The 144,179-nt window shown below is 44.8% G+C and overlaps 1 protein-coding gene across 1 annotated transcript; it reads left to right on the forward strand.

Annotated features, from left to right (window-relative positions):
• Positions 1 to 3,660: 3,660 nt before the first annotated feature.
• Positions 3,661 to 91,835, forward strand: HS3ST2 (heparan sulfate-glucosamine 3-sulfotransferase 2). Its single transcript, XM_057749320.1, has 2 exons — positions 3,661 to 4,287; positions 90,465 to 91,835. Exons 1-2 carry the CDS (start codon positions 3,800 to 3,802, stop codon positions 91,081 to 91,083), a joined length of 1,107 nt encoding a protein of 368 aa, XP_057605303.1. The 5' UTR covers positions 3,661 to 3,799; the 3' UTR covers positions 91,084 to 91,835.
• The last annotated feature ends 52,344 nt before the right edge of the window (positions 91,836 to 144,179 follow it).

Genomic DNA, 144,179 nt, shown 5'->3' on the forward strand with positions numbered 1-144,179 from the left:
AAAGAACGAGGGAAAACTCTTCAAGAACAGTAAAGATTACGAATTGCCCTCCATAAGTTTTCTTCAAGTTTTTCTGGGTAACAAAACACCCACATATTAGCCAGGAACATAGCCACCCAGAATCAAGACTACATTTTGAAGAACCTCTTGAAGTTTCTAGCTTTCTCAGTCAGATGACAATGTTCAGACGAACTGAATACAAGTGGAAGTGATGCAAGTAACTTCCAGGGAATACCCTCAAAGCGATAGGTCATGATTTTTTGTCCTTTCTTCCTTACCTACATCTGGAATGTGGACAGGATGGCTGGAGATGAATAAGTCATCTTGGACCACAAGATGGTAGAGTCTGGGTCCCTAACACTGGAGCCATTGTAACCCTGAATCCTATTTATCTTCTTTCATGTGATAGAAAAGTAAACGTATAACTTGTTTAACTGAGTGTTATTTGACAAATCACACAACCCAACATAATCCTACCAGAACCCCCCAAAGGAAAGTCCTGGCACTTCTGGAAAAAACAGGGGCAGGGATGATACACAGGCATGTCCACTGTCTCACTCCCTGAAAAATTTTCTCTCAGTCATGGTCATTACTCTGGTTGGAAATTTGAAGAGGTAAATATGCTTGGCTCTGATGTACCTGAATATCCAGAAATTTCAGAGTTTATGAATTCAAAGACAAAATTAATTATCAAGTTGAGCCAAGCACAGAATTATGAAAAATAACCATATCCGTGTTTTTTTTTTTTCTGTAAAGGAAAAAGCACTTGTCAGAGTGGATTAATCCACATTTAACCTTGTAACTTTAACAATGAAGTGTAGAAATAGCAGGTTCACAATGTGGAAAGCTGTTGAGAGTACATATTAGAACCTCTTTCAACATATTTGTTTTGACATTTTTATTAAGAATTTGAGTGAGGAATTAATTAAATTGTAATCAAACACAGAGATGACATGATGCCAATAGAACAGTTCATGCCTTGAATGATGGAATCAGAATTATACAACAGCAGAACCCCAAGAGGTTTAAGTTTGTCATAACTCCCCATTTTACAGCTGAAAAAACTGATGCTCAGAGCTGTCAACCTGCGTGCCCAAGGTATACCTGGAATCAAGGGTAAAGCTGTTGACATTCCTTCTTTCTATTTTTTCTTTTTGAATAAATGAAAGCGATGTCATGATTCAAGATTCAAGTAGACTTTTTTTTTTTTTTTAGAAAATGGAGGAGTGAGATGATGAGATAAGATACAATTTAATCAGGTCAAATGTGTAAGGTCCTACACGTTGGGTCCAAAAAAGTCCACTGTACAAGCACAGTATGGGGTAGATGTGCCTTAATCAGCAGCACTTGTAAGAAACACTTAGCGATGTTACTTGGCTGCAAGCTTGAGCTGTCAGCAGTGTGATGTAGCTATAAGAAAAAGATAATGGAGTCATGGGTGGCATTACTAGAAATAGAGTTTACGGAAGTGAGGGGAGAGTTCTGTTGAACTTTTCAGTCTGTTGAGCTTGTCAGTCTGCACCTGGAATACCTCATACAGTCCCAGGTGTCAGACTTCAGAAGTGATATAGACAAATTAGTTCAGATCTAGGACGGAATTACGTGAGGAGTGGTCAAAGGAAGTTAGGAAACTGTAAAGCACTCTAAGAGCTTGAATCTTGGAGTCCGACTGCCTGGGTTTCATCCCAGCTCTGTCAATTACTGAGTATGTGTTCATTAAGCCTTAATCTCACTGTCTGTAAATTAGGAATTATAATCATACCTATCTCTGAAGATAAATGAGGTAGTGCATGCCAAGTGATTTGCATGTAACTGGCACAAAACAAGCACTCAATAAATGTTAGGATTAAGGAAGCGATGTGATGTGAGGATAATGTTGACAATCTCGTAGGTTGTGGTGAATATTAAATGAGCTAACACGCCCAGTGCTTCAAACAAACTTGGTAGTTATTATTACCTGTAGTAGAGGGATTGGCCTAAGGTTTCTAGGGATGGGTCTGGTTTGGGGACAAAATATTCCCTGGGGTGGGCTAAGGTCCACAGACCCTGACCAGGTTATTCCCTGAAGACGGACCCTGAAATAGGATGTTCAGTTTGGGGGAGAGAGAGGGGTGCACTGGGGGAGATGGTGGTCAGACATTTCATGGGGGTACTCACTTGGTGAACACTTGGACAGGATGACATGGCATTGTTGTGGAGTGACAGCCCAGCTGCATTCTTGGCCATGGTCATCTAGGCCTGTCTGATGAACATTTCCAATCCACTAGTGTGATCCACTAGTGTGGTCACGCGGGGCAGTACTTGGTTGGTCCCTCAAGCCTGTTCTGGGCACGGTGACTGAGAACTGTCCTGTGGGCAGTCACTTAGGACTCATTCGGAGAGGAACTGCTCCTGGATAAGTCCCGCGTGCCCTGTGTTTCCTCCTCCCTGCGCCACTGCGTGAAGAAGTCCCGGACCTTGGGGACGCTGTGGGACCCTGGTCAGCTCCCCGGGGAGGAGCCCGCCGCTAGGGGGCGGCGGCTGAGAGGGACCCGCCTGCGCAGAGTCCCCTCCTCTGGGGCTCGCTCTCCCGCCAGGCCCAGGGAGAGGTGGCGTGACGGTGGGTGGCGGGGCACGCTCCATGGGTGTGAGACAGAGCGAGCCGCCTGGTGTGAGTCAGCGAGCGGGGGTCCAAGAGCTCCACGAATAGTCACGGAATCTCACTTACGCTCGGCTCCTCCACCCATCCCGTCTAGAGCGTGTGTCCCAGTCGCGCGCCTGCGTGCGCACACGGCACGATGTCCAATTCCGGGCTCTGCGTGTCCGCCGGGTGAAATGGGGGTGGGCGGAAGAGGGAGTGCCCCTGTGGGTGTTTCTATGGCCAGGTTAGATGCCTCCCTCCCCGCCCCATGGGGGGGGTGGGGTGGGGGTGGCGGTGTATCCCGCTCAGGTACGTGTGTACCTGTGTTTGTGCGTGCGTGCGTGTGGCAGTGTGGTGGGACCTTTTGTCAGTGCACGGTGCTTGGCGTCTGTGCCCAGGTCTCTGTCTGGGTCTGGATGTTGGCGCAGTCTCGACCCCGGCTCCCAGCCCTGGGCGTCGGGAGGCCCGCGTGGCCGGGGTATCCAGCCCCCAGGAGGAGCAAATGCCTCGACACCCTCCCCTCACCAGCCCAAGCTGACCTGGGCTCCTTGGGGAGCTGCCCACGTGGGGGAGGGCCCGGGCTGGTGTGTCCCCGGGAGGGGTGAAGAGTCGGGGCGCAGGGGGGCGGGCCGGGTCCCCGGGCGGGGCGCGGGCTCGGGGGACCCGCGCGGCTGACGTCAGGCGGCTCCTTAAATAGAGCCGGCAGCGCGCTCCGCTCGGCATTTCTCGAGGAGCCGGAACGCGGCCGGCGCCAGCGCCACCGTCCGGCCCGCCCGCCCGCCGGCCCGCACCGCCGCGCCGCTGCCCGAGCGTCCTGGGCGCCGCGGCGCGAGGATCCGGGATGGGGCTTCGGGCGCTGGGCGCGCTCCGAACCCGGCGCACGTGAGAGCCGAGGAGCGCCGGGAGCCGCCCCGCTGCCCGGAGCCCCCCCGTCGCCCAGGACGCGGGGATGTCGGAGGCGCCGCCGCCCGTTCCCCGAGGAGCCGCCGCCCCCGGGATCCCCGGGCATGGTGCGCGCCCCGGCCGGCAGCAGCGCCCGGAGAAGACGGCGCCGCCTACGCCGGACCCGCGTGGCCCGGGCCGCGCCGCGCGAGCCCTCTAGGCGGCCGCAAGGCCCCAGCCGCTCCGCCGCCGGCGCCCCCTCGGAAACCATGCCCCCCGGCGCGGGCCCATGGAGCCATGGCCTATAGGGTCCTGGGCCGCGCGGGGCCACCTCAGCCGCGGAGGGCGCGCAGGCTGCTCTTCGCCTTCACGCTCTCGCTCTCCTGCACTTACCTGTGTTACAGCCTCCTGTGCTGCTGCGACGACCTCGGCCAGAGCCGCCTCCTCGGCGCGCCCCGCTGCCTGCGCGGGCCCAGCGCGGGCGGCCAGAAACTTCTCCAGAAGTCCCGCCCCTGCGATCCCCCGGGCCCGACGCCCAGCGAGCCCAGCGCGCCCAGCGCGCCCGCCGCCGCCGCCGCGCCCGCCCCTCGCCTCTCCGGTTCCAACCACTCCGGCTCGCCGAAGCTGGGGACCAAGCGGCTGCCCCAAGCCCTCATTGTGGGCGTGAAGAAGGGGGGCACCCGCGCCGTGCTGGAGTTTATCCGCGTGCACCCGGACGTGCGGGCCTTGGGCACCGAGCCCCACTTCTTCGACAGGAACTACGGCCGCGGGCTGGACTGGTACAGGTAAGGAGGGGAGCCCCACTCCGCGCCCCTCGGCTCCAATCGGCTCCGTCCTGCGCTTTCGCTTCCCCTTAACCAGGCTCGTTGTGTGGGTTCCGGTTGACACGTGGGGGGACTCCAGCAGCAGGATTTATCCAGAACGTCCCAGTGATTGTGGAGACGGGCCCCGGTTTCTTGAATGGTTCTGGAGGCGCCGGAAGGGAAGGGAGATCTCTGGACTGACCTCGGGGCGAGTTGGAGGGGTGGCTCCGTGTCCAGCCTCTGGGGTAAAGCAGAGTGCCCAGGGAAGGGGCAGCCAGGACAGGTGCTCCTTGAACACAGCCATCTCCCGAGCCTCGCCACATCTTTCCTGGTATCTGACAGACCCAGGGAGGGGGAAGTCCGAAGAGGCCCCCACCCCACCCCCGGCGGCATGGCTCTGCGCTTGGGCGAGGGTCCGCGGAGTTCAGGTCGAATGAGAGGGCATGCCCTGAGGTGTTGGCATGAGAAAGGTCTCTTCTGGAGTCTCACTCTCAGCTCCAGGTATTTGCTGCTGTATCTGAGCTGAGACTCCCAGTCACTCTGAATTAGTGTTTTCAAATAGTGGAAAGGACCCTGGATGTGAGTCTTGGCTTTGTCACTTAGCTTGAGCAAATTCCTAAAACTCATTGAGCCTTGATTTTCTGGTCCATCACAACGAGTGGGAAAAGTCCCTGCCCTGTCTGCCTCTCAAGGCCCTTCTAAGTGCTTCAAAAGTGTAACACTATGCACTGGGCGATGCTTCTAAGCCAGTAGCCAGGCTGTGGAATTTGGAATACTGGTGGGCACATCAGATGACGGCTGGCTATAGTTGTAGGGGCAACCAGTCACAGGTAGACTGTCCCCTCCCCCACTACACGGTCAGAGATGACAGTCACTCAGGCTGGTGGTGTCTGGGGATAGCCTGAAGCTTCTGGAAGGTAGCAGCCTCCACTGTTCAATGCCCATTTACCTTCCTAGCCCTGTATGGTGCTGAGGTGTAGGACTGGCCTGCATGTAGGCTGAGCAGGGCATCCCTGGGGGTGGTGTAATATATGGGCTTCCCTGCATCACAGAATTTTCACCGTTTGCCTGACCCCTTGAAGACTTGCTAGAAGTGTCTGCCTTGTAATGGAACTGGGGAGGGGTATCATGGTAGCTGACACAGTAGCTGAAGCTATTCTTTAAAAATTTTATTAAAGTAAACCCTTTAGGGAGTAGAAAGTCATGAGCATATTGGATAAAGGACAACTTCATTAGAAGGAGGACCCCTCTGGGCTCATAATAGGGACACTGGATTTGCAAGAGTCAGGGCAGCAGGGCCAACTTGTCCCCTTTGCCAGAGAGCCCTGGCCTGCAGTAGTCCTGCCTTGGGGGGCCAGGGGACATGCCCCCCGTCCTCAGAAGGCAGACACACAGTCCGTCTCCAGTGGAGTGCAGCAGGGGACAGCTGGCCTGTGGGTGGCCCCAGCACCATCTTGTTGGCACAATGGAATAGGGAGGGTGGCACAGGATGGCAGGTCTGGTTCTTTCTAAGCTGTGACCCCCAGGCATCCCATCTGGGTGCACGAAGTATTTGAGGACAGCATCAGAGCCAGACCCCAGGGCAGAGGAGGCAAACGCATCAAACAGCAGAGCTCCATGTGGGTCAGCCATGGGCATATTCTAATGCACGGCAGGGTCTCCTCGATGGAAAATCTAAAGATCGTTATGAAACCCTTTGCTAACGTGAAGTGCCCTTTAAGTGCAAAAATAGCAAAATTCTGAGCATTGGCTTTTATTGAGCCCTCCAGTAAACACCTATTCCCTGCACCCAGCCTCTGCGCTCCCTCTCCTGTGCTCTGCCACCAAACGCCACACCTCAGGCTTCCTTCTCAGAGCCTGTGTCATTCAGGGATGGCTGCTTTTTATTTTTAACCTTGGCATGTGTGATTCTAAGCCAGCTTAGCTGTGAACCTTAGAGATGGGAGCCGTGCCTTTTTTTTTTTTTTTTTTTTTTTATAGCACATTTGGATTCTGCTAAAATTCTCAGCTGAGTCTTGGTAGGTTTTATTTAACATCAAGCATGCTGACAGCTCCACTTCTCTCTCACCTCCCCCCCCCCCCCACTTCCCAGGGTCTGTCTTACCATCCCTTTCCCCCCTTTATATTTCTCAAAGAACATTTAACCCGCAGGTCTGGCCCTAATTGCCCCATCCTCATCACCTCCCCGGGGAAGGCCGGGAGCCTACAGTATTGGGAGGGGCTGTGTGGTTTGTGCTTCTTTGGGTTGCAAATCCACACCCCCAGAGCCCAGGGTTTCGGATATAGATTGTCATTTCTGCATAAGGTAATACTGTCCCATTTGGATGCTGTTTCCAAAATTTCCAGAACATTTCTCCAAATGTGTCCCATTCTTTATCATCACTCAAGTAATATGTATGAATTACAGAAGTGTTGGGGATATCTGGTTTCCTTTAAAACCCATGTTCTCACTTTATTCCTGAATTCTGTGAGTTAGGACGACAGGTGGTAAGATGCTTCTCTCTCTGCCTGTTGCCCTAATCATTTCACAGATGCGAAAACCCCAAAAGAGAGCATCTAGAATGGGATCTAGAGCAAGCTGATGCAATTTAGGACCAAAAGTCATCGGCATGCACTGTCCCTCAAAGATTTACACATACACACTGTGTGTGAGCTCATCGTGTGTGCACGCCCAGCCAAGTACACTAGCCACTGTTCTACACAGCTTGCCACCATAAAGCCAGTATCCACTGGGTGGACATGGCCAAAAAGCTCCTGCACCTATTGCAGGGGACTGTGTTTTCCAAAGGTGGGGTTGCAGAGTTGCAAGCAGTGGATCTCATTATGATCTGCCTGCCTTGAGGCCCCTGGGGATAACTTCTGGGTCTGGGTCCGGAGGCCCCAATCAAATAGACAATGGGAAGATCAAAAGGAGAGACTTCTTTCTGTGGGTAAAGTGGAGATAAACCAGGAGGTGACAAGCCTGAAGGTGACTGAAGGCAGAATGATACAGCCAGAGAGACACCATTGGCCAGAGACTGGAGGCAGAATCTGCACCTTCCTTACCCTCAGCCTGAACCCCCTGTTGGAACTAGCCCAGTTCAGCACCCCCCCCTCCCCCCCCACTGGGAGATCCCAGCCTTCTGCAGTGGGATCCCTCCCCTTAGATATTTTTCTGAGATCCCATCACTGAAGCTTACCTCACCTCTGCAACCTGGGCAACTTCTCCTCTTCCAAGTTGCTCCTCAAGGTAGCAGCTGGGTGTACAGGGTGGGGTCGGCTAGCTGCTTGGACAGGGAGGCACAGTGAGACCACGCTGACAAGGGACCCAGGATAGGACCTGCTGTCGCAAGGTGAGAGACAGCCCCTTATGCTGGGTAATTGGAAGCAGAGTGATCTTCCTGGGTCTTGGCTTCCTCGTCATATAATGGTGCCTGTTGTAACTATCAAAGAAAGTTGTTTTGAAGAATGAATGAAACACTGTATATGACAGCACCCTGGAACGTTCCTTGGAATATAAAGATAAGGCAATAATGTCATCACTGTTACCACTATCACCACTGCTACTTCGCTACCAACACTCCTTTTACCACCATCAGTACTATTAGTATTAAAACTATCAGTTTCTTTCCCCACTGCTCTTACTGCGTGGGGCTGAGGAATTAATTAATTGCTGGAAAAGTATTTCCGTGCAAGACTAGGAAGAGTGCTGGCCTTAAGTTCTACTTTCAGCTCTGCTTTAATTGTCCTTTTTCCCCTCCCTCCCTCCCTTCCATCTCTCCTTCCTTCTGCATTGGTGAAAAGTCACTTCTCATTTCTGGGTGTCAGTTTGCTCACCTTTAATATGAGAATGATGTCTGACAATGTATGTGAAAATGCTTCTCCCAATCTAAGGTTATATTTGGGATGCGCGAAAGGTTGAGTGTGAGACAGAATGTTCAGGGCCTTCATCTTTCATAAAGAGACATAAGCTGTGCATTGTCCAATAGTTTTTACAGTCTTGGGGGAAGCTGAGTTTTGTGTAAAGTGTTCTCTGCTTTGCTAGTTTTCAGCGATTGGGGGTGGTGGGGAGGGTGCAGTGTGAAGAGGAAGTGAATCTTCTCTAAATGCATTGAAATGCCAGCAAGAGCAAGTTAATATGTGATAATTGACTCTGTGCTCTGGTGTCAAAATTGTGATAGATGAGCCTGTTCTGTAAATTTTAGACTCCAGTTCACAAGTCTGGTTATTTATCTGTTCAGCAGCAGTGGTGTTCGGGGGATGGTGTAAGGCAAAGAAGGCACAACATTTGCCCTGGAGGCAACAGTCTGAGTTAGAGAAAGAATTAAAAGCAGAGAATAAGGTCTGTCACCTCACCCAGCTCATTTCAATCAGGAAATCAAAGTTCAATAGCAAAGCCAAACTCTAGAAGGCAAACTTTAAGAAGAAATAAAACCGGGCTTCCTAGGTGGCGCAGTGGTTAAGAATCCGCCTACCAATGCAGAGGTCATGGGTTCGATCCCAGCTCCAGGAAGATCCCACATGCTGCGGAGCAAGTAAGCCTGTGTGCCAAAAAGAAGAAATGAAACCAAAGGCAGAAGACAGGGGAAGTAATGAACGTGGAAGGCTTTGCCACTTTTAACAAACTGATGGACACATGGTACAGACAGCTTGCTAAGTGTGCACAGATGTGTGTGTGCTCACACAGCTCACACGTGGGCACCCGCATACACAATTCCAGCATCTGTGCAGACGTCTTCATAAGGAGTTTTCCTGCCTCTGTCCAGGAGGATGTCACACACACTGATTCAATGAACCCGTTGAGTCCATAAACCCTCCGTCCGCCTTGTAGCTCTCTGTCAGCCTCGCAGCAGCTGGAGATACAGTAGTTAGTTCCAGCACATGCACAGTTCTTGTCAGGCACCGAGGAACATTCAGGATGGGCAAGCAGAACTGTCATCACTCAAGGAGGCTTTTTGAAGAGCTGGCTTTGTTTCCCCCTGGAGCTGGGAGGGACAGCTTGGAATGAAGACTGGGCTTTCCCCGTGGCCTTTGGTATGTGGCTCTTTAGGGAGGAAAGACCCGGACCAGCGCCAGTGCTATTCAACCGGCACACGTTTTTACGTCTGTTTTGGATGTTAAAATATTACATAGATTCTAAGAAGCACATTTTCTTTTTCACCTTTTAACATCTCTGGAGTTAGGATGTGTCTAATGGTTGATGGGGTCTTAGAGTCCTTGAGATGATGCTTGCATATTGGTTGGAAACTCTCTCCCCCAGGTATGCCCCCTGCTCTGGAAACTCAGTGGACCTTACAAAGGGTCAGCAACTAGGTGGTAAATGCGTGGCCCAGCAGGGAGCCCCCAAGACCCTCCTCATCTCTGCAGCCAGCAGGGATGTCTTCCGATTGGTGAGGGAGCTGTACCTGTTTTAGATTTTTGATTGTTACCCATGCCATTTTCTACCCTGAAGTGAGGAAAATTGTGGGTTGATACCCACTAGGAGAGAAGATGCTCTGGTGGGCGTGTTCTTCACGGGCTGCTGTTCTGCCCAGATATTTGGAGTCACATCCCAAGAGTCCCTAACAGGTTCAGGGCACAATTGATGCCCAGCAGGTGCTATTACCTGCAGTGCTTGCTTATGCTTCATGCATCTGACGTGCAGGACCGTAGAATAAGTTTTCTTCTCGTTGGTTGGACTTCCACGCATCACTCCTGAATGATTGAGTGACCGAGTGGGTGGGGCGGGAGGAGGGGAGCAGAAGCACACAGCTCCCCATTGATCAGAATCCACTGGTGGACTTGGAGGGCAGGCCATCTCTTGTAGCCGGGGGGCGGCGCTGGGACCGATAATAGCCTCGCTGGCTGTGAGTCAGGCTGGAGGGGTCTGCAAGGTCACGCAGGCTACCTAAACCTGTGGGACTCTCTCTCCCCTCCAGAACTAACCCTGGGGTGGGTTAATCCATTTATTTGTCAAACACCTAACATTTGCTGGAATCAGTGCCAAGCTGATGGAGGCCAGCCCTGCTGCCACTTTGTTCTCCTAATGGGCTGCACTGATGGGCTAGAGTGCTTTGTAGTCCATGGGCAGCTTGATGAGGTGGGTGAAAGCCACCAGTGATGGAAATAACTTAGCATTTCAGAGGTAATTGCTGCCTGTCAAGCTACACAGCTGGGCTGTTGGTCCGATGCCGCGCTCACGGGGCTTCCTCAGAGGATAACGGCCTAGAGGGTGGGGCAAGGGCTTACTGTTGAGCGTGTGCTTCCAAGGAAGTGGGCCAGATGGACTGGCTGGGTTACCTGGGGCTGGAGCATCACATGATTTCCTGGACACACGTTCACTGGGAGTGGCTTCCCAAGCTGTGAAATCAGCAGCGCTAATTGTGGTTCCGGCTCAGTGCGCATGGCCGGAGCTTCCAGGAGTAAGAAAACCAGGGTGTCTGCTCTGGGTGGAGGCCCGAGGACCTCCCACTGCCATCCTCTGAGAGGCAACACCACGCCCACATTCTCTGAGGGTAGCATTTTCCAGGCTTCAGACATTTTTGTGCTGCCTCCTATTTGCCAGAACCTGGCATGATCTGTACTCTTATTTTCTTAATATTTTTGTTTGTTAACATATTTAAAAATTAATCATTTTTATAAAGAACTGGGCTTATTTTTTCTTCAGTGTGTATATTTTAGGCTAGATAATATGTTCCCGTAACGCAGATTTCAAAAGTGACAAAGGATATTCAATGAAAACCATTCTCCTCCTTTCCACCCTGTCTCCCTGCCACACAGTTCCTCTTCCCAGAAGCAGTCACGGGGTCCGTTTTTATGTATCCTTCTAGAGGTATGCTGTGCATTTGTAAACCTAACACCCATTATGCAAATGTAGTCAAAATACATATTTTTTAAAAACAACTCTATTTTTGAAAACCGCCTTAAATGGAAAACCAGTATCACTTGCCATAATTAGAAAGTAATTGTAAAAATAAGTAGATTGAAAACAAAACTGTGCTATTGGATTTTTGCTACTGCAAGTGGCTGGAATGTTCCAAGCCTGCAGCCTGCTCTTTATTTGTTTAAAAGAGGACTTTAGGGGATACTAAGAAATACTAATATCAGTGTGAAACATTTCTCCTTGATGTAATCAGAAGGAATGAAAGTGAAGTGGAAAAGATAATGTTTTCTCACTATGTGATCGAGTGACATTTAGTAGGTCTAATGTAGTATCTAAAATTACTGTGATGGGGTATTTCCCGACATCATAGGAAACACTACTAGTTTGCAGAAAATCCACTGTAAGTAAATCCAGTGATGTTTCTAGCTTTCATTTTCCTTTGACGTGTTAATGATGGAAAGAGACAAGCCAAAGGAAAACTCAGAACAAATATGAGCATTCAGAAAGGCATTGCGGCTTGCAATATTTACAAAGTAGTCTAGCCTTCCGAAGAGCAGGATTCCCTGACTAAAGAGTATAGCAGGTACTTAAAGAAAAAAAAAAAACAACCCACAAGTTTGCTATTGGTTTTATCACTGCTCTCGCTGGTGGAAAATTAGCAGTCTCCCCCGTGAATATCATATCTCTATAGGTCATTACATACTTGCAGGCATCAGTGTTGCGAAAGTCAAAGATATACTTGTTTCCTCTAGGGACTTGGCAACTTATGTGAAAGGGGCTCAAAGCTTTTTTTGTTTTTTAAATTTTGAGGCTCATGTGAGACAGGATGTCTTTTTGAAATCTCAGGATGCAAACTCCCTTTTCTTCCCCTCTGAGATGCATGACTTGAGGCTTAAACATAATGGCAGGGCAGAATGTCACTTTTGCTTTCTCACACAGTTTGATCTCACTGAATAAAGAGGGGAAGACAATGTTGTGTCTTTGTACGTACTTTTGAGCTGAGTAAAGGGGGCTCCGATGGGGAAAATTGTCCCTGGGACTTCCCACATGTTGTCAACAGAAGCCATTTAGAGGGTGTCTGTGATAGCAGGGCTTCCCAAGCTTGCCTTCAGATGGGCAGATAGTCATTGACCCTGATGAGGAGGGGGCTTCCCGCTCACTCAGGGCCCGGGGGTCTTGGTACTCACTGCTGGGTGAAGGAATCCCAGATCCACCCTAAGGCTTTTGGGAAAATGAGCTGGTATTGAAGCAGTGCCTCAAGGAGCACCGAAAAGAGGGAAGGAGGGCAGCCCTGAATTCATGGATGAGATGAACTCCAAATGGAGATCAGAAGACAGCTTCAGCACAGTGATGAAAAGCTCGGGCTCTTGAATCAGAATGAATGAGTTGGAATCTTGGTTCTACTATCGACTGTGGGTCCCCTAACCAGTGGCTCCTCTGTGCCCCAGTTCTGTCTGCACTTGGGAGCCAGTCCTCCTGCCTACACGTAGGATTGTGGTGAGGACTGAATGAGTCATATCATGTAAAAGTGCTCAGAAAATTTCTGGCCTGTGGAAGGTGTCCAACAAGTGTTGGCTGTCATGATCAGTCATTGATTTTCTCATTATTCCTTTATCGAGCTGAGTGCTCAGGACCTGGAGGTGGATAAGGCACAGCTCCTGCTTCTGGTTCCTCGCAGTTTGATGGGTTATGAAATGTTCATGGGAAATGTTCATGTAAGTCAGCTGATGATAGGAACTGTAATAGAGAGGCAAGCAGAGCTATAGTAGCACAGGGAGGAGAAAAATCCAATTGGGGGAATTTTGGAAGGCTTCCTGGAGGAGGTAGTATGTTATTTGGGTTTTAATGGGCAGATGGGATTTTTGCAGGGGGTGGGTGAAAGGGGTGGCCCTATAGGGATGCTGTTTCTAAATACATTCACCCCATGATTTCACTTCTGATTACAGTAAAATCAAAAAATAAAGTTTTTTTCAAATTGCTTTAGCTTTGCATGCATTTATGGACTACTTCCTGTATGCCAGGCACTGTGCTAAGTCCTAGAAAAATAAAGATAAGAAAGAACTCTTCTTTAAAGAGTTGAAGGGGCAGACAAATCCAATAGCAAGATCTGCTGAGAGAGAAAATGCTCCCGGCATATGGGGTCACAGGAGAGGCCCCCACTCAGGGAGGGTCAGAGAGACTTTCCGGGGAGCTGATGCCTAAGCTTCAGGACATTTGCATTGGCTGTTTCCTCCACCTGAATCACTCTTCCCCCAGAGCATCCTAGCTCTGGCTGCTTCTCATCACGCACATTCCAGCTCAAACGTCACCTCGAAGACACCTTCCTTAGCTACCCAGTCTAAGCTGACTCACCTTCCCCATCAGCCTCTCTCTCACATCCCCACCTCGTTTTATTTACGTTTTACTTCTTATTGCAATCTGAAATAATCTCGTTCATTTTTCTTTTTACTTGCTATCTCCCCAGTAGACCAAAACCTCCGGGACAGCAGGGATCATGTCTATCTAGTGTATGGCAGTGTCCCTGGGGCTCAGAGTGGTGCCTGGCACACAGCAGGTGCTCAATAAATGGTTGCTGAGTGACTATGCTTAGGTGTGCAGGAGACTAGGAATTGGTGGGCCTGTTCCAAGGCCACAGACTGGCCCTAGCCTTTCATTAAGCTTTTCACACGTGGGTCTTGGGAGGCTGGGTGAGAGAGTGCAGGATACAGTGTTGTGACTCAGCCATCCCTTCAACAGATATTTAGTGAGCATCTGCTCTGTGCCAGGCACTGTTATAGTCTCTGGAGAGAGAGTGGTAGGAAAAAAAACAGACAAAAATCCCTGCTCCTGTGGTGCTTACTTTCTATGGTGTGGGTTGGAGGTGGTCAATAAAGAAATAAGTAAATCATATCTATATCCAATGGTGACAAGTGCTGTGGGAAGGTCTAGGGAAGGAGGATGGAGAGTGCTCGGTGAGAGGGGAGGGGGCACTGCGATTCCAGATGGGGTGGTTGCAGAAGGCCTCACTGAGAAGGTGATGTTGGAACACGGTCCTGAAAGAGGTGAAGGGGCAAAGCATGTGTGATCTGCGCACTCTACTCTAGAGTGCCCTACTCTAGGCAGAAGAAAAAGAAATGCAGAAGCTCTGAGGACAGCAGGGTTGCTAGTGTGATTGAGGGAAATCTAGGGGCAAATGGCTGGAGTGGCCACAGCAAAGAGGTGAGTGATGGAAAGTAAATTTGGAGAGGTGGCCAGGCCCCCATTCAGATCCTTGCAGGCCATTGAAAAAAATTTTTATGATGTGTTTATTACTTTTTAAAAAAAAAACTATGTGCTGTGTCATGCAATGGTGAAAACAGAGGGGTCCAAAATATTCCCCTCTTACTTTTAGAGTTGAAGAAACTGGTCTTCTCAGAGACTCGAAGATTTGACCAAAGCCACCTGGCTGGGGAGCAGCAGAGCTGGGAGTTTTGCTTGTTTCAAACAAAATTCATGCCGTAGTATAGATACGTAAAACGCAATTTTCAATCCTGCATTCTTTGCTTAACATTCCATCATTAAGATGTTCTCACATCATTAAATATTTCCAAACCTTGATTTCAGCGTCTGGGTCTCATTCTATCATGTGGTCCCGTGGAGGACTCACCCATTCCCCTCTTGTTGAACATTTAGTTGCTGATCTCCAGTGCCTTTTCTATTTAAGTGACTCTCCATTGCCTAGATCTCTAATTCTTTTTTTTTTCATTGCAGCATTCAGCTTTTAATATTTAAAATCTTGCAAATTTCCATATATTAGCAATTTACTCATTGATTTTTTTTTACTTTCTTTTTTTTTTAAGAACTTTTATTGAGATACAGTTAACAGACAATAAACAGCATATATCTAGAGTGTACAATTTGGTATCCCAATCTCACAATTCATTCCCCCCCAACCCTCCCCGATTTCCCCACTTGGTGTCCACATGTTTGTTCTCTACAGCTGTGTCTCTATTTCTGCCTTGCATTTCCTCTTTCATAGTTGTTAGCATTTGCCTTACGTATTGAGGTGTTCCTATATTGGGTGCATATATATTTATAATTATTATCTCCTCTTCTTGGATGGATCCCTTGTTCTTTATGTAATGTCCTTTCTTGTCTCTTGTAACATTTTTTATTTGAAAGTCTATTTTATCTGATACGACTATTGCTACTCCAGCTTTCTTTTGATTTTCATTTGCATGGAATATCTTTTTCCATCCCCTCACTTTCACTCTGTATGTGTCCCTAGGTCTGAAGTGGGTCTCTTGGAGACAGCATATATATGGGTCTTGTTTTTGTATCCATTCAGCCAGTCTGTGTCTTCTGGTTGGTGCATTTAGTCCATTTACATTCAAGGTAATTATCAATATGTATGTTCCTAGTACCATTTTCTTAATTGTTTTGTTTTTGTTTTTGTAGGTCCTTCTCTTCTCTTATGTTTCCTGCTTAGAGAAGTTCCTTTAGCATTTGTTGTAGGGCTGGTTTGGTGGTGCTGAATTCTCTTAGCTGTTGCTTGTCTGTAAAGATTTTGATTTCCCCATCTAATCTGAATGAGATCCTTGCTAGGTAGAGTATTCTTGGTTGTAGGTTCTTCCCTTTCATCACTTTAAATATATCATGCCACTCCCTTCTGGCTTTCAGAGTTTCTGCTGAGAAATCAGCTGTTAACCTTATGGGAGTTCCCTTGTATGTTATTTATCGTTTTACCCTTGTTGCTTTTAATAATATTTCTCTCTTTAATTTTTGTCAATTTGACTACTGTATGTCTTAGCGTGTTTCTCCTTGGATTTATCCTGCCTGGACTCTCTGTGCTTCCTGGACTTGGGTAGTTATTTCCTTTCCCATGTTAGGGAAGTTTTCAACTATAATCTCTTCCAGTATTTTCTCAGGTCCTTTCTCTCTCTCGTCTCCTTCTGGGATCCCTATAACGCGAATGTTGGTGTGTTTAACATTGTCCCAGAGGTCTCTTAGGCTGTCTTCAGTTCTTTTCATTCTTTTTTCTTTATTCTTTTCTGCATCAGTGATTATCACCATTCTGTCTTCCAGGTCACTTATTCGCCCTTCTGCCTCCGTTAATCTGCTGTTGGTTCCTTCTAGTGTATTTTTCATTTCAGTTATTGTGTTGCATACCTCTGTTTGTTTGTTCTTTAATTCTTCTAGGTCTTTGGTAAACTTTTCGATCTTTGCATCCAGTCTTTTTTGAAAGTCCTGGATCATCTTCACTATCATTCTGAATTCTTTTTCTGTAAGGGTGCCTATCTCCTCTTCATTTAGTTGTTTTTCTGGGGCCTTATCCTGTCCCTTCATCTGGTACAAAGTCCTCTGCTTTTTCATTTTCTTTATCTTTCTGTGGCTGTGGTTTTCAGTTCCACAAGACGAAATACTTCTGATACTGCTTGATCCTGCTGTCTGCCCTCTTGTGGAGGAAGCTATCTAGGAGGCTCGTGGGTGCTTCCTGATGGGAGGGACTGATGGTGGGTAGGGCTGGGTTGGGTGGAGCTCAGTAAAGCTTTAATCTGATTTGGTGGGCGGAGCTCAGTAAAACTTTAATCTGCTTGTCTGCTAATGGGTGGGGCTGTGTTCACACCTTGTTGGTTGTTTGGCCTGAGGCCACCTAGTGCTGGAGCCCACAGGCTCTTTGGTGGGGCTAATGGCAGACTCTGGGAGGGCTCACACCAATAAGCACTTCCCAGAATGCTTGCTGCCAGTGCCCCTGTCTCCTGGGTGAGCCACAGCTGCCCCCCACCTGTGTAGGCAACCCTCCAACACCAGCAGGTAGGTCTGGTTCAGTCTCCTATGGGGTCACTGTTCCTTCCCCCTGGGTCTTGGTGAGCACACTTTTTTGTGTGCCCTCCAAGAGTGGAGTCTCTGTTTCCCCCAGTCCTGTAGAGGTCCTGCAATCAAATCCTGCTGGCTTTCAGAGTCTGATTCTCTGGGGATTCCTCCTCCCGTTGCTGGACTCCCAGGTTGGGAAGCCTGATGTGGGGCTCAGAGCCCTCACTTTAGCGGGTGGACTTCTGCAGTATAACTGTTCTCCAGTTTGTGAGTCACCCACCCAGCATTTATGGGATTTGATTTTAACGCGATTGCGCCCCTCCTACCATTTCATTGCGGCTTCTTTGTCTCTGGATGTGGGGTGTCTTTTTTGGTGAGTTCCAGTGTCTTTCTGTCGATGATTGTTCAGCAGTTAGTTGTAATTCCGGTGCTCTTGCAAGAGGGAGTGAGCGCACGTCCTCCTACTCCGCCATCTTAATCCTATCTCTCTAATTCTTTCTTAAGCACAGAGTCCTAGAAGTGAAATTACTAGGTCAAAGTGAAGAACTTTTTTAAAGGCTCAAGGTATGTACTGCCAAAATGCTCTCCAAAACATTGCAAGAATTTTGGCTTCTACTCTGAGCGAGTGGGGAGATGTATTGGATGGTTTGGAGCTAAGGAGTCATATGATCTAACTTACATTTTAAAAAGATCTCTTGGGCTGCTTAACAGAAGCAGGGAACTGATTAGGAGACTTTTGCAGTGGTAATGTTAGAGTTGTGAGAGGGGGGCAGATGCTGGGAACCTTCTGAAAGTACAGTTGCAGGTTTTGCTGATGGATTCATAGGGACCAAGTATGAGAGAGAATTCAGGGAAGATGGTGGTGTGATTAAGACATCTCTTAAGGGCTTGCTGTCTTTCGGACCCTCACAAGTGATAGCAGGCTGGGGTCTGAACCTAACATACTTCCCAATACAGCCCCTGGCTTGATGGGCCAAGCACCTATCTGTAGGTATCCTTGAATTAACCAAAGAAAGGAATGTCACGTTCTACCGTAGCTTGGAGGCTGCAGGGTCCCCCTCCAATTGGTGAAAGATGGCAGAGTCCCTCTTTCTGGAGGTCTTTGAGGCCCTTTTTATAAAAGCAGTGTTCTTAGGTAACCTCTTGAGATTTTTGAAGATTGAATTAGCTTTGCTCCAACCCAGAAAAGGCACGTGTCACTCAGTGTGTGTATCACCCAGCTTCTCATTCCTCTTCCAGCCTCTTCAGCATGCCTGGCAAGGGAGCTGCCTTGATGGCACTGCTAGATTTAGGGGGGTTACGTGTGCTTTCTTTCAAACAGAATTGAGTACCATGATGCCTTCCCGCAAGATAATTGGGATCTGAACCGCCCCAACTTCCCCAAAGCTGCTGGAGCATGGGGAAATATTCTCTGCCTTGGCAGCCTCTTTGCAGTGTGTTTCTGCTTTGATGGTTTTAATGAAGATATGAAATCATCGAACAGCTTTCATTTTGCTCAAGTGAGATGGCTTAAAGTGGAGCTAGCATTTCCCAGGATCAATCCCCGTTTTTAGAAGTGGTTGGTTAAACTCTCTGCAGTTTATGGCCACTTCTGGCTGAAACAATGTGGGACCTGAATTATTAATTCTGTGAAAAATGAGTTAAGTCATTGCAAAGCTCTGTGGTGGCAAAAATCCCTACTACTTTAAGGCCTCTTTCTCACATTTTCTCTAGCACGAACATCTCCGTTAACCAGAAATTCTTGGGCAACTTGGCCAAATCTCTGTATGACAGTCATTTTGCTGGGAGGAAGGAACTTGACTTAATTCAACTGTTCTTTCCTACCAAGGATAACAAGGAGGAAATAGGCACAAAGACTCTGAGAGGTACTTATTTCAAAGCTATTCTTTATGCGTACTCAAACTTGGACCTGATTCGAATGTCAACTGTGAAGCAAGGTCGTCTCTGAATAGGAACCTCTGAGCACCTCTACCATGTCCAGGTGGCAGGTGCCTGGGGAAGTGTGTAGAAGGATGGAGAGTGCTGAGTGGTTCTGATTGTGGCATCGTGAGCTGGGGGTGGGGACCCAGCTGCAGAGAGCTCCTATCCCCTGGAGAAGCAGTTTGGAGCAGTGATGGCCTCACAGACTCTGCATCACAGACTCTGCGGGCACATGTGTGAAGAAATGAAGTTGGCTTGTGGGGCAGTGAGGTGGGGGGTGGAGGGCACTTGTCCCACTAGTCAGTCCCAACAGACTTTTTGTCATCCTATATTGCCAGATCTTCTAGGTTTTATTTCTTTTTTTTAGAAAAAAGCTTGAAATATGGCATATTTAAAAAATGTGAACTCTCGATTTGTAATTGTGTCTTACTGATTCACACCTTTTATAGAACCTTGTGGACCAAACAGAACATGTTTGTGGGCTGGATGCTACTCATAAGCTATCCTCTCATCACCCTGAGAGGGTGGGCCTTAGATGCAGGCTCTACCACTTTCGAATCCTGCCTCTGCCATGTATTAGCTGTGGGGTTAGCTGCTACCTTCTTAAGCTTCGGTTTCTCCTCTATGAGGATATCAAGCATTCCTACCTGCTAGGTTGTTGTAGCGATTCAATGTCATAAGTACATGTCAGATCTTATTACCGTTGAGGGTCCCCCTTCCTGGATTGTGTTTGGAGGAGATATGACCACCACTAAGATGAGGGGCATGCCTGGAAGACAAAAGGCATGAAGTGGACATTTGTCAAGGTGAGGAAAGCTGGGGTCTTCTCTGTTGGGCCAATGGAGAGGAGAAGAGTTTGGAACCAGGATGACCCAAGGTTGGAGAAACCCATTTGATTGTAGAACTGACTCCCAGGGAGGGAGCCAGCAATCCTCATTGCGTCTTATTGTCACTCTTGTACATGTCCCAGAGTCCTGGAGGATTTTGAGTTTGTGATGCCACCACTGCTCCAGACTGCTTCTCCAGGGGATAGACATTCTCTGCAGCTTGGTCACTGTCCCCAGCTCACGGTGCCATGTTAAGAACAGCTCAGAGCTCTCCATTCTTCTACACACTTCCTTTGGCTTTAGTCACCTGGACAGGAGGGAGATGCTCAGAGATTCATGTTTTAGAGAGGACCTAGCTTGCACAGGAGATGAGCACCTGTCTGATTGGGTGGTTTGGTGCAGATAGAAGTGCTGCACCAAAGGAGAGTAAGGTCCTGGTTATGAGGAGAGGCTAAGAGATGAGCAGGCGTGGACCATAAAGATCAGCCTGGAAAGACTTCTCTCCAGCCTTGATCAGCCGTTGGGACCTGCAGAATGAGAGGAGAACATTGGGATGGTGGCGCAGAGGAGGCTGGAGGCAGAAGAGTGTGATGGAGAAGAGAAGGCAGCCATCCCTCTGGAGGATGAATTGTGTCATCTCTGACACAATTCCCTTTAAAGTCGAGCAGAGCTTGGAAGGAGCTCCATTGGGGTTGGTTGAATGATGGGTATTGAAAGCCCGTGTGTGTGAACCATTGGTGGAAGAGCTGGGCGATCATGCAGGCTTGTCTTGCCTCTGGGGAGATCTGTCAACAAGCCTCTCCAATCATTGAGTCAGCACAGTTCTATCTAAAATCTGACACATTGTTTCCCAATCTTCAGTCGTTTGGGTGCCATCTACAAATACTTTTATATCCTTTACATGGTACTAAAGTCAACTCATAATTTTTGCTTTAACCTATTTACTTAAACATGAAACTTTATATCACTCTCTTAAATGAGAATCATCACTTGCCAGAAATAGAAAGTGGTCCTAAAAACCAATACAGTAAAAACCAAACAATGCAATTAGATTCCAGCCTGATACGGTTGCCTGTGCCACGTTCTGCCTGAGGCAGCCTCTTTTTTCTGTTAAAGAGAGAGATCAAAATCTGTCAGGGAACTGTTAACATCTTAGCACCTAAGACTTTCTCTGTAATGTAATCAGAAGATTTGAATAGAACGAAAAAGGAAAGATGATTATTTTGTAATGATGTAATTAGGTGGCTTTTAAAGGCATGTCTATGTGCCACCTAAATTTTTTTTTAACCAGTAGTGGTACATGTCTCACACTTTGGGAAATGCTGACCTACCCACCTGGATCCCTCTTGCCTTGATGTCACTGTATTATTTTATCATACTTGGTTGTCGTGGTCCATCAACAGCTTGGGAGGGACTGGCTGACATTACAAAGTCTGGGTGGTTTAAAAAGCTGTGATTTCAATTTAAATTGCAAATTGATGGGGCATCATGGGAAAAGCGAATGCAGACGTGAAGAACTGAAGGAAAAGATCCAGCTATGCAGTATTTTTAGAGCTTTTTCTCTGGACTCATTTTGTATAATTTTTTCTGGACTCTGGGTTTGATAAGACCAATTATCTGAGGGCTACTCAAAGTTTCTTTCTATTCAATCTAAATGACCTATGTAAAATCTTTATTTACTGTTCCTAAAAGAAAAAAAAACAGACCTGTGACTTGGATGAAGCTCAAAGGCATTATGCTGAGTCAAAGAAAGGTTACGTACTGTATGGTTCCATTTATATGACGGTCTCAAATGGGCAAAACTGAAATGATGGAGAAGAAGTCAGTGTTTGCCAGGGTTTAGGGCAGGGGGAGGGTGTGACTATAAAGAGGCAGACAAGGGAATTTGGGGGGTTGGGAGGGAGAATGGAACCCTTCTGTGTCCTGATTGTGGTGGTGGTCACGTGAATCTATACATGTGTTAAAATTCATAGTTGCCTAGCACTAATAAAAAGTCTATTTTACTGTATAATACTTTAAAAAATAAAATTAAAAAATAAAACTTTATTTTAAAAATATCCATGATTGGAGAACTCAGCAACTGAAGGGCATTCTATATTCCTAATTCTTAATTATCAAAGAGAACCCGCTCCCATGTTTTTGGAGTTCACAAGCTTAACTTCCACCTTTGTTATGAGTTAGCATCAGTATGTGGGTAGCCTTTAAATCTTCCCATCCCACACCCATGTTTCTGAATGATGCTGGGGTCTAATGCAAAGATTGGGTTTCCATTGTGGTCTGTGGCCTTGGTGGCCAAGACAGGCATCTAGCCAGGCCTCCACCTAAAGGTGTGAGGTCAGGACATGGAGGACGTGGCAGTGGAAAATGCATCTCATAGTCAGAGTGCGTGTTGGTGGATAAGATTTGGCTGAGGTCCTGGGGAGAGTTGGAGGGGCATGTGGGATAGGGAAAAAATGGATCACAAACCACAGAGGAAGAGGTATCCAGGGGTTCCGCCCCCTAAAACAAACCAATTCACAATATACCAACAGCAGGTCTGACCACCTGAGCACCAGACAGCCTAAGGACGGAGCCAGAAGCATCCCCTGCTCCCCACTCCCTCCATCCTGCGCCAACTCAGCAGAGACAAAAAAGCTCCCCAATGTACCTTCTCCTTCCAGAGCACCCCCAGAGCTGGGAAAAGCACCCACCCTGGACTGGAGATGCCCACAGCTCCTTCCTCCCAGGACTTGCTATAGAGCCCATCCTTCCCAGAGCCCCATAAGACTTCACTCCCCAACCACCGCTACAGATGGGCCACCAATTGTGTTCTTTCTTTCTGTGGCATGGACACAGAGACTGTGTGTGCAGCAGAGAGAGGCCATTAAAGTCTGACTGGACTGCCTGCACTTTATACCTGCAAGCACCCACCCCAGCATCCTTTCACAAACCCCAGTTTTTCCTTGGGTTAGTTTGAATGGATTCCTTTTCGTTAGGTGATGAAGACACAACTTGCTGTGCTGTGAAGCTGTTGAAGCCACCTGGGCTGGAGGCAAAAATGTGAGTGTTGCAAAAACCCACAGTGGCAAAGCTGTGGGTTTTAATTGAACTCATGGAAGTAGCTGCATTAACTCAGGTGCCTGTACAGCTGGAGAGGGAGGTCACAAGGTGTGGCATGACCAGGAAGTAAAGTGGCACAGGGATGGGTAGGGATAGAGATGGGGGGTTCGTGGATAAACCACAGTGGAGCAGGGGGTATGTGCACCAGTCATGTCTGAGGTGTCCACCCCCCGACATCTCTTACTCTGTGCTGGCCCCTGAGGAAAAGATGGTTTGTATTTCCTAACCTTACCTTTTCCCTGTGATTATTGGTTTATTTGGACTTTTCCACGGTCAGCTCTCGTTATTCATACTAACCTATTTCAAATATGATGAGGATGATACCACACATCAAGACATCTGGCATCTGCTACTGACATCATTGTCCCCAACATATAAAGGCTTTAATCTTGCTGATTAGAATTCATGTATAAGTAAATAAGTAAGCAAACAAGCAAATAAAAATACATCCACATGGTGGAATTTAACATAGCAGATAAAGAAAAATGGAACTAATATGGAACGTTCTCAAGATACATTATTATTCAGTTAAAAATAGCAAGGTGAAAAACATATTATCTTTTGTGTAAAAGGGGAAAGGAATAATATATATTTAAATTTTCTTATTTGTGCGTAAATAGATTCTGAAAGAATACACAGAAAATAACAGCCGTTTCCTGCGGGTGGAATTAGGTGGATGGGAACCGGGGTAGGAAAGAGACTTTTCACTACACATCTTTTTTTTTTTTTTTTTTTTTTTTGAGCTACGTGAGTACATTCTTTGAAAAATTAAAATAAAAGTTGTGCATTGTGGAAAAGTTAGGACATTGATAAAAATAATTAAGAAGTCACCCAAAATTATACTTTTGGTTGTGGCTACTGTTAGAATTTTGCTTTTTACCAATTAAAAGTTGTGCATTGTGGAAAAGTTAGGACACTGATAAAAATAATTAAAAAGTCACCCAAAATTGTACTTCTGGTTGTGGCTACTGTTAGAATTTTGCTTTTTACCACATTTACCAATTGCTTTAATGATTTGACCAGGATATCTTTCCATGGCAATAAGTATGGATTTACAGAATCATTTAAAATGCTTACATAGCATTTAGTTGCAGAGATGTACCATTATCTACTTAACCAGATCTATCAATGGACGTTTAGATTGTCCCCATATTTTAGTATTTATGGATACTTAAGGATGGCAGCAAAGATTTGACCATTTCTCCCCCTCAGGATAAAGCTCTTGCAGAGGAATCTGGGGTTTGAAGATAAGCATGCTAAAGAAAAGAAAAGTTTTTGATACAAATTGCTAACTTTCCTCTACGCCTGTTACAATATAGGTGAGGCATTTATTTGCCACTAGCAGAGCCCAGAAGGGCTCCCCGCCCCCCCCCCCCCCCCCCCCCCCCGCAAGCTTGTGAACACTATTAACAGCCTATTTGATCTTTGTGACTGTAAGACATGAAAACAGTCTCCTTTTAATTTGAAAAATCTGATAGCTACTGTAGAGTGGTTATTATTGCTTTGGATTTCCTTTCTGAAATTTTTTGTTAATTGTTTTTCCTGTGGAGTATTTTTTTGTTTCTTTTTAAAAGAGGGTGTGTTGCGGTTGATGACGCTTCCTCGGGGGTGATGTCACACGGGTAGTGTCTTCTTCTCTCAGGTATGTTTCTGGCGGGGGAATAAAATGTGGCTGGTTTTCCGTGCTTTATCTAGTCTAATAATCATCTTCCAATAAGAAAGTTTACACGTTTGTATGTGTTCTGATGATTGACGTATTTGGACTTTTTTCTATCATTTATATTTTTTCATTTTCATGGTTTCTTGTTTTCCTCCTCCCCTGACTCTCTGCTATTTGAATTCTTGGAGATTTTCATTACTCCTCCTTTTCTTCCCTCTGCTGGGTTGGAAGTTATACAAGCTAATTCTGTGCTTAATAGTTACCTTTGTATCCGACCAAACAAAGCCTCAGCAAAGAACAACGTCGAATGCCAACCTTCGCTGCCCCAACTGGCCATGTTATGGTTGCCTAGTATTTTACTCCACTTGCTTTTGTGGTATTAATGTTTGTCAAAGTCATATGTCTGCCTCGCCGGAACAGTTACATGACATCACAAGGCTCATCACAAAACAGCAGCCCGCTGCCCGTCTCCCCACACTCTGTCTGCTTCGTGGAGGCACCTGACATTGATACCTTTGGCTCCCTCTCCGTCTATGTCCCTGCATGTTACTAAACGGCATGTTTCTATCGCTGGGTCTTACACATCACAAAAGTTAACCTCGGGAGTTAAAACTGCACCTCTCAATTACTCAGGTAAATGAAGAACTTCAAGATTGTAATTGTGGAAAATAAGGATAATGGGTACAATACTTACTGAAACTAGTCAGATGTAGTCAAAGCCCTACTCCACTGCAGCCAAGCTTCTTTATTAAATGAAGAAGTTGAATTGACTATGGACTCCACCCCAGAAGTTAGAAGAATGATGAAACGAAGGTAAGGAAACAAGGAAGAAATCATTTGGAAAGATAAAAACAGGAAACAAATCTAGGAAAACAGTAACACTGGTTTAAACGAAAAACCCAAGAACTGAGTCTTTGAAAAATCAATAAGATAGACAAACATCTACTGTATTTAATCAAGAACAAGAAAGAACACAAATAGGCAAAATTAGGAATGAGAAAAAGTAGAACCAGAAGGTTTAAAAAATCTGCAAAGGGCTCAGGTATCTTTATAATGCTGAAAAAGAACTAGATAAAATTGAATTCGTATTTAATCCTCATAAAACACCTAGTGTATCTTAAAGATACTTTTTAGCATGACTTTAAAAATAATTTTTAACATGACATCTTGAACTCACAGGGGTATCATTTTTCCCAAACGCTATCTGCTGACGAATCACAGAAATGCTAAGTAAAGCGTAGATAATTGATAAAAGATTTAAAGCGTAGCAGCTATAAACAAAAAGCTTACTGAGAACTGTAGAAAGGGACGTCCCCAGCAGCCACGGAGGGTGAGAGCAGAAAGGTACGTGGCAGCGGCTGCTGCTGAGGACGTTACTTCTAAGTAATTCTTATTAAATCATCTCATATAATGTATCTTCTATTTCAGATGTTGCATTTGATAGTGTCTGTAAGCTTCCTTACTATATTCTGTGTTTATTGGTTCCAATCTTCACCTTCCTTTCTCCATCAATTTATACCTTTCTTTAGTTGTTTGTATTTATCTCTCAACCAGTTGGAGAACTTTTATCAAGAACTTTTTTTTTCAGCTAGTGTTTTAATTTGAGCCCTTTGGTAGGTTTAAGCGTATCTTTCTGCTTTCCTTATACATAAGCAATAATTCGTCTGAATTAAAAATTTTAGGGCAAAATCTTTTTAAAAAAACCCTTCCAAAAACAGCATTCTATTTCCTTAGGGCGTGTGTGTGTGTGTGTGAGAGAGAGAGAGAGAGAGAGAGAGAGAAAGACAGAGAGACAGAGGAGAAGTTTGATGTCAGCGGGATTCATCTTTTCCCTCTGCAGACAAACTCATTTTGTGTGTGGTTGTTTCTTTCCCTGCCTGGATGCTTTGTGATTTTTCTCTATTGTTTAAGTTAAAGCATTGAATCAGCATATGTTTAGGTGTGATTCATGACTTTACCTCGCTACTTATTAGCACTTCAATTCTGACCAATAGCATTCATCTGGATTTTCCATTATATTCTTAATAAACTTTACAGATTTGTCCTCTGTAATTCTTTTCTCTTCTCTCTGTCACTTTTTTCTTTTGCCTCTGAATTCTATAAGTGTGTCTTGAGTTGTTTTATTCACTAATATGTAGTTTGAAATGTGGAATCTGGAGTCCCATCTCCATTTTGGGCTTTTACTTTACCAATTGGTTATTCTTTTCTGTGCAACCCTTGTTGACTTCAGATTATTTCCTCTCCACAGTTGCATGGATGTAGTGTTTTTTGAGCTGGTGGTTTTCTAATATTACTTTTGTTTCTTGTAGTGACTGTCCTGCTTTAACGTTTACTCTTATTTCTCGCACTGATTTATGAGCTACAGTACTTTATCCTTCTGTACATTTGGTGATCTTTTTCTTTTCTCTACAGGAGTAGACAGGTGACCTATTTTGGGGATGATTCCTGAAAGCAGGAATGATAGCGGATAGAGGGACACAGGGAAGGAGGGAAAGTCAATTACGAATAGCTGGTTGGCACAGTGACCTGCACTCAATTGTGCTGGGGAATCCAAGGAATTCTAAGGAATCATCTAGACAGTGCCTCAGAATCATCTCTCCAGATGACAGCCATTGGCTAAGAGTTTCTCCAAGGGGTGTTTCCCTCCCTGTGCTTTTTTCTGGATTGCCCTGGGTGAGTGGAAAGCGAGCAGGGGTGCTGTCAGGGAGAACCAGGCTGGTGTCTTTAGTCTAGGAAAGCTCAGCTACCTCGCAGCTGCTGGAGGTCAGCAGGAACTGTCCATCATAGCTGCTGCTGAAGTCCAAGGGGGGCTGAGGGAAGTGAAATGGGACACAGAATGTATCTATTACGTCACACACCAGTGCAGTCTTGCCCACGCGCTCAAAAAGGAGTCAAGCTCTCCAGGAGCTTTCTCTTCCAAATTCCTTTCTCTGGAAGCAGACATGGAGAACTCCCAAGGACCAGACTTCTACCTTGCTGCTCAGTAGTGATAGCTCAGCTGTGACCTTCAGGTCCTCCAGTTTTTTAGATTGAGCTTAGTCTAAACAGAGGGTCCTATCTTAGTCTCTCAGTCCCATCTTGGTCTCTTGCTAAAAGGTCTAACAGGCCTTTGTTTGTTCAGAATCCTTCAGACCAGGCCTTTTCCTCCAGGAGGGTCCCTGAGGCCCAGCACTAGGGCATCAGCCATTCCCAAGGCTCTGTGGTCCACTGTGTCCAGTCAGTGCTGACCTCAGGCGGCTGGGAGGTAGGCGAGCTTTCCTAGACTAATGACACCAGCCTGGGTTTCCCAGGGGAAGTAAGTGATGCTCAGAGGGCCTGAGCCTTGAAGGAAGGAAAGCTTCGTCCAATAGTGGTGTCAGAAGAGCTCTGGTCTTGGGTTAGGAAGAGTTCCCATAACTTCATCAACTTGCCTTTGATCTTGGGTGGATGACTTGTATGCCCTTAGTGTCGGTGTTTTCATTTGTAGAATCAGGGAGTTAGACTAGGTTTGTGTAACCTGAGTGGAGGATGTGTCATAACTAGGTTGTTTGGGGTGATCCTCGAGGTGATTTGGGGTGCTGTGTACTCATGTTACATACATCAAAGCTCATGGTGAAAATATTCCCTTTTCAAAACCCATTCCTCATTCCAGCTGAGTCAAGGAGAAGGTCTGCTTGGTGTTCATAGGTCTTTAACACCTTTCTAGCACTGCAACACTACCTAGTTAAGAGTTTAATCTTTTTTTTTTTTCTCTCTGTACCTATTTTTACAGTTACCTACCATTTGTAGCAAGAGATATGGTTTTCCATTTATGGTTCTAACAAAGTTTTTTTAAAACTAAAAAATATGTTTATGTAAGCAAAAAAAGGTGAGTGGATTTTAAGGAGAAATCAAAAGTAAACAGTAGTGCAAGAATATGGCCACGATTGTGGGGGTTGTATATCAATGACTGAATTCGGAGGAAAAGGACTTAATGCTGCTTTGGCTTGTTCTAGAATCTCTTTGAGCAAAAACCCATCATGCAGTTGGGACTCAGGATGCAGTATTCCATGGCCTGGGATTTTGAATGATCCACGCTGGATTCCTTTGGAATGTGTTCCCAGCAGCCCCACCGAGCACCACCCTTCAGGTTCAGTATCTTCTACAAGGTTGGATCAAAGAGGCTTTTCTGACAGTTGGCAGAAGCTCCTATCTCTTAGAGCAGCTGCAGAATGAGTCCTTAAAAATCATAAACGACAGATTGCCTCTTTGGTTGCTTTGACATCCTTGTTTAGTTCAATCCAGGTGTGTCGTAGCTGAATAGTTTGGGCCAGAGTCCTTGCTGGGGAAAAATCGTTATGAAAAACTATTGATTAGGTGTCCACAGCTGCTGAAACCCAGCAGCGGCAGCTCCTCAAGCTGCATTTATGAAAGGGCAGGGGTCGTAGAGAAGGGCAAGAATGGGACTGAGGGAGGAGACGATTTGTTGAAAGGACAACGGTGTGTGCAAGCAGGCGGCCACTGCAAATCCGGTTCTTCCTCGTTCCAGGTGGCAGGGTGGGTGGTAGAGGGTCTGCTAGGGTGTGTGCCTTACTGCCATCTGCAGCGTTGGAAAGAGTCCAGGGGATGCTTTTTCTTCCTTTAAGATCGTGCCTTGGTCTCGTTACCCTGGGACTCAGGTACGATGAGGCTGATCTACTGTTTTTACCACATGGTCCCAGCACTGCCCAGCCTCGTCCAATGCTTCCCTTCAGTGTCCAACTATGATCGCCCAGCCCACACGTCCCTGCATAACGCCAGCCGACACTGTCACACCATCTGGGAATTGCACAAAATGGTGATGATCACAGTGCATCCCTGCATTGCCCTTAGTAACCCTGTGTCACACACTCCCTCACTACAGGGATGTCCTCAGACACCTGTGCGTTACTGCAAAATGAAGCCCAACCTTGTCCCTGGCCATCTCCTCTGTGCCTGGAACAGCGCCTGGCACCTAATAACATTGATACCTGTTTGTTGAATGAATTAACGAGTGTTTATAGCACCCGAGCAGGGCAGGACTCAGCCTCACTCCCAGGCGCCCACTGAAACCACATTGCACTGTTGACTCACGAGAGAATGAAAAGCTTCTCAGGAAATCTGGAAGGAGATCTTGAAAAGAACAAAAGTGTAAGTAGCGAAGGAGGAAAGGAACAATGTTCCTTTCTGCCTATAGCTTTGGAATAGTTGTAATTGTGAATGGCCTGTCAATCACATTTGATAAGTTAAATCATACCTTAGAGCAGCGTTTCTCATGTTGTTTTCTTCGCTGCACGAAAGCTTTTGCATAGGTAACTTCTACGAGTTATGTGAAATTTTCTTTCCAGGGTAGAAGCCACTCCACTCTTTTTTTCCAACTCAAGGTAGCATATTACATGCTTTTTTTTAGATGACACACAGTTTTGTCCCCTTCCACCCAAAGATTCCAATATGCCCGCCACCTGTCCCTCCTGCTAGTTAGAATTAATGTCCTAGGTACTTCTAAATTCATTTTGCTCATAAATGTCTCCAAGAACATGATGAAAACTATATCCCCATTCCCCTCAAATGTATAAATACAAACCTGCAACGTTTTGCAGAGTTCATCTTAATGCAATGGAAATTGACTGCCTTCAAGTCCATGTACCATGAATGTGATGCTTACAAAAAGTTATGTCTTTTTACCTCAGCTTTTCAGTGTAAAATAAATGATCATTTTCTAGAAAAAAAAATGCTCAAAGTTGTGCAGAATAAGACAAAAAGTAGCCTTCAACTTTACTCAAAAGGAAGTTTCAACGGTGCTGCTGCTAGCGTTTAGCTGGTGCAAAAAGCTGAGATTATGGTGCAATGCGCGTGTCATCTTTGACATCCAATCAATTCTGACTTTTGGTTTTGATGGTGATGGTCACCTGACTTACAAAGGTAAGTAGAAGCGAGTGAAATCAGAGATTCTGTGGGTCGCTTTGTGCAGTGAGAGTGGCCTGGTGTCAAGGAGCACAAGATTTCCCCAAGACTCCTTAAGTTGCATTCACACCACATCATTTCCTTTGTACTCATGTCAGGGAGGTCACCTCTCGCTCAGTCTGCATATTCTTTGCTTGGCAAAGAAACTTTATTATTTCAGAGATGTTGCCTGCTTTTGCAATTACCCAAAGGAGCTCACGAAATAGGAATTCTTAGATGGTGTCAGAGTGCATATAAGAGGTGAAAACAAGTTTCTGGCTGCCCTGGGATGGAGCAGCGATTTTCGCCAGCTACAAGGCCAGAGAGAATGGCACAGTTATCATTCTCCTCCTGACCTGCCTCACGCTATTAGGAGGGATGTCAGTGATTCTGGAGTGGATGACAGTGTCCTACTGAGGCATGTCTTACATTTCTTCCGTTGCTCCAGGCCATAAGCTAGCTCACAAGCCACACTGACTCCTCTCCTTCAACTACTTTGGACGTTATCTGTAATACTTATATTCTTTTAGGGGTTATCCTTACAATTGTAACTTCACAGTCTAGAATCTGTCAGTATTTTACCTTCTTCCCCCAGAACACTAATCCCCATCAGCAGCCCCCATCTGTCATGTTTTTGTCTAAGATTTTAGTTGCACCTTGTTTTTACCAGCCCACATCCTATTATCATTATTACCTCCTTTTTGAAAAACAGGAAACTTCTTTGTAGATCTATTCATAGCTTTCTTAATTCCTTTGGTCACCCTTGCATCTTTCATCCACTTCCTCCTTCTGCGTTCACTTGCTATCTACTCAAGCAGGCCCTTCAGTAGTTTTTACTGGTAAATTCTGTCAATATCCTTTTTCCTGAAAATGTCTCTATTTTGCCTTTGCCCTTGATTAATAGTTAATTCAGTAGAGAATTCTAGGTTCGCAGTTATTCTCTCTCAGATCCTGCAAAATATAATTCTATGGTCTTCTGAACTTTCATATCGTTGTTGAGAAATCTGCTCTGAATCCAGCTGTGATTTCTTTATAGGCAAATATGTCTTTTATCTCTGGTTGCTTTTCACTGTCTCTTTGATGTTCTGTAATTTCACTACAATGTATCTAAAGTATGGATTTGTTTTATTTTGATCAGAACACTCTTTGTTTCCTAAATCTGAAGATTAATGCTTTCTATCAGTTCTGGGAAATTCTCAACCATCATCTCTAAGTACTTTCTTTTCCATTCTCTATTCTCTCTTCTTCCTCCCAGGTCCTCCTCTTAGACACATGTTGTACCTTCTAATGCCTTCCTCTTATGTCTCAATATTCCCCCTTATTGCCTTCTTTAATCTCTCTGTGTTGAACTATAGAAAATTTCCCTTGTGTTTTTTCATTTGTTGGAGAGTATTTGTTTTCAACAAGAGAAAGACTCACTTTGGAATGGTTAGAACTTTTGCCAAAGCTAGGATTTGCCTGGTTTTCCCCCATAATGTGCTATTCTTTCATTCATGTTTCTGTTTTTTTTTAAATCTCTTTAATTATGTTAAACATAGTTATTTTATAGTTTCTTTTAAATTGCTTTATTATCTCAAGTTCTTGGGAACACCATTCCCGTTTTGTCATATCATCTTACTCTCCATTATGACAGATTATTTCCTGGAGTTTTTTTTAATTTTTAAGTTTCAAGCTCATCTTAGTGGGGATTGTTTCTACCATGAGTACCATGTGTCCTGGGTTGGAAGTGTTTCTACTGAGTGGCTTTGCATCTGCTTCTGCTGCACTGGGACAGACTTTTGTGTTAATTTCTTGCTTTGGGACTCCTGCACCATGCTCAACACAAGCCAGGGTTTCAATTTTTCAAGACTTAGTTTTTCCTCCCAGAACCCTGAATAAAGGCAACATTCCCTACAGTTCCCCTGGGCCAGTGGTGAAAACTTCTCTAGTCTTCCTTCCCAAAGATGACAATCCTTGCAAGTTTCATAGCTCTGTAGGGGGGTCCTGATTCCAGGTAACCACCTCCCATGAGCTTGGGGTCACACCTTCGGTCCTTCTGGGGGTATAACAACTCCATTGACTACAGCCTATATATGGTCTGTTATCTCTATGGGCCACTGTGGCATCATTCTAACTATCAAAGTTCTCTTCATGTCTGGCACTCAGGGATTTCCCTTTCTTTTTTGTGAACTCAGTTATGTATTTTTACTGTAATATTTTATCCAGAATTTCTATTGATAGGAGAGTCCATGTTAACTCAGGCTACTTTGCTATGGGGCCTTATGAAGTCTCTTTAATTATGGCTATATTTGCTTAGCAATACCATCAGCAACTTAATAGGATGCTGAAAATAAGGCTTTTTGATAAAGCAAATTCAACTTTCAGTAAAGTTCCAGTCTCTTTTCTTTGCTTTGCTTTTTAATGGGGACCATTTTTAAAGTCTTTATTGAATTTGTGACGATATTGCCTCTGTTTTATGTTTTGGTTTTTTGGCCGTGAAGCCTCTGAGAACTTAGCTCCCTGACCAGGGATCAAACCTGCACGCCCTGAATGGGAAGGCAAAGTCTTAACCACTGGACCACCAGGGAAGTCCCCTCCAGTCTTTTCAAACTGAGTTTTCTTCTCTTTAACAAAAGATTTTTATTGTCTGATTTCATTACAGGCTGGTCAGATGTAAACTTGTCCTTCAGCTTGGTTGCTGTGTTGGGCCAAGAGGTCCAGTCAGCACTTGCTAATGCATTATGGGCGTTGCACAATGATGTTCCCAATGTCATTGCAAACCCTTCTGTCTTCCCACCTTTAATGCCTCCCCTGTTATATGCTTGGTCTTACTTTGTATCCTCATGTAACCTTAGTGAGATCCTGGACCATGTCAACTACTTATTCCATATCACCCACGGTGCCAAGCACGTAGTAGGCAGTTTTTAAAAAAAAAAACTGTATGTTTTATATGAATTCATTTATAATTGGAGATATTAAAATTAAAACAATTTGAGATGTCATTTCACACCTATTAAACTAGCAAAAATTAGAAAAATGTTATGTGTCAGAGTGGATAATAGGGTGTAAGAACTCTCAGGCACTGCTGATGGAAAGGCAGACTGGTGTAATTCTGTACAAGGATCTGACTTGACTGTCAAATTAAACATATCAAACTTCAGCATTCCACTCCTGGGCAGATAGCCCAAAGACATCCTCACAAAGCTCCGTAAAAAGACACGTACAAGGAAAGATGCCGCAGCGTAGTTACAGAGGCGGGGAGCTGGACACAGTCTCAATGTCCATCCGCAGGAATGTGGGTGGGCAGGGGTGGGGAAACACAGGTGGAGTCCTCTGCAGCCCTCAGCATCAGCAGATTAGATGAACACGAAGCAACACAGACAGACCCTAAAAGCAGAGTGCTGAGTGAACCATGCAGGAAAAGGAATGAGATATTCAGCATAATACCATTTGTGTAAATTTTTAAAAACCCGTATGCCAAACAATATACATTTTGCAAGAACATACTCAAGCAAAAAGATACCCAATAAATATCTGAGGAGGGCTTGCCTGTGGGAGAGGGGAATGGGGAGAAAAGTGAGTACATTAATTAATAAATACATAAGAAAGGGGCTGTCACAGGCCAACGATGATGACAAGCCAAAGAGCAAGGCGTGTGATTTACTCTCAACACGTGATGTTCAAAAGAGTAAATAAGAAAGAAACACTTGTTCAGTTGGGAGTCTCATTTTCTCCTTGAATTCTTGCACGATCAGGCCAGCCTTGTGTGTTTTCTGGAATCCTATAATTATTGTTTTAATACGTGCCCTTTCCTTCTAACTCACTGATAAGCTCTTTAACTGCAGAAGTTGGGTCTTATTGGTTTGTTATATGGCTGCAGCAAGATGTAGTTGAAAGAGGATGGATTTGGGGGTCAGATGAGCCTCTTCCACTGACTGTGTGACCTTGGGCAAAGTCATGTCATCTTTCTGAGCCTCAGTTTCCTCATTTGGAAAACAGGGGAGAAAAGACTTTGAGGATTGTTACCAGGACTAAATGAGGAAATATGAACTATTGTCTCCAGTACAGTACCTGTAGTATCAATAGATATTCAGTGTGGGCCTTCCCTGCTGGCACAGTGGTTAAGAATCTGCCTGCCAATGCAGGGGATGTGGGTTTGATCCCTGGCCTGGGAAGATCCCACATGCCGTGGAGCAACTAAGCCTGTGTGCCACAGCTATTGAGCCTGTGCTCTAGAGTCTGCAAACCACAGCTACTGAGCCCACGTGCCACAACTGCTGAAGCCTGTGCCACAAATGCTGAAGGCTGTGCACCTGGAGCCTGTGCTCCGCAACAAGAAAAGCCACTGCACTGAGAAGCCTATGCACCGCAACGAAGAGGAGCCCCCACTCACCACAACTAGAGAAAGCCCACACGCAGCAACGAAGACCCAACACAGCAGAAAAAAAGGAAGAAGGAAAGAAAGAGTTTTAAAAAAACCTTTTAAATTAAAAAAAAAAAAGAGATGCAGTAACTCCTAGCCCCTCTCCACGATTGCATTTGCTGTGGTCCCCACACATCCGAGGTGTCCTAGCAAGATTTTTCGAATAGGAATGGACTGATGTTCACATAAACTGGAGCAAAAGATGGTGGCTTTAGAGGTAGCTAAAACAGAGCTTCTGCACAGCATTGTTTTAAAGCACCCGGATTGCTTCTGAGTGTGGTTGTGAAACATTCTCCTATGAGCACCTTTAGAAAGGAAGTCTCTGCTTTCACACACGCCTCCACCCGCCCACTTCCCGGCTCTGTTTCAGGCTTGAGGACTCTGTGACTTCTCACTCACCTTCCTCCCCGCTGGTCTTGGGGAGAAGTACTCTGTGTGTTTGAGCTGATTCCTCACTCCCTTTTGTTCTCTGGTGTCTGTTAGAGAGACCATAACTCAACACGAGGCTGCTTGCTTCTCCCCATGCCTGCTGCAGAATCGAGAAAACCTGACACTCTACCGTGGACTCTGGTGATTTTCCAAGGCCTTTAGATTGATTGCATTCATCTTAGCAGCAGGTTATACACGCTATAAAATTATCCAGCTGCTTTCTAAAATCTTGCATTCAACCCGAAAGTCTTTAAAAGCTTTCACATTTTGAACATTTTAAATCCAGCAGGTTTTGGACAATGCAACTGACTCACTGTGATTTGGGCGGGGGTTTTACCCCTCTGTGCCTTGTTTTTCTCATCTAGGAAACGGGAATCATCTTCAGCATGGCATATTTCAACACCAGAGGGACGTGAAGCATGCAACAACACCTAAATAGCAGGTTTAACAGAGATACTCTCACTTTTTGGCAGTTATCACTCCCCTACTCGTGTTATTTCACCACTGCCAGCCAGCAGGAGCTCACAGACCTATACACTTACCTCTTTGAAATAATTGGGTTATCTGTCACTTTAAAATAAGCCAGCCCACTCAGATACTAAGACCATAAATTAAGAGGGGGGAAAAACCTTTTACTAAAATGTTTGCCATATGGAAATGTTACAGGTCAACTTCAGTATGTGGGAATACCATCCATTTTACTGTCTAGTTCTCATTCTAACTCAATTTAGACAGACTGAATAGGCTAGGTCGTGCTGCATAACAAACATCTCCAACATGTCATTAAGCTCAGCAGAGCAAAAGTTTGTTTCTTGCTCATGCTACGTGTTGTTCAGGTGTCAGCAGGGGACCTCTTCTCCTTGTCAACGAGGGACCCAGCTCATGGAGACTTCATCACAACATGGGCTTCCAAGGTCACCACAGAAGTGGAAAGGGAATGTGGTGAATAATGTGCACTGGCTCTTAACATTTCTGCCTGGGAGCAGCTTCAAGAAACCCATCTTCCTGGAGGAGGATATGATCCATATTCCCAACTCATGGGAATTTTCCATTCCCTACTTGTATTACATTCCCTGGGTCTCCTCTAGGATAACTTAAGATAAAAGGTAAAGAACTTATTAGATTAACATACTTTTCAGCCAATGGTGGTGTTGATGGCTGGAATAAATTGGATTGTTATTCCCTAAATATTTACTCCTGTCCCCCCTCCATCAGTGTTGGGCTTGGCCGTGTGACATGCTTCACTCAAAGGGATGTCAGCTGTATATAACATGATCAAAGGTTTGAATGTTCTTGTGTCATTGGGCTTGCTCCCTTGTGCTTCGGTAACCACCACCTGGTCCTAGGAGGATGGGAGACACGTGAAGCAGGCCTGGACTCAGCCAGAAGCTTAGACCCAGGGCCAGGTGAGCCCAACCCAAGCTCAGCCTGGACCAGTGTTTCTCAACTGAGAATGGTTTTGCCCACCAGGTAACATTTGGCAATGTCTGGAGACATTTTTGGTTGTCACAACTAAGAAGAGGGTGTTGTAGGCATCTAGTGGGTAGAGGCCAGGGATGCTGCTAAATGTCCTACAGATGCACAGGACAGCCCCCCATGACAAAGAATTATCTGGCCCAAAATGTCAGCAGTGCTGAGGCTGAGAAACCCTGGACTTCCAGCCTACCTGTAGACACATGAGCAAAAATAAGTGATTGTTATTTGAAACCTCTGAGTTTAGGGGGAGGTTTTTTCTTTTTTGTTTTTGTTTGTTTGTTTGTGGTTTTGTTGTTCTTTTGTTTGTTTGCTTGGCTGCACTGGGTCTTTCTTGCTGCTTGCAGGTGGTACTTGGGCTTCTTAGTGTGATGGTTTCTCTTGTTGTGGAGCACGGGCTCTAGGCTTGTGGGCTCTAGAGCTCAGGCTTGGTAGCCATGGAGCACAGGCTTAGTTGCTCTGCGGTATATGGGATCTGCCCAGCCCAGGGATCGAACCGGTGTCCCTTGCATTGGCAGGCAGATTCTTAACCACTGTGGCACCAGGGAAATCCCTAGGGGGAGGTTTTTAATGCAGCATTATAGGTAATAAATGGCAGATATGATGGCAAATGAGAGAAGCATATTTTACGGGGCAAGCTCATAAATGGCCCCTCCCAGCTAAGCTTTGTAATCTCCTTGCTGGCTCTGGTCCCCAGGCCTTTCCTCTGGCAAAGGGCAGCCCAGCAGATCAGCTTGGATTCTTCCTTCCTGGGGAAGGAAGGCACCACTTTCGGCCCAAAAGCTTCCTCCCTCGAGCTTCCTGTCATCCTCTGTCTTGCCTCCTAAAGCCCTTAATGACTCTCTGCCTCCCAGGGCCTGCCCCTTCCCCTTTCTGTCACATTTAATTTGTCTGAAGAATTTTCTCCAGCTGGTTATTAATGCTTGTTTTCTCCTGCAGAGAAGCTCAGCTTTTCTCTCCTCATTCCAGGCTAGACTCTCCAGTCCCGACGACTACGTGCATTCGATGGCGACTCGTTTCCCCAAGGAACTTCATTCATTCTGTACTTTTGCAGAAAAGATGAAAAGTGTTTCTTGTGGTCCTTTGTAAAATCCCCGCATCCCTTAGGATCTTTTTATGTAGTCTTGGTTCTCAAACTGAGAAAAGAATCAGGTTCTGACTAATCTGCACAGAAGAAATGTCTGTGTATAACGGAATCACTTTGCTGTACACCTGAAACCAATACAACATTGTTAATCAACTATAGACTCCAATGTAAAATAAAAAGTTAAAAAAAATTATAGAAACATTTTAACCTGCTGAACATGAAATCCCATTTGATACCAACTCACCTTCCTCATCCACCTGGATTTTTTTTAATTGATGCATAATTTGCATACAATGAAATGCACAAATCGGAAGGGTACAGCTTGACCAATTTTTACATATGTATACACCTGTGTAACCACTACCCAGATCAAGATCTAGAACATTCCATCACCTCAGAAAGTCCCCTTGTGCCCCTTTCTAGGCAATCATTACCCCCATAGAGGTCATGGCTATTCTGTCTTCTATCATCAAAGATTAATTTTGCCTGTTCTTGAACTTCACAGAGGTGGAATCATACAATGTGTCATGCAGTACTTATTCATGTGTGTCTGGCTTCTTTCCGGCTGCATAATGTTTTGAAACTCATCCATGTGGTTGACTGTATTATTTAGAGAATTCTAAATGGCTTCTTCCATAGGGAAGAGGAAAGATTTGGTAAAATTTCTACTACTGCTATTTCAGGAGTCCATGAGTGGGTAAAAGAGAGGATTAAGGACTTTGAAGAAGATGGACATCTAAGTCTTCCTCCCCTGCCCTTCCGTGCCTGTGACAATGCAACACAATAGGAGGAAAATCTGCATTGGTTTTATCTTTTTATAATTTTTATTTTTTTATTGAAGTATAGTTGATTTACAATGTTTCAGGTGCACAGCAAAGTGATTCAGTTATACATGTATATCTATTCTTTTTCAAGTTCTTTTCCATTATAGGTTCTTACAAGATATTGAATATAGTTCCCTGTGCTATACAGTAAGTCCTTTTTGTTTACCTATTTTATATATAGTAGTGTGTATCTGTTAATCCCAATGCATTGGTCTTAGATATTAAGAATAGCTTCACCTGTTTGGTAGAAACTTCAAGGATTTTCTGCTAGATCAGTTACAGATAAGGCTGGTCTGAAGGTGCCTTGGAAGGCAGCCTCATTTTCCCCATCCTGAGAGGAGGGAAGAGGGCCACGGGCAGGCAGACATCCCTAAAGCAGAAGCCCCGTGTGGTGGCTGGGTTGCCTCCAAGACTGGAAGGCTGCCACGCACAGCAAAGCTCCACGGAAGGCATCTCCGCAGTGCCGGCAGCCAAAGCAAATAAAAATCCACCGAGACAGGGCATTCTCCAAGGCTGCCTGTCTGGTCAAGAAAGAAGCCTGGCACCCTAATTGGTCTAAGCAGGTTGACTCTTCTGGAGTCAGTTTTGGTAATTTATCTTTTCCTAGAAAAACATACATTTCATCCAACTTCTCAGTTTATAAGCATAGACATGCATGGTCCTACAATCGTATTTTGAATCTGCCAGTGGTTGGCTGGAGTATTATTTCAATAGAATACGGCCACTGAAACTTCTGAGCTTTGAATAGCTAAGAGTAGCTTCCTTTTTGCTGCACGTGGGGACAGCTGCTTGGCTGTGTGTGTAGAACCCTGGAGTTGCAGGCTTCCAAAACCCCCCAAACTCAACACTGTCTTCTGTCTGTTGCTATAGAGGTGAAGTCTGAGGCCAGGCTGACATCCTTTATAGGTAAGATTTTCTCCTGAATATTTGTAGAGTTCTTTTCCTTGAAGTTAGAACTTTACCAGAATACACATCTAGATTTTGGTGTCTTTTGTGAATTTCTTTTTCCTGGTATGATTTTTGCATTCTTTTTAAACACAGATTTGGTTTTTCTTTAATTCAAGAAACTTTTTTTCTCATATAGAACATTGCTTCCGTTACATTGGTTTTGGCATCTTGTTCACAGATACAAGTTTTCTTGGTGCTGAGTCATGCTGCCTGTCTTTAATATCTCCTGCCTTTCACAATTTTCACCTCTGTCCTTTTCTTCTGAATCCTGGGGAACTTTTTCACACTTGCCCTATTGTCACTAAGTTGCTTTTCTGCATTGTTTACTTAGCTGTTACTGTATCAAATGCACTTAAAATATTTTTAAAGTTTTATGTTAGAGTATATTTGATTAACAATGTTGTGTTAATTTCAGGTGTACAACAAAGTGATTTAGGTATACATATTCATATATCTATTCTTTTTCAGATTCTTTTCCCATGTAGGTTACTACAGATTGTTGAGTATCATTCTCTGTGCTATACAGTAGGTCCTTGTTGATTATCTATTTTACGTAAAGCAATGTGCATATGCCAGTTCCAACCTCCCAATTCATCCCTCCTGCCCACCTTTCCCCCTTGGCAACCACAAGCCTGCCCTCTAAATCTGTGAGTCTGTTTCTGTTCTGTAGACAAGTTCACCTGCATCATTTTTTAGATTCCACATAGAAGTGATATCATATATTTGTCTTTCTCTGCCTGACTTACTTCACTTAGTATGATACTCTCTAGGTCCATCCATGTTGCTGCAAATGGCATTATTTCATTCTTTTTTATGGCTGAGTAATAGTCCATTGCATATATGTACCACATTTTCTTTATCCATTTATTTGTGAATGGACATTTATAAAATGCATTTTTAAAGGGTTTAATTTCTTTCTGCCTCCAAACCATCATCATTTTCATCTCTTTTTCTTTTCATTTCATCTATGTTTTTGTTTCATGATGTCTGCATTTTCTTTAATTTTATTTAAAGTATGGAGCAAATTCTATTGGAATTTACTTCTATTTCCTTCAGTAAATCATTTTCAAAAGCATAACTGTGCTCTGCCCATTTTATGATGCAGTTTTCATAGGCTTCATACTTTTTCCTTTTTATCATTTTTAATTGGTGAGAGTTCTATCCAGGTCTGGCATTTCCTCCTGATTAGAAGGCAGTGGATTTTTCTAATAATTTTCCTCCACATGGATCCTGAGCTGGAAGATTTTGCGAGTTCCCAGAATGCGCATCCTGGGAGACAGAGAAGGAAAGTGAGTCCACGGACAGTCCCAGCACTGGGCTGTGCCTTCTCCAAAATCTACCAGGCCACCAGTGCAGGTCTCTAACACTCCAGATGTCCAGACCCCTCAAAAATCTGGGGGTTATGAGGCTCAGGACTCTTTTGTGTGTAAATGATGTTAAAACAAACCCAGGCTGGCTTGAGCAAAAGAGAACTTTTTACCTCATATAACTGAAAAGTTCAGAGGTCATTTGGGCTTCAGGTCACGCTGGGTTCAGGGGTATCAGAAACAGTGCATCACGTCTCTCTCTTTTCTCTGCTCCATGTGTTAACTTCACTCTCAGGCTCCTTACAGTGGCGTGATGCCTGCCACAGTTTCAGCCCTCATATCGTCACAACTCCAAATTCACCAGAAAGAATATTTTCTTCTCTCTGAGCATTCCCAGGAAAAGTCTGGTTGTAGACTCGTTGGCTCTGATTGGATCACATGCTCATCTTTGAACTACTCATCACATCTAGGAGGTGGGATAGGCTGCCCAGCTTAAGCATAGGTCATAGTCCCACTTCTCAAGCAGGGTTTGGAATCTGCCCCATCCAAATCCTTAAAAAGAAATGTTGGAGTGCTATTACCATAAAAAGGATGAATGGATGGTAGTAGCACAAACAATAGATGTCAATTATAGAAGACGTCACTTAATTCTGTAAAGCCACTCTCCATCCTCAGAGTGGTAAGTAGTGACTTGGCCTAGCAGGGATGCAATGGACAGTTGGGCAGGTCACTACACCACCATGTCACATTTAAAGAGGCCCAAGTCACATGATAGACATTATAGATTTGTGTAACTTTTAGTTTCCCAACAGATGGAAGTATCAGATGGAGCATCTTTTACTAATTGCATAAAGGGGCCTTATAGGCTGATATCAAATGGCAGCCTCTCAAGGTGTAGTTTACTCAGTGGTTCTTTCTGCAAGCTGTAATTGCTTTCCCTAAGCTGCCAGTCCTGATGCAGTTTCTTCAGCTTGTTTTGCATGTATAAGTATGTAAATCCTCAGTCCTGTGTCATTTCCCAGAAATAGAAATCCCCTTGCTAATGTAAGATTATTCTTCTTTCCTGCCTCCATGCCTAGCCCCCAAACATATACCTTGACTAAGAAACCGAAGCTTTCCCCACCCCTTATTTTTTAGGCTTTGAACATTTCTGGTGGTAGAGAGCAGTGGGAAGTCCATTCCGGGGTTGGTGGATTAGGCTCTGGAAAGGAAGGAGAGCTCCACATCTGCTTCTTTTTGGTAGCTGATGCGTCATCAAGTTGGTAGTGACCTTAAAGGGCCCCAGGAAGCAGCAATCTGGATTTTTCTCTGCCTTGGGCATGTCATATCTCTCCTCTGGGCCTTTACATGAGGGGCTAGGGCTGAGTCATTTCTGAAGCTTTTTCCAGCTATCAGCTGATGCCTGGGGGTGTCATTCAAATGTCAGTGGATGTTACATAATCTCAATAACAACACTTTATTCAATGCTAATGTATAAGAGGCATTGCCCTGGGTGTTTTATACGCACTACGTCACTAATCCTTACAGTAACTTTGCAGGTATATATTACTATTATTGCCATTTTATCAATGAGGAAAGTGAGGCTCAGGGAGGCTGAATGACACCTGTTTGTATAATAAAAATTCAGTTAGCTCTCATACCCATGACTTTATATGAGATTTCCTGAGTATAGCAACAAAAATAATAGTAATTTTAATGGCACATCTGTACAGCAAAGGTGGATGAGCGTGGGACATGGATCAGACAGGGCTGCAGTCAGATTTTTTAAAATTAATTAATTAATTAATCGGCTGCTTTGGGTCTTCGTTGCTGCGCGCGGGCTTTCTCTAGTTGTGACGAGTGGGGGCTACTCTTTGTTGCGATGCACGGGTTTCTCATTGCGGTGGCTTCTCTTGTTGTGGAGCACAGGTTTTAGGCTTGCGGGCTTCAGTAGTTGTGGCACATTGGCTCAGTGGTTGTGGCTCATGGACTTAGTTGTTCTGCAGCATGTGGGATCTTCCTGGACCAGGGCTCGAACCCGTGTCCCCAGCATTGGCAGGCAGATTCTTAACCACTGCACCACCAGGGAAGCTTGCGTTCAGATTTGACCTTTTTCCTTTAATACCGCTTTGACCTCGAGCTCGTATTTTCTCGTCTGTAAAGTGGAGATGATAACATTTGCCTCATGATCAGGAGGGTGAAATGAGTCGATGTGACCACTTGGCAATGATGTAAGCACTCAAGAAATGCTCCTCCTTGATTGTTTACACTTATTCAGTTGTTAACTTGGGTTTCCACAGTTGCAGTTCTTCACACGAGCCAATATGAACTCTGTTTCACATGACACTTCTTGCATCTTTCCACACGTATGTTATCCAATCACCATTTTCTTCCTTCAGGCCTTTGCATGATTTCCCTTTAAGAAAATCTTCTTGTTATTTCCACTGGAGCCTCTTGATGAGTATTTGAGATGATTTTAAAGCATAAACAGTGGAAAACGCGTTAATATCATTTCCTTTCCAGCCCCATTTCAAAATGGAAGGAAAATGTGTTTGGGGAAAAATTCACTTACAACTTTGGCCAGATGCCCAAACTCTCAAAAGAGCCTGACAAACAGAGCAAAGTTTAACTCTCTCTAAATAAAATCCCCATGTCTCTGATTCTGCACTGAAGAGAGCTCTTACAGCGACCCATTTGCTAATGTTAGCCCGGACATCAATAATGGAATGTGAAAGACAATCTTCTAATCAATTTTTTTTTCTGCTGGTTTGGATTAAAGCACAGAAAATGCCCAAATGCTCCATCTGCTTCCTCTAAGATTTCTGGTGGGCTGGAGTCCAATTATGGTTGCCTTATCCATTTTTAATAATCTACTTATGATCATGCAAACACAGGGTGTGATTATACCCACATCAGCTTCTGTTTCAGAGCTTCCATTTCCATCCATAATTAATAAGCCACTCGGTGCATTGGAGGGGAGCTGAAGGAGAGATGCGAGGGGTTCTTAAGGAGGATAGCTTTTGCCGTGTTGTTCATTCATTCATTTTACAAACCTTTCCTGACATCTACAGCGTGCCGGGTGCAGTGCTAGACACCAAAAGTAAAAGAATAACAGGCGCTGTGGCTCTCTTGAACAGTTCCTGGGCTGTCAAGGACGATGTGTAAGCACATGCGTTTGTGGTGTGGACAGTGCTGGTTTTTAAACCAGAAAATTCAGCTGTTGAGACAACAAAATTCTTTATGCTCTCAAATTATGAAGTACAGGATAATTAGATTACTATATTATTACAGATATAATTCTAGGAAGGTCTATTTTGAAATCAATTTCTTCTGTTTGGGGGGAGTGAGCTATTCTGGGGAGGTAGTCAATTTAGTGAGGAAGGTAGCATAGTAAGATCTTTAAAGGTATATTTCGACAGCCTGGGTTCAAATCCATGATTTGTACTGTGTGACCTTTGACAGGTTCCTTCCCCTCTCTGAGCCTGTTTCTGCATTGCAAAATGAGGGAAATGCCTCCCTTGCTGGACTTCTCTGCAGTGATGTACATGAACTCCTTGGCTGGATTGCAAAGCGCAATATAATATAATATAATATAATATAATATAATATATAATATATAATAAAGAAAACCCAAAGTCTTGCTGATCAGAAATATGATAAAACCACTCTATCCTTATTTTTTGATCTTGCCTGCCCACCCAATGATCCCAGTCAAATGTTACCCACGCACAGGAAAGACCCGCTTTTCAGCACTCACGGTACACATTCTTGTTCTTGTTTGCTAACAGTGCATACTGCCTCTCATAATTCTTAGCACAAAGGGGATACTTGAGGAAAGATATTAGGAACTCACAGATTTGCAGAAGGCTAGATAACTGAGTTTAGTACATGTTCTGTAATTCTCTGCCTAGAAGGTAATTGCATCAGTAATGTAGCACTCATTCTCATGGTCAGTATTCCAGCTGCCCGCCCTCCTGCCTCAAAGACTTCCTCGTTGGGCCAGAGAGGTCCTCTCCTGTCAGCGGTCCTCTCCACTTCTTAGCCCAACTTAGAGGAAGTCTCTACCTCCAGTCAATACTCCCACTGCCAGTCTTGATGGAAAATTCCAGCAGTCTGTAACCTGTGATTTATAACTGAATTAAACCTACAAACATTCATCTCTGGCAGTAACTGAGCAGTCCCAAATGAGGTGGCAGGAAACAAATGCCATATTTCCAAGGAGAGAGACTCACTTTCAACTGGTCTCCACCCAGAGGGTTTCTTGGGGGAGGGGGTGGTTGAATGAAGACTCCACGGAGAGTATGATTGGGCAGGTCTCCAAGAGTGAGCCTCCAGGTGGCTGCAGACCTGGAGAGTTCTGACAATGTGTGCCCAGCTCCATCCCGCCTCCTCCCCACCCTGCCAACCAGCCGTAGGGCTCCTCCTTAAACATCAAGCACACCTTCTGTCTCAAGGCCTTCACACTTGCTTTTTTTTTTCCTTCGATCTTTATTGGAGTATAATAGCTTTACACTGCTGTGCCAGTTTCCGCTGTACAACAAAGTTGCTACTTGCTGTTATTTACATTGAAGAGTGTTCTTCCTATGTTTTCCTCTAGGAGTTTTATAGTGTCTGGCCTTACATGTAGGTCTTTAATCAATTTGGAGTTTATTTTTGTGTATGGTGTTAGGAAGTGTGCTAATTTCATTCTTTTACATGTTGCTGTCCAATTTTCCCAGCACCACTTATTGAAGAGGCTGTCTTTTTTCCATTGTATTGTCTTGCCTCCTTTGTCAAAGATAAGGTGCCCATCTGTGTTTGGGCTTACTTCTGAGTTCTCTATTTTATTCCACTAATCTTCCTTTCTGTTTTTGTGCCAGTACCATACTGTCTTGATCACTAAGGCCTTGTAGTATAGTTTGAAGTCAGGAAGCCTGATTCCACCAACCCCATTTTTCCTTCTCAAGATTGCTTTGGCTATTCGGGGTCTTTTGCGTTTCCATACAAATCGTAAGATTTCTTGCTCTAGTTCTGTGAAAAATGCCATTGCTAATTTGATCAGGATTGCATTGAATCTGTAAATTGCTTTGGGTAGTACAGTCATTTTCACTATGTTGATTCTTCCAATCCAGGAACATGGTATGTCCTTCCATCTGTTTGTGTCGTCTTTGATTTCTTTCATCAGTGTCTTAAAGTTTTCTGCATACACATGGCATATCTTGAAGGACCACACAGGGAAGTCAAGGCAGGATGCAGGGAGAAAGAGAGATAGGACCTGGGAAATATGACTTTATTAAGGTCTGTGTGTGGAGTGTTTTGGGGTTCCCGGGCTAAGGCCAGATTGATCAATGTGAACCAGAAAGAGTTGGATTTTGGAAAGCTCCATGGAGGTCTTAACTAAGGGACACACAAGAGGAAGACCTTGGGAAGAGTGTGGGGCTGTTGGGGAAGTCATATCAGGATATTACATTTGCTTGTGATTCTGTGGGCTGTGCTTACAAGTGGGGGCTAGTGTCAGTTTAATGCCCCCACAGGCCACTTGACCCAACAAAATGGATGCCAAGGCAGCAGTACCAGGGAGTAGCTTAGCCAAACTCTCTACACCAGATTAACAGCAAGTATACAGGACAAATGTTCTTTTAGTAAATAGGGTAGAAATTGAATCTCACAGTAACATATAAACTTAAAAAGTAAGAATATAGAGGGATTGGAACTTCCTTGGTGGCGCAGTGGTTAAGAATCTGCCTGCCAATGCGGGGGACCTGGGTTCGAGCCCTGCTCCGGGAAGATCCCACATGCCTCAGAGCAACTAAGTCTGTGCGCCACAGCTACCGAGCCTGAGCTCTAGAGCCCATGAGCCACAACTACTGAACCCATGCACCTAGAGCCCGTGCTCCACAACAAGAGAAGCCACTGCAATGAGAAGCCCATGCACTGCAACAAAGAGTAGCCACCACTTGCCGCAACTAGAGAAAGCCTGCACACAGCAATGAAGACCCAACGCAGCCAAGGAAGGAAGGAAGGAAGGAAGGATGGGAAAGAAAGAAAGAAAGAAAGAAAGAAAGAAAGAAAGAAAGAAAGAAAGAAAGAAAGAAAGAGAGAGAGAGAAAGAGAGAGAGAGAGAGAAAGAGAGAGAGAGAGAGAAAGAAAGAAAGAAAGGAAGGAAGAAAGGAAGGAAGAAAGAAGGAAGAGAAAGGGTATAGAGGGACTGACAGTGAACTGATCCACACTGTCCCTTCAGTCGAGGCCACAGCAACGTGCCCAACATGTAATTTCTCTTCCTCTGGAGGTGGTGATGTGCTGGATGTCCAACCCTCAGTGACCATCTCAATCAAGTATTATCTGGTTGAAAATAGCAGAAACTTATTCAAATTAGGTAAAGCAGAAAAGGGGGATTTATTATAAAGTTACAGGGATATTTCATGGAATGAAGTATAGGAAATATGGCAAGACCTCATGAAGAATAGCCAGGAACCAAGGCAGTAATTACCTATTTGAGCAAATGGCAAATATTAACTAGTATATCTGATTCTCAGTTCCAACTTCCCAAGATTTCTTGACTGCTATAGCTTGAGCCAAGTGTCTACAGCTGGTCCAGTCCAGATTAGGAGGTATGGCTATTCAGTACAAACATGGCTGCAAGGGCCACTCCTGTGAATGAAGGGGTCACTTGCAGAAAGGGAGATGTAGACTGAGCAGACAGCCCTGGGTACATATATTCTAGTGACTGAGTACATGCAAATCACACATTTACAACTTCTAGGAGCATGGCCCTCAAGACACTGTAATTGATAAATTAACCCAAGTGCTGCTTTTTAAAAATTGCAAAATAGATATCTGGATAGGTAAATTAAGGGCGGGGGGAAAAAAACTTGAGTGCACAATATTAGACAAAACAGAAGATTTTAAAATATATGTATTGCAGTTATTAAAAGGTAAAACCTCATTTAGGCAGATGGTTTTCTAGGGGAAAAAAATTGACTCTAGGAGATGTAGAAAAACTGAAAACATAGTAGCAACCATGAATGTGTTTGAAAATAATGTCCCCCCAAAAGCTGCTAGATCAAAGAGATTCCAGGTATGAATACAATCAAATCTTCAAGGAACTTGATAATTTATGCTATATAAAAAATATACTTCCTAGTTTATTTTACTAGCAAGCAACTGGATCTCCCTGATACCAAATTTGAACACAGATGCAGAAAACCTGAATGATAAAGGAGCAAATAGTATTCAGCTAAATTAATACAAAGAAATACATGCCTAGAGAATTGGTGAGGGGGTATTTATTGTAGCCAAGTATGCTAGGAGTGGCTTATTATTAGGCTGCTTAATAATATCATTAAAGCACTATAGTGGGTAAAAGGAAGGAAAAATTCACAATCAGTTGGATGGCTTTTAAATTAGGCATTGTTAGAAGTCCGTGGTCATTTCTGAAAACAAAATACTAAGTTGGGACCAGTGGATAGTCTTTTTATTTATCTGACTAGCTTTATCTTTAAGTGGCATTTAAAGCCCATAACAACACTATTATGACTGGTATTATTTAGTATTGTTCTGGAAGGTATAGCCAATGCAATAAGACAAGAAAAAAGTGAAACTATACACAGATTCTGAAAAGAAGTTACCTTTTTTCATGATTAGCAGATGATGGTATTGTCCGCCCACGAAACCAGAGAATCAACTGACAGTCTAGGAACTAATAAGAGAGTTTAACAGAGCTTGGCAGAGGGGAAAATAGCAACACACACACACACAGACACAAATCAGTTAAGAATATTGTGTATTGTTACACACAATACACAGGGAGGAGGTTTGTTTATGACAGAAATAAAATGCTAAATACTTAAATGCCCAGAAAGAATGTATATGAACAATAAAACTTTACTAGATAGTATAAACAAAGAGCCGAATGAGTAGAGGGCATGGCATGTACCTGGATGTCAACTCTCCTCAAATTAACCTATTCCTTTTATTCAATTGAAAGGAAACACCAATGAAAAGAAAAATCTTGACTTTTAAGTTTCATCTGGAGATCAGTGAGAACACTGGAGAAAATTTTGAATTTGGAGAAGAAGATTATATTAAAACATAACATAAGTTTATCATAATTAAAAGTATAGTACTGCTATAAGAAAGATCAGTAGAGTAGGATAGAAAATTCATAAAATATTTGAGTTTGCTATACAATAATGTGGCACTTGAATCAGTGGGAAAGACTTATTTATTGGGACAACTGGGTAGCCATTTGGAAAATAATTCTTCCCTCACATATATCAAAATGTCTCAACATGCTTACAGATTTAAATGTTAAAAATAAAACCACTTTATGGCTATGGAATGGTCAAAATTTTCCAAGCATGACACCAAGACAGAAAATGTAAAGGAAAAGATTAAGAAATTGGACTATATAAAAATGTAAAAGCATTTTTACACTAAAAAAATTATAAAGGTGAAGTGGAAGTTAAGATGGATAATGATATATGCAACGCCAACAGTCGAGCATTAACTATCCTTAACTTGTAAAGATTTATAACATATAAATAAGAAGGAGACAGACACCCTGATAACAAATTGGGCAATGAGAGTGAAAAAACAATGTGTGAAGCAGAAATTCAGATGGACAATCTACAGATGAAAGAAAAGTGCTCAACTCAGTTGTCATGAAAAAAATGAAGTAAAATAATGACATCATTTTTTCACCTATGAAATGGGAAATATGAAAATATCCTCTTGTAGTGGTATTATGAATGTCAATTGTATAACTGTTCTGGAAGGAAATTTGGTTATTGGTTGAAAAGCCTTAGACTCAGTCACATTCAGAAACTCTGGTTTTTTAGAAAACAAATTCAAGGAAATAAAGGGTAGATGCATATTTAACTTCAAGGATGTTTAATATAGTTTTGTTTGAATATTTTTAAATGCAAACAAACAAATCCAGTATAGAAGATTGGTATGGAATACTGTACAACTTTTTAAAGAGATGAAATATATAAATGTAAACTGTTAACACAGAATATTATCCATTGCATATTAACAAGTTTTAGAAAGTTACAGAACGTCACATTCATTTAGTGTGATTCTGTTTACTTTTTGAAAGTACACACACAAAACCATACAAATAGAAATGTAAAAAGTCTGAAGAATATACAACACAGTTAATAATGTTTATTTCTACATGGTGGGATTATACAGGATCTTCGTGTTTTCCTTTTTCCTTTTCCGATATGTTATTTCCATGTAAATCAGCCAGAGAATGCAAAGTCAGGAAATATTTTAAAGTCGGCAGCAGTTAAGTTTCAGATCCATTTCTGAGCCTGGGCTGTACCCAGGACTGTTGTTAATCTAAAGATGAATTCAGCCACCACTGTGCTCCCTCTTACAATCCCAGGCGTTGATTTCTTTCTTTTTGGAGTTAATTTTGCTGCTGCAGCATTCTGAGGTCCCCTGAGCTGAAGGTGCCTGTTTAACTAGCAGTCCTTTGTGTCCCTTGCTAGATTTATTCAGCAGTTTATCTGGTGCTTTTCCTAATTGAATAAAACCCATAATTTCATTTTTAAAATACATGAGCCCATTAGTGTCAGTAATTAGACATTAACAAGTCTGAAGATGGCCCATTAATGAAACAGCAGTTTTAGGAGGCTCCACTGGTACAGTCTACAGGGGGAATCACTTACAAATGCTGTCCCCTGAGGAATTTTGATGGACCTGTTTGTGATGATCTGAACAGCAGTGGGACCTACAATGAAATTAGCATTTTCCTGACAGGTATTCAACAGTGAGACCTGCTGCTGCGATTTATGTTGTTGGAAGAGCAGGGGGAAGCCCAGTGAAGCTGGAGGAGGGGTTCTCTGTAAAGCTAGCCCTCCAAAGCAGGGCTGATTCTGACTTTGCCTTCTGTTAGAGACCTCCCTCATCTGCCCTGCTGGACAAAACTTTGAGGAGAAGGTCTTCCATAACATTCAGGAAGCAGCATGGTATTGCAAAGATACCGGTTAGCATCAGACAGCTGTGGGTTCAAACCCAGCTCTGCCACTTTTTAGCTCTGTAATCTTGAGCAGGTGATTGCAAATTACTTAGCCTACCCAAGACTCAGTTTGCTGATTCAAGATTATAGAGCAGGCTGAGGCTAAAACCCCAAGATCTTCAACCTTATTAAAATTTAAGCCAGGGGAGGAAAAAGAGCCCTTTTATACCTGGTCCAGCTCAGGTTGAAAGCAAAGCCTTAGAGTCTCAACCTTATTTGGGTTACTGATACCTTGAAAAAATTGGATAAAAATAGCTAATGTATATTGAATACTTACTATGAGGTGTTTTACAAATATAGTCTTCAATTCTTAAAACTTATAAGGTAGGCACAGTTATTAATATCCCTGAGTTTACAGGTGAGGATACTAAGGTTTAAAAGCTTAAAGGGTTACAGAGAGAATAAGGCACTCACGTGGAATTTGAGCTCAGGCCATTTGGCTGCAGAGGGCAGTTTACAATCCCTGGGATGTACTGTCCTGTGCTGACCCTCCCAGATATATGCAATACACAAAACAGCGTTTTGCAGACAATTTCAGGGGATCCATGGGCCGGGTCAAAGCCCACCAGGAATGCCCAATAAGCTTGCGGTGGCAGTAATAATCGAGAACTGGGGGATTTGACCACAGTCTGCCCACTTCTCACCCTCTCTCGCCAAGCCACCATCATCTCTTTTGTGAATGACTGTCAATAGCCTCCTAACTGATTCTTGCTTCTGCCCTTTGCTCTCTGCTGTTCGTCCCCAGCACTGCAGCCTGTGAGATCTGCTAAAACATAAGTCGGATTAGGTTACTCCTCTGCTTCTCATTTCATTCAAAATAAACGTCGAAGTCCTTCTATGACCTCCCATATCCTACGCCCCAGCCTTTTCTGCTTTGTCCCTCTGACCTCCTCTCCTGTGATTCTGTTCCAGCAGCATGGCTTCCTCACTGTCCCCAGCATATACCTGGTGCAGTGCCACCTCGCGGATCGTGCACCTGTGTTTGCGCCACCTGGAATGCATTCTCCTCCAAGAGCCTCGTGTCCTCTCCCTCACTTGCTATAAAACTTTGCTCACACACCTCTTCTGAGTAAAGCCTTCCCCAGACACTCTTTGTAAAACTTTAACCCCCTGACCTTTCATCACCTCTGTCCCTGCTTTATCTGTTTCTCCTTAGCACTTATGTTCTCTAACACGCTATTCTGCATTTTCATCTCGTTTATTGTCCATCTCCCCACAACAACACAATCTCCATGAAGGCAGGAATTTTTATCTCTTTTGTTCACTCTCCCTTTGGACTCTGGAACAGTGCCTCACACATAGTAGGTGCTCAATTAACCTCTGATGATGAGTGAATCTAGTCCAACATCCTTCCACCCACAGAAGCCTGGGATTTGGAGGCAATGTCTCCCAAGGAAGCCAGAAAGGCTCCTACATTGAGAGCAGCCACTATGAGCAACACCTCATGGCCTAGAAACCTGTGTAGCTCAGACTCCGATATTGGCAGGCACAAGGATTCATTTCCAGAGCCAGGGTAGGCTCACCTGGGAGGTGCAAACAGGCTTGGAATAGCCCTGCGGGGAACTGTCCAGGCATATAAACATTTCGTTGCGCGCCTGTGGAACGGTTACAGATGGTGCCTGTACTTCTCCAGACAGTCTGTTTATTGTTGATGGAAACGAGATCTGTAGACTGTTGTAGATACCCAAAGAGCCAGTAGCACAGCAGACTCTCTGAGATGAAAATTTCAGAATTTTGCTTGTAAATCTGCTCTCTATACAGAAATGGGACAGTCTTGTGATTTGTCAACTGAGTATTAGGATGTCAAATGGCAGCCCTGGAGATAAACCGAAGTGAAAGACTATTTAATAATCCACCCTTCACTTCTCTTATCGACCCTAAAGATGATTATTCCAGACTTATTTTCCAGGAGATAAGTTCCCTCTTAAACTCATTCTGATTTTGATTGTCATTTACCTCGAGTTTTATCTCCTCTACCAAATATAGCAAAGGCTGCTCTTGGGCAATATTTGGCTCAAAGAAGTTTTGTTTGGCTCACATGGTATTTTGAGAAAAAAAAAATTTATTGGGTGCCAACTTAAAAATAAAAACACGAAAAAATTGAATTTCTGGCTTGTCTTGAAAAATGGGAAAATTGGGCAACAGTGGACCCATATTCCTGCTTGCTAACCATCAGCTGGAGAGAAATCGTTTCCTCTTTAGATGACGTGTGTAGCCAAGGGTTCCGCACCAGCCCCACCCAGCCCACTGCACTCACCAGTTACCTGCCTGACTCATGGAAATGCTTATACTGGCAACTCGAGTGCCCTCCACTGGGTGGTGGGCTGCTCTGGTGAGGATGGAGGAGGGGGAAGCTCTGGACCCCAGAATATAAGATTCTCCCAAACTTCATCCCAAAGAATTCAAAACATGGGCTTGTTAGGCAGTCTGTTTCCCTGTCTGGGAAAGGTTTCTAAGAGGCTGGTTTCTAAGAGGCAGAATGAGAAGGTGCTAGCTGTATAGTGACTTCTAGGCTTTCAGCCACTAATACTGAACAATCTGGCTAAAATGAGCCCTTGAGGCAGAAAGCCTGGTGTCAAATCGACCACTCATCAGATGTGTGACCATGCACATGTTTCTTAAGCTCTCCATGCCTCAGTTTCCTTATCTGTTCAGTGATGGTAACAATAGTTCCTACCCCACTGGGTTAGAGTTGAGGATTGAATTATTTATATAAAGCACTCAGAAAAGACCTGGCACATAAGTAGTGGTCAACAAGGGTTCACTGGAATAGGGATCCTGTGGTATCATGAAAGCACTTGAAGTTTAAATTAGCAGAGCAGATTTCAAACCCTGGCTTCTCCACTCCCAGGGAAGATGTCTGTTTTCTAAGCCGGGGCTTCAGAACTTGCAGGAGCAGAATCCATTTCGTGGGTTATTAAGTGGGGGCGAAGGAAGCTGAGAATGTTTAAAACACCAAGTTCAAAGTCTGGCACATGGTAGGCATTTAAATGCCCATTAAATTTTATCTTACTTTAACGGGAAGTTCCTTGGACCATTTTCCCTTATTTCAACTTACATCTGACTAAAACTTTTGGGGGACAGTTAAACTAGACTGGGAAGGGAGGGAGCAATGGGAGATGACTTTTTCTTTCTGGTACAGGTCATTTTGAATTCATAATCACTCCCTTTGTTCTTTAAATTTTATAAATGGCCATACGAGATATTCTGAACAGATGTGTCAGAGTCTAGTCGGATAAGCCATGTCTACTCTGGCAATCTCTGACAACACAAAATCCACGTGTTTCCATTTGCTTTTGTTGTGTAATAAACGACTCCAAAACGTCATGGCAACAGCCATTTATTAAGCTCAACAACTCTGCAGGTTGGCGATTTGGCCTGAGCTCACCTGAACAGTTCTTTGGACCTGGGCCAGGCTCACCTGAACTTGGTTGGACTCGCTTATACATCTGTGGCCAACTAGTGGGTTGACCGGGTTGCCTGGTGCGTGGTGTCTTGGTCCAGGACGCCTGGGATGACGGGAGCCACATCTCCACACAGTCTCCCGTCCTCCAGCAGGTGAGCCTGGGAGCTCTCAATGGTGGCCATCGGGTTCCAGGAGCAGCAAGAGGACAAGCCTTGATGCACCAGCGATTTTCAAGTGTCTGCATGTTTCCCATTTGCTGCTATCCTGTTGGCCAGAGGAAGTCATGTGGCCAATTTAGAGTCACTGTGGGAGAGCTCTACCAAAGGGGGTTCATACAGGAAGGGAAGTTACTGTAGCCATTTTTGCAAACAGTCAATCCCACCACGACCAGAAGCCAACCTGGCAAACTCCCGTGACTTCTAACAAGTGACTTCTAACAAGTGGAAAACCTAGAAGGGGAGTATTCCTCCCTTGCTTCCAGTTTCCACGTTCTTGGACGTGCGGGGAATTTGTTCCTTGGTGACTGTGCCAGCCAGCCTTCCAGTGGGGCCCGTATGCTGCTCCCCTCAAACCTGGTTCACGGTGATACTCATTCAAGTCCCCCAACCCCTGCTGCCCTGCATGGCCTGATTTGGCTAGAGCAGGTTGGGCAGTGGGCCCATATGATGGTGAGTCTGTGCCTTTTGAACGCCAAACTCTGCCAAGGCCATATGCTGTCTGGGAAAAGGCATTATTCACTGTGAACATCACTGCTGAGAACTGCCAGAGGCACTGCTGGGGCTGGAACCTGTCACAGTCAGGACAAGTACTGGGACCTGCTGTACCCACAGGCCCCAGGAAGCTGAACCAGCTGGACTAATGACAGCTCTCCTCATTCTCCTCAGATCTCTGGGTCCCTACGTCCCTCGGCCATTAGCACTAAATGGGGCTAGTGTTCTGAGTCCCTCAGATCCTCCGAAGATACTCACCAGGGTTTATACCCCAGAACTTTGCCTGTATCTGGACAATCTGGGACCTGCCTGATCCTTGTATCCTGTGGGGAGGCAACATGGGCTACCTCCCCTTGTTTGGCTCCCTCAGGGCTGCGTGGATGCAGTGGGCAGGACTCTTAGCTGCGGCTGAAGTAGGAGGGCCAATACCGAACACGAACAAGAAAGGGTGTTGGAGGCCAAGGCTGCAGAAACCTGCCCTAGTGGGACCATCATAATAGCAGCCAGTGTAGGCAGAGCATTTTCTATGTGCCAGGTGCCATACTGAGCACGTACCCTGGAGGTCAGTGTTACTGTTATCACTATTTTAAAGAAGGGGAAACTGAGACCTCAGGAGATGCTGTCACTGTGCGGGTCCAGCCAGCGGTAAGTGGAAGGGATGCTGATCAAGCCCTAGCCTGTCTGTCTGACCCTGGGGACTGTGCCCTTGATTGCTACTTCTGGATGCCAAAGACAGGGAAGACGAGGTGGCCATGCGTGGTTGGAACTGGGGGCTCAGAAGGATGAAGGCAGAGAAGAGGGATGAGTGGACTCAGAAGGTGGTTCTTGCCATGGTGGGGTTCTCACACGAATCAGATCACTTTGAAAGGGCTGGGATTCTGGGGCTTTGGCATGAGTGTTTAGGTATGTGTTGAGAGTAAAATACAGCCTCTGTGGAGGCACTTAGTCTTCCAACAGCATCCCCAGTTGGGTCCCAACTACAACTCAAGCCCAGGTCCTCCACCTGAGCCTGTGACTTCTGGCTTCTGTAGACTTACTTTATACCCTGTTGAAAATCGGGGTGGGGAGGAGAGCAGTACATGAGACTGCATTCCTCTCTTCCCAGGTTCATAACCAGTTGAGTCAAGAGTCAGACAAATGGTGATCAAAAGGTCAGCTCTGTCACTGATGAAGCTGGCTGAGATTGTGGTCAGAAGGGCGTGCTGAGGGCCCTGCTGAGTTAGACTCACACCTGGTCACAGCCGAGCTGGGACTGCGGGCATCCCCCGGAGGCCATCCCTCGGTGTTGATGGCCCAGAGGAGTGGCAATGCCCTTTTTTGCAGATAGCTGGTTCTGACAGGGCTTGGGGAGGGTTGCTGACCACAGCATGGTTGGTTCTTTCTTCCAAACTCGCCAGCTAATGAAGTCAACATGAGTGACGGCAGGGTGGCGAGAGAGACCAGGGGTGTGATTCTAGCTGAAGACTTTGCACGTGGTTATACAGGGGCAGAGACATGGAGGTCCCTCTGACACACCTAGTTGGCCAGCTGACTCACTGTACGGGGAGGATGCATGGTCCTTTGTGCTGGGCTGAGAGAGTCTCACCTGGACAGAGGAGAGGAACCTGGGGAAGTCCTAAGGTTATGACTTACCTTGAGGAGGATGCAGGCCAGGATCAGCTTGGATTGCATTCCAGATTTATCCCTGACCTCAAAGTGCCAGACAATCAGAGTGTCCTGCAGAGTGTCCATGAGATAGTGTTTCACTCACCATGTATTTAGCATCTGATGTGTGCTAGCCTCTGTACGTGGTAGATACGAAGAGGAATGGGGCAGTCTCTGCTCTCAAGGAACTGTTGTCCAAACAAGGGCCATGTAATTTGTGCAACAATACAGGTATAAACAAGGTAGACAGGCAGCAGAGAGAAGCGAAGGAGTTATTCTGTTTTGCATAGAGGGATTGAGAGGGACTTCTCAGAGGTGGTGATGCTCACATTGACTTCTGAAGCGTGAGCAGGAGTTCACCCAGAAGATAATGCTGGGATGCCCATTCTGGGAACAGATGTGTGAAACTGCACAAAATGCCGGGGGAATTGTAATTACTCCTGTATTTCCAGAGTCAAAGTGCATAAAGCAGAGTATCTAAGAGACTGCACCAAGTGCCAGGTCATGAAAGGCCGAGTGCACCATTGAAGGATATTTCAAATCTGTTGCATACATTACCATCTCTTTTTTTTTAAATAAATTGATTGGCTGCGTTGGGTCTTCGTTGCTGCGTGCGGGCTTTCTCTAGTTGTGGCGAGTGGGGCTACTCTTCCTTGTGGGGATTCAGTAGTTGCAGCACATGAACTCAATAGTTGTGGCTTGCGGGCTCTAGAGCACAGACTCAGCAGCTGTGCCGCACGGGCTTAGTTGCTCCGTGGCATGTGGGATCCTCCCAGACCAGGGATCAAACCCATGTCCCCCGCATTGGCAGGTATATTCTCAATGATTGCCCCACCAGGGAAGCCCCCATCGCAATTTCCTAAACCTCTGTCATTCATGTAAATGCTTCATGATTTTCTTCGTATCAGGTACTTGGGGTTTCCACTTAAATTATTTGGAAAGTAAACTTTTTATCACTGGTAAATGGAAAACTGATATCTTTTTGTCGAAGAAATAAATACAACAAACACAAAATGATGTTCTTCAATTCTGATTAGACACTGTTGCCTGCTGAAAGCTCAGAGCCTGAGACCTGCACTCTCTGTTAAAAAGGGAGAGTACGTTAGACACACACTAACACCGACTGAGACTTGCTCCTTGACTAAGCAGGAGAGAATGGAAAGGGTTAAACTTTTTGGTCTATGATTCAATGTTAATTAATGCTGAGCCCAAGGACTACCCGAATCACCCCACCCTGTGGGAGATGTGTAAGCCATGGAGAACTGTTGAAGGATATTAAACAGAGACATAACATGGTCCAAACAGCAGAAATAAGTAGATTATAGAGTATATTAGAAAATGGTAAGGGAGGCAGAGAAAAATAAAACTTGAGGGGCAGGAGTGCTGGAGGAAGGGTGCTGCAACTTTAAGTGGGGTGGTCACGGATGTCTTCCCCAAAGGGGCATTGAGTACAGACTTGAAAAAGGTGAGGGAGGCGCAGAGCTCTGAGGGAAGAGCTTTCCATGCAGAGAACAGCACGTGCAAAGGCCCTGAGGCGAGAGAGTGCCTGGCGTGTTCAACTGCAAAATGGCTGGTGAAGCTGAAGTGGAGTGAGGAGGGGGGGAAGCAGTGGGAGATGAAGTAAGAGGAGGTAGAGGCTGGGGGCAGAAGGTCTCCTGGCATTTGCGCAAAGCCCTATCTATATATTCCTGCCACAGTCTTTGAGGGGGAATATGTGAAAAATTCAGTTGGCCATTTTGTGCTCCATTTTCACGAGCTGAGCACCAGCCTTCATCAGCCAGCGCCAGGACCGTGTACGCAGATCACCTGGGCTCTCGCTACACACTCGGGCTCTTTTTTCTGAACAGACAACCATTTTGATGGATTCTTTGGATTCCAACAGAATCCGCCAAGAGTTTCAGTGTCTTGTAGACTCAGCAGCCTTCGCGTGCCTAATCCCCTGCAGGGCGGGACTGTGATGTGGAGAGTTCTGTCCTGGGACCTGTTGCCGAGCTCCCTGGGGGCAGGTAATTGAGCTCCTCATGCGGCGTGTGTTCTTGCCAGGCGTCCTGCACGTCCTGCGCCCTGCCCTTGGAAGGATGAAGGCAGATGGCGGGGCGCTGCGCACCCCCTGCTGTGTCGGTAGCCCAGCTGGGTATCCACCCCAGGGGTCTGCCGTTGAGTGCATGTGGCCCTCGGAGCTGGCTCCATTTCACGTGAGATTCACTGTGTCCAAGGTGTGGCGAGGAAGGAGAGGAGCTCGGAGCTAATGAGCTGAGTTCCTGGCAGCATTAATGCGGTTGCACACCCAGCAGGCATCGCCATCCATCAGTCTGTCAGCCTCTCTGGGGGCCGCTGGAGTGTAAATTAATCTGGAGATAGCAACTCCACTGCTGAAGCCTTCCTCCAAATATGTCTGCAGTCTGAAATCTTTCCCTGGGCTCCCAGAGTGGGTAAGGCAACCACTTTCATCTTCCGCCACCAAGGCCTGGGGATCTTCCATGTTGGTCTGGGAGAGAGCCCCTGATTGCCAGCCTTGGACGGATGGGTCAGGATGAGAGAGAACAAGGAACCCCGCAGCCCCACAAAGCTCCATATGGCATAGAGCCTGGGACTATTTAAGGACATTCTGCCAACCTAGATATTAAAGAGTAATCAAATGAATGAGGAACGGCTCAGATTTGCTAAGTCTCTTATCTTGACGTGTCTTCTTTCCAATAAAGGTGTGGGAAAAGCTCTGATATCACAAAGTGTAGACAACATCTATTGGTTTTGCTTGCCCAGCATCCACTCCCCTCTTTGGCTGGTACTAGACCTTGAGTTTACCTTGGGAAAACTCCTTTGTGCCATGTGGTCCTGGATGAGGCGTGTATAAGACTGCACCTTGTCCACTGAGGTGGGCACATGACCTATGCTGAACAATCAGGGAATTCTATCCCTTGGCCATTGTGATTTGATCAGGGATGGCATGTGACTCAAACTGGGCCAATCAAAACTGCTCTAAGATATGATATATGGACTCTGGTAGAAATAATTCTCTCTTCCTCTGGGATCTCAAGCTGTGCCGATGGACAGCTTTGCCAGTCACATGGAGGGAGGGGTCTGCAACATGAAGCCAGCGTACCAAGAACAGCAGATCCAAGTGATGGAGACAGAGAGCCCCAATGACACATTGGAGCCCCTAGATTCGGATGCACCTGAGACTAGATGAATCACTGGACTTCCAAAGTGTGTGCGGAAATAAATTCTCTTATTGTTTGAGCTGAATTTCTGTCACTTGCAACCAAGGGACAGACCTCAGTTCAAACCCTAGCTCTGCCACCTACTAATTTGGTGATCTTGGGAAAGAATTTACCTCATCTACACTCACTTTGCTCATCTGCAAAATAGGAATAATAAAGCATGTCCCTCGTAGGGCTGTTGGGAGGGGCAAATGTGAGAGCTCCTGACCATTTCTTGGCATTAACAGGTGTTCAGTGCAGTTCTGGTTCCCATCCTTCCCTGTTACTCTACCTCTTGGTGGGCAGTGCAGACCTCAGTGCTGTCAGGAGGGGATATGGCAGGATCCACATAAACACTGCAAGCTCTAAGGGCTGCTCTCAGGTGCTGCTCTTGCACTACCCCTTTCTTCTGTGTCCCTCACTTACCAGCCCCATCTGTGCTCTAAAGAGGATACCAGGGGACTTCCCTGGTGGCGCAGTGGTTAAGAATCCGCCTGCCAACGCAGGGAACACGGGTTTGATCTCTGGTCCAGGAAGATCCCACCTGTCACAGAGCAACTAAGCCCATGAGCCACAACTACTGAGCCTGTGCTTTAGAACCCACAAGCCACAACTACTGAGCCTGCATGCCACAACTACTGAAGCCTGCGTGCCTAGAGCCTATGCTCTGCAGCAAGAGAAGCCATCACACTGAGAAGCCCGTACACCAGAGTGAAGAGTAGCCCCCACTAGCCGCAACTCGAGAAAGCCCAGGTGCAGCAACAAAGATCCAACACAGCCAAGAAAGAAAGAAAGAAAGAAAGGGGGGGGAGTCAAGGAAGGGAGGGAATACGGGGATATGTGTATAAAAACAGATAATTGAACCTGGTGTACCCCCAAAAAAATTAAAAAAAGAAAAAAAAAGAAAAAAAAAAAGAAAACATGATCCAACCATAAAAAAAAAAAAGAAAGAAAGAAAGAAATAAAGGGAAGAAAGAAAAAGAAAGGAAGGAAGGAAGAAAAGGAAGGATACCAGAATGCATGTCCAGCCATGTCAGAATGGAAAGGATCAAATCAAACCATGTTGAGAGAAAGCAGAGCTTGCAGGAAGCCCATAGGAGTAGGAACAAAGATTTACATAGGGACAGCTGACTTCCATGGTAGAATCCTAACTGCTCACCAAAATGAGGACAGGAAAGTTCCAGTGACCTTAGGAAGCTGGAGAAGACACTTCATAGCATCTCAGAAACTGATGCCTTAGGTTGTTGCCTTAATTTCCTTATTTGCAAGACCTGCAATAGCAAGAACTGTGGGTCCTTTGCTTGCTCCTCTTCTCCCAACATCATATCAAGTTCTTGGCATTTAATTGGTCTTTCAAAAACATCTGGTAAAAGCAAGAACATGCCAGTGGCCTAAGGCACACAGGTGGCAAACTGGCAGCCCGTAGGCTGTAGCGTCAGGGAATACATTTGATTTGGTCCTTATCATGTTTTTAGTGGCTGCTGATGTTGTTTAAAAACACTTGCCAAAATTTTATAATTGAAAAATTTCACATGAAAATCTTGATTTCTGATTTCGCTTAAAAAATAGCATATGTGGGATTTCCAAGGAGAGTCTTGGGGATCAGCGAGGGAGGTGAACTCAGCTGCGTTGATTCCCAGACCATAGCAACAATCTTGCTGACCATATGCTCCATTTGGGGCAAATTCAGATCACTTTATAGCACTTGCAGAATATTATAAACTGCAAAGCAGACACCAGTTCCCAAACACGTTGACCATTTGTGCTTCCTTCTCTGAGCACCACGGGAAGAGAGAAAGTGATAGAAGAAGCCCAGGGAATGCTCTCCAGCCTCGCTGTGTCAGACAAGTGCTGTCCAGAACGTCAGCCCAGCAATGCAGAGGGTTTCACACCTTTTAAGGAGGACCCAGATACATTGGAGAGGCCAGAGGAAACAAACCAAAAAAACCTGGTCCAGTGGGCGAGAGTTGAAGGAAAAGGAGCAGCTTTGCCAGGACCGGAGAGTTCTAAGATAGAAGTATTTGAAAAGCTGTTCCATAGAAGAGCTGTTGATGGAAGGCCTGCCTGTGCCATGGATGATGGATGGGAAGTTCACGGCATCGCAATTAACACAACTGAAAAAAAAAGAAAAATGAAGTGAGCTGTCTTGGGAAGTCACTAGAATGGCTGGAATAACCACTTAACTGGGTTTTTCCTTTTCTTGGCTTGAGGATAAAATATGAGATAATAGTTGAACTGTATACTTCCTTTCTGTTGAGGTTTGGGGTTAGCAATTAATCACACCCCTCTTCACTTCCTGATTATAAACCAAATGTAGATGTAGATGAAAATGAAAATATAATTTCTATTTGTATTCCTGGCAAAGCTAGGTTGAAGAATGCATCTTGAACACAAAACCAACAGTAGGCATTCCACAAGTTCCCACCACCCCTTGAACCTGACTTTGGGGCCAGCTTGCAGGAAAAGTTGGGGCATCCTACCAGCCAGCCACAGAGAGGTTCTGGGTCTGCCTCAGCCTCTTTTGAGAAAAGCCAGAGCATGGTTTCCAGACCTGTCTCCTGAAACCAGAACTGGTGGGACCTGCCCCAGGTGGGATAAGGGCTCCATTTCAAGGCAAGTCACAGAGACAGAGGAAGAGGCAGAAACATAGGGTCAGGAAAGAAGCTGAACCAGGCTCGTCCAAATATCACCACGTAATTAATTAATTCTGACATCTAACACGTACAAAGTGCTTATTACATGCCAGGGACCATTCTAAGGGCTTCACGTGATTTATCTCATTGAATTATCTCATTTAATCCTTGCAACAACAGCCCTCAGAAGTATTACTATTATTATCTCCATTTTATAGATAAGAAACCTGAGGAACAGAGGAGTTCAGTAACTTGCCTGAAAACGTGCTAGTAAAAGGTTGAGCTGAGCTTCAAGTCCAGGTTCATCTGACTCCAAATTGGAGCTCCTGCCGAGTTAGAAGGAAATGCAGAAGCTTCATTCATGATGCTTCTCTGAGAAGATACAAGTGTTGGCAGAAGAGTCTCCTTGGCCCAGGACTTCGTAATAGAAGGGGCTTCACATCTCATGTCTCCTCCCTGGATGCCAGGTCTGCAGTTTCACCCTCCAGATCAGACAGAGCTGAGTTCAAACCTCCGCCGCCTTCGAGCTGGATGACCTTGGGTAACTTCCCTAACCTCGGTTTTTCCATCTGTAAAATGGAGAAAAAAATAATCTCCTGTCAGCTTTATCCCCTGTGAAAAATTAGGCAGGATCTGATCCCATCTAGACATCTACCTTGACTGTCATTCCTTTTTGCTAGATACATCTTCAGACCTAGACCACTGTGTTTTTGTTTTTCACTCTTATAAGACACCCTCCACACACACACACACACAATCACAGTACCAACCCTCTCCCCCATTTTTGCCTCTTTAACTTAAAGGGTCTGTGAGCGGTAGCTTGGAGGAAGAAAGCCTTCCCACCCTTGTTTCCCTAAACCTCAAATACAGGAGAATCCTTCAGAGGCCAACTCAGCCCACAGTCTTTGAAGATGGAGTTGAGAGAAACAAAGAAAACACCAGAAAGAACAGAACATTTCAACTTGGGGCTCTTGCCTTCAAATCTCACTTCCTACCAGAGTGGCCTCATTGTATATCCCTGTAGATTCCATCTTGTTCTAGATTTTTACCAGCAATGCTCCTCTACTGTGGATATAGTGGGGACCCTTCCCTAGAAGAACAGCACTGACCTAACCAAGGTGTGTATGGAAGAAATGAGGTCTTGGGTACCACATTGAGCAGAAGTTCTGGCCCACAGGCTTGGGGTCAATCCTGTCTGGTTGCCAAAAGCCAGGGACTCAGAGATTTGATAGACTACCTCTGGCCCAGCCTGGCTCTCTCCCAGGGTCAGGTCATCAGAAATCAGCCGTGTCTCGTTGTGGGGCCCAGGCTCCCTCCCACCCAAGGACCAAGGAGGGCTACGTTTGCATCACTTACAGGGGTGCAGTTAACACATGATTGTCTTTTAAGTAAAGTAGCCCTGGAAGTTCACTTGCTTCTCTGTCGAAAATCTTTCCAGGCCACCATGGATCCCACTTTATAGCTCGAGTTAGCTACACAATTAAACCCAAAGCAGCTCGGTTTATGAATATGAGATGCCAAGTTTCCCTGCAAAACATAGCAAAGTAACAGATGCTTCAGAGCAATAAACAAACTGAAATATAGCTTTTCTCTCTCTCTCTCTCTCTCTGATACTAACAGGAGAAAACCTTTCTTGGAAAATACAACTTGGGGAGGGGAGCTGTAAGGTAAGGGTGGGTTCACATCCCTCCGTTGGATACGGGGCCTGGATGGCCTGCCTTAGAGGAGCCACATTTGCCCCAAACCTTGGTAAAAGGGATTCCTTGTATGAAGCCCAGGGTCACCACCAGCCTCCTGCAGAATAGACAAAGTCATCACTCCCAGTAAATGAGCTGCACTGGAAACACTTAGTAAACCTGGTGGCAAGTGGATTCCACCCCATTTCTGCCTCGGCTAGAACACCCTGGGGCAGGAGACTGTGCAACTTAGGTCGTGGGCCTGATGCAGGCACTTTTTTGCTGCCCAAAAAGTGATGTCTGCTTCACAGTTTTGAAAAGAAACAAAAACAAAAATTAAAAAACAAACTCAAGAAGCCAAGGAGGGACTTCCCTGATGGCAGAGTGGTTAAGAATCTGCCTGCCAATGCAGGGGACACGGGTTCAATCCCTGGGCCAGGAAGATCCCACACGCCGCGGAGCAACTAAGCCCATGCACCACAACTACTGAGCCTGCTCTCTAGAGCCCACAAGCTGCAACTCTTGAGCCCGCGTGCCTAGAGCCTGTGCTCCACAGCAAGAGAAGCCCCTGCTCTCCGCAACTAGAGAAAGCCTGTGCGCAGCAACGAAGACCCAACTCAGCCAATAAATAAATAAATAAATTTAAAAGAAAAAAAAAAGCCAAGGAGACATTTGGTCCACTCTCCTTCACGGGTTTGCATGTCATATTGGAAGGATGTTACTATGGCCTCAATGCCGCTGTTAAATCATGGATCCCACACTTCATCAGAGCCCCGTGCACTTCTGAGAGATGCGTGTGTGAGCCTTGAGGCTTCCCTCTCTCCATCCCCCAGTGGTCATCTCAGACCCTTCATTCTATGTTCAGTCTTCTGCCCGCCCTTCCCAGCCCTACGGCCGGTGACCTTGCTCCATTGATCACTTGCAGGGTTCTGTGCTACCATCTTATATACACTTTATTTAGGCCTCACAGGAGCCCTGTGAGAGATTGTATCAGCCAGGGTTCTCCAGAGAAACAGAACCAATAGGATATATATAGATTATATATAAAAGGAGATTTATTATAGGAATTGTCTCACGTGGTGACAGAGTCTGAGAAGTCCCACCATCTGCTGTCTGCAAGCTGTAGGACAGAAGAGGTGGTGGAATTCAGTCCAAGTCTGAAAGGCCTAAGAACCAGAGGAGACGGTGGTGTAAATCCCAGTCAGAGGCTGAAAGTCCGAGAACCAGAAGCCCCGATGTCCAAGGGCAGAAAAGATGGGCATCCGAGCTCAAGAAGAGAGTGAATTTGTCCTTCCTTGTCTTTTTGTTCCATCCGGGCCCTCAGCGGATGGGATGATGCCCTTGTACGTTGGGAGTGAAGAGAGGGATGCTCTCTTTGCTGAGTCTACTGATTCAAAGACTAATCTCCTCCAGAAAACACCCTCAACAGATACACCAAGAAAGCATGTTTTACAAGCTATCTGGGCATCTCTTAGCCAGTCAAGTTGACACTTAACATTAGTGTTAGAGTTAAAATTATCCATTGTAGAAATATATTACTTTCTCGCTTTCATATGCATAGAAAGTGACTCAGAGCTGAAGTGACTTGTTCTATGTATGTGCTGGAGACTGGATCAGATCTCAGGCCTGAGCTTTCGCTGCACTGAAATTGTTTCCTGTGGGGTCATGCTTGATGCATTCAGCAGGTTTTTACCACAACTAGGAGGTGAGATGATACCTGAGATTCGGGGGAATTACGTATAACCTTTTTCTGGGAAATAATAGAATTTGACAAAAATATTTCTTTAAAAATAAAAATAAGACAGACTAAAGAGCTGCCTCTGGAGCAATGGCTATCCTTAGGTTTGATTCAAGATATAACAGTTAAATGGTAGGTGACTACCTCCTTCCATGTCAAGATTCTCGATATAATAAGAAGGAATCCATGTCTCCTCCATGACAATCTTGTACAATTAGAAAGGGAAAAAAAAAAAGCTCTGACATCTCTCCTTTGACTGCTTTGCTAATCAGAAAATTGCTTTTCACATAACTGCTTGAAATTAAATAATAATTAGTTACCTTGGGACTTTCCTGGTGGTGCAGTGGTTAAGAATCTGCCTGACAATGCAGGGGACTTGGGTTCAGGCCCTGGTCTGGGAAGATCCCACATGCCATGAAGCAAAAAAGCCTGAGCGCCACAACTACTGAGCCTGCACTCTAGAGTCCTTGAGCCACAACTATTGAGCCCATGTGCCACAACTACTGAAGCCCACGTGCCTAGAGCCCGTACTCCACCACAAGAGAAGCCACCGCAATGAGAAGCCTGTGCACTGCAGTAAAGAGTAGCCCCCACAGCTAGAGAAAGCCCGTGCACAGAAACAAAGACCCAACTCAGTCAATGAATAAATTAATTAATTTAAAACATAATAATAATTAGTTACATTTATATGACAGCCCACCCCTTGAAAAATGTTGACATATGAGAGAGACCTTTCAATAATCATAGTGATAACCAGACTTTGGGGTTTTCTAAAAGGACTTTCTTCTTAAAGAAGCATTGCTTTATTTTCGTTTTCTTTGAAAACCATTGAATTGTTTTTCACCATAATGCAATCATACATTTAAACAGTTTTCCTCACATTTTTCCCTTTGAGGCTATTTGATAAACAAATTATTTATAAACTTAACACAGAGGGCAATGTACATGTTCTTTGTGACTGCTTTTTCTGGTCATTACAGGGCTCCTTAAAGAGAGCTCAGCTACAGACATCCTCCTGCAGTAGGTGACTTCCGCATTGCCTCCATGAGGACATGACCCTTCCTTGGACTCTTCTAATGCAAAAGCACATACGTCTTTGTTTTGTTACCATTTTTTGAGGACTTGCCTAGCACCAGACATCATGCAGAGTACCTTTAATGTGCATCCATCCTCACCCTTCATTATTACAACAATCCTATGAGATAGGCACCATACTTGGTCCCATTTAACAGATGAGAAGAACTGAGGCTTACAGGGGTTAAAGAACTTACCCATAAATATTGTATATTAACACATATATGCGGACTATAGAAAAATGGTACAAATCAACCGGTTTGCAAGGCAGAAATAGAGACCCAGATGTAGAGAACAAACATATGGACACCAAGTGGGGAAAGCAGGGAGGGTTGGGGGGGGATTGAGTTGGGAGATTGGGATACCAAATTGTACAGTCTAAATATATGCAGTTTAGTGTATGTTAACTGTATCTCAATAAAAGTTCTTAAAAAAAAAAAAAGAACTTACCCATGATTTCTCAGTTAAGAGGTGATGAAGCAGAAATAGAAGCCAATGACTTCCTAGGTGGCACAGTGGTTACGAATCCACCCTGCCAATGCAGGGGACATGGGTTCGATCCCTGCTCCAGGAAGATCCCACGCGCCCCAGAGGAACTAAACCCATGCTCCACAACAATGCAGCCTGTGCTCTAGAGCCCATGAGCCGCAACTGTAGAGCCCGTGTGCTGCAACTACTGAAGTAGTCTCAATTCTACTTGCCCAGCACCGTGGCTCTTAAAGCTCAAGGAACAAGAGAACCTCAGAACTGGAGGAACTGGGGGCATCTTCAAGCACAGGGAACAAGGGGCTGTTGGCCAAATCCAGTTCAGAGTGTGTGTGTGTGTGTGTGTTTCTGTGTGTATGTGTGTTTTAATCTGCACAGTTTTTTTTAAAGGCTTGAATCCATTGCCAACATTTTTTAAAGGAGATTTTATGTAAAAATCTAGATTTCTAGATTCTGCTGGAAAATCAGGGGATCTTGCAACAATCAACTCACATTCCTGTGTGGCAACAATTGGCTGGAACTGCCCCTTAAATGGGGCATGTGTCCACCAGTTTCCCTCAGTCCCTGCCTGACTCAGGTCATTCATTTTTGTCACCTGACTGGCCCTGCAAAGCATTTGAGTTTGAAATCTTTATATAGAGAGAGTCCAGCCCCTTCCTTCATAGATGAGAAAACCAAGCCCCACCCCACAGTGGGTCATGTCCCTGAGTCACAGCCAGTGGAGGGATCTGAGGTCAGAATTCTGACTGTGTCCCGCTTGTGGGAGGCTGGGGATTCTGCCTTCCTGAGACCCGACTTCCCCACCAGAGAACAGGGACCTGCGCCTAGAGCCTGTGCTCCGCAACAAGAGAAGCCACGGCAATGAGGAGCCTGCGCACCACACTGAAGACCAGCCCCTACTCGCTGCAACTAGAGAAAACCCGTGTACAGCAACGAAGACCCAACGCAGCAAATTAATTAAGTAATTAATTAATTAATTAAAAAAAGAGTTAGAAGCCATGTCAGACCAACTCTAGAGACTGTGGGTTTAACCACTAAGATATTGTGCTTTCCTAATATTGAAGAGCTATCAACCGGACCTACTGTATGAGAAATGCCTCACAGTAGGCTAAATGAAGGTTAGACTTTGCAGTTCAACTCCCCAGGCAGTCAGCATCTTGCTGGAGGCACTGGTGGGGAGATGAAATCACCTGTGTTTAACAGAAAAGGGCCAGGGTTTGCTGACATGTTTAGTTAATCCACACGGAAATGGCTGATGAGGATTCTGGTTAATTAGTTGTGGAATTTTAAAAAACGAGCAGATGTGCCGTGGTAAAATGTATTTTACTTCCCGAACCCTGGGGGAAAGCACTGGGTATGTTCTGCGGCTGTGTGTACTTACATATCTTGATTGAACATTCAACAGCATGTTTTGCAAGATTCAGGTATCCTGGCTTGGTTCCAGCATGGATAATTACATTGTGTTTCAGCTCTGCCTACAGTCTCAGGCAGGTACAAGATTAATCATAGTAACCACAGCTAACAAGCACCTACTACGCACCAGCCGGCATGCGGGGAAACTTCCATGCATCCCCTCCAATCAATTCCGCAATCCTGAAGAGTAAGGTTTATTTTCTACCCTTTAATGGAGAAACTGAGGCTCAGAGAGAGGTCAGTGACTTGCCCAAGGCTGCACACAAGTAAGTGGCAAAACAGAGACTCAAACTTAGACGTGTCTGGCTCCCGTGCCTGGATTTTCTCCCCTTCTGTACTCTTCATTTGAAAAAAAAAATGCACTTGACAAAAAAAGCATACACTGAGGATTTGTAATGAAAATGGAGTTTCCTCCCAGCCCTCAGCCCCATGGTTTCCCTTCCCAGAGGCCCACTGTACCATGCTCTTACACAGCATCCGGTATAACTATGCATGTATACTTTTTTTTTTTTTAAGTTGCTGTTATAAGTAGTTTGGCTGAGATGGACCATATCTCTGTACTGAAGTTTCCTATTTAGAATTTATAAGTGCTTTGGGAGCAAAATTGGGAAGAGTTTTGTATAAACATCAAGCAAAGAACAGGCTGTTCTATCTACACATCTTTCAGGGAAAGTCATTGAGAACAGCAGGTTGTATATTTTTATACATAGTTGGGAGAAATAGAGGACACCAGAATATCCAGGGGTAACTATGTCCTCCCTTTTGATATCCAAACACAAACACACACGCACGCATGCACACACACACACACACACACATAGAGGAAGACCAGTTATCATGTGTAATATGGTATTTTCTAACTTCTTTTTTCTTAACCTACCAGTTTAATACCAGCATTTTCCTGTTGTCAAACATTTTCTGAAATGTTATTTGTAATCACAGCCTAGCATTTTACAAAATGTATATGCGTAATATCATTTAAGCAATATAGTATCATGCACAGTCAGATTGATTCTATTATTTCACCACTTTAAATAAAAAATACTGTGTTGAGCATCCTTATAACATACATCTTTCTGCAAATATCTTAACATTTCAACAGGCTAAATTCTAAGGAGCACCTTCCTTTAAATTTTTTTTGACGTATATTTGATTTACAATGTTGTGTTAATTTCTGCTGTACACCAAAGTGACTCAGTTATACACATATATACATTATTTTTTATGTTATTTTCCATTACGGTTTATCCCAGGATACTGAATATAGTTCCCTGTGCTACACAGTAGGGCCATGTTGTTTATCCATTCCATATGTAATAGTTTGCATCTACTACTTTAAATTTAAACTTATTTGCAATCCTAGCATTGTATGAGAGTGCCTATTTCTATGCACCATGGATAACACTAAATAATTCTTAACTTTGCGATAGGTCAAAATGCTATCTTATTTGGATTGAATTTGTATTTCTTTGATATCTAATGAATTTTAATGTTTTGCCAGTTTTATATCTTCTTTCAGGAATCGTTTATGTCTTTTCCTCAGTTTTCTGTTGGGGTGTCTTTCTTATTGATTTACAAAAACTCTAAAGATATTAAATATTTGTCTATCATATTTGGAACATCATTTGCTTTTTTGCTTTTATTTCCCCTTATGGTTACTTTTTTTGTCTTCCAAAACTTTAACTTTTTTTCTGGCCGCACCGCACAGCTTGTGGGATCTTAGTTCCCTGACCAGGGATCGAACCTGGGGCCCCAGCAGTGAGAGCACTGAGTCCTAACCACTGGACCGCCAGGGAATTCCCCAAAACTTTAACTTTTAACTTTTTTCTTTCTTTCTTCTTTGACATCATGGTCGTAAAGCGATCCCAAGTCTCAAGAATACATATGTATTTACTAATATTTTAATCTCTCACTCCATTGTTTTCTTTTTAACATTGAAATGTTTCATTCATCTTGAACTAATATTGGTGTAGATGTAAATGAGGAAATCTCACTACATTTTTCCCCGCTTAATCACCTAATTGTCCCAATAAAGTCCCAATAATGCATATTTTCCCAGCTGACTTGAAATATTGCTTTTATTGTATGTTTTTTATGTAGCCGTGCTTATTTCTGATTTTGTATTCTGCTCTATAAATCCATTTGCCCGTTTCTGAGCCAGAACCACACCGTTTTAATTACTACGGCTTTATAATATATATTGTGTGACACTGTGGCTTCCTCCCCATGATTCTTCCTTCTAACACAATGCATTGGCTCTTATCTTTAATTTATTCATCCAAAAGAAACTTTATAATTGTAATGTCAAATTCAATTTTTAAAATCCTCTTGGGATTTGCATTGGTATTACATTTGATTTATAGATTAATTTGAGAAGTATGAATGTCTTTCTAATATTACGATTTCCCATCTCTCCATTTATTAAAGTTTTAATTGAACTGTCTATAAATTATGGAACAATATTAAATATTAATTGTGTTAGCAGGCATCTTTGTCTTGCCTGACTTTAATAAGACTCATAGCCTGGAGGTTACAGCAAAGGCACTAGAGTCAAAGCGCTTGGGTTTATGTCCTGGCTTCACCCATTAGTACCTTGGGTCTTTGGCAGATTATCCCTCTGCAGCAAGTTTCCTTATGTGAATAACAAGGCTAATACAAAGACTTACCTAGTGACATTGTGGTGAGATTAAATGAGATAGTAGATATGAAAATACTTAGAACCATACCTGCCACACGGCTCTCAATAAAACTTAGCTGTTGAAGACAACAGACTTGTGAGGGCTTCCCTGTGGCGCAGTGGTTAAGAATCCCCCTGCCAATGCAGGGGACACGGGTTCGAGCCCTGGTCCAGGAAGATCCTACATGTTGCAGAGCAAGTAAGCACTACTGAGCCCGTGAGCCACAACTACTGAAGCCCACACACCTAGAGCCTGTGCTCCACAACAAGAGAAGCCACTGCAATGAGAAACTCGAGCAATGCAATGAAGAGTAGCCCCTGCTCTCTGCAACTACAGAAAGCCCGCGCAGCAATGAAGACCCAGTGCAGCCAATAAATAAATAATAAAATAAATAAATAAATTTTTAAAATATTTAAAAAGAGAGAGAGAACAGACTTGCAGTTGCCATGGAGGAAGAGGATGGGGAAGGGAGTTTGGGTTTAGCAGATGCAAATTATTATATATAAGATAGATAAGCAACAAGTTCCTTTTGTTTAGCACAGGGAACTATATTCAATATCCTGTGATAAACCATAATGGAAAAGAATATGAAAAAATATATACAGTATATGTATATATATGTTTGTGTGTGTGTGTGTATGTAACGGAGTCACTTTGCTGTACAGCAGAAATCAATACAACATTGTAAATCAACTACACTTCAATAAAGACTTTTTTTAAAGTTAGCTACTGATACTATTTCATCCTTCAATATGCAAATCCCTGTGGGTTCGCGATGGGTATTCTTTTTCATGTTAAAGATGCAGTCTTCCTGATTTCTTAAGGTAATTTTCTTCTTAATTAGTAATGCATCTTGAATTTACCAAGTGCCTTTTTGGAATCAGTTGAGAGGATCATTTTTTCTTTTGGCCTATTTCTGCACTGAGTTATGATTCTGTATTACATGTAATGATATAGATCTCAGTGGGATGTGGCAGCTTTTCTCTTAATAAATTGTGCTTTGGTAGGCATTACTCGAAATCCTGACTGGTCAGTTTCTCCCAAGAGGAATCTTCCACTTTTCAGCTTGAGGTGGGGAAGCTGCCTGCCAGCATCCTGGCAGGTGTCTCACCCCGCTCTTCACCTGGGCCAGTGTCTGGGGGCTGCCTGTTTCAATAGTGCCAAAGGATAATCTCCCCATCTCTGCCCTACTAGGAAAGTGGCTCCAGCCTGGCTGCAGGGCTAGGGGAAGCTCCTCTAACACTGACTGTGCTTCAGCCCCCACCTCTCACCCCACCAGGCTCCCTGGTGCCTCCAATTCCAGAGCTACTGGAAGATTCCACTTTCTTCTCCATAGTGACACCCCCTTCTCCCTGCAGCCACTGAAGTTCCAGCTTTGTCTTCCAAGTCCAATACCCCTCATAAGTCAGCCTCCCTTCTTCCGAAAGTAAGTCTCTCTTCATTGTCTGACCAACTCTTCACCGTTCTCTGGATATTTCGACGTTATACATTTCACCCACTCATTATCAATTTAGTGGTGGCCAGAGGAGGAAGAGAGATGAACACAATGTTTGACTCCCCCACGTTATATGAAAGCTCTACCATATCAATAGCAATATGAAATGATGGGCCCTTTATCAAATTAAATGATGCCCATTTAACGTCTTTTGCCTTGGATTCTACTTTTTCTGGTGTCAATAACGTGACTCTAGCTTTCTTTAGACGGGCGTTTTCCTGCTACATCTGAACCTCTCCATTTTCATATAAAATGTTTCCATCCCTGTGTTCTGGGGTGGTCTTGTAAATATAAATATGACTGACTAGGTTTTATGTGAGAATGAGAAATCTTTATTGTTGTCATTTTTTTAAAATTATGGTGTTTAGCCTATTTCCAATGATTTTTAATATTAACACAATCAGTCCTACTTCTGCGCTTCTGTCATCTTGCGCTGCATTTTTGGCTGTTTTTTCCTTGCTTTGCTTGCCTGTCTCTTTTGTTATATGACCTGCACTTACTTTGCTTTTTCATTTTCCAGTGTTTTGAAAGATGTGTGTCCTGTTTTTAATTCTTGATTGCATTTATCTCTAATAGAGCAAATGAGTAGGAGGGACCTCCTGGTGAAGGATCTCTTGTGCTTCCCCTCTGCTCCTTCCCTCCCCCTCCTCCTCTAGCGCCAGTTTCTCAGTCGGTGTTAATTTAACCTGGGATCTTGAATTTGATGAAATTATTAATTTTTTCAACCGCATTGGGGTATAAATTATTACTTTTCACATCTAATTTTTAAAGAAAAATATTGATATTAAGACCTAAATGTATTAGTTCTTTGGACTCCATGCTTCGTTCGGTCCCAGTCACTGTCCTTTTATGTACAACTTCCCCACTCCCCAGTTCCTTCACACCATCACTCCGGTCATTGCTTTTATTTTCAAAAAAGTTGTTGAAGAATGAAGTAGAATGCTTTTCAAGCTTATCTTATAGTGCTTTCCTTTCTGCTTCACAAGCAAATTGTCTAAGTATTAAGTATTAGGAGTCAAATTTTTTTTTCTGCTAAAGTCTACTGATGGGGCTTCCCCGGTGGTGCAGTGGTTAAGAATCTGCCCGCCAATGAAGGGGACATGGTTTTGATCCCTGGTCTGGGAAGATCCCACATGCCACAGGGCAACTAAGCCTGTGTGCCACAAATACTGAGCCCATGTGCTGCAACTACTGAAGCCCACTCACCTAGAGCCCGTGCTCCACAACAAGAGAGACCACCGAAATAAGAAGCCTGTGCACTGCAATGAAGAATAGCCCTCACTTTCCGCAACTACAGAAAACCCACACGCATCAACGAAGACCCAACGCAGCCAATAAGTTAAAATAATTAATTAATTAGTTTTTAAAAAGTCTATGGATGATGATCTGTGTTTTCCAGCATTTCACACTGCTACAAAGTCCTTGTCTGGCTTGAATTTGCAGAAAAACTGTTTTGTTTGCTTTATCCAGCCTGGATAGCTGTAATACTTACAGAACTTTTGCATTTTATGTATAATTTTAAATGTTTGCCCTGATACATGTTTGTATAAATGGATGGATGGATGGATGGATGAATAGATTCACGGATGTAAGTTTTATTTTGTTCGGACTAAGCTAGCCTTTTGATCTGCCCACATTGCCATCTTTTATCTCTGGAAGTATCTATTTAATGAAACCTTTGCCTATAGCTCTGTCCAATTTGTTTCAGGTTTTCTCTTCAATAACATTGCAAACTATTTGCTGCCTGTGATTGCTCTGTCGTCCATGTCACCTTCTCTCTCATCAGTTCAATCTTGTGGATCTTCACTTGAAAAGCCCAAGGTCAGGCTCAAGTTTATTCTGATTTTTATTTTCTGTGTTGCCAGTTCTACTCTTGACTGCTATCAGTGTAGCTGGCATTTTTAAATTCTCTACACCTTATTACCTCATCCATACCTGTTTCGTCTTATCCTATTGTCTTTTCATACACGTCCAATGCTCATCTCTTGAACTTCTGCTCAGATGTCCACTCTGGGGTTTCTCCAGCGACTCAATGCCCTCGTTATACCTGCTCTTATTTTCCTCCACCCCAAACTGTAATTATACATTTGCTTATTTTTTGTTCATTATGTCCTCCACCAGACCAGAGGCTCCATGAGGGCAAATGCTAATCTGTTTTTTTTACAGCCATGGCCTCAGCACCAGGAAAGGCTGCCAAACAGTAGGTACTTAATAATTACTTGTTGAAATGAGTCTATGTCTACATTACTCTGGCTTGGATCCCCTTTGACCAAACTAACATTGTTTTGAGCCACAGATTCCCAAACTTGAGTCATTATAAGGATCACCTTTTTTCCAAATTCATGTACCATTTGTACTGTTTACTTAGTATTTGTCTTTAGATCAGGTCACATTTTCTTTTAATATTTTTAAAAATTTATTTATTTATTTTTTATTTATTGGCTGCATAGGGTCTTCGTTGCTGCATGCAGGCTTTCTGTAGTTGTGGAGAGCGGGGGCTACTCTTCACTGCAGTTCACAGGCTTCTTATTGCGGCAGCTTCTCTTGCTGCAGAGCACAGGCTCTAGGTGCCTGGGCTTCTGTAGTTGCGGCACACAGGCTCAATAGTTGCAGCTTTCGGGCTCTAGAGCGCAGGCTCAGTAGTTGTGGCACACGGGCTTAGGTGCTCCACGGCATGTGGGATCTTCCTGGACCAGGGGTGAAACCCAAGTCCCCTGCATTGGCAGGCAGATTCTTAACCACTGCGCCACCAGGGAAGCACCAGGTCACATTTTCTATGCTCACTACATATTTAAGATTCATCCTAAGCAGTAAAATCTGTTAAAGATGAAGTTCTAGTTCTAATTTTCTAAAATGCATTAAAATAAGCACAAAACTGTTTTCAAAAAAAAGTAATTTTCATCCATGAATCACTTGCACACCAGACATGATATGTGACTGCACTTTGGGAAACCCTGTCTAAAGAGCTTGGGCTACTGCATTACCTCAAGGTGCTCAGGTCTTCTTGCTTTAGGCTTTGATTCTTCCCCTGTTATTCATTTGACAAGCATGAGTCATAAACTTTTTGGCTGCCTGTGGTGGTGTGACCTAATGACAAGGACTGAGACTCCACACTCAGCAAGGAAGACAGCATCCCTTCCTGATGGGGTTTGCAGACTAACTGGGGGGAAAGGCGATAGATAAACAGATACGCAAGAAAATTACAGGTTGTGCTCCGCGTGACGAGGGAAATAAACCATGGGGTTTAAAGAGTGACATTTGAGAGTGGTGAGATTTGAACAGAGACCTGCGGGTGAAAAGGACTGATCCATGGAAGAGTCAGGGGAAAGTGTTCTAGGCAGAAAGAGCAGAAAAGGCTTGGAGGCAGGAAAGGGTAGGACTGAAGGATTTGAGAGTGTCTGCTAGCTCATCTTGCAAAGTGTTCTGAATGCCTTCCAGAACTGAAATGCAGAGCTGGACCATTCTACACCACAGCCTGGACAAAAGTCCAGATTTGCACAGTTTGGGTGAGCCCTGGACCCTGCAGACATGCTGTAGACTCAGTAACCACACATGCAGCTTTGGCCTGGATGATATCCGAGCAGCTGACTCCCCAGTGCTTTGCACTGCTCTCCTTACTCCCTGCATGATCAGAAAGCCAACCCTGCTCACCCTTTCAACCACTGGGCTTCGTGTATTCTGATTACACCTGCCCCTTCAGGAGACAAAATGGGAAGAACTCCTGATGGTGGCTAACTTCTCCCAGGGAAGCGGCAGGGAATTGTGGAGGGCCAGGAAGGTGGGGCTGCTTCCAACAGCTGCAGTTGGATCACCTCCCACTAGGGGGCACTGTTATGCTGCAGGAAGCCGGGGCAGGCTTGCAGAACTCGACCCTGCAAAATGTAGTAGTACCCATAGGGACTCTGCACTGTGAGCTTGTAAAGCTTGGTGTTAAAAAAGAAGATAAACTCACTGACTCATCCAGTCTTTGGCTGGGGCATTTGCGGATGCCTGGGATTCATTCAGATCTGGTGGGGACTGACAGGTCCTTAGCATGGATCCAGGCATAGGTGGAAGGTGGGGCCTCTGTGGACACTGCAGGCAGGGAACACTGGGAGGTGGAGGTGGAGATGCGCAGGCCTCGGGGACTGGCATCAGAAGGCCACTGGGTTGACTAGCTCTATCCTCCGCCTGGGGCTGGTCAGTGTGGAAAAATTTACGTGTTTGGCAGCAGGATAGTGAAGATGTTTCTGTATTCTCTATAGTGTGAGCTCATCTGCTGACAGGGACAGAAAGGGGCAGGCTTGGATCATTTGCAGAGAATAGAAGAGGTTTGAAATAGCTGTTGTGCAGAATGGGAGAGTGAGTTGGCCAGAGGAACATGGTGGAATTGCTGGCTATGCTGAGGCCCCCCCTCTGTGTCAGGAATCAGGTGTTTGTAATGGAGCCATCCTGCCAGTTTCAGACGTTCTCCAGCAGCAGTTTCCCTTCTTCCCCTCCATCTGTTTCACTTAGGTTGACTTCAGCCTTGGGGCCACTTGGTGGAGCAATCTGGCTCAATGGATGCTGCAAGCAGAGTCTACCTGGAGAAAGATGCTGAGCTGCTCCTTGCAGCTCTGACCATGAGCAAGGATGCTATGGTGGGTCCTGCTTGGCAGGGACCAATGTCAGAAGAGACTGAGTGAGAGGTTACCCAGTTGTATTCAGTTATAGATTAGATGTGAGTGTTGCTGGGGCAACTGGTGGATGGTGGGGCCATTAAGTGAGACATAAAGAGGTAAGTGGTAAGTGAAGGAAAAATACCTGAAATATGTACGGAGAAGGACTGGGAAGGGAGGTAAAGAGGAAACGAAGATCTTGTGTTCTCAAAGCCAAGAAGGAACATATTCCTCAGGAAATAGGGAATGCGCTGATGCCCCAGATGCCACAGAAAGGTGAAACAAGGCCAGGACAAAATGGGACCAGTGTTTATTATTCGCTCAGAGAGAGCTGCCTTAAGGGGGAGAGGAGGCGGGAGACAGATGTGACAAGTTGAGGATGAATTCGAGGTGAGGAAGTGGAGCCACTGAGATTTATTTCATGAACTTTGGGAAGAAAAGGAGCTGTATAGGGCTGTAGCAGGAGAGCATGAAGGGACAGATGATTGGCCTTTTGAAAGTGAGAAAGAAAAACTTTACAGCACGGCAGTAACTATAGTTAATAATACTGTATTGCATATTTGAAAGTTGCTAGGAGAGTAGCTCTAACAAGTTCTCACCACGAGAGAAAAAAATGAACTGTGCGTACTTCTGTGTGGTGATGGATGTTTACTGGGTTTATCACGGTGATGATTTCATTATGTTACATCATTATATTGTTCACCTGAAACTAATATAATGTTATGTCATTTATATCTCAACTTTTAAAAATAACTGAATAAATAAAAGAACAAAAAGAAAAGACTTAAACTAAAGGGGGAGGACTTCCCTGGTGGCGCAGTGCTTAAGAATCTGCCTGCCAATGCAGGGGGCACAGGTTCGAGCCCTGGTCCAGCAGGATCCCACGAGCAACTAAGCCCATGCATCACAACTACTGAGCCCTTGTGCCACAACTACTGAGGCCCATGTGCCTAGAGCCCATGTTCCGCAACAAGAGAAGCCACCACGAGAAGCCCATGCACTGCAACAAAGAGTAACCTCCTCTTGCTGCAACTAGAGAAAGCCCGCATGTAGCAACAAAGACCCAATGCCGCCAATAAAAATAAATCAATAAATTTATTTAAAAATAAAACTAAAAGGGGAAAATTAAGTTGAGAAAGAGGGACCCACTGATGCCTGGGTACAGTGCTTTACGGTTTACATGGGCCCCTTGCGTGTTCATCCAGCTTAGACCTCATGGCAGAGGGGGAAGCCCCCCTTATCATCACCGACATGTCACACTGAGGAAACTACCATGAAAGTCACAAGGCCAGGAACTGGAAAAACTGGGCCTCCAATCTGAGTTTTCTAAATTCACAGCATGTCCAGTTTGTCATCCCATATCCGTTAGCCAATTCCATTTAATGCATAAACATTCACTAACCATGCAATTCGTGCCAGGATGGCCAGGACCTGGCTACTCAAACTGTGGGCCATGGACCAGCCTGTCAGCCTGGCTGCAAAGCCTGTTAGAAACGCAGACTCTTGGCCCCCTCCCTAGACACCCCTCCCTAGACGTATAGAATCAGAATCTGCATTTCAACAAGACCCCCAGGAGACACAAATGCGCATTCAAGTGTGAGAAGGGCTAACTTAAGGGACCCACTCCCAGGGAAACGGGAGGATAGGCTTATATGTGGGGATGGAGCTACGCCCAGACCGTGAGAGAAGATGAGAGACCCCGAGCTACCCCCAGAAGGCGCCCTGCTAGTGTCCCCATGATCAGGCCAGACTAGCCTGATGGCTCCTGAGAAATGAGGTCCGGTTGCCTGGAAACTTATCAGAGCTGTACATGCAGCAGCAAAATCCATTCATTCAACACCCACGGTCACCCTTCCTCCTTTCCGAGCCAAGATTCTGGAGAGCAGAGCTGTGCATTCCCGGCCTCCTGTGTCCCTGCTGCCCACCCACACCCAGCTCCTCCAGACATGTTTCCTCCCTCTCACTCCTCAAAACTGCTTCCATGCAGGCTATTTTCTCCCTAAACAATGTCAGTGGAGACTTTTTAACATAGCTTTTTATTAGCTAGTTTTGTAAACATGGCAAAGGAAACGAAATCCAATGAGTGCAGAAAGATAAAGGTGAAAATAAAGTCCGTTCTACACCACAGGCCATCTAGGTCTCCCAAGGTAATCACTGCTAACAGTTTACTGTGTATCTTTTTTTAGAGATGGTGTATGCCTATCCATACTGGCATCTGTGTGTATATATTTTGTATGTAAATAGGCACATATTGAACTCGCTGTTCTGTATCTTGCTTTTTTTTTTCTTTCACTTAATAATATATCTTGGACTCCTTTTTGTGTCAATATCTATAGATCCACCTTATTTTTTAACAGCCACAAAATAAGCTATTATCTGGCCTTATTTAACCAGCTTCCTACCAACAGACATGTAGGTTTCTGGTCTCTTCCTGTTACAAACAGTGTTTCAGTCATTAGGTCAATGCCAGCTGCTGTAACAAACAAGTCCCAAGAGAAAAGTGTATGTCTTGTTCACAATAGTCCAAGGGGGTAGTTTTCCCAGTTATAAGGGGTCTTCATGCCCCATCTACCTTTTGAATCTTCTAGGGCCTCAGAGTTCTCTGCATTTAGCTCGTAGAGGGAAAAGAAAATGAAGAGGATACACCTATTTTGTAAGCACCTGGGCCTGGAGGTAACACACATAGAACCAGCCACAGGGCCCCACCCAGATACAGGGGGTGCTGAGAAATGTAGTCCTTGACTGGGCCACGGACCTCTAGAGACAGAGCTACACTCTGGAGGGAGGGGCCAGGATCTTTGGTGGACACCTCCCCATCTCTGCCACAAATGCTGCAACAAACATTCTTGCACACAGGTCTGTACCTGATTGCACAACTCAATTTCCAGAAGTGGAATTGGTGAGTTAAAGGGTATGTGCATTTTACATTTGGGTAGATAATATCTAATTGTCCTCCTAAAGATGCATTGATCTACACTCCCTCCAATATGGGCAAGTACCTTAGTTTACACCCTGTTGCCAGCAATAACTGTTATAATTTTTTAAAGTATATTTTCCAGTCTTCTAGGTACATAATATTATCTCATCTTAGTTTTAATTTACATTTCTTTAATTTTAAAAACGATGGAGTATCTTTTCATTTATTTATTTCCCATTAGTAGGTCTTTTGCTATTAACTTCTCACAGCCTGTGTTCCTTTATTCTACCAGCTGGTTCTTTTTCCTATTAATTTGCAAGAACTTTTTAAAAATATATTAAATATATAAACTCATATATATAGATATTAAAAATAAATGAAATCATCCTTTGTTTTCCTATCTTATATGCTGCAAATATTTTTCCAGCAAGTCATTTTCCCTTTTATTTATGGCATTTTTCCATCCCAGAGACTTACATTTTTTATGTATCTAACTTTTCAGTCTTTTCCTCCATGAGTTTGTCTCATGCTTAGAAAGGCTGTCCTCGTGCCAAGATGAATTTTATATTCTCACGTTTTCTTCTAGTGCGAGAGTCACAGTTGCTTGAACCCAGATTTTGCAACTTGCTGCATTGCTTTGGTGATTGACTTTAGTTCCCTGTGTCCCAGATTCCTCAGCCCATAAATAGGAATAGTGAGAGTGCCGACCTTGTGGAGCTAAAGTGAAGACTGAGAGAGGTGGTTCATACACAGGACTGAGAACCACATCTGGCCCCCGGTCACTGCACGAGAAATGGTAGCTGTGAGCTCGTTTACATCCAGGGCGTCCATGACCCCGTCTCAATCAGCTGCTATAACAAAAATGCCATAGACTAAGAAGCTTAAAGGACAGAAAGCTATTTCTCACAGCCTGGAGGTTGGAAGTCCAAGATCGAGGTGCTAGCCCGTTTGGTTCCCAGTGAGGACTCTCTTCCTGGTGTATGGACGATGCCTTCTTACTGTGTCCTCACATGGCAGAGAGAGAAAGATCATCTCTGCATGTCTCTTCCTATAAGGGCACTAAGGGCTCCACTCTCATGACCTAATTCCTCCCAGAGGCCCCACCTTCAAATACCATCATACTGGGAGTTAGAGCATCAACGAATGAATTTGGGGGTGGGGACGGGGGAACACAAACATTCAGTCTGTAGCAGAGTGTGTGTATGGCCGATGTATGCCATTTTTTTAAAAGTATACACCATAATGATTTAATATATGTTTACGTTGTGAAATGATTTTCACAGTTAGGTTAATATAGCTATCATCTCAGAGTTACCATTTTTGTACATGTGTGGTGAGAACACTGAAGACCTACCATCTTAGCAGATTTCAAGTATGCAACACAGTATTATTAACTATAGTCACCAGGCTGTACATTAGATCCCCAGGACTTATTCATCTTGCAACTGAAAGTTTGTACCATTCAACCAACAACTTCCCATTTCCCCCACCCCCCAGCCACTGGCAGCCACCATTCTACTCTCTAGTTCTATGAGTTCAACACACAGATTCCACCAGAAAGTGAAATCACATGGTATTGATATCTGTCTTTCAATGCGTGGCTTATTTCACTCAGTCGTAAAGAAAGGAAGGAACGCCTGCCATTTGTGACAACGCGGATGAAACCGCAGGACATTATGTGAAGTGAAGTAAGCTGTGTGCTCCTCTGGTTAGCACGCAGCGGGACTCAAACTCAGGTCTCTTTGATTCCAAATCCCATACTCATGACCAGCCGCTAAAGTAGCCTGCTGCCCTCCAAACATTTCTGTGTGGATATATCAGGCAAGGAGGATCCCTTTCTGGTCTCCATCTGTCACAGGGCAGGACTCGAGACAAATTCCATAATGCACAAAGTATGGGTGAAAGAAGAGGCATCATTGGGGAAACTTGCAAGAGAAGAGGCAGGCAAGGAGTTACTCTGTCTTCTCACCATCACCCTGGGGGACATGCCAGAGCCTGGACTAACTGTGGGTTTACACTCCAGGGAAGGGACTCGGCCCCGACACCTCCATCAACTTCCCTTCTTATAGGGCAGGGGTGAAACCAGCCCTGTCAGTGGGAGGACAGTCAAACTACTAGGACACCAGGCAGTCTGGGCTGAGATGCCAGCTGTGTACAGGAGTTATCTGGGAAAGCCCGCTGCCCAGCCCTGGGGGACCCTGATGACGGTCAGAGACTGGGTTCAGGCATGGCCTCTCCCGGCACAGGAGGAAGCCACCAGCCCCAGTGGGAAGCCGAGTCCAGTTCAGCCCCTCACACTGGGGAAAGGGGCCTCCTTATCCCTGGGTTTACAAGATGGTTAACTCCTTGAGAACAGAGACTACATCACGCCTGTCTTTGTATCCTGGCATACAGCAGGTGCTCAGTAAATGCCTGTCCAGTGAATGAATGCAATGACTGCATACCAAGCACAGGACAGGCATTGTTGATAGAGATGGGACAGTGCTGATCCCTGCCTTCTGTGACCTAACACTCTAGGGGGATGACAGATGCAGAAAACATGTGAAAAATGGGATGTGTCTGTAGTGAGTACCATGGAATCATAAGGGTAACAAATGCCTAACTCCCGGGAAGGGGGAAATAATAAGGGTACAGTCAAGGAAGGCTCCCTGGTGGAGGTGACAATGAACTAAGAGCTGAGAGATGAAGACGTTCTGCCTGAGAGCCTACAGAGCCCTCCCCCAGAGGGCACAACATGTCAGAGGTCCCTTAGCATGAAAAATGCACTTTTGTGGGGAGAATGCTGAATAGTTCAGTCTGCCCAGAGCCCAGGGTGTCCGGGGGCCAGATCAAAAAGAGCCACAGAAATCCTGTTAAGGCCTCTATCCTGTGAGCAGTGAAGAATTATTGATGGGGTTCAAACTGGGATTCAGTGTTTTCCTCCTGGGTCCCATCAGTGCGGGGATTTGGGACTTGGACTTGGACTTGGAAGGAGGAGGTGCCATGATGCCAGAGGGGGCTCATTTCTACAGGCTCAGAGGTGCTGTGCCTGCCCTCCACCAGCACGTGGTGGGTGAGCAGGTTTAACAGGTTTAGTTCTAAAAACCAGTTTCTTGCAAGAAAGCCTTTTCCCTCCTCTTCCGCTCCTAATTATCCCTCTGGAGACTGCAACGATTTTTTCTTTCAAGGAGCCTGGTTGCCCAGCCAGAAGCTAATAAATCACCAAAGTCCCCCAGGCAGCCAGGCCTTTTAGAACACATACACGGAGTGTACAGATTTAGCAGGAAATGAAATCTTCCGGAGAACCCTATCAGTAATAATCGGGTGTGCCGGCCCTGCTCCGAGGCCCCGCACAGCATGTCCCTGTGTGGACAGTGGGGCCACAGGAGATGTCTCTGTCCCACTGGGTGGGTCAGAAAATGCCATTTCCAGAGAGCCTCAAGCTGACAAACGAGTATTTGGATTTTTTTTTTTTTTTTGGTAAGGGCCACAGAAGTCTGCGATATTTTTTCCCTCAGGGAGAAGATAAAATATGAACTTCCACCCTGGTTCTTAGCCCTGGGGGCCCACTGGGATCATCTGGGGAGCTTTAAAGCTGCAGGTGCCCAGGCCTCCCCGCCCACCCAGAGATTCTGATTTAATTAGTCTGGTGTGGGGATATTTACATATCTGCAAAGTCCTCTAGGTGATCCCAGTATCCAGTTTGACTTCCCCACCAATGCTCTTCTTTTGGAACTTCCTGCCTATGATTGGGGGCCGGGGTGGGCAGAGACACCTATCAAATAAATATGTTACATCTTAGGTAGCAATGAGTGTGATCCTGTTACTTACGAGGGTGCATTTTTTTAAGGCTGCGCTTCCCAAGCTCCTCTGATCACGAGTCGTGGGGCAGAGGGCTTGTTAAAAATGTAGGCTCCTGGGCTGCACCCCAAACCCACTGAAGCTGAATGTACTGGGACTCTTCTCATCTAAGGCGCACCCCAGGTGATACTCCTGAGCTACTGTATTGAAGGCTGTGCAGCTGAAGGAACACGCAGTCCTCAACCGTGGTTCTTGGCCCTGGGGGCCCACTGGGATCATCTGGGGAGCTTTAAAGCTGCAGGTGCCCAGGCCTCCCCGCCCACCCAGAGATTCTGATTTAATTAGTCTGGTGTGGGGGTATTTACATATCTCCAAAGCCCACCAGGTGATCCCAGCATCCAGTTTGACTTTCCCACCTCCTCCCTCCCAGCCACACTACAGAGGGACCACAGCCCTGTCCTCTTTCAACATCGGAGGGAGCCTTGGGCAAGGGACATTGTACAGACAGCAAAACAGAAATAGCTGAGATGTGTTCCTTTACATCTCATTTTACCTTCTTACACTGGGAGGTTTTGGTTGAAGCAGAGCTTGGATTGCTCTGCACCTGTGAGCCGGAGCACGTGTGGCCATGATGAAATTTTTAAAACGGCACAGCAATCCTCTCGCCCCAGGACTATCTGCTGGAACCTTCCTCTGCCCAAGGTCAGAATGGCAAGAAAAGGCCAGGCTTCATAAAGTAAACGCTGGTAACTTCTGAGGACTCGCGGTAACTTCTCAATAGGCACCTGCCTTTGACACTGGATCTTTGATCAATTCATTGAGCACCTATGTCATGCCAGGTATTGTGCTAGGAAGGCAAAAAAGAACAAGAAACACGCCCAAGATGGTGATGATCTGTTGATATAATTGGGTGCATACTTAGTAAATTCTATACAATGGGGTGAGGTCTTAGTAGCTGGATGCAGGAAGTGCCATGAAATTACAAGAAAGGGTTTACAGAGGGTGTGACTTTTCCTTTGAAGTTGGAAAGATGAGTAGATGTTTGCCAGGGTGAAAGAGGCAAGAGAGATGATCCAGATTCTTCAAGAAACAAAACAAACAAAAAACACCTCAGCAAGTGCAAAACATGTGAAAGAGCAGGATGTGTTTGGGGACTGGATTTTGTGTTCGGCATACTATAAGCAACAGATTGCCAGGAAGTGGCACGAGGTTAAGTCCGGAAAGGTAGGCAGCAGCCTTGAGTACCAAGTCAAGGAATATGGGCTTTATTCAAAAGAATAATTGATGGTTGACAAGACTCGATTTGCTTTAGAAGGAGCTCCCTGGTGGACACAGAATGCAGAATGGATTGAAAGGGAGAAGAGAGTAGAAGCATGGAGGTCAGAGAGAAATCTGTTGTCAGAGGAATAGATGACAAGAGCCTGAGGTGTCTGAGTGGGGCCAGGAGAGTGGGGGAGACTTGAGAACTTACAAGAACAACAGACATTAGATGTGAGAAGGACCCTGAGGTTTTCTGCTTTGTGAGTGGATTCATGGTGATATCCTCTACAAATCCGGGGGGAAAGAGAGTCGTAAGCTTGGGAGGAAAATGGTGATTTCAGTTGTTGAGGTGTCCAGTCCGCAGACAGTGGACATTGCAGTCTAGATTGTGGGCAAGTTGGAACGGCAGTTACGGACTTGTGAGGAGTCGGCAGTTACGGACTTGTGAGGAGTCAGCAGCTCCTGGGCGGTGCTAAAGGCTGGAGAAGAAATGAGGTCATCCGGGAAGATCATGTTGAATAAGAGAAGCGGGAGATCGATTCCTGGGAAGGTTGCCTGTGGTTTGGAGAGAGCTGAGAATGTGCAAAGGGGATGAGGGCTTCAATGCATAACTGGCTTAGGTTATTGGCTTCATGTAAACCTCAGAAATGTTGATGGAGACCTTACTTGTGCCATGGCTGTGGTAGACTTTGCAGATGTAGATACAAATCAGGTGCCCCTGCCCTGCCTCATGGAGTTTATAGACAAGTAGGGGTGAGTATAGCTTCCACAGAGAGGAAGCCGGGTTGTATATGACACGTCAGAGTTCTTGGGTTGCAAGCAACAGAAATGGACTCTAACTTGAAGTAGTAAAAAAAAAAAAAATTATAAGGATGTGCAATAACTCACAGAATACAGAGGAAAGTAAGTGGGAAAACCAGGTCTCAGAAAGGTCAAGAACCAAGAGAGCTGAAGGGATTTGGTCAGAGAGGCTGATAGGCAGGCTCTTCCAGGCTCCTGTGTCTGGTTGGAAGACTCAGTTCACTTTCAGTCTTTATGATCCACTTCTTGTCTTTATGACACAGCTGGCACTGGTTGGCCTAACTTCAGTCATGCACCCTCCCCTTGGCCTGCTAAGATTTGATTCAAAGCAGGAGTGGTGGTTCCTTAAAAAAAAATCTGGGGGCTGTTACCAGATGTACTGGAAATTGTTGCTGAGCAGGTTAAAATAACAGATGGGAGGTAAGTCCAAATGGTGAGTGTTAGACCTTTCTTTCAGTAATTTTTGCAGAGCTACACAGGAAAGAAAGGAGGCTGAAGCTTAAAAGGTTACAGGGTGAGAGAAAAGTTCAGCTGTTTGTTAGCAGCTGGAAACAAGTCAGCAAAATTTGAACAATGACATGAGGAGGAAAAATGAGTCTTAAGGAAAAACTTAATGCCTCCTTCCTACCACAGAGCAGGGAGGTGTGTGTGTCCATGTGGCCTCCTTTTACGTTATCATCTCACAGACCTCCTGTACTCTAGCCCAGTGACCTAACATGAAATAAATATGTAAGGGTGTCCTTTTGTAGGATAGAGAAAATTTGGAGCACACGTTTGACTGGCGACGTGATGACCTGTGTGTGGTGTTATTTACAGTCTGGTGTTTGTATCTTCCTTAGTATTTGTAATTTGGTTTTGTAGCTGACATGTCAATTAGGAATTAGAAAGGTGGAACTTCACTTCAGTGTACAGCTCGGGGAATGAGGTGACACTCCGAAGATCACTGGAATTGGTCAGAATTTTCCAAACTGGTAATAGAGAGAGGTGTTAATTGGTGCTCTAGCAAAAGTTCCTAGATAAGCTTGGGAAACAGTGCACCTTCAATCCCTCTCTTGGATATTCTTTAGTGTATTAAAGGGTATTGCAAAGAAATCTGTTTAAGTGGCTTATCAGGTCAACTTTTTGTGTGTTGAAGACCTTTACATCAAAAACCCCCATCAAGTTTGGAAAGTCCTTAAGTTTAAATGCACCACCACATATATGTAATTGCATCTACTCTCGCCAACAAGGCCAATACCTCATCACAACGTGTGCTAAGGTCAGTAAATAATACAGACAGATTTCTAAGAAAATCCAGCCAAAGAATTCTATTCAAGTGCACCTGTGATTATTTGCTAAGAATGCTATCCAACTTAAAAAATGGGCTTCTCACTATTAATAAATACTATTAAAACTTTCAACCCATAAGGGTCTATTATAGACTTTGAGCCTAGAAGCAAACGATCAGTTGTATCAGCTTATCAGCTGCAAAGAGAATTTGAAGATTCCAGGGGATAATGTGCAGATTTGCAGGCAAGGCAGTAGGGGAAGGGCTCTGAGAACGCAGGCGGGCAGGTGAGCCGCTGTGTAACTTTTCCTCTGAGATTAGTGGGAGGGGCTCAAGATGGATAACAGTCACTTTCAAGGTGGAGGAGAGGAAGACTGAAAGAGTGGAGGGGTGGCCTCTTATCCCCTTCTAGAGTAATGGGAGACTATAATCTAAGTTGTGTGTTAGGGTGGGTGACAGGAATAGGGTTGGGAGTTTATGGCGAGAATTTGGAACACTTCCTAAGAGGAATGATGGGGGGGGCCTGTAAAGACAAATATAAAAGATTATTGAGGGACTTCCCTAGTGGTACAGTGGTAAAGAATCCGCCTTCCAATGCAGGGGATGGAGGTTCGATGCCTGGTCAGGGAACTAAGATCCCACGTGCCACCGGACAACTGAACTCAAGCGCCACAACTACAGAGCTCACGTGCCTCAATGAGAGAGCCTGCATGCGTGCCTTAAAACTACAGAGCCCATGCCCTCTGGATCCTGCGCACCACAACTACAGAAGAGAAAACCCACACGTCACAACTAGAGAGAAGCCCACGTGCCACAACGAAAGATCCTGCATGTCTCAACTAAGACTTGATGCAGCAAACAGACAAACAAACAAACAAAAGATTACTGAGCCTTGTTGAGGGCTCAATTGAAACTAGAATTAATAAATATATAAGGGGTCCAGGGATCAGGGTCAGCAGTTTTCTTTACTGCTGTTTGGCAACCCAAAGACAGAATTAGAAAGAATGAAGAGTTGGAAAAATGCATTCTTAGAGATTGGAAGAGCAAGTAGTACTAAGAAATTAATGATGATGGTGGTGGTGGTGGTGATGTGAAGATGATGGTATTGAAATGATTGTTCACTGGGTCCAGAGAAGGTTTAGAAGAAAATGAAATCAAGAGGCTCACAGATGGATTTGAAAATCAGGTATAATGAGTTCGAGACAGTGGTAAAGGCAGAAAGAAAGAAGGCTGTAGTCTGTGTTCGTTTCCTGTGGCTGCCATAACAAATGACCAGAAAGTGGGTTTTTTAAAACAAGGGAGATTTATTCTTTCAGTTTTGGAGGCCAGAATTCTGAAACCAAATTGTCAGCAGGGTTGGTTCCTTCTGGAGGTTCTGAGGAAGAATCGACTCCATGTCTGTCTCCTGGCTTCTGGTGGTTCCCAACAGTGCTTGTTATTTCTTGGCTTGTAGACATATCAACTGCCTGCTCTGTCTTCATCTTCACATAGCTTCCCCCTCTGTGTATCTCTTCTCTCCTTTTCTAAGGGTATTCCTTACAAGGAACCCTAATCCAGGATGATCTCATCTCGAGATCCTTAACTTACTTCTATCAGCAAAGACTCTTTTTCCAGATAAGGTCACATTCACAGTCCACGGGTGGACTTATCTTTTGGAAGACCGCTACTCAACCCGTGACATAGTCCTAGAGTGGAACTTTGGAGTGAACCTTTTCAGAATTAGGGCAATTCCAAAGACAAGACCTAAGGTATGGCCATGAGGAGGAGTTGCTAAAAGGAAGAGAAAAAGGAGATATTTGGTCAAAGAACTGTGAGGCCAGGTGACTGAAGAGAGATGATGATAGGGGCTGGGAAAAAGAAGACCAGGTACCAGGTGCCTCTATTCCAGAGGACTGTGAAGATGCCTGTGTGGGGGCTGGGAAGCCATAGTACTAAGAGTAGGGGAAGGATGCTGTGTAGATGGTTTCCACCCCTACCTTCACGCTGGAATCATCTGAGGAGCTTCAAAAAAGAACCCACCCCCAAATATGTTTAATCAGTTGGTCGAGGATGGGGCTCAGACATCTGTGAGTTTTTTTAAAATTTCTTGGATGATCTAATGTACATCCAGGGCTAAGAAAAACTGGTTAAGGGTAAAACACAACCTTCAGGAAGAAGTGGCAACTGGGGGCCATAAGTATTCCCCTTCAGATGCGTTTCAGCAGGAAAAGACATCAGAATTCATTTCCAAAACACCTGCTATTCCTACAAAACATGCCTTTCCTCTCCCCCAAAGATTTTCTTAATATATATGGAGAAGTATCTTTTGCCAGAACAATATTCGGTAGTTTCCTTTGTATTTTTTGAATATGTAATAAACACAATAAAAATTTCAAGCAGTGTAAAAGATTACACAATAAAAAGTAATTCTCATTTATCCCTGACCTCCTTGCTCCGCTCCCCCTCAAGTCCCCTCCCCAGAAGCAATTACTTTTATTGGTTTCTTGGTATCTTTCCCGAGATAAACAAGCTATATCTTGCCTTTTTGCATTTAAGCACTAAATCTTGGAAATCATTCCATCACAGTACACACAGATCTACCTAACTCTATTAATTGGCTATTCCATCACTTATTTATCCCATACTGATGGACATTTAGGTTGGTTCTTGTCTTAAAAGCAAACTGTTAAAGACTTAAAAAAAAAAAGTCAATAAGAGTTAAAGTGGGTTGTTCATCAGATGAGAGACGGTGGGCCTCAAATGTCACAGAGGAGAGGGGTGGGGGGCTCCACTAGGGAGCTGGGTGGAGGTAAGTGATCTCCCCGGGCCCCCAGCAGAGCCCTGGCTGATCACGTGCGTTTCTCCCCCTCAGGAGCCTGATGCCCCGGACCCTGGAGAGCCAGATCACATTGGAGAAGACCCCCAGCTACTTCGTCACTCAAGAGGCCCCTCGCCGGATCTTCAACATGTCCCGAGACACCAAGCTGATCGTGGTCGTGCGGAACCCCGTGACCCGCGCCATCTCTGATTACACCCAGACGCTCTCCAAGAAGCCGGACATCCCTACCTTCGAGGGCCTCTCCTTCCGCAACCGCACGCTGGGCCTGGTGGACGTGTCCTGGAACGCCATCCGCATCGGCTTGTACGCGCTGCACCTGGAGAGCTGGCTGCGCTACTTCCCGCTGGCCCAGATCCACTTCGTCAGCGGCGAGCGGCTCATCACCGACCCCGCCGGCGAGATGGGGCGGGTCCAGGACTTCCTGGGCATTAAGAGGCTCATCACGGACAAGCACTTCTACTTCAACAAGACCAAAGGATTCCCTTGCTTGAAGAAAACAGAATCGAGCCTCCTGCCTCGATGCCTGGGCAAATCGAAAGGCAGAACTCATGTACAGATCGATCCGGAAGTGATAGACCAGCTCCGGGAATTTTATAGACCTTATAATATTAAATTTTATGAAACTGTTGGGCAGGACTTCAGGTGGGAATGAGACCCCGAGATGCAAGGGCTCTTCTGCTTGTCTCTTCCAGGAGGTTTGCTTGGAGAGCCTCTGATCCTCTTCCCCCAGCAAACCCAGGCTGCAGCCCCTGTTCCCATCTTGGATTCCAGCATCCTGGAACCAGAAAGCCCAGCTGAAGCCAAGAGACCAGGGGGGTCCCTGCCACTGGCTCTCCCCAGTCTGTCCAGGCAAAGTTGATCTGCTTCCGGCATGTCCAGTCAGTTCCAAATGGTTTCCCTTCAGCCCATAAGAGGCCTTGGGAAATTGCTTTAGGAAGAGTGGATCTTCCAATTATATACATAAGTGGTGATGGTTCTCTTGCTGTGAATACAGCAGTCTGTCCCTGTCACCATCCACCCCTGAGTGGGCTTCATTCCGAGTGGCACGTACCTGCCTCTGAGCTTAACTCTCCCGAGCCGCCCTGGGTGATGGATGGGGGACCAGCCTCGTCCTCCTGACCTGAGCAGCTCATGGAGGGATTGCAGAGCTGGAGGCATCCCCTTGGCCACTCCTAGGAGGCAGACCCTTTGCTGATGAAATAAACCAGTGATTTCAAAGCCTGTGGTGGCAACTCTGCTTGAAGGGGAACTGTCTTTGAAAACCACTCTGTGACTCTCCCTGCTCCCTGTGGACAAAAGTACATAATTCTGCTGTTACGGGTACTTTCCTCACACGAGCTTTCATGTTCGGCATGCGACGGAATCATGCTTGTCCATGTGAAATAAATATGGCTCTCTCGTGTCCTTGTGGCTGGGCTTTCTCTGTAAGTCAGGCCTGGAGCACGGTGCATTCATCCGGCTCCTCCAAAGCGAGGTGGGACTGCGCTGGGGGTGGCCTGGGAGGGCAGTGAGGGAAGCAACAAGGGGGTGGAGGAGAGAGAAGAGGTTCTTGCTGACAAAGGCTGGGGAGATTTGTGGGGACATCCTCTTCTGAAACTTAGTCTGACGCTGGCAGCTCTCTGCTTAAGCTTTCCATCTGAAGTGAAGCCAAACTAGAGGCTGACAGGACATCAGACATGTTTTTGCTTGGCCAGCATGACGTTTTGAAATAATTTCTAACATTTACAACTTCGGAGTATTCACATAAAAATATGGATTTCCAGCTTTTTTAAAAAAAATTTTATGGGGGTATGGTTGATTTACAATGTTGTGTTAATTTCTGTTGTACAGCAAAGTGAATCCATTATACATATACATATATCCAGTCTTTTTTAGACTGTTTTCCCATAGAGGCCATTACAGAGTATGGAGTGGATTTCCCTGTGCTATACAGTAGGTCCTTATGAGTTCATCTATTTTATTTATAGTAATGTGTATATGTCAATCCCAGTCTCCCAATTTATCGCTCTCCCCCCGCCACTCCCCCCGGTAACGATAAGTTTGTTTTCTACATCTGTGACTCTATTTCTGTTTTGTAAGGAAGTACCTTTGCACCATTTTTTAAGATTCCACGTATAAGTGATGTCATATGATATTTGTCTTTCTCAGTTTTACTTCACTCAGTATGATGTGGAGACTTGGCCATGCTGAGCCTGTGCTCTAGCACGGTGACAATGGCTGCCACCTTTGGATGGGACCTGCACTCCTCAGTTTTTCTGTCCCCACCTGGCCCCCCCGTAGGCATTCGCGTTCACAGCCCTGCTTTGAGTGTGTACCGTGGCCTCAGAATAAGGTCCAAATCCTCCAGCATGATGCCCAAGACAACCCCAGTGACAGTTTGGGGATTTTCCACTTCTCCCCCCTCACCCTCTGTTCCAGCCTCACAGAACTGTGTGCCTTTTCTTGACCCTTTTCTGTCTCCATGCCTTGCGTGGAAGGCTTCCCCCCACATGTCTCCAGCTAATAGAAACCCCTGCTCCCGTTAAGACTTCATTCAAGAGTCGCTGGCTTGATATTTGTGCAGCCTTCCCCAACCAAGCTGAGTGATCTGCTCGCTCTTCTGTACTTGGTAGTTTGTATGTATCTCAGTTCCAGCTTTTATCACACTGGAGTATCATTTGTGTAAAAATGCCTATCTTGACCAGAGACTATGAACTCCCTGAGGGTCAGAATTGTATCTTGCTGACATGTAGTAGGCACATGGCAAATGTTTGACGGATGGATGTGTGAGTGGATGGATGGATGTTGGAGGTCTGGTGGCATGGACAGGAATGTCACATGGAACTACACTTCTGGGACACTTGCCAGATATCTCCATAGGACCCACAGGCAGCTGGGAAGGATTGCTGAACCTCCAGGGGCCACTTTGCCTTTGTCTGCTCCATCAGGCATCATGGATGTTTCCTGAAAATAAAAGTCTGACTTATAAGACTTACAAGACTTACAAGCCTAAGATATTAGCTCTGTGTTTTAGCGCCTCTTTCCACCTGAAGCATCTTAGGAGGTTAAATGGCTGAGAACAAGATACCAAGAATCCAGTTCTGGGAGTCTGCCTTCTTTGTGCATCCCCCATGGGCATGGAGAAGGGACACAGAGCCAGTGGGAGCTGCTACCACCCAGAAGCTGGGACCATGAACCTCTCTGGGCACCAAAAGAAGGACGAGTTGTATGTGGACATTAGTGAATTGCCCTTATATGTTCTGCATCCAAAAGTATTTGGTGTCCTGTGATCCTGGGCCATGTGGTGGCCAAGGTTGTATCCAGATGGAGTCAGAATTACATTGGAACACAAGGGAAACACCCAAGAAAGAGTCAGTGAAATTTGCTTGTTTATCCTGATCGGGGAGAATCCAGTTAGAACGGATGACGAAAATCTGAATTTCATGTGCACCAACGCAGCTTTATTCCTTTGCATTATAAGCATTCTCAGACCTCCCAGACTAAGTAGGCTCTAAGTATTAATGACTAGGTCAAGGTCTATTGTAATTAGTCTATTGTAATTAGCAAAATGAAAGATGCTAAAGTACCTTAAAAATCCTAGTTTAAAGGAGTGAAATTAGGTGTATACATGAGTCTACTCAGCAAACTCTGATTTTTAATCCAGTGCAAATGTATCCTTTCGCCCAGGCTGCCCAAGGGCAAACTTGCACAAGTTCCAAATTAGTACAGTTTAAATAGATGAAGTCTGACTATTCGATCTGAGATGAAAAGGGCTCCTCCAGGCCTCTGTATGTGTATGTGTGTACAGTGTGTGTGTGTGGGTGTGTGAAGTATGTTTCTCTCTCACTGATAGTCCAGGGTGCATGGTGATTCCAAAATACCAGGAAATCAGGTTCCTTCCATCCTAGGGCTCACAATTCATGATGAGTTCACAATTCATTCCACCAGGAGGAAGAGAGTGTAGGAATCAGTGGAGATTGCCCAAAAGAGAACACACAGAGCCTCCTGACCCTTCAGGGGTGCCCTGAAGGTGGCTGTTGCCTCCTTGAAGCTGGAGGCGGGATAACTAGAAGCGGGCATCCTATGTGATTGTTTTGTGGGCGTATTTGACTTTCTCTAGTGGGTCCTGTGTTGGAAGCAGGGATGTAAAAGTAGGACAGCTGGCAGTCATTGACCAGGTCCTGACCATTCTGGGCCAGTTGTTCCAGGGGTATGGGTCAGAGTTCTGTTGTCAAATATGGTCTGGCTGTTGTCTGTTCAAATATTCAATCTCTTGGGAGCTAAAGGGGGAATGGGCAAAACAAACCTCTTCCTAACGTTGGGACATCCTAAAAAAAAAGGTTGCAACATCCTTTTTACTCACAGCTTCAATGTACTGTGAAAAGTGCCCCCTAGGGCTGTGCAAGGGTGTTGCAGGAAAGGGACCCCCTCCCAGGAACCAAGAGTGGCTCTTGTCTAACACTCGGAAAGTAATTGTCCGAGGAGACACACGCGCTGACAAAGTAAAAGGCTTTATTGGGAAGGGGCGTCCGGGCAGAGGGCAGCGGGGTAAGGGAACGCAGGAGAACTGCTCTACCACGTGGTTTGCAGTCTCAGATTTTATGGTGATGGGGTTAGTTTCCAGGTTGTCTCTGACCAGTCATCTTGTTTGGCCCATGGTCTGACTCAGAGTCCTTCCTGGTGGCGTGAGCATCTCTCAGCCAAGATGGATCCCAGTTCGAAGGATTCTGGGAGGTTTGTAGGACATATTACGGGCTGGCATCTCTTCCCTTCTTTTGGCCCCTCCCACATTCTCCTGGTTAGTTTCTGGTAGCGGCACCATGTTCCTTATCAGGACCTCCTGTTGTGAGACAACGCATGCAAGCTGTTATCTTCATGCCTGGCCAAGGCGGGCGGTTTTGTCAACAGTTCCCAAACAAGGGTAGTGGTACTATTTTCGCTCATATTCCCTTGGGTAGAATTCTTAGATGTGAGGGAAGCAGGGAAATATAATGTCATTTTGGTGGCATAAGGCTTAGCTAAAAATGGAGTAATCTATAGAAGAAGGGGAAAGTAGATATTGGGGGAGACCTAGCTGTCTGGGACACAGAACCTTATCCATACATCAAAGTTTCCAGGTGCGTCTGGGTCTCCGTTTCTGAGTGAGTGTGAGTGTGTGACTCGCTCTGTGAGTGTGCTTCTCTGTGCCTATCGGAATGTACCTACGCCTGTGTCAGCCTTGCTTTCCTTGCCTCTGGCTAAAGACAATGTATCATGGAGGAAAGCACAACTTCGGGGGCCCAGGAGGTCTGAGTTTGAATCCTGCCTCTGCTCTTCCCTAGGTAGATGATCTTGGCAAGGTTGTCTAACTTCTTTGAGCTAGTTTTATCATCAGTAAACTAGGATGGAAATTGTACCTTATGATAAGGGTTTTTTTGGTGAGTATTAGGTGAGAAAGTATGCGTCTGACACGTAGTAGGTGCTCATTTGTGTTCCCTTTATTTTCACTTGTTTGGTTCCTGGCAGTGGAATCTACCACTCCTGTCAGCTTACATCCAGTGCAGCTCTAATAGAGCCAAGCTTGTAGCGATTTCATCCATCCTGTCTCTTCCCATGTGCCTAGGAACTCAGTCACTCTCACAGCCCAGGAGCAAGTGGCTGAGTCTTAACTGATGAGCTGCAGAGTTTCTGGCCCAATAAACCCAATACCCATCACCACCAGCGTAGGGTGAGCATTCACCCTGGTTTTCGCAGGACAAATCTAGCGTATACCTGTTGTCCTGGAGAGATTATTAATATTGCCCCTTCCGTTCTCAACAGGGCCCCATTTTGGATGGTAAATCCCTGGGTGTCCTTATTTCCCCCAGGCCAAAATTGTCCCAGTGTTCTGCTTCTGCTGGCCTAGACCCCCCGTCCAGTCCTCTCCGAGGTTGTCTTTGGCCCTGACCATTTGCCATACCTACTACTCTGATATTACCCTGAAGTCCAACAGCAGCTTATTCCTCCTAAAAGGCTGGTCCTCAAGAAAGCATGGCTGGCTGCTTCTCATCATCCTGTTCTCAGCTCAAATATCTACCTAGAGTTGCCCTCCCTTTCCCCCATCATTCTCAGCCTCGTGATTCTGTTTTCCTTCCATTATAGTGCTTGCCACTATCTGGCTTTATATGCGAGTTTACTGGTTTCTCTCTGTCTCCTCCATGGATCTGTAAGCTCCAGGAAAGAAGAGACCACGTCCATCTTCCTCAGCACAGTGCCCAGCATACAGCAGGTACTTAATAATTACTTGAGTAAATGAATGAACTATGGGGGTTCTGTACCTTGAATGCATAACCCCATTGCTTAACCCCAAGAAAGGATGCTGTCTGTAAGCTCTACCTTTTGCCTGGGATCTCTTAGGTCTCTTGGGGTCTTTACTGACATTATTAGCCTATACAGCACCTCTGTGAGAGTTAGGAAAAGGCGCTCCCTTTTGGCAGATAAATAGAGAGGGTGCCCCTTTGGGATACACGCAGCCTTTGGCGGACATGGTATAGCACATAGATGTCAGCGCCCACGCCCCCTGCCACTCTCAGCTGACATCTTTGTGTTGGGCACAGACTGCAGCATCATGTGTGGCAGCCCTGACAGCCATTGCTCCCATTCACTGAGATTCCCTGGCCCTGAGTGCAGCTGAAAGTAGCCCTGAGACATCCAGGACGCTTTCTATTCTCCCAGCTCCCTGCCCTGTCTTTGAGGCACTCCTACCGGTGTCGTCATGTATCGTGACTACCCCCACTCCACGTTCAATCCCCCTTGTCTGCGGATGTGTGTGTCTGAGGATGCGTGCTTATGTGTGGGTTTGTGTCTTCCTGTATGTGTGTGTCTGTCTCTTTCCTATATCCTCATACACACCTATTAACACCCAAAACTAGTCAACATTTACTGGGTGTTTAATAAAAGGAGAGTATGGCGGTCGTCTGACAAATAAAATTTGTTGGATGCTTTTCCTGTACAGTGTCAGCTGCTGTGCTTTCCATAGCTTCTCAACCCTACGAAGCAAGTCCTCTTGCAAAGTGCCATAAATACAGGACAGATGGGTGTGATGGTGAAGAGAACGGGCTGCCTGAGTTCTGACTCTAATTCACTACTCGCTTAGTCTGGAGTCTGGGGCGAATTATTTTACACTCTCTGTGCCTTGGTTTCCCCATCTGTAAAACAGGGGTGCTAATAACAGTATCAACATCATGGTGGCTTTATGAGGATTGAACAAATTAATTCATGTGAAGTGTTGAGAATCACATTCAAAAGTGGTAACTGATACTGGCATTATCTCTATTTTTGAGGTGAGGAAACTGAGGCTGAAAAAAGTGAAGAAAGTCAAGTTCACACAAGTAGTAGAGCCAGGAGCCAAACCAAGCATTCCTCTCAAGGCCTCACCCTTGACTGGTGTAGTACGGACGCTGTCCTGGAGCAAGTCACACAAGGGATGTGTGAGCAAATGTGTCCAGTGCAATAATTGGAGCAAATGGGTGGAGGGTGGGGTAAAGGAGGAAACATAACACCATCAGTGAGAACTTCATGAAAAAGGACATGGAGCTCCTTCCTGCTCTGTCTCCACTTATAACGAATCTCACCACCTCTTTTTTTTTATTTTTTTATTTTTTTTAAATGTTTATTTATTTATTGGGTTTTTTTCTTTTTGATTGGCTGTGTTGGGTCTTCATTGCTGCACACAGGCATTCTCTGGTTGTGGAGAGTGGGGGCTACTCTTCATTGTGGTGCGTGGGCTCCTCATTGTGGTGGCTTCTCTTGTTGTGGAGCACGGGCTCTAGGTGTGTGGGCTTCAGTAGTTGTGGCACATGGGCTCAGTAGTTGTGGCTCACGGGCTCTAGAGTGCAGGTTCAATAGTTGTGGCGCACAGGCTTAGCTGCTCTGTGGCATGTGGGATCTTCCTGGGGCAGGGCTTGAACCCATGTCCCCTGCATTGGCAGGCAGATTCTTAACCACTGCACCACCTAGGAAGTCCCTCACCACCTCTTGAATAAAGCCCAGCTTGTTTATTAGACACCACAGGTGCAATGACGTTACATCTCCCAGTTTGGTCTGGTCCTCAAATCTGGTAAAGAACCTACTAGATTCGGGACTTCTCTGGTGACACAGTGGTGAAGAATCCACCTGCCAATGCAGGGGACATGTGTTCGAGCCCTGGTGTAACTGCACCCCTGTGGGCCATTACGAGTTATGGATATGACCTCACTGAATGCGGTCTTGAACCCTCTCTCCAGAGGCTGCCCCATCAGCTCTGACACACCACTGTAACATCCCTCTCTGCCTGCCTGCCCAGCCAGGAAACACTGGGGAAAATAAATCAGGGGCCCTGGCGTCTTGTTACGCACCACAGCCTGGATTGAACCTGAGCTCTGGGCACTGGACCGAGATATTTTCAATGCCTCTGAAAAGAGTCAGACTGCGCTTCATTTGATAATGTGAGGGAGTCACGTCAGACAAGGATTTAATTGACCTAAATTCAATTATATTCTGTCAGAGAGAGAAGGGGAGAAGTGATTCAAACAGTGTGAGCCACTCTAACTGCCATTTTGCTGTGACCCTGAGAACACCCTGGGGTCTTTGGTCCCCTCCATCCTCGCATGCCCATCCCCGTGCGAGCATTTTACCCAGCTGCTTGTGCTGCCAGTGCAGATCTTTATTGACTCTTCACCCTCCATAGCCCCTAAATGCAAGCCGACCCCTTCCTCAAATGCCCAGCTGGATAAATAAACAAATATGGGGCGATGACGGAAGGTAGAAGTGGCGGTGTTGGACTGGGGAAATTTCTCCGGGAGGTTTGGCTTCTGTGCCTTCATGTGGCCTGTTGGCTTTAGAACCCACTCTCTGAGTAAGAGGAAACTCCCTTTACTTGCCTCCCACCACTTGGCATCCACCCCCTGTGCGCGCGCGCACACACACACACACCCCCTCAGACTGCAGGAGAAGGGACCAGACCATGAATGAAAGGTGGCAAGAGAAAAGCAGGGGAGGCTGGGAGCCTTTCCAGCAGCTTTTTAATTCCTACATCCACCTTCCTCTTGCTGGAGCCACATGGTTGGTGTCCCTTCCTCACTCAGCAGAGGGTTTGGCAGAAATGCACCCAGTGGGCATGTGTGTGACTGACACTTATATTACTCCCACGTACCATGAAGGATTGGAGACGAGTCTGTGTGACGGACACGTGTCAGGCTGATCCACGTCTAACCGGAACATGATTGATGACACATGGCTAATTGGATCACGGCTGACTGACACATGATTTGTGGGCATGGCCCGCCCAGCACACCTATGCCGGGAGCTTGTCTAAGGAGTACCAGGCTGACTGACGCATGCTCAACCTGCAGTGGAGTTGGCATCTTGCCTGCAGTCCCGCTCTCAGGCTTCTGGGAAGGGGCTCTGTCCCCCTCTAAGGCTGGAGCAAAGGATGCATTTGTCGCTTGGCTGCAGCAGCTCCCCAGCCCCTGACCTGGCTGTCTTTCTACACTGAGCATCCGGCTCTAGAGAGCCCAGTATAAGCCCTGCAGTTCACGCTACCCAGATGAACCTGGTCCTAATGGGTCCATTCAAGTCTCCTCAAGGTGGCTTGTGAAGGCATCTCACACCACCTTCAGAGTCCTGAACCCTCTTTTCAGAGGCTGCAGCCACTCAGAGCCCTTGGGCAGAGGCACAGCAAGGGAACTCTGGGTAACATAGAGACACAAAGATAACATGGCAGAGGAAAAATATTCAGGGAAACAAAGTTATTTATATAGGACTTCAATCTTTCTCTTGCCTTTGAATAATATTAACCTGACTGTAAACTTGTGTAAGGACGTAAAGTCCTTTCATATACTTTACATAATTTTCTCTTTATAATAACTGAGATTTGTACTCCCATTTTGCAGAGGGAAGAAATTGAGGCCCAAAGATTTTTTTTTTAAGTTACTTGTCTAGGGTCACACAGCCAGGACTCAAATCTATAACTTTTAACTCTAAATTCCTTCTTTATGAGGGAGAGACTTGGGCTGCAGCATGAAAATTTAAATTGTCTTTTAAGAAGAACTTGACATCAACAAAGATTGCTAGACCTGGGGATGGAGAAAAGACATGTCTTGTATTTTAGCTAGCATTCTTTAAGTGCAGGAAAATAATATCTGAGAAATGGAGATCATATGAAATTGGGCATAAAATCTGGGTATTTTGTCTGTGGCAGCAAAGACAAGCAGAGACAGGTGGGGATTTGACCCAAGCCTTCCCTCAGAAATTAAACTAACTTTGGAAAGCAGAGTTGCTGCAAGGATCAACATAAAGTTCCAGGTCAAAAGTTCAATTATCAAGAGGAAGACAGAATCATATCAAGAAACGTATATGATAAATATCCCACGTTGACTGAACTCAAACCTGGCTCTGAGTTTCTGAAGAGACAAGGCACAGAGGACAACTGATGGGTGATGTGCTTCCTACAACCTAATGTGAGCTCAAGGGAAAGAGAATCAATTTCCTGAGGGTGATCTTTACATGAGAGCTGGTGGTCAACATAATGTATCCTTGATAATTACTTTTACAGGAACTCCTGGAATATTCCTATACTTGTCTTTCTTACATAAAGTGATGATAAACCTGAAATGGTAAATGATAAAGGGGATTCTATGGGAGATCAAGGTGATATTGTGCAGAACTGCAATTGATGGCTGGTCCCAATAGATAGAGGGATAAAGCCTGGCAAATTCTGAGAGGGAATAATTGTGATCTTACCCTTCCTAAAGCATCAGCCACCTGATTTTGGCATTAGCTGTAGGCAAACGATTCACCACGGATGTCACTAGTGAGCATATGCAGGACAAGTATCCCATGACTGCCTGTGAAAGAAGACCTTCTAATAAAGAAATTGAGCTAATGAAGAACAAAAGATGATGATTTATAATGAAAACAACTAAAATCTTGATTATTCTAAAAAGAAGAGGATTATTGGAGTAACTACTGATAGTGTCAACAATTTGTCTCCCCAAATGGTCCTCAGTTAATTAAAAATTCAATAAATCTCCAAAATATCATCATAACCCTAACCTTGAAGATTCCACAGTTAGAAAATTCCAATGTCCCACTTTCACCTTGAAGTGTACATACCTGCATATTAAGGTGACCCCACAGCTAGGGTGACCCTTCATTTTCCCAATAATATCTTTTTGTGTGTATTGCCAGCTTGAGTTTGTGAAATTGCCAACATTCAGCTGCTTTAACCTGCAAAAATGGCAATCTCATATGGCTTGACCTAATACAAACTTTCAGAAATTTAGAGGAGATGGCTATCTACTTGTAGTGTCTCAGTTATTTTAGTTTCTCAGATGTATTTAAAATCACATTATCTAGACAATTATAAGGATTTAAAATACCACTTTGTTTCCCTTCTCACATCTTCATGAAATGATATTACTTAAATTCTTCTCATTAATCTCTGGCATCAGGACCATGGTCGAGTTAATCTAAAAGTCCTCTGCCATGGTGCTCTCCCAGTTCCATGTATCCATTCCCAGGACACATGGAGTCATGATCCCGTCAACATAATCACTTAACATCTCATTTAAGATGACCTTCCAATGACTTGTTTATGTCCAACACTTGCACTGTGAGTGCACATCTCCAGGGATAACGATTGAATCAGTGTTCAATTTCTTTGCCTTCTCCGTTACCAAATCCATCCAGGGACCTATGTAAATATCTTGAATTAGCATTGAGTCAGCTCACTTCAGGAGTCCTCGTGGTTCAAACTAAAGTAATTTAGAGAATGCCCTTTAAATTAGATACACTATGGTTTTTGACAGACGCCAATCTCCCATCTTCTCGGTCTGCTGGCTTTCCGAATAAAGCGTATTCCTTGCCTCAAAAATAAATAAATAAATAATAAATAATAAATAAATAAATAAATAAACGTTATAAGGACTCAAATACAAGACTCCGTCTTCAGATCAACTCGATGATGGGTGATAACTCAGAGGGCTGGGATAGGGTGGGAGGGAGTCGTGGGAGGGAGGGGATATGGGGATATATGTATAAATACAGCTGGTTCACTTGGTTGTACGGAAATAACTGGCACAGCAGTGTAAAGCAATTATATTCCCATAAAGAGGTTAAAAATAAAATAAAATAAAATAAAATAAAATAAAATAAAATAAAATAAAATAAAAGTAGAATGTTGGACAGTCAAAAAAAAAAAAAGACTCCATCTTCTCTGAGGGACTTTTTAGTGGGAGGAGCTGTCACCCCTCATCTAAAGATATTTGGTGACTACTTTCAATTTTGCATACACAAGTGTATAGCAATTAACCTTTTGGGAAAATCTGGCAGCAAAATGGCCCCCTGGTAACTGAGAGAAGGAACCTTTTTAGTAGGATAATTTAATGTTTCCCATTTGGATGTCAAGGGTTTCTTTTTGCCAAATGCAGGTTTTCTTTTTGGCATAGTTCACATTTAGCTCGTTCTACCTGGCACTGTTTTTAGCCATCAGGCTTGGCTGTTTCCTGTTCTCTCCTGGAACCTGTGAATGTAACCTTGACATCCAGGGGATGAAAATATACAGGTCTCCTTGTTCCTGTGGCCGTAGGAGATATTTCTAGCTTACCTAGAAACAGCATCAAATTATTGAAGGACACAGTCTTATTTTATGCCATTAAAAAAAAAAAGATTTTGCTATTCTATCTACTCTGATTCTCACAGTGAATTTAGGAAAAAAAATGAGAGGAGGGAGAGGGAGGGAGAGGAAAGAGGGAATTAAAAGCCTTGGATCAATGCTATTAAGATCATATGACTTGACCCATAAATGATTTATGCATATGAAATCAAAGCCAATATATATCAAGGGTCTTGGTTTATTTGTTTTAACCACTCTCTATTGAGTGAAACAGAATCAAACTATGATCAATGGTCAAATAACTGAGCTAAAGCTGCCTTAGGAGAACATTAGGAGGAAAGACCCTGAGCTGCAGTTTGTGAATATGAAATGTGGCATTGAGATTCCAGGGAATATTAACTGGACAAGTGTTTTCCAAACATTCGACACTTGAGCATCATCTTTGCAATTCTGGCTATATCCACATATTGCCTGTACTATTATTACCTTAATCTTTTTCTTTTAATCATCTCATTTTTGTTCACTTAAATCATGTTTCTATCATACATGGAGAATCAGCTCCACTAACCCTAATTAATTACAATATAAAAGCACAACTATTGCTATGAGGATATGTCTTTTCCCCATTTCTCTGGTTTCAAAGAGAAGGGACTTTTACAAAACACTCTTAGATTCTTGTCTACCCTTTCTCCTCTTCCCAGAGGGGTGAGAATTTACCTGGTTGGTGGGTGCAGTCATTTGTCCACATTTCTTGATTGGGTGGGGGGAGATAATTTATCAACAGCCTACTTTTTGTCTCTTTCTCCTTCCCTCTCCACCCAGACTGGAATCAAGTAGTGATCTGGGTAGGTGAGTCTGTTCCTCAAACTCACTTTCGCTGAAGTGGGATTCCCAGGATGCCAGTGAGGAGGGGAGGGCATTAGTAAGGTCCCTTGATGCTAATAAAGCTAGGTTTCAGCCTAGCCTTTGTCGTAATAAGAATGTCATTGTAATCTCCCATCTGCCTTGTGCTTTTATCTTTCTTCTCAGTTGGTTCAGAATTCAGTGAATGGATGGACCTAGAGATTATCATACTAAGTGAAGTAAGCCAGACAGAGAAAGACAAATATCATATGATATCATTTATATTTGGAATCTAAAAAGTGAAACAAATGAACTTATTTACAAAACAGAAATAGACTCACAGACATAGAAAACAAACTTATGGTTACCAAAGAAGAATGGAGGGAGGGATAAATCGGGAATTTGGGATTAACATATACACAGTACTATATATAAAATAGATAACCAAAAAGGATCTACTGTATAGCACAGGGAAATATACTCAATACTTTATAATAACCTATAAGGGAAAATAATCTGAAAAAGCGTATACGTACATATATATACACACACACAAAGCTGAATCATTTTGCTGTACACATGAGATTAACATTGTAAACCAACTAAAGTTCAACTGAAAAAAAAGATGACACGCTCATCTCACTTTGGGATATGCTAAAAATGGACAGTGATTTGAGACAGAAATTTATCTTTGTTTTCTACTAGAATAGATTACACTTTGCATTTACCTCGATGGATTCTATTCAAAGAGTTAATGATAATCATTTGTAATCACTGGGGCACTGAGAGCAAAATCTAAGGTATTCTTGTCGTCAAATGTTTTCTTCAGGAGCTGGGTGATAGTCAAAAGATTTAAAACCCCGTAAACATTGTCTGTGACCAACGAGAACAGACTCTGGCCGTATATAACCAGGGTGGCCCCCCTCAGCCTGGGGACCATGCCATGCCCTTGGAGGCTCTGCTACCCAGAGTGAGTTCTGCAGACCAGAACTATCAGCATTGCCTGGGAGCTCTTAGAAATGCAGCCTCTCAGGCCCCACTCCAGACCTGCTGAGTCAGAATCCACGTTTAACATGATCCCCAGGTGATTCCCATGTACATGAACATGTGAGAAGCACAGTGCATTTCTGCATTTTTAAAAAACTGCCAGTGGGCGTAGTGGTTGAGAATCCGCCCATCAATGCAGGGGACACGGGTTCGATCCCTGCTCCAGGAAGATCCCACGTGCCTCGGAGCAACGAAGCCTGTGCACCACAACTATTGAGCCTGTGTGCTGCAATTACTGAAGGCTGCATGCCTACAGCCCGTGCTCCACAACAAGAGAAGCCACCTCAATGAGAAGCCTGCGCACCACAATGAAGAGTAGCCCCCGCTTGCCGCAACTAGAGAAAGCTTGTGTGCAGCAATGAAGACCCAACGCAGCCAATAAATAAATAAAATTTAAAAATAAATAAAGAAATAAAAATAAAAATAAAGAACGGCCAGTGGGGAAGGGAGAAATAGGGCATTATCGCTCATCAGGTATGAAGTTTCGGTTATGCAAGATGAACAAGTTCTGGAGATGTGCTCTATGAGAGTGCATACGGTAAATACTCTAGTACTGCGCACTTCAAATTTTGTTAAAAGGGTACATCTCGTGGTAAGTGTTTATACCACAATAAGATAATAATAAATCACACAGGGACGCAAGGTAACTTTTGAAAGTGATGGTTGGTATGTTTATTACCTTGATTGTGGTGATGGTATCATGGGTATAGGCATATGTTCAAACTCATCAAATTTTATAAATTAAACAAGTGCAGGTATATAATTATATCTCAATGAAACTGTTTAAAAAAGAGAGAAAGATGGTACTAAGGATATTTCCCCTCCCCAAAACAAAAAATAAAGAACAGAAACAACTGCCAGGGGATATTAGTCTGCAGACCCCACCTGGAGTGGTCAGGCTCTCTGTAAGGCAGGGATGGATGTCGCTAGACTCCGGAATTGGGAGAAAGCTTCCAGGCACCAAAGCTGTGTCTGCACCCCCAACTACCCTCCTGGGGGCTCTGGCAATGGCAGCAGTGTCCCAGAATCTTTTTTGGGTCCCTGGACTGCCAGGTACCAGTCCTCTCATTGACAGTGTTGGCTGCTTGTCCCACAGTTAAGAAAAAAGTTATTTTCAGAAAAATTTTAGAGAGTCCCTGAGTTAACTTTCTTTGATTGTTAAAGTGAAGCCTTTGATTATAAAAAGAATAGATGTGAAAAAATAAAAAAGAAGATCTGCAACAAATAGGACAAATGTTAACATTTGTTAAACTTCTATGGTGGGTGCATGAATGTCTGTTGTGCTATTTTTTATATGCTTGAAATTTTGAAATTAAAAGATTAAAAATCAAGTAAAAATAACAGATTCCCAACTGAGATAAGAAAAATTGCAAAGAAAAAAAATTAAAATCATCCAAAATTCCACTGCCCAGATATACCTTTGGGTATTTATCCTTTCAGTTCCTTTTCTTGTTCAAAAGGAAATTAAAAACTTGCATTTTTATTATAATTAGTTGAGCACATGCTTTTAACTCCTCTCCTTCAGAAATCCCAATTGAATCACAGACAAATGATCACAGACAAATAAGGAAAAATGGGTGGGCTGGGGGAAGTCAGCCCTGAGAAACAGGAATCTTGCCAAGCAACAAGCCTAATGCGGGATTTCCACAAAGAACCGCAGCTCTGAGTTACAGGGACACAGGAACAGGCCCAGGGAGCTATTGGCCCTGGCGAGTGCCCCAGCAGCACGCCAAGCCACTCGAGGCATTTCTGTAGCGAGCTCCTAATGAGGGCACTTAGAGGAGAAGGCAGTGCCCTACTAACTTCTGCTGCCAAAATAAACTCAGAGAGGAAACTGCTTTGCCCAGCAGGAAACTTCTCTCCGGCAATGCAGACTCTCCCGGAAATTCACTTCCTGCTCATCACAGGCAGCGTAAACCCCAGTCCAGCAAAAGAAAACTACAAAAATACAAGCTTCCGCATCTCCCCTTTGTCTGAGACAAACAGATCGAACAAGGACCCGTGGGCTCTGACAAAACCTATTTTTTTTTTAAACCCAGGAATGGACAAGATCTCCCTCTATGAAGATGTGCAAGGAGGAGATGGGGTGGGGTGGGGGGAAACTGAGAGAAGATTCAGGAGTTTAAATAAAGATTATGCTTAGGTGTAAGCCAAGAAAAATGAAAGCTTTGTATAGTTATTCTTACTCATATTTTCTTGTGATTTTAAAAGGCATTACGTTTTATAAAAAAGACAGTATTTAAGAAATACTGGTTTTAGCCAAAAGAAGGATTAAGTCAGGTTAGAAGGACAGGCTTTGGATTTAGATGACCTGGGTCCAAATTTTGGCTCTTTCATTTACTAGCTACATGAGCTTGACATCTCTGTGCCTTAGTTTCTTCATCGGTAAAACGGGCTGTTAATGGTGGTCCTCACCTTAGAATTCTAGAGAAGATTAATGCGATGATATATGTCAAACGTTTGGCAAAACAGTCACTAATATTACATATTCACTTTGTGGTTTAAAAAAAGAACTTATCATATTTTAAAATGCAATGGACAACTTCTGGTTTCTAGAGGGTGAGTTTAACCTACATGTTTATCTCTCTAGTCCCTCCCAAAATTCCACTGAAGTGGTAAAAAGTAAAAATCATAGTAGTAACCTTGGAAAAGAGAAAATAGACAAGAAGTTCTGGGGAGCTCCTGGAAGATAGGAAATGGATGCAGACAGAATGACAGAAAACTCCATCAGGGCTGAGCACTCGCTGTCCACTCTGCGGGTACCGCCCGATGGCTCACGCAAGGCTCCTGGGCTGGCCTGTCCCTCACCGGAAGTAGTGCCACCTGAGAGAGAGGGATGGAGAGGGGGGAGATGCCCACTCAGGGGCTAATAGAGAATGGAATAAACTCTTTAAGAATTTTTAAAGAGCATATACTATGGCTCCTTGGATCCGTGGTGTATGTTGATTTATCCTTCAGAGGGCTGTGCTGTTGGCAGGAGTTACACAATGTGTGTGCGTCTGTGGGGGCGGGGTGTGCTTTGTGGGTGTGGGTGTGTACGTGTCTGTATTTGCATTCCTGGTCCCCAGGCACAGCCACATGGGCTCCTCTCTATGGAAAGTGACCAGATGGAAATTTGAGGAGCAGTAGAGAGAGAAGCCCTCCCTCCATCATGTACATGTGCCAGAAGGCATCGTTCCAAACTCCTCGGCAGCTGTCTTCATTCCTCCAGGGTCCCTACATCTTCCCCAGAGCAAGAGGACTCCAAGAGACATTGTCGATTGTTAATAATTTCCATAATCCTCAGTATCAGCTCCTAAGCCAGCAGCCTACTCTACATAAGCAATAATAATTTATAGTTGCAGTTAATGGGCTGTTTTATAGGAACCCACAATTATAATTGGATGTCAAGTGTTGTGAATCTCAGCGGATGGAAAGCGACAACCACTGGGGCCTGGTGTTTAATTTTTTAATGTGATTATTAAATTTCGCATCTCCTTGCTCTTCTATCTTCTCTCAATGTGGCTTCCAGCTGTGGCCCCATCTCTGTCTTCTCCAGCCCAGAATCTTGACACTTCCTTCTGTTAAACCTGTTTCTGGACCTGTGACTTTTTACTGAGCATGTGTAGAAAGCCCGGATCCTGCAGAAATAGGGCAGCTACCAACTTTTCTGATTGGGAAACCCACCAAAACAAACCCATTCAAGAAAGCATCCCAAGCCCCCAGGTTTACTCATCTTGCTTTGCAAAAATTGAACCCCATAGCATTCGGCTTGGCGGCAGCCCATCCAGAAGGTGACCATGAGGAGTACCTGGCTCCTTCAGCCCAGTGGCCACAGGCTCTTAGAATGAACAGTCTTGGCATTGTGCAGTCAGAATCTGTTCTTTCATGGGTGGACCTAGAGAATGTCATACAGAGTAAAGTAAGTCAGAAAGAGAAAAACAAATATCGTATATTAATGCATATATGCAGAATATAGAAAAATGGTACATACAGATCAACCTGTTTGCAAGGCAGAAATAGAGACACATATGTACAGAACAAACATATGGACACCAAGGGGGGAAATCAGTGGGGGCTGGGTGGGATGAATTGGGAGATTGGGATTGCCATATATACATTACTAATAAGAAAAAAATATCAAATTGTACACTTTCAATATGTGCATTTTATTGTATGTCAATTACATCTCAATAAAAGTTCTTAAACACTTTAAAATAAATCTGTTCTTAGAGTTCTCTTGCTCCAGATTCTAGGACACAGATTAACACAGGACTCACCAATAGCAAGTGTCAGGGAAGTGGTATAGCTGTTTGGGAAAGTGACAAATAGATTGAGGAATCACAGAAAGCACGCTTTTATGTGTCTGCTCCTGGGTGAGGAGGAAGTATGACCTTCTTCTAATGAGAGTGAGGAAGACCTCCCAGAGGTTAGATGTTAGGGGCTGGTTGAGCAAGATAAGGAAAGAACAATCAGGGAGGGGCTGGCCGGGATGTCACTACCTGGGGGTGGCCCTGAGCCCACCTGCCTTATCCATCTCAGATCCCGACTCAGCCAAGAACCCCAAGTCCAAAGCCAAGTCGGAGCTTAATGGATCACAAATTTCGTCCCAACCCTAGCCAAAATCAAAGCTAGGTGAGGACCCAACAATTCCAGGGCAATTCAGACACAAGCCAAAGTCTAATCCAAGTATAATAGTAGAACCCTCTCCATACCCCATTCTAGAGCATGGCCAAGCCCGGAACCCAGTGGAACAGTAGTCCTGCCTAAAATGTATGACCAGGGCCCAAATCCCAAGTCCATGTCAGGGTGAGCAATAAGGTGGGGAGTCAAAGACATCAGGTTATTGGAAACAGTCATCCATTAATCAATCCAGAGCCCTCTTGCCCAGCAATTCTCTACTGAGAGGTAATTGCACTCTGAGCAGACTTGCCTCATAGCTCCCAAAACACCATAATTCTCTGGGGACAGAGGTTGTCTACCATTCAGCTAGGAAATCCCAAGCTTAGCAGAGGCCCCAGCATAATAAACGCTTGCCCAATGACTAGATGGAAAACGTGGAGTCAATGGAAAAGAAGGTGGTCTTCGAGTCCATCAGACCTGGATGAGAATCCCTTCCCTGCCACTTCTTAGCTGTGTGACCATGAGCAGGTCCCTTGCACTCCCTCTGCTGTGAAATGGTGGGAGGAGAAAATGGAACAGTGCATCTAAACCACCTGGCACAGAATGTTGGTTTCCTTTTTCATTCTCCAATGGCAATGTCTCTAAGGATGGTATTAGATAATATCTTTTTTTCTATCCATCACTGAGTGCAGAATTCTCAGAGGGTTTCAGATTCCTAAAGTCCTTGTGATCCACCGAATCTGCTTCAACACCCTGCTGCCTTTCTATTATGCATCATTCCAGGGTGGAGTCCCCATAGCTTCCTGTATTAGACATCTATTGCCACAATAAGGCTGTGTAACAAACAACCCCAAAACTGCAGGAGTGGTTGCTCATGAGTCCTTGGGTTGGCTGAGCTGTTCTGCTGATCTGGGCCACCATCTCACATGTGATCTAATGTGTCTGCTGTCAGCTGGGATCCTCAGCTATACTCTGTGGGGTTTCTCATCCTCCAGCAGGCTAGCCTGGGCTACTTCACATGGCAAGGGCAGGCTTCCAAGAAATGAATGGAAGCCCACAGGGGCCCCTGAGGCCTGGGCTCAGACCTGACATACCATCGTTTCCATAGTGAGTAACAAGGCCAGCCCAGTTTCCAGAGTGGGGACATAAACTCTGCCTCTCGACAGGAGGAACTTTAGAGTCATCTTGCAAGGGAAAAGGATTCAGAGGAGAAAAGGATGGTGACCATCTTTGGTAATGAATCCACTATACCTTCTTTGTCCTTCTTCAGTCTCTCTGCTTTTGAGAAGAAGGATAAGAGGCTAGAAGGAATGATATGCTTGGACTAGAGTCAGAAACATTTGAGTTCTACCACTTGCATTAGCCTTTCTGAACCTCTGTTACCTCATCTATACAGAGATATCAATAGCAAGAACCGCTGACCCTTAGTCTATTCCCCTGACTCTTTGGGGCATGCCCAACCCTCTGGTACTGAAAACAGGAAGAAAAATCTAAGTAGCAGATTGTCAAAATCACTGCTTGGTGGCAGCCCCAGGCCTACTTGCCCCACAGAGGCAAGGATTGATTCTATGCTGTCCCTCTCAGATCCCAGGTCAGCCATGGCCCCCAGTGTCCAAAGCCAAGTACAGAGCCACGGGTCACCAGGAGAATGGTCTTTCAGCATTTCCCAGGAAAACGTTTCTCCAGGCAGCTATGCCAAGGGTGGAAAAGGAAGTCAGTGTGGACAAGTACATGCATGACCTCCTATCCAGTCCATTTGCACCAAAGTCCTAGAAACTATAATGGGGAAGAGTTGGAGCTGTTTCTTTCACTTTAACCTTTGCTTTTCATTGTTTTTAATCATACATCCTGGCCTGCCTCAGGGAACCCTGCCCCTCTGCCTGAATGTGAAAGTGCCTTTATTCAGCTCACAGGGAGACAATCTGACCCTGCCCACCTGTGAATGGCTGCAGAAGAGAAGAGATTAACACATCCCCTCCCCAATGCTGGGCAAGCCAGGAGATATTTTGCAAGACCAACGGCCTTTTTTACTCTACTTCCTCAACTCCTCCCCTTCTCTGTTCTATAAAAGAAACTGGCATCCAGACCCCAATAAGATGGTTTTGGGGGACACTAGTCTGCCATCTTCCCGGTCTGCTAGCTTTCCCAATTAAGTCACTATTCCTTGCCTCAGCACCTCGTCTCCTGATCTGTTGGCCTGTTGCGTGGTGAGCAGAGCAAGCCTGGACTTGGTAACAGAACCAGAGGGATGTGCCTTGCCTAGTTCTCTCAAGGTAACTTTTGTACATAACACAAATGTTTTCTTCCTGCCCTCAACTACGGTCCACCTTCTCCCAAGGTGGTCCTAACTCGGCCACACACAGCTCCTTCCCTAATTACTATTTATTGCATTTGCATTTTCCCCCATTATACTGTTATTGTCCTAACGCCTGAGTCCTATTACCTGGGCAACCAGAAGTCTGCCTATGTGGATTCAGTCTTGACTGAGACCTAAATTCTACTTGGTTAAAATCATTCTTGGTGTCTGTCATACGGAGTGAAGTAAGTCAGAAAGAGAAGAACGAATACCATATGCTAACACATATATATGGAATCTTAAAAAATGGTACTGATGAACCCAGTGGTAGAGGAAGAATAAAGACGCAGAGGTAGAGAGCAGACTTGAGGACACGGGGAGGGGGGGAAGGAGAAGCTGGTACAAAGTGAAAGAGTAGTGTTGACATTTGTACACTACCAAATGTAAAGTAGATAGCTCATGGAAAGCAACTGCCTAACACAGGGAGATCAACTCGATGATGGGTGATGACCTAGAGGGGTGGGATAGGGATGGTGGGGGGGAGGTTCAAGAGGGAGGGGATATGGGGATATATGTATAAATACAGCTGGTTCACTTTGTTGTACAGTGGAAACTGGCACAACAGTGTAAAGCTATTATACTCCAATAAAGATGGAAAAAAATAAAAAATAAAATTAAAAAAAAAATCACTCTTGGGGTCAAAGAACAAAAAACATCCTGCAGTTTCACATGCCTTATTGCTTTATTTTGTCTTTGTCCAGACAGGACTTAGCTGACCTCTATGGTTTCTCCCAAATGCACTCACATAAGTCATTTTACTTCTACTCACCAGCCACAATATCTTATCTCCTCCTATAAGCAGATTCCCCTCTGATCAATACTGCCTACTCAAGACCTAACTCATGGGGTTGGGGTTAAATGGGTAATGCATTTAAGTTATCAGTACAGTGCTCAGTACACAGCAAACAACTCAATAAAGATTAATGACCATTGTTACTGTTAATATTAGTGTCAGTACTAGTCTCTCACCATCCTCCTTAGAAGTCACCGGAGTCCTCGCATCAGTTGTTACTCCCATACACTATGTCCTCTCTGAAAGACAAAAACCTCCTCCCACCCCAGGCTCTGTAATACTCTCCTCTCAGGTAAACCCAGGTCAAGGAACTGTTACTGTCTCAGTTGGCAAAGAAGCTCCAGGGCTAAGTCCAGAGAGGAAGAGAGAAGAGACCTCACCCTGCATTTTCTCTCTTGACACCTGACCCATGCAGAGGCCAGTGCCATGGGGAATGGGTGGTCCTGGAGAGGTCCCTATGGGTTTCCCTTCAGAACCAAGATGAGGAAACCAGCAGCTGGCAGGAAATGAATATGACACAAATACTCTGCTGGAATAGCTATAAATAGGGAAAGTCAATGGAGTGGAAAGGAAAGCATTTAACAGCTAAGCGTTCTTTGCAACAGCAGGCTCACACCTCATTTTATCAGACATTATTTACACAAAAGAAGGTGTGATGGTGCTTATGGCATCATTAGGCATGGATTACTTCCTTAACTGTGAATACAGAAGCCCAGGGGAGGCAACCACTCTAGAACTGCTCAAGGACGTCCTGGAAACCAAGCACAGACTCAGCCGCCCCCTGAGTCAACGGAAACTCCAGCATCATTTCCTCAATTACTTCCTCCCTCCCTCACTCAGTTCCCCCCCCACCAGTAATAAATATAGAGGGTCTACAAATCTCTGAATCAATAGTCAGGGGTACAAGGACGGTCACATCTCTCTATTTGCAATAACCAGCCTCATTCCCCGTTCGGAGCCTCACCGTGTGGGGAGGGACCGCCACCTCTGTTCCTCAGCCCTCCCCCAGCTCCACCCAGGCTGTTCTGTCAAGGATCTGGGGTCGGACGCAGTATCAAGGCCAAGGGCACAGGATCTGCAGTCATCAGTCACTCCTGAGAGCTCTGTCGTTCCATCTGTGTGTTGCCTTCAGCGAGGAGTTCTCGTTGCTGCTTCCTCCCCAGGCGTGGGACACAGGGGTCTCTGGCAAGGCTGGAAGCCCAGGTCCCTTTGGTCTAATGTCCCTGACATACTGTGTACCCATTTCTCCCTGGGGTCATTCTGTCTTCCCACTGCTCCAGGGGCGCACTGGCCACTCTCTCATCGTCCAGCCCAAGGGATATCTCTTTTTCTTCCTCTGAGAGAAGCCCCCCTCTCTCTCTCTCTCTGTCTTTCCTGAGCCTCCCAAGCCACTCTCCCTCCTCCCACGCACCTATCCCCAACACGTTTAGGTTTTCAGAACGACAGAAATCTCGAGGGATACTTCTGCCTTCTTCAGCCCTGACAACATTCCTCCCCCGAGGCAACCAAACAGCAAGCCTGCCACCTGCCTGCATGGGAGGAAGGAAAAGGGAGAAAATGCAAATTGTCTCACAATATTATCCAAACACGAGCATTTAAGAAACTCTGACTATATGTTCTGTCCACCCAGGCAGTCTCTCCTTTCAGGAGCACTCAATGTTGATGGCTTGTTTTAACTAAGCCTTGAAGATATACCCTTGCCCACCAACTCCCTGCTGGATCAGCTTGTTGGTGCTGGAGGCTGTGAGGTGGTCCAGGGAGAAGGCAGGTGGAAGAGTCTTTGGAAGCTTAGGATAGAGCTGGGCAGGACCCCTCACTGGCTGACCCCATCCTACAGGTTGTTTCCCATATCATTCTCTCAGGTTTCAGAGACTCCTCCAAAGAATAAAGCTACCACGCTGCAGACCAGCATTTTTCCTATCAAATCCCAAGAAGCAATTTCTTATTACCTGGTGTTGGAACTTTCTAGAAAGATGGTTGTTCACATTCCTCAGGATGAGCTAGAGCTTATATTTCTAACCAGGTGGTCTCTTGGGAAGGGAGGGATTCCACCCAACTGGTTCTCACTGGGTTTGAGTAAAATTAGTCTCAGGAGTGGAAGTGCTGGTGACTGGATTCCTTACCCAACATCCCAGTGACACCAGCCCCTGCACAATTGCCTCCACATGATGGGAAACTTATTACTTCCAAGACTGTCCATTTTGGCTATAGATCATTTTGACTACTAGATTTTTTCCCTAATAAAAGATCTCCTTAAACCATGTATCTCTCTCTTGAACATATTTTCCTTTACAGCAAAAAGAGTTGGAACATCAGAAAATAAAGATCTTTACAAGAACCATAGATTATTCCTTGTACAGTATCTTCCATTGTCTCTCAGTTTTGCTTCATTTACTAGATGGTCTTTGTAGAAGGGACTCCTTTTTGAGGGAAGATGTGAATGGGCCCCTACACATGTTTATGATAGAGTGTATTAGTCAGTATAGGCCAGCTGCTGTAACAAACAATCCCAACAGTCCAGTAGCTTAATGATAAAACTTTACTTTTTTTTACATCATAGTTATGGCAGAGTATAACTGGCCCCTATGACTGGCTTGAACAAGGGAACTTGGCAGAAGTGATGCTGTGTTAGTTCAAGGTGTAGCCTTTATGAGGCTGCACAGTCTCTGCGTGTACTCTTGGGTAGAAGCCTGCCACCATGTAAGAAGTCAGATTACCATGAAATTGCCATGCCATGAGGAAGCCCAAGCTGGCATGAAGAGAGGTTACATGAAAAGAAAGAAACAGAGAGTCAGAGAGTGAGGGGTGCTGGCCAGCACTCAGCAGTTTCAGCCAGCCCAGCACCAAAGTGTGAATGAAGATGCCATTATGAACATTCCAGTCGCTGCCTTATATTCTATGCCTGCCTCCCTCACCTTAGCTTAAGCTTCGAGTGATCCCCACAACACCGTCCTTCTTGACTCTCACCTAGATGAGAGGACCCCAGCTTCTGCGAGGAGCAATGCAGACAACAGAGGCCTCAGGGAAACAGCTCAGGCCCCTTTAGTTTTCTAAAGATGACACCTCCGTGTGTGTGTGTGTGTGTGTGTGTGTGTGTGTGTGTGTGTGTGGTGTTACATATGCACATCTTTGAACACTCAACTGTCACCTAGATCTTTAGGCAGGAGGCCCTAACAGGAACTATTTCTTTTTCTTTTTCTTTTTAATAAATTTATTTTATTTATTTATTTATTTATTTATTTATTGGCTGCGTTGGGTCTTTGTTACTGCACCAGGCTTTCTCTAGTTATGGTGAGTGGGGGCTACTCTTCATTGTGGTGAGCAGGCTTCTCATTGCAATGGCTTCTCTTGTTGCAGAGCACGGGCTCTAGGAGTGCAGGCTTCAGTAGTTGTGGTTCATAGGCTCAGTAATTGTGGCTTGCAGGCTCCAGAGCACAGGCTCAGTAGTTGTGGTGCACGGGCTTAGTTGTTCTGCAACACATGGGATCTTCCCGACCCAGGGCTCCAACCGGTGTCCCCTGCATTGGCAGGCAGATTCTTAACAACTGCGCCACCAGGGAAGTCCCAACAGGAGCTATTTCTGATGTAAGTTACAGGATCCCAGAGCCAGGATGTCCAGAGGTCAGAGATGAACCCCAATCAAGGGCCAGCAAGGCCCCAGAGAAACATTAAACATAAACTCATTGTATTCTTTTCAAAATCTCTCTATTTTATTTTATTTTATTTTATTTTATTTTATTTTATTTTGCCTGACCTTATTCAAAATTTCTTCTCATAGACATTTTGGTTGATTTCCAAATAAAATTATTATATAAGCCATGGATAATTCACTTCCCAACTGGTCTGTTGCTTCCATCAATAACTCCCGCTGTTCAGTTACTGAATTCTCCCGGGTGCCTTGTAGTGACAGGATACAGAGTGTAGTGTTAAGACCCAAACTCTAAGCGCCAAGTGGCCTAGGTTTGAATTCAGGCTCTGCTACTTATTAGCTGTGGGACCTTGGGCAAGTCATTTGACCTCTCTGGTTCTCTGTTTCTTCATCTGGAAATGTGAGTAAGAGTATCTACCTCATAGAGTTACTGTGAGGATTAAGTTATATATCAAGCAGCTGGCATAGTCTGGTACAAGTGTTAGCTACTATTACGAGAATGTGCCCAGCAGGGACAAGGGTGCTGCTGAGTTCTGAGGCTGAACTGGCTTGGAATCCGATTGGCCCCAGTATTAGCCGGTGATGGTGGCTTCCCTAGATTGGGTGTCCCAGAAGCAGGCCTAAAAACAAGGATTCACATGAAAGTCATTTATCAGAGGCGCTCTCAGGATGCTCCCTGTGGGGGCTGGGAAGATGGGCCTGGGAAGGGAAGGGACTGAGTGTGGGCGTGGCATCAGGCAGAGTAGTTTCTGTTCATGTAGTAGACCCTAACTGCAGGTAAATGATGCGCATTCACACCCCAGGTGCTGCAGTCACTGCTATCTTCGTATTAGTGATTGCTAACTTTTACTGAGCAAATGCCATTGTTCTAGGTACTGTGCCGAGTACTTTACGTACATTATCTCATCCGATTCTCAAGACCTCATGAGCTATCACATCATCATAATAGGTACTAAAAGGCAAATGGTACACCAAAGTTTCTGTTTAAGAAATATCTGATGATGTTTAGTTCATTAGATTCTACAGATGAAATGTCTCCAGATACATTATGTTCCTCTAAATAATGGCTGAGAAGATATGCACATTTATTTATAAACATACTGGCTGATGCAGTGAAACCTGGAACATGCTTATGTGTAATAACTGTAGGGTTATTCATTCTTAAGTGAAGCAGAGGTGTAATTGTGATGGAGCTTGAAGTCCTAGGTCTGGCAAAGCCCAAGGCCAGTGATGGTGTATAGGTTTCATCCTGAACGCCAACCTCGATTGGTCAGGCAGCACTTAGAGCAACAGTTGCAGCTATCTAGGTTTAGCAGAGGAGACTGCTATGATCAATAAGTCATGCCTGCATGGCTGTAGGACTGTCTTAGTCCCTTTAGCTGCTATAACAAAAATACCATACACGGGTGGCTTATAAATAGTAGAAACTTATTGCTCACAGTTCTGGAGGCTGGGAAGCTTAAGATCAAGGCATTCAGCAGATTTGGTGTCTGTTGAGGGCCAGCTTCCTGGTTCATAGACAGCCCTCTTCTTGCTGTGTCCTCACATGGGAGAAGGGGTGAGAGAGCTCTCTGGGGTCCCTTTTATAAAAGCACTAACCCCATTCATGAGGGTTCCACCCTTCTGACCTAATCAGCTCCCCAAGGCTTCCCCTCCTAATGCCATCACTCTGGGTATTATAAGTTTCAACATACACATTGCAGGGGGGAGGAGGGGGGAGGGGGGCAGGAGTAGCATGCAGAGCAGAGCAGACTGGGAGTGAACTGCATGTGCCAAACCTGTAAGCGCACATCCACTTGAGGAAGCTACTGTAATAATTCCATTTTGCAGATAAGCAAACTGAGACCCAAATACGCAATTTATCCAAAGTCACAGTGAAAGGCAAAGCTTGAATCATACACCAAAGCTTGTTGAGCCCAGAGTGGATGCTGACAAACCACCACAGTACTGTGACAGCCTCCTAATTTGACACCAGCCCCTGCCTGGCTGGCCCTCAAGCAAAAGGGGGTGATGGGGGCTGCTTCTGGTTTGGGCTACAGCCGCCCTTAGATCCAAGATTCAAGTTCCATCTCTGCCAACCCTACCCCAAAACCCTCCCACCAACCCCAGAATTCTTGGGATACAGGGGGCCCAGCCTCCTGTAGGACAAGGAGGCCTTGAGGTTGCCTGGCTTCGGCCCTGCCCGCCCAGTCCAGCAGTCCAGAGGCCTTGGTCCACCCCCCAGAGCCCCCACCCTTCAGCAGGGCCAGCAACCAGGCCGGAGCTGCCTGGCCCAGAGCACCAGCGCTCCTCTCCCCAGACCCAGGGCTCAGCTATTGAGCCTGGCGCTGCCCGCAGCCGCCTCCGCCAAGAGCGGCAATTTACCACCAGCTAGGAGGTCACGGGAGGGGCCCAGCCACCCGCCGGCGCTTTTATGCCGCTATAAAAACCATTTAAAGGGCCACTTTGTGAGCCACAGCACGGAGGAGGAGGGAAGCAGCAGAAGCCACGGACCCACAAGCCCTGAGCCTCCTTTCCAGCCCCCAATCGGGCTGGAAATCCCCAGAACCTTTGCTGCCCGCTCCCTGCCTTCGGGAGAGGCTGCAGGAGCTGTGAGGCAGGTGCACGAGGTCGGGAGAGCTGCCCTCACGCCGCCCGAGTGGGCAGGACTGGAGCAAGATGTCCACTAGCCCTTTCAAGTCAGATCACAAAGCCCAACCCTAACTCTCGCACAGATCATTGCTAAGCCCCTGCGCCCTGCTCTGTTCCAGGCAGCCCTGTGCGCCTCGCTTCCCCTTCCCGCCCCTGCAGCAGCTCTACGGGGGTGCGGGTACCATGATCATCACGCCCATTTCTCAGAGGGAAAAGCGAGGCCTGGGGAACCTAAGTGACTTGCTCAGGATCCCACAGCCTGGATTTAAACTCGAATGGTCCAACTCCAAAGCCCGTGGCTTTTAAATTTAATCACCAACAGATCCTGCAGCACCCACATTCTGATAAAGGCAGTTAGCCTCAAAAGCCAGGTGCATAAGGATAACGTGTTTAGCAGCAACTAAGGTGAAAGAACCTTCGGCCATACGCAGGGAACCAGTAACATCACCGCACCCCCGCTCCCACAACATCTCAGGCTATTTCTCGCAGGTCTGCTGGCTCCTCAATGCCCTTCCCACTCTCGTCTGCCTGTTCAGCTAGCGCCACCTGCAGGTAAAGTTGGTCACTGTTTCCTTTGTGCCACCGGTGAATACCCTCATTTATTCATTCATTCATTCGGGGCATCTTTCCACAGACGTTTATTGATTTCTGCTCTGTGCCAGGAGCACGGAACTGGGCTGCAGGCCGCGGGACACCAGGTACTTACAGTCTAGCGGAGAGACAGACATTTCAATAGGCAATTATACAGGATAGACGGATAGTGAAAGGAGAGGGAAGCAAAGGAGGGCTGCCAGAGGACAGCTGCCCTTACTTAGCCAGCCTTTCCCCGACTGCCTTGAGCTGCTACATCAGTGTCTTCCTATCCAAGAGACCAAGGGGCCCTTTGGCTGAGAGCCCTTGACTTCCACCTGGCCCTCAGGATTCTTGGACATCTTCACGATCTCATTCTAGGCTTCATTGCTGCCTCAGAAGAAGCAGCTCCACCTCTAATCTCTCTTGAGTCATCAATATTTTTTTCACTCTCTTTCTTTCTGCCAGTAAGCATACTGAAGTGTCCCGAGCTGAACAAATGACCTTGGCCCTGCCACCATCTTTCTTTCTCCAATGTTTCACGTTTCTCTAAAAAGTAACCTCTGTTCACGCCCCCTCTATCTTCACCCTAGGACAATTTGTCTAAGATAAATTGTCAAAAAGACTACCTCTCCTTAAGCATTTGCTGTCAGCCAGCTTTGTGTCATTTTATATACATGAGCTCAACCATTTCTCACACAATTGTGTGAATTAGGATCAGCCCCATCTTACAGATGGGGAAACTGAGGCTCTAGGAAGGGAGCATGAAGTACATCTCTCAGTCATACCACTGGCCCTAAATCCTGCCTCTAGCCATCTAGTCTTAATGAACCTCCAAGGGGGCAGCCACCCATCATTCCCTGCTGTACCCCCTTTTAGGTCTGAGGCACTTGATAAATATTTGTTAAATGAATAGATATTCAAACACTTTAATGACTTTTTATCAGTTTTTCTAGCGATGTTTTCTGCAAAGTTTCATACTTTAGTAGTATATACATTTGGTAGTAATATTATGTGTATCACTGTGTCTCATAATCCCAGAATTCCTTTATGAATTACGTATCTTGAAAAATAAAATAGAGTGGAATTCAATACAATTCTTAACCCATCTATCTCGTGTCTTCATCCTTGCTGTCAAAATGCCAGTGCCTTCTTAAACAGGAGAGAATGCTGGCTACATATTAATTTGGTTTAGCTCATGAAGTACGCTCAGGCATGCACAGCACAAAAAAAAAATCAAGAATGAGACAAAAATAATCAAAAGGGATGAATCTGGTAAGTCCTGTACAAAATGCTGCAGGTCTGAAAATATTTACTGAGAGAAACATACACATTAAAGAAAGGTTATTCAGCAGACAGAAGACTCACAAGAATAAAATAGTACACATTTATAAAATGCTTCAAAGAAATTAAAAATTAAGTCAAAAATTTCCTTAAGCATATTGAAGAAAATATCCTCATATTTGTGTGTACAGGCAACTAGGCGAATTCGTTTTAGATAAATTAGCTGCTACCAATCAGAATGGGTTAGGTTCTGCTACAGTAACGACCCTCAAATCTCAGTGGCTTAACACAGCAAAGGGTGTTTCTTATTCACTCTGCATTTCCAGCCTGGGTTGAATGAAGCCCTGCACCATGTTATCTTTATTCCAGGACCCAGGCTAATAATGCAGTTTCTACTTGGGGTGTATTACTGAAACGTGGTAAACCATGTACTGGCATTAAGAGGAGTGACATATGTCACTTCTGCTCACATTTGATTGACAGAAGCAAATCTCACTGCTTTGTGCTCAAAGAACAGGGATGTATAACTCTCCTACAGGGAAAGAAACACATAGCAACCCTCCACTTTAGGCAAATTGAATTTAGGTAAATGGTTAACACTCTATTTCCTTCCTCCTTTCCCTATACATTCCTCCCTTTAGGTTACAAATTTTAATGTGCATAAAACCACTGGGAAACAAGTTACAATGCAGATTTCTGGGATCTACCTCCAAGGAGGCTGATTTAGGAGATCTGGACTGGTCCCCTGGGATCTGCATGGTCACAATGGGTAATCTTGATGTCTAGTGGTATAAGGAGCATTTTGAGAAAGACTGATTTAGTCTCAGATGAAACGTGCTATGTGCACCCTTCTCACATCAAATGACCTCTCCTCACTGCTTACTCAAGATCCTTACTCCTTGCTCCTTGTGGTGCAATGGTTAAGACTCTGCGTTTCCACTGCAGGGGGCGTGAGTTCGATCCCTGGTTGGGGAAATAAGATCCCTCAAGTCTCGCAGCGTGGCAAAAAAAAAAAAAAGGTAATAAACAACCCAAACCCTCAAAATATCAGTAACTTAGAAATTAAAGAGACACAACAACTAAATGCAATGTGGGATCCTGGAACAGAAAAAGAACATTAGGGGAAACACTGAGTCACATTAGGGGAAATTTGAGGAAGGGCTGTAGTTTACTCAACAGAACTGTACTGATGTTAATTTCCTGGTTTTGAAACTCAGGCTATGGTTATGTAAGATTAGTTAACCTTAGGGGGAGGCTGGATGAAGGGTACATAGGAATTTTCTACACTATTTTTTCAACATTTCTGTGAATCTAAAATTATTTCCAAGTGAAAAGTTAAAAATGAAGTTATGATAAAGATATTCATCTGATGGGATCATGGTGATGTTAAAAGAGATTGTATACATAAAGAACAAGGTGCTATATGGTGTATCGACTGCTGACTGCTCCCCACAGAGCCTACACTGTGGCCTGCCTTCTGCAGGTGCTTTCCCTATAAGTGCTCAACATATTGAATTAGCTTGAGAAAAAAAAAAAGCAAAGTAACTTTATGTAAGTCACACCATTTCATTCTTATGATAACTCTGTGAGGAAAGTGTTATCCTCATTTTACAGATGAGGACTTTGAAGTACCAAAGGGTTTACAGCTTACGCACTTGAATACAATTTGTTTCTGCCGAGGCTGCAGTGAAACCACTCTCACCCACAGCACTTCCAGCCCAGGGGAACACCTCTCTGCTCTCCCCAGCACCATCCTTTCCAGCTTCCTGGTTTGTGCTTTCAGAAAACAGGGCTGTTTCTGTGAGTTTCCTGCTCCAGCATTTGGATTTCATTAGCAAGCACAATTCTAATTGAACATTTATTCACTAGGCACAACTTGGCAACTAATCAAGCTTCTCCCAAACTTGGAGACTACGTTCACCTCCTTTCACCAAGAGAGAAAAAGAGGAAAGCAAACCTCAATCCTCATTCCTCGGGCAATGTACCCTGCTCTTGTGCTGGTTTCTGCATCTCCCTGTGTTCCCAGGGCGCTGTGCACTTAGTAATTTCTAAAGAAGACTGTTAGATTGAGATGGTACCCACAGTCCCCTTCTGGTGGATTCCCTGGACTCCTGGCCTCATTAGAAATCCTCTCATTGCTTGCTTCCAGCTGCTCACTTGCAAGTAAATGCTGGTCTCTGCTCTCCTTCCTGCCAGAATCTCAAGGCATCTCGTTTACTTTTTCCTTAATGTAACATTTATTGTTGTTTCTCCCCATTCTCTGATTAAAGAAGGAATAATGTTCCTTGCAGAAAAATTGGAAAATGTGAAAAATCACAAAGAGACTAGAACTCAATTGTAATGCCACCAGCCAAAAATAAGCACAGCTAATATATGGAGATGCAAGTGATCCTCGACTTTCTTAAATACGGCTTTTGTGCAAATTGCCCATTATATGTCAGAATCCCTAATTCAGAGATCCAAAATGCAAGTAAAAACAGAGGCAGGGCCACCACATCGCACAATTCCAGTGGGTACCATTCACGTTGGTCTATGGGAATGATGCCCTCTGAAGCTGTGCAGTGCACAATCTGTGCAGCTGTACTTGGCAGCTGTGTACAAGGCCTGAGCCTAGAAGTTGAAGATAAACTAAAGGACCAGGGCAGCTCCTGAAAATTGTTGTAATACAAGGATATGAGGCCTGGAGTCAGAATCCTGTGGGGTTTTTTTTTCCCCCAAAGGGAATTATAAATCTGGATTTTTAAAAAATAAAATCACCCAATTTTTAAATGCTGGTAACTCATTCAATTTTTAAAACCCACTATGCTAAATGAACAGGCTTAATCTGGACTGTGGGGTATCTAGTGACTTAGGATTATTTCGAGTCATCCCAGGGCCTTTCCCTCTCCTGGCCCAGCTTCTTCTCCCCTTCCCACTCCTACAAACATTGTGCCAAATTTTCACATACTGTGTATGAGTGCTCATTTCTCCACCCCTTGACTCACAGTAGATTTAGAGCTGGATTGTGGGACAAGACACCTGCACACTCAGCTGAGGCATCAATCAAAACATAACTGGAGGACTCAAGTGTCACTGAACATCGTATTCACCAAAATTCCTCTCAAGGAGGGGTTCCTATGTGGCTAGAAGGAGTACACTGATGAGCCATTTGTAGAGGAGGAATGAAGCCCTTGAAGAGGCTTGTTTAAGGACCAAATAGACAGTCATTACACTACTGTCTAAGGAGGCAGTTTCCAAATAACTACAGGGATGTTATTTGCTCAATGGGCATGCCAGTTCTGGGTCAGAGCTGAATTGTTGGGGCATAGACAGAGAGGCTGAAAGCTACTGTGAACTGTCCTCCTTCTCCACTCTTCTCCACATAGCACTCAGCCACTCCACTTTATAATGACTGAGTATCAATTTTAATCATGTAGAGTATTTTGCATTAACTGGAAGAATATACATGATAAACTGATAACCGAAAAAAGCAAGCTGAAGAGCAATATATTTTGTGTTCTTCACTTTTTAAAGAAAATCTGTGTTAGTACTCATATGTTTCCAGATGTTTATATAAGCAAAGGAAAATGTGGAAGATATACAACATTTTTTAAAAATTTATTTTCTTGAAGTATAATTGATTTACCATGCTGTGTTGATTTCTTCCATACAGCAAATTAAATCAGTTTGATATATGTGTGTGTGTATATACATATTCTTTTTCATATTCTTTTCCACTATGGTTTATCACAGGCTATTGAATATAATTCCCTGTGCTATACAGTAGGACCTTGTTGTTTATCCATTCTGTATATAACAGGTTGCATCTGCTAAGCCCAAACTCCCAATCCATCCCTCCCCCACCCTCCAATTTTTAATAGTGACTATTAGGGATGTAAGTTTGTAGAGGGGAAGAAAAGATTACTGATTTTGCTTTAGATGTTTGAATTGTATCAATTGTTTGAATTATTTCAACAAGCACATACAACTTCTGTAATACAAATGTTTAAAATTTTAAATCAGGTTTGAAGAAGCACCAAACTGTAGCATGCCCAGAAGAGGCCACATGTCTCAGACCATGTCTGACTAGATATTGTTTTTGAAAATCATTGTTGAAAAAACTGGCAGCATTAAATATTGATGACATGGAAATCCGAATAGGGATCTGTTTTTGTCCTTGACATGTGAGGTTATTTCTCATATTTTGCTTTTAAGTTAATGAAATTTTGTTTTAAGGTAGAAATTCTTCATCATATTAAGGATCTGCACCTTTATTTCCATTTTATCTAGAATTGTTAAGAAAAGTGACTATTAAAGACTATCAAATGTTTCTGACAAAATCTATAGCTGATCATTTGGTTTCTCTCTTTGTACTCACTAATATAATCAGGTATGTTGATGACTTTCCTGATATTAAACCATCCTTGCATTACAAAACTAAGCTTCATTGGGTCATGCTTTAATGTGCTTTTAGTACAGTGTTAGAATTGACTTGATTAGAATTGAGTTGATGATATTTTATTTAGGATATTTGCACCCATATTTATAAGGAACTTTGGTTAGTAATATTCCTTTTTGTGATTTTTTAAAATCAGATTTTGCTATCAGTTAGGCTAGCTTCATAAAACAATTTGAGAAAAGTTTTTTTCTTTTTATTTGCTCTACCTATTCAAATAGTCTGGAGCTGACTTGTTCTTCATTTGTTTAAAGGAACTCATCCATAAAATTGTCTGAACATGGAATCTTTGGGGGAAGTGAGGTTTTGTTTGTTTGTTTACAACTTTTACTATTTCTTTCGAGGCTGCTAGTCTATTCACATTTCCCACTTCTTTCTTTATTCAATTTTATTCATTTGTATTTTTTTGATAATTCTATTAAAATATCCTCTAAAGGACCCTTCTGAGTCCTTTTCTGATTTCTTTTCTGAATCTTGCTTATTTTTTAGACTTGCCAGAGGTTTGTCTGTTCCACTGGTCTTTTTAAAGAACCAGATTTTGTAGCTATCAGTGCTTATTGGCCTTTGATTTTCTAGTTTATTTCACGATTGTTCTTTTCATTGTCCTCTCTCCTGCTTTCCTTGTATGTATCTTGTTGACCTTATCTTCCTAATTCTTGAGGTCAGTGCTCACCTCACTTATTTTCACTTTTTACTTGTTTAATGACTAAAGAATTTGAAGTGATTATTTTTCCTGAATTCAGCTTTAGCTTATCCCCTGAAATCAAGATGTTGCATTTCTTTTCCACTTTCTTTGAAATGGTTTATATCCACAGCTGAGTTTTAAGGAGGGTTTTTATGGTTGTTTTTTAAAATAACTGTTTCAGAGATTATTTTAAATTAAAAATAGGTTGATTATACGAAACAAAAATAAGGGGAGAGTCACCCAGTCAGATGGTTATATACATCTCTCCAATTATTTGTACATAAGGTTATTCTTTACTTTCCCTTTAAAAAAATCATATTATCTATTTTGTCTTAAAAGCCACTCTCTGTCTTAGATATCCTGTGTGTGGTTATTAGAAACTCTTGCTATTCTTGAGGGGTTGCGGACTTTGGGAAGTCCTACAGTAACTTATATGAATATAGCGATTGCTTGACAGGCAGATTTTGGGAGACTTTATGAGACCCTTCCTTTTGAGAGGCAGAAAGAGGAACTGTGACAAAGATTTCATATCTGAAAATATTGCTTTGCCTCCATCTCCTTTAAATAACGACACCCTCATCAAGCTTGAAGACAAAGAGCACAAGAAACTGTTCCTCAGGTCCAGGACACCTGGCTTCTCCCCAGCATCCCCAGGTTTACAACCAGATCCATCCTTTACCAACCAGGCAAATCCCATCACTTCTTGGGAGCCTCACTTTCTGAATTTATAAAATGGGGCTCATAAAATAGTGGTGAGTTTTAAACAAAGCAATGCATAGAAAACATTGAACACAGGGTCTGGCACGTAAGAAATACTCACTAAATGATAGCTGTTGTCGTGGTGACTGAGTCCCCTACTTTCCAAACAAGCAAAACGAATAAAGATCTCACTTCTTAGCTGAGACTGGGGGGACCTCAATGCCAGCGACTCATCTGCAGTTTTACAAAAGCAATTAAATATTGCCTGTGATCGTGAGTCTCTTGATCGTCCTTGAAGCCCGAGTTACCCTATTGAGAGAGGAAGCCAGTGCCCTTGCACCCGTTCCTGTGCTGTTTATTATGCCAGAGAGGCCGCTCAGACTCATTACTGCTGCAGAATACAGGCCCCCAGGGGCTGAAGTGGAGCCAGATAATTACCAACAGATCCCTAATAGGGATGGACTCAATGGAAACAAGTCAATCAGGAATGAGGCATTTATGTCTAAACTATTCCAATCCATGCTCGGGGGCACAGGAGACTGCTAATGAGGGCCGTGCTCCTGAGGCCAAGGGCCTGATCACCAGTTCCACCCTTGAGAGCCCTGTGCCTAAGAGGATCCTGACATGCTCCTCCTGATCTACCCAGCAGCTCACCTCCAGGAGAACTAAGAGGCAAGCTGTTTTGGTTTGATACCAGAAGCTTCTCTGCCTTGATGCCCTGGCCCTGCCCTCTCCAGTAAAAGAGCTGGTTCTCTCAGAATTTCCACCTTTAAGAGAAATCTCTCCAAGTAAGCCTCCCTCTCTGCTCTTCTTTCTTTCAACTCCTGCCCAGCTGCCTGTCTCCTCCTCCATTCTTATCACGGGTAGCATCCTTGTTAAAATCTGCAGTGACTTCCGGAAGCCACCTCACCTCTGCTCACCTGTTCTCTCAGAGCTGCAGCGTTGCCTTGAAGTAACCAAGGACAGAGAATCCTTGGTTAATATCCAAAATAAGTATTTTCCCCCAAGGGTTACAAAGGGAAAATGGTGGGAGGTTAGGAGTTGGTCAAAGGTCCAAAAAGATGCTTAGCATTTGGGAAGCATCTATTACATGAGTACAGTTTTGGACACAGCTGGTGCTCCTGGAAGGAATGAGATACATGAATCACTAAAGGAGAAGGTATCCATGGAAGTCATCTCCGGAAGGGAGCTTCTTCTGGGTTCAGAGGCTGTCGGTGGTTTTCTTCATTCCAAAATTCCACAGAAACAAAAAAGTGTACCCTTGAGGAGGAATAAATAATTCCACAGAGGGAAAAAAGCAGCAAGGCTTTTTTCTCCCCTAAGGCTGTAGGGACAGGTGTGATTATGTGTCCTGCAAGTAACAGTTGGGTCCACCATGTTGGCTTCCCTACCCCCTCTCATTTGCTTCTGGAACAATTTGTGTGTCAAGACCCACAAACTATGGGAGACCTTGAGCAAAAGTCGGATGTAGCCAAAGCCTCTTGGGCTCCTGTAAAAGCATTAGCCTGATCCAGAAATTTGAAGGTAGTTCATGCCACCAGACAGCCCTGCCATTCTTGGCCACCATACAAAATACAAACAGCTTGGATCATCTATCCTCTAGATCTTTCCCATCCCCAAATTATCCTGAGCTTCTTCCCCCACCAACTCTTCAACCCCAAGCAAAAAAGAAGCCATGCTATTGGACCACCTCTAGTCTCATCCCTGACATCCTGGACACTCCCCCACTTGGGTTCCTTCAGTGTCCATGAGATGGCCTGTCCAAAAAAAGCCTCCATTCTTGAGCTACACAACTTCAATGCCTCTCTGCATCAACTTAAGCCATACCTGGGACTTCTTGGTCTCTCCTAGAAGTGCCCAGTGTCATAAATGCTAAATTCTCCAGCTGTAATCTCTAATCCTCTCCACTGCCCCAATAGCACTGAGACCTCCAGGGTCTTGTCTGTCTCTTTTTCCTCGCCTGTGAGCTCCTTAGCTTCACATCCTTCCCTAACCAGCTTAGACCCCACAATCCCTCCTTTCAACTAATTGCTTGCTGCCCACACCCTCAACTCCCTGTTCCTCTGCCACCACCTCCCTAACCCAGAATTCATTCAGGCAGCTGAGAACCATCACAGAAATGCACAGAAATGTCACTACAAATCCCTGATCTCCACCATCGGCTTCACTCTCCAGCCTGTCGAGGAATCAGCTGAAGAATGAAGTCAAGTATAAATATGTTTGGTTTAATTGTCAAACTGAATCAAGTCTTTTATAAAAGCTTCATCGTGATGTCAGTGCTTGTACTTAGGAGAACCTGTAATGAAGGTAAAACCAACCATTGCCTCTGACACAAGTAGCAACAAGGATCTATTTTAATAGATTCTGTGGCCTGTGAGGCTGTTGCCATTGTTGCATTTATGAGACCACCATGCTGGCCCTGGGACAGTTTCCGAGGCTTCTGGAATCAATTCCCCACCACCTCGAAGCGGAGCCTGTTGGTAGCATTCCTCACGGGCCCTCATCGGTCACTGTGTCCTGACACAAGGACCTAGGTAAGCAAGAGGTTGTCCATGCACCGAGGGATTAGCACTCAGGGGCAAGGTCAGCTCACGTGCCCAGAGGCATTCTCAACTCTAGAGTGAGGATGCGGCTCATCTCTTTGACAACAGATCTCCCCAGTCTGGGGAACTAGGAGCACACCGACATCTTTGCTTAAGGGCAAGACTTACTCACTCACATGGACCATGGAAACAGTACATGAGACAGTCAAAAAGAGGCAAACCTTTCCCACCAGTATAAGCACATGTAACCTTTCTTATGAAGTGCATCTAATACAGGACACTTGAATTCCTTCAGCAATGGTACAGCCACACTACTGCATCCAGTTGAGCTGTAGCCTTCAGGTCATCCTTGGCCCTCGTGGTTGCCTTGGGAACCCCTGGGCTATGTCTCACCTTGGTGGCCTGAGTGATAAGTCTCACTTGGCTTGTCTGTCTTTAGCACTCACACTGTGACATGCTCACTCATCCCCTCCTTGTTGACAAATCCCAGGCACAGGCAATAGGACATGAACAGCATGGGAGGGCAAACTGGGTGCAATTAGTGAGACTTATAACCACTATGGGATCCAGAGCTGAGTTCCAGCCATATCCCTCATTTACATTTGGTATTAAATAACAAAGACCTTAAAACAGGGGACATAGTAGGTGCTTAGTAATGGCTAGTTGGGCAATAATGTTAAGTCATGTAGGGTAGTGGTTTGAAGCATGGATTCTAGAACTAGAGTCCTTCTTTTCAAGCCCAGCTCTATTGCTCACATGCTGCGTGTAGCTTAGTGTCTCCGCAGCTCGGTTTCTCCTCCTTGAAATGAGGACAATAATAGTCACTGCCCCACTGGACTGTTATGGACAGCGCTTAGCACATGGGAAGCATTCAGTAAGTATCACCTAACTTTATTAACAAGCTGATGACAATGACATTGATGATGATGGTTAGAGGACTAAGATGCCTTTGGGTCCCACCTTAATGGCCCCCTTTTTCCGCATCCTTTGAGGCCCACCTGTCCTGAAAAACCCCAACCCAGGATCCGTGCACCCTTGTCATCTCAACTGGTGTGCTGGGGAGACATTTCTACATTTGCTTGGATTGGCGTCTATAATGGATTAAAGATGGGCACAAATTCCTCGACACTCCTCCCACTGAGAGGTGGGGTCTACTCTTGAATCTGGGATGCTCTCAGTGACTTGCTTGACCAATGGACTGAAGCAAAATTGATGACCCAGGGCATCCGAGCCTGGGTCATAAGAAGTCTTTCAGCTTCTGCTTGGATCTTGTGATGCCCCCTTTTCAGAACCCAGCCACCATGCTGTGAGAAGCCCAAGCCACACAAAGAGGTCATGTAGTCTACAGAAAACTCAGAGGAGGTTTGTGTAGCATCCCCGAGGGTCATTAAGTGTTGCAAGTCTCCCAGAAATCCAAGAGCAGAAGTCATAGTCAGGCCTGCCTTAGCGAGGCTGGGAAGCAGGGGGTGAGCAGAATCTGAGGAAGTTCCAAATGTTTCTTTCCGCCCCTTCAGCATTCCATTAACACCTGCCGAGGGACCACTCTGGACCAGGCTCACTCCGCTGCATCCTGAGATGCATTGTCTATACTTTCTTTTATAAATCCTTTTGCTTCACAACTGTCCCTTGCTCGTGACATATACCCCTCCCTCACACGGCCCCTACTCAACATGACAACAGCTCTAAATGCAGTTTGATCACTTTGGCTGAAACTGAATGTCCCAGACCAAATTCCTGACAGCAAGGACAGATCAGCCACCCCTCAGGCCAGGTGTCTAGCCCTGGGCAGTAAACACTTGGAAGGCTGTTGATGTGGAGAGGTTCCTAACAGCAGGGGCAGATAGAGAGACAAGTCAAGGGCTTGGAGATCCGGGGACCTGAACTCCAAGTACGACTCTGTCACTATGCCTGATGCAACCTGCTTCCATCTTGGATCTTCTTGAGTCTTCCTGTATCGAATGAAGTAGTTCCATCAGGTGTGGGGGGTGGTTTGCACCTAGTAGGTGTTCCAGAATCTAAGAGTAGAGAATATTTGTGAAGTTTGGCAAAGGAGATCTACCTTATCTCTTTTCATCCTCAAACAACTCTATCCAATAGGAACGAATGTCACCTTCACTGTACACTGTACAGCTGGGGAAGCTGAGGTGTGACAAGATGAAGGGCACATCCAAGCTCACACAGCCAGGACATAACTCAGTTGAGACCCGGACACAGACCTGTTTGCCCTTAAAGCCTGTGTTCTGAGCCTTTCCCTGTCCCCCTTATCTATACTCCAGTCTGTGTGCCCAGGAGGAAAACAATATAAAACCAAAAAGATTGAGAAATGCTGGGACAGTCTATAGTACTTCTTTCAGCACTTTATCTTTTCTCTTATACTCTAATATTTTGTTCTATTAGGCGTTTCAGTACATTGGGGGCTGGATAAGTATTAATGAGCTGGAAGTAAACCAAAGGGCTCAAGGAGAGACAACTGCTCACAATGACACCGCCCCGCCCCCATGGGATGATTTCATGATATCACATAATACGAGGGTCGGGAGATGGCTCCATCTCTTTCTATTAATACCATTCAGTGGAAATCTGTTAAAGAAACAGACCTGCATCAGCTTCTGCAGCTGGGGAAGCTGGCAAAGGCTTTGGTCTCTGTAACCCTTGGGGCCCTACAAGGCTGTGCATGCAGGACATGTGCGGGGTCCTGGCCAGGGCGAGGAGCACCCCCATTAGCAGAGCTCTCCTTCTAACGAGCACAGCCCCAAGGAGGGAGGGTAGAGGCCTGGGTCAGCAGGAAGGGCTCTGCCCTCCGTAGAGATCATGATCTGGAGAACAGGCTTCTTGGGATCTCAAATGTGCATTTGAATTTCTGTGCTGTCACTCCCTGGCTTGAATACAGATGAAGGCTGCTGAAATACAGTGGCTGCTGCAGGCAGGAATTCGGCTCCAGCCTTCTTAATGTCTGCCCAGAGACGAGGGAGAATCCTTCCACCCAGGGGTTCTCAGCTGGGGTTTCCCCAGACTAGAATACACTCAGGGCAAAAGCATCAGAGGGTACACACAAAATGAAGGGGTGGGGAATGCTGATGGGAATTAGCGTTCAATGGTTCTGAAACAAACTTGGTAGACATCCTTATAGGTATTCTTCTTTTTTTAAGTTTTCATTTTAGTTACATAGGGGATGGGTGGTGGAAACCATAATCTAATCATTGTAAAATAGCTACTCTTGTGTGTAGCATTTACTGTGTACCAGGCCCCATTCTGAAAAATTTTTTAATATTAATTTGTTTAATACTTTAACATTTTAAGTTATATGATCTATTTTTATCCTCATTTTACAGGTGAGGAAATTAAGGCACAGGGAGATTGAAGAACTTTTCTCAGGTTAAACAATGAAATGGTAAGGCTGAGATTTCAACCTAAACAAACGTGCACCATCGTTGTATCAGTTAGCTTTTGCTACGTAACAAACCATCTCCAAAATGAATGGCTTTAAACAGTATACACTTCTCATTTCTCATAGTTTTGTGAATTGGAAAGCTAGTACTTCTGGTTGGGCCAGCTCAGCTGATCTTTATGGTCAGCTGGCAGCTCGACCAGGGCTGGATGGCCTAGGACAGCCTCACTCATTTGTCTAGTGGTTGGATGCAAGTCAGCTGGGATGATGGGGATGACTTGGCTGTGCATTTCTCATCATGCAACAGGCTACCCTGTACTAATTCACATGGCAGTGGTCACAGGGGTCCCACGATGGACAAGAGGGGGAAAATCCCAATGAGCAAGTGCTTTTTGAGCTTCTGCTTGCATCACATTTGCCAATGTCCCCTTGGCCAAAACAAGTTACGAGACCAGCCCGAAGTGTGGGAGGGGACTACCCAAGGTCATAGACATGGAAGGGGAATAATTAGGGCTGTTTTTATAACCTCCACCATATTCTTAGCTATGAACCACTCAACTAAACCACCTCTTAGGCTTCTAACAGTCTTAACCCAATGCTGGCTCTCAATGGAGCCCAGAGCAAGAACAGCCAGGAGGAATCTTATAGCCCAAAGGGACCAGATACTCTTCATGCACACCAAAGTCACTCCTCCTTCCTCCCAACGCCCCACCCAGTCAGCAGCCTACCACTGTGTGGACATAGACTCTGACTAAGCATCTGTGGAAGGAAAAGGAAATGGGTTGCAAGCAGGGAGTTTGAGTCCAGTTGCCTGAAACAAGCTGTGGGACCTTGGGCAGATCACCTCATCTTTCTGGGCCCCCATGATTTTATTTTATTTATTTCAATAGATCCATTCATTTGATAAACATTTATTCGCTTCCCACTGTGTGCTAAGCATCATGTTGGACAACACAGATACAGTTGTGAAAACAGACAGGTCTGGCCTTTTTTGAAGCATTTAGCATAATGGGAAATAGGTATTAATCAAGCCATCTCAGTAACCAGCATATAACTGCAGATGGAGGTAAGTGCTTTAAAAGACAAAAGCCCAGTTCTATGAGGAGTTAACACAAAGGAATTTGGTGTAGACCATGAGAGGGGGAATAAAAGAAGGTCTCTCTCAATGGAAGGACAGTTGAGAGGAAGCTAACTGGGAGGACCAGGGGAAATGACACGGAACCCAGAGTGGCTGGGAGACAGTTCTCCATAGATCTCCACAGATTTCTGCACATCTTGAAAGCAGAGGTCCTGACCACCTTTGTCCAAGGCTTGCTTTTCAAGGATACTTGCATAGCAAACAGCCTTGGAAAATAAAGATAACAGCTCCCTCTGGAGTGATGGGTAGACTTGTACACTGCCCAGTATAAAAGATTCAGGCTCCCTAAGCTCCAGGTTCCTCTCCTGTAATGCAGCCCACTGTGTGCACAGGTATCGCTTGGCCCTCTTCCATCACCCTGTGGGAATTGTAATAAACTGTCCTCTCTCTCTGACCCAGGTGTCTTGTGTCTTCTGCCTGCAGCCATGAAGGCATGGCCAAGGTCACAGGTTAGCTTGCAAGGAAGGCAAAGCTCAGATCCGTCACAGTTCTTGACATTCGCAGGTTCTCATAGTGACACAAAGTGAAGCCAGAGGGTGATTCAAGCAGGAGGAGAGAGGGAGGGAACAGAGTCCTAGCTGAAATCAATCTGTGGAAAGGCCTAGAGGTGGTAGAGAGAGAGAAAGGAGATGGAGGACAAGATTTGTTCAGTGCCCTGGGGGTAGAAAACATGATGAGGAAATGGAGGGAGAGGAAGCCAGAGGGCAGGAGAGGGGTGTCAGCTGTGTTAAGCAAGGAGACTTTATCCTAAAGGTGGTGTAAGCCTCTGAAGGATATTTCAGGCAGACTCAAAAATCCATCAAGGGAGATTCTGAACACCCCCACCCCACATCTTAGCCTCCAGAACCGTTTCTACCTCAACATCCCGTGGAAAATAGCCTTGGGTACAGCACAGGTTGGCATAGCAACTGATGATGTGGCTGTTTTCACCATAGTTTTATTTTTGCCAGCTCTAGATTGTCAAGCTGGCCCTAGGTGTGTTCGGACAATTACAGGGCACTGGGCAGGGGAAAGAGAATTAGGGGCTCAACCTCCTTCTGGCTGACAACTGGACAGCGACAGGAGGTAGTTTCTTTTGGGAGACTGAGACCCCCTAACCGGTCCTTTTTGGCCTGACAATAACTATTTATCTAATCCAGCCAGGCCAGGCTGCTTATAGGATAAGCATGACATATGTGATAAGAGAGGGTACACCTAGAGCTTCAGAAGGCACTAATTCCTCTTATTTGAGTGTACACGATATATTCAGCATATGTGAGTGTATACAGTGCAGAGTCAGACTGCCTGGGTTCAAATCCCAGCTCCTCCACCTACTAACTGTATAACTTCAGGCAAATTAATTACACTTTCTTTATCTGCCAAATGGGGCCTAACTCATAAAGTTGTCATGCATAGCAAAAGAGGATTAAATATGGAAAGTGTTTAGAACAGTATGTGGCACATAGTAAACAAACGTTAGCTGTCGTTATCACTGCTTATTTGAAATGTACCTTCTCACAACCTCTGTCATTCAAAAACTCCAAACATTTACACAACTCCTATCAGAGCAGGCTTCTGCAGCAAATTGAACACCTACAGTCACTACATCACAGTAAAACAAGAAACTCGCTCTTGGAGTCCATTGGAATCACTACACTTGGATATTTGAAACTTGCCTAAATACAGTTTAGGGGTTACTTCAACCTAATTCACTGATAACTCCCTAGTACTTGCAAACTTTCCTTCCTAAAGGAAACATATTAGAACTGGGGGGATTTCCCACAATTGTCCTTGGGCTCCAGGGTCTTTGAATTGGGGAGGGCTCAGTCAATCCACAGAACATTAGAAATAATGAATCATTATTGTTTTAAGTCACTAAGTTTTGAGATGCTTGTTAGGAATAGACAAGATACAGATTTCCTCACCACAAGCCCAGAGATTCTGTGGGGTAGAGTTTGGGTAGCTAGTGTTTTTCGTTGTTTATTGTTGTTGTTTTTTCATGGTTTTGTTTTTCTGCATGTGTCTTTGTTGCTGCATGTGGACTTTCTCTAGTTGCAGAAAGTGGGAGCTACTCTCCATTGTGGTGCATGGGCTTCTCATTGCAATGATTTCTCTTGTTGTGGAGCACGGGCTCTATGTGCATGGGCTTCAGTAGTTGTGGCTCACAGTCTCAATAGTTGTGGCTCACAGGCTCAGTAGTTGTGACACACGGGCTTGGTTGCTCCACAGCATGTGGGATCTTCCTGGACCAGGGGTCCAACCCATGTCCCCTGCATTGGCAGATAGATTCTTAACTACTGCACCACCTGGGAAGCCTGGGTAGCCACTGTTAACTTCTGTTCCTGGGGTGATTCTAATTTACATGGTTTTCATTCCCCACCCCCCTGCCCTTTTCCTGATAAGAATAACCTGGAGACACCCAGGCCTGACCCAGACCTTCTGAATCAGGTAGTCCAGGGAAGAGCCAGGAACTGAGAGACTGAATGTACAGACAATAGCCAGACTATGTATGAAAATAGAACTCTGATCCATTATCTGCAGCATCCAGCCCAGGAAACTAAACCACCCCTGTAACCACTGGCCCAAAATGACCAGGCCTTGGAGCCAACCAGAGAAAGCCAAATACACTCCCCTAGCCAATCACAGGATGCCCTGCTCCAGTTAGTCCCGCCTCCAGCTTCCCCAAGCCAATAGCCTCCAATCAGGGTACACCTGATACCTTCCCTTTTTTTCCACCATAAAACTTTCCCTCTCTTCCAGCTGCCTTTGAGTCTCTGCCTAAACTCAAGTGGTGGTGGCTGACTCCTTTGCTAGAGAAAGCTCTAAATAAATAAACTTAACCTGTTCTCATTTGTGTGGTCTTCATTTATTTCCACAGAATGTATATATTTAATAAGAACAAGTGATGATTACTGTCGGGGAAGTTTGGAAAACACCATCCCAGACCCATGCCCCTCAAAGAGTGGTCCCCAGAGCCATGACAGCAGCAGCATCTGGGAGTTTATTTAAAATGCAGAATCTCAGTTCCTGCCCCAGACCGGATACAGAAACTGCATTTTAACAAGATCCCGGAGGTGACACTCCAGCACATTAAAGTGTGAAAAGCATTGACCAGGAGCATTGATCCAGGTCAGTGGGCCCCAGTCCTGGGTGCATACTAGAATCCTTTGGGGGCTGTTTGAAAGACCAAAGCCTCCTTACTCAGAGCATCTGATTTAATTGGCCCTGGACAGGGCTTGCTCTAAAAGCTCCCCAGGTGATTCTCACATGCAGCCAGCGTTAAGAACCACCGATCCAGGACAACATTCTCACTTTGGTGTGTGTCACAATCATCTTCAGGGCTCCCCAGGTGCACAGAGGTCCAGGCTTGACCCAGGCTGAAGACAGCCCTGGCTTGGTAAGAATCACCAGGCTCCCAGATGATCCAGTTTCTACTGACTGAAGTAGAACTGCTGGACTAAGGGACCCGCCGAGAGGAGGGAGGAGCCCTATGGAAACCTCCCATACAGTTCTCTTCCTATTTCTTCTCCTTCCTCAATTCTTCTTATCCAGCACTGTGGCTCTTAAAGCTCAAGGAACAAGAGAACCTCAGAACTGGAGGAACTGGAGGAACTGGAGGCATCTTCAAGCACAGCGAACAAGGGGCTGTCGGCCAAATCCAGTTGTGTGTGTGTATGCGCGCGCGCGTGTGTTTTAATCTGCACAGTTTTTTTTAAAGCCTTGAATCCATTGCCAACATTTTTTAAAGAGATTTTATGTAAAAATCTAGATTTCTAGATTCTCCTGGAAAATCAGGGGATCTTGCAATAATCAACTCACATTCCCATGTGGCAACAATTGGCTGGAACTGCCCCTTAAATGGGGCATGTGTTCACCAGTTTCCCTCAATCATTCATTTTTGTCACCTGCTTGGCCCTGCAAAGCATTTGAGTTTGGAACCTTTGTATAGAGAGAGTCCAACCCCTTGTTTCATAGATGAGAAAACCAAGACCCACCCCAGCCCCACAGTGGGTCATGTCCCTGTGTCACAGCCAGTGGTGGGATCTGTGGTCAAAATTCTGACTGTGTCCTGCTTGTGGGAAGTTGGGGATTCTGTCTTCCTGAGACCCGACTTCCCCACCAGAGAACAGGGACCCAGACCCCGCCCCCAGTTCCCACGCAAAACTGGAAGTATAAGCAATCTCTGCTCTTGGCCTTGGCCTGTCACCTACTCAGACACACCTACACAGCAATTTCCTTAACCTCTCTGAGCCTCAGTGAACTCATCTATGCAGAGAGAGTAACAACAAGGTCTGATCTGTAGGGTTATTGGAGGATTCAATTAAATCATGTTTGTAAAACATTATTCTGGCGCCTGCGAAGGGCTCCATAGTGAGCACTAGATACAGGTAACGGCTTTTTCTAAGGTCTGTGTTCATCCAAGAGCACTGTCTCTGTCCAGCATTCAAAATGGTCATTGTTCAGTTTCTGCCAATCCCAAGCTTACTCAGAAAGCAATGTGTTGGACTTCCCTGGTGGCGCAGTGGTTAAGAATCCACCTGCTAATGCAGGAGACATAGGTTCGAGCCCTGCTCTGGGAAGATTCCACATGCTGCCGAGCAACTAAGCCCATGTGCCACAGCTATTGAGCCGGTGCTCTAGAGCCCGTGAGCCACAACTACTGAGCCCATGTGCCACAACTATTGAAGCCTACGTGCCTGGAGCCCATGCTCTGCAACAAGAGATGCCACTACAATGAGAAGCCCGCGCACCACGATGAAGAGTAGCCCCTGCTCTCAGCAACTAGAGAAAGCCTATGTGCAGCAACAAAGACCCAATGCAGCCAATAAATAAATAAATTTATTAAAAAAAAAAAAAAGAAAGCAATGTGTTAAGAGAGCCCTCTTACATGGGTGGCTTTAGACAAAGCTCTTAAAACTTGCTAAGCCTCAGCATTTTTCATCTGTAAAATAGAGGTAATAATAGCCCTCCTCACAGTTGTCTGAAGTTTAAATGAGATAACACGTGTAAAGTGCTTACCTGTCACAGTGCCCAGCTGCCAATGATAACCTCCGGCTTTGACTTTTCGAAGCATGGTCACCACCTGGTGGTTTAAGACAGCAACTGCAGGCTCCCCAGGACAGAAGAGGAAGGAATGGCAAAAATATGGTCCCCAAGGGTGGATAGAAAGGTCTGATTGGAGAGTGGAAAGGGAATTCAGAAAGAGGTGGCTGGCCACCTGATGAGCTTAGGAATTGTCCCCAGGTCCACTCCTGGGTCACTCTGCCATTGCAGTCCACTCCCCATGACAACCCTGTCTTTTCAGCTTTTGGGGGGAGTCTTGTCTATGTAAGCCAGCTGGACTCTGGACTGAACTGCTTGGGCCCTGGTTTGGTTCCTGGTTATTCAACTGACAGCTTGAGCACTAGCTTGGTTAATGTGTCCTGGTCTCGACTATTTAGTTGTTGGATGCTGTGCGTGTCTGGACCCTAATTTGGCTCTGTGGCACCATCATGGCTCAAGCCAGCTGGACTTCCCCCAGCTGTGGATAAGAGCTGCTCTTCTCCACTTGTAAATGTTGCCGGCTAGAGGGGCCCCTTCCCTTCCATGAGAGACCTGGAAACTGAGCCCGCCCCCTGCCCAGAAGAAACCCAAAGCACAGCAAGGTGGCATCATCTACGCACCACGATCAAGTGGGGCCTCTAATTGGTCTGCAGAAGTGCCCTGTATTGGTCTCGAAAAATGTCCCTTGAGGTTCCTTTTCTCTGCCACTGTCCTCACCTAGCTTCTTACTCCTCCCCAAGCAGAACCCAGGAACAGGAGCAAGATACTCCTTCCTCAGGGAAAAAGAGAGCTGCTAGGATTTGTTGAGTTTAAGGATGTCTTATACTTTCCACCATCCCAGTAGTGGGGTGGGAAAGGCCATGCCAGGTAAATGGGGCCTCTCTCCACACTTTCTCCTTTTCTTGGTTTCCTTAGTATGACAGATAGAAGAGACTATGGCCTGACAAGAGAGAATCACCCAAGAAGGTGGAGACTGAAGATTCATTCTCATTTTTTTTCCTTTTAACAAATTTTTTAATGAACACTTACTATGTGCCAGCCACTGTTCTAAGTGCTGGAGATACAACTAAGACCAACAGACATGCGTGCTCCCCTGGACCTGAATGCCAAAGCAGAGAAATGGACAAAAAAATAAGATAAATAAGTAAAACACAGTGTGTTAGTGATAAATGCTAAGAAAAAAACAAATCAAGGGGATGAGAAGGTAGCATTCGGATGAAGACTCAAAGGTGGGGAGGGATCGAACCATGTGAATATCTGGGAGAGGAACATTCCAGGTGGAGGAAAAGGCAAGTGCAGAGTCTGGAAGTGGGACTGCAGCTGTCCCAGGAGGTACAATGAGGCCAGTGTGGCTGGGTGAGTGGGTGAGGGGAGAAGAGCTGGGGATGAGGTCAAAGAAGTACTGGGTGGGCCAGAAGGAGAGGGTCTTGGGGGCCACTGGGGAGTTTTGAGCAGAAGAGTGACAAAAATCTAAATTATGCTTAACGGGGTCACCCTGGCTGCTGTGTAGAGAATGGACTGCAGGGGGCAAGTGCAGAAGCAAGACATCCATTTAGAAGCAGGAGATGATGGTGGCTCGGACCAGGGTGTTGCAGTGGAGAAGGTTAGAAGTGGTGGGAATCCGAAAATGACTCTATCTGGTGACTAGTCTTACATAGAGGTCAATGCAGCCTAAGTGCAGCACTTATTGATTCCATAATCACTCATGTTCTATCTATCTCACCTGACAGAGTGTGAGCACTCTGCTGTCAGGAACCAAGCCTGTCTTTTTCAGTCTGTGTCCCAGCACCCAGCACAGTGCCTGACATTGCGTGAGCACTCTGGATGGATGGATGGTTGGATGGATGGATGGATGGACAGGTGGATGGATGAGTGACAAGGGTGGGAAGTTCCATTTTCCCAACTTCCCCTTGTTCGAACAATGGAGTTGTGATTGATCAATTTCAGAATAATTCATGGAGCTGACCACCCAGTGAAGGACATTCCAGAGATGCCCCCAACTAAAAGAAAAAAGTTATGGACACAGCTGAAACCCCAAGGAGCCTCATCAGACGCCTGGGAGAAGCTAGAACTAGAGACTCTGTAGCTATCCCAACTGAGCTGAGAGACATTGTAAAAACTGGGCTTTGGAGACTGCAGGGAATTTTCAGTGTGTGAAACATCTGCTGACTTAGGAGTTGGTGTGTGATTCTTTTCGTAAGCACTTTTTACGTAACCCTGCACAAAGAGGACTCTAGAGACCATGCCTGTCCCCATAGAGTACATATTCTCAAGGGAATAGTTCTGAAGGGACTGCTGTCTGGGTGACACTGAGGGAAGATTGCACCTCATATGGGTGTTGTGTCCAAATACTTATCAGAGGACCAGTTCACTACCCCAGGAAGAAATCTTTCTGTTGTTAAACGTTCATGCTTTTGGGGGGCCCCACCTGTCCAGACCATTCTCCCAACTGTACCTCACCTGTAGCCACAGAAAGACTGGAGACAGAAAGTTTATAAAAAATAAAACCCACTTTGATGATCTCAGCAAACAACGTCTCAAGAATGGTTAGTCATGCAATTCCCATCCTGGACTCAGTCTGGCCACAAAAGCTTCTTCTATTCCACACGGTCATTAGCAACCCTGAAATCAATAGATAGCCGATGCCAGCCCCAAGAAATGCAAAAGCAATCAACCACAGCCCCGTTAAGCTACTGTGGTGTTTTGGGAGCTTGTTAGGGAGAAAACTGCATTCTGATGACTATATGACTATATACTCATATTTTCCCATTTTCTCATAAAGACATCTGCATAACCAGTAAGTACATATGTCCGTGAATGTCTTCAGTCTCTCCTTCTGTCTCTCTCTGTCTCTGTGTGTATATGTATCTTTCTTTGTCTTTCTCACTCTGTCTCTATCTCTTTCACTATCCCTCTCTGTGACTCTCTCTCCCTCTCTGTGACTCTCTCTCTGTCTCTCTCTCTCACACACACACACATACATACCCCACTCTGGATTTTTTTGCCTTTATAAATAGCACTGACAAGCATGCACAATGATAATGATGTCTGAGACAGTTAGCCAAGGAGAGGAAAAAAATGTCTGCACAAGTAAGAAACAAAAAGCCCACATCTGGGACAAAAGTTCAAGGAAGTATCTTAAGTTATCATTAAGATGCAGCAACAATAAGAATGTAATTGCTTGTTTGCCATACCAAAAAAAAAGAAAAAGCTAACTTTCAAAACGGAGAAATCAACCCATATGTTTAAATTTGTGTAAAAAATATTTTTAATGAAATAAAGATCTCTTATGGAAATGTACAAAGAAATATGCAAATAGGTAAATTCTTTCATTCATAAAAATTATGTTCTAAATGAATATTTATTGGCATCAAATATGATCATTTTATATTGTCAAGGAAAAAAATGAAATAAAACAACATAGGATTTGCATTTCTAGTAATCTAATAGACTGACATTCTGAAAAAATCCCTGACAAAAAATGTGTAAAAATCTTTTCAGTTAGTGAATAGATGAACTAGGATGCAAATAACAGAAATCCCAGATGTCAAAATATGAAGTGAGGGCTGAAAATCAGAGTGGCAAATTGACACTGAGGCTGTTAAAGGCTTGGGGATATTTATCAACCTCAGTGACCAAGAAGTTTTTACAGTTTTACAGATTTTAACAGTTACAATGGGACAAAGGACCAAAGTTCTAGACCTATCCATAGTGGAAAAATAAGGCCAGGACCCTCAAAGGTTTATGCCCTTGGTGAAAATAACTCATCCACTGGCAAAGAGGTTAGAGTAAGGAAGCCCACTGAACTTGATCTGGAATTAGAAAGAGAAAAAACATTTCCTTGAGAATTCATAACCATAGAATTATTCTCACATGCATTTGGGGTTTAAATTGTACCCCCTACATGGTTTGGGAAACCTCAAAGTGAAAAATTAGTAGAGTGATTCCAGGTTGGTAGCACTTCAGAGTCTAGAAGTATCCACCTTCAACCCAAGCCTTCCAGGTACCCACAGAAAATGTCCCACTAAACATTAGCTCACTCACCAAAAGTAAAACACACATGGACATGTAAGCCACCATGAATGAAAATAAGCAGAAAAAACAAATAGCTGAATTAGACCCCCCAAGAACTTCATAACATAGAATTGTCCGATTCAGAGTATTAAAATATGTATTTTGAAAAGAGAAAGAAAGAAAATACTATCCCAAAAACAGAGGTAAGAGTGAAAAATAACCAAATATCATTTTTCAAAATTAAAAAAATAATAATTTAAATGAAAAATTCAATGAACAGATAATCAGCAGTTTAGAAACAGATAGAGAAAGAATAATGACCTAGAAAACAGACCTGAAAAAAAAATTCCCTGGGGAACTTCCCTGGCAGTCCAGTGGTTAAGACTTCCCTGGCAGTCCAGTGGTTAAGACTCTGCACTCCCAATGCAGGGGCCATGGGTTTGATCCCTAGTTAGGGAACTAACATCCCTCATGCTGCATGACAGCCTAAAAAAAAAAAAATTAAATGAAAGAAGAAAGAAAGAAGAGAGAAAGAAAGAAAGAAAGAAAGAAAGAAAGAAAGAAAGAAAGAAAGAAAGAAAGAAAGAAAGGAGGGAGGGAGGGAGGGAGGGAGGAAGGAAGGAAGGAAGGAAGGAAGGAAGGAAGGAAGGAAGGAAGGAAGAAAGGAAGGAAAGAAAGAAAGAGAAAGAAAGAAAGAAAGAAAGAAAGAAAGAAAGAAAGAAAGAAAGAAAGAAAGAAAGAAAGAAAGAAAGAAGGAAGGAAAGAAAGAAAGAAAGAAACTAACTACCTGGAATATTGCATAGGGAGATAAAGAGACATAGAATTATGAGTGGTTAAGAGATATAAAATTAAGAGTGATTCTAGAACATTTACCCAATCATAGTTCCAAGGAAGGGAATAGAGAGCTGCTAGGTGATATAAGCAAGATAGTGGGATAGAAGATTCCAGCCATTATCCTGACAGAAACACCAATATGACAACCATCCATGGATGAGCATACCTCTGTAAGAACCCAGGAGTCCAGTGGAAAGATTCCAGCACCCCATTCAAAATCCAAGGACAAACACATTGAAGAGGGTGAGGAAAACAGTTTTGCTTTATCTGTGTCACCCCTTCCCCACAAGGCAGCATTGCTTAGTGCCAAGAGAAACCCTTGCCTGGGATTTCTCCTGTAGGGGAAAGTGAGAGCAGAGTGAGTGCCTGGCTTCCCCAGCCTGGAGAGATGTTGCCCAAGAAGCCCACTTCTATCTTGCCCCACCCAGATCACTGAGGGGATTAGCACAGCTGAATAATCCTGGGGGAGCTAGAATCAGGGAAAAGCCACAGGGGCTCATAGCAACCACCTCATGAATCTCAAAAACCAGCCATAGGTCCTACAAACTTGCTCTCAGACTCAACCAAGAAGCTCATCCATGAGTCCTATGGAACTGCTCACCTGCAGCATCCAGCTGGCCAGA

This window comes from Hippopotamus amphibius, chromosome 9 (assembly GCF_030028045.1).
Source record: "Hippopotamus amphibius kiboko isolate mHipAmp2 chromosome 9, mHipAmp2.hap2, whole genome shotgun sequence".
Taxonomy (NCBI): domain Eukaryota; kingdom Metazoa; phylum Chordata; class Mammalia; order Artiodactyla; family Hippopotamidae; genus Hippopotamus; species Hippopotamus amphibius.

Bases quoted from the DNA above. Each gene is read 5' to 3' on its own strand.
- HS3ST2 (XM_057749320.1), top strand. From the start codon at position 3,800: ATGGCCTATAGGGTCCTGGGCCGCGCGGGGCCACCTCAGCCGCGGAGG. The intron at 4,288-90,464 runs GTAAGGAGGGGA...TCTCCCCCTCAG, and splicing joins CGCGGGCTGGACTGGTACAG to GAGCCTGATGCCCCGGACCC.